At 39.6% G+C, this 144,179-nt stretch overlaps 3 protein-coding genes and 1 long non-coding RNA gene across 13 annotated transcripts; all 4 read right to left on the bottom strand.

Moving 5' to 3' along the window:
- Positions 1–57,125: 57,125 nt before the first annotated feature.
- On the bottom strand, positions 57,126–70,580 carry LOC114013452 (uncharacterized). Its single transcript, XR_003556424.2, has 3 exons — positions 70,358–70,580; positions 60,750–60,842; positions 57,126–57,279 (listed from the first exon to the last, which is right to left on the bottom strand). It is a non-coding gene; the product is annotated as an uncharacterized LOC114013452 (long non-coding RNA).
- A 3,273-nt stretch (positions 70,581–73,853) lies between these two features.
- Positions 73,854–92,042, bottom strand: F13B (coagulation factor XIII B chain). 3 transcript variants are annotated; one of them, XM_027793358.2, is made up of 12 exons: positions 91,006–92,042; positions 89,077–89,277; positions 88,377–88,562; positions 87,772–87,948; positions 87,462–87,638; positions 85,602–85,781; positions 85,171–85,269; positions 83,251–83,433; positions 81,205–81,408; positions 80,507–80,689; positions 79,556–79,797; positions 73,854–73,872 (listed from the first exon to the last, which is right to left on the bottom strand). In XM_027793358.2, exons 1-11 carry the CDS (start codon positions 91,085–91,087, stop codon positions 79,586–79,588), a joined length of 1,884 nt encoding a protein of 627 aa, XP_027649159.2. In that variant the 5' UTR covers positions 91,088–92,042; the 3' UTR covers positions 73,854–73,872; positions 79,556–79,585. The 3 variants fall into 3 exon arrangements, with proteins under 3 accessions (XP_027649159.2, XP_027649158.2, XP_027649157.2); XM_027793357.2 differs by lacking the exon at positions 73,854–73,872 and adding an exon at positions 78,583–79,066; XM_027793356.2 differs by lacking the exon at positions 73,854–73,872 and having other exon boundaries at positions 78,583–79,797.
- A 138-nt stretch (positions 92,043–92,180) lies between these two features.
- On the bottom strand, positions 92,181–122,648 carry ASPM (assembly factor for spindle microtubules). Of its 7 annotated transcripts, none has more exons than XM_055814969.1 (29): positions 122,275–122,648; positions 120,701–120,844; positions 119,013–120,324; positions 117,000–117,101; positions 116,139–116,285; positions 115,035–115,280; positions 114,810–114,877; positions 114,126–114,267; positions 113,917–114,047; positions 113,063–113,238; positions 112,817–112,962; positions 112,651–112,736; positions 111,218–111,433; positions 110,130–110,346; positions 109,898–110,043; positions 109,659–109,787; positions 108,089–108,283; positions 102,672–107,297; positions 101,080–101,229; positions 100,588–100,754; positions 99,506–99,665; positions 98,774–98,983; positions 98,106–98,255; positions 96,054–96,245; positions 95,424–95,616; positions 94,807–94,961; positions 93,737–93,913; positions 92,591–92,763; positions 92,181–92,511 (listed from the first exon to the last, which is right to left on the bottom strand). In XM_055814969.1, exons 1-29 carry the CDS (start codon positions 122,569–122,571, stop codon positions 92,406–92,408), a joined length of 10,359 nt encoding a protein of 3,452 aa, XP_055670944.1. In that variant the 5' UTR covers positions 122,572–122,648; the 3' UTR covers positions 92,181–92,405. The 7 variants fall into 7 exon arrangements, with proteins under 7 accessions (XP_055670944.1, XP_055670947.1, XP_055670948.1 ...); XM_055814972.1 differs by having other exon boundaries at positions 98,807–98,983; XM_055814973.1 differs by having other exon boundaries at positions 98,867–98,983.
- Positions 122,649–123,155: 507 nt separating this feature from the next.
- ZBTB41 (zinc finger and BTB domain containing 41) lies at positions 123,156–143,799 on the bottom strand. 2 transcript variants are annotated; one of them, XM_055815350.1, is made up of 11 exons: positions 143,631–143,799; positions 141,905–143,137; positions 139,703–139,910; positions 138,921–138,990; positions 136,362–136,509; positions 135,533–135,662; positions 133,652–133,747; positions 133,022–133,128; positions 131,465–131,570; positions 130,357–130,445; positions 123,156–129,157 (listed from the first exon to the last, which is right to left on the bottom strand). In XM_055815350.1, exons 2-11 carry the CDS (start codon positions 143,022–143,024, stop codon positions 128,514–128,516), a joined length of 2,718 nt encoding a protein of 905 aa, XP_055671325.1. In that variant the 5' UTR covers positions 143,025–143,137; positions 143,631–143,799; the 3' UTR covers positions 123,156–128,513. The 2 variants fall into 2 exon arrangements, with proteins under 2 accessions (XP_055671325.1, XP_005242085.1); XM_005242028.4 differs by lacking the exon at positions 143,631–143,799 and adding an exon at positions 143,281–143,488.
- Positions 143,800–144,179: the final 380 nt, after the last annotated feature.

Below are 144,179 nucleotides of genomic sequence, written 5' to 3'. Positions count from 1 at the left end.
ATGTATGTGCATACCACAATAAAAATACGAGGCTGAGCTTCAATATTCTAATGAGTTGTTGGGGGGTTTTTCTTCAGTTTTCACATCAGTGACTTTCTGTATAATTGAGACATTGAAATGCATTTAGGAAAGGCACAAAGAGTCATGATGATTTTATTCTGTCAAGGCTAAAGAAATCCTGACTGAGCTCTTCTGACTGAATTGGTAAACAGCTCACTGAAACTCTACTTCTATGCTCGAGTGCTTTGTGTAAGAGTGGAAGGCTACTCATGAGGATACAGGTAGGCAGAAAGTAAGGCAGATGGCCTTGCAATGTGGTAGCTGGTTATGTTACCATTCCCAGCTCGTTTGCAATGCTTACTAGGGAAAGTAGACAAAATGATGCATCTTTAATGGGTAAATAATCTACAAATCTGCATCATGTGTCTTTACATTTTAAGTATTTAACTATCCATAGTTTGTTACAAATAGAAAAAGAATGTAGTTTCATGAACAATACTCTTTTTTTTTTTTTTTTGTCTGTGTGTACTTTTTTCCCTTAAAGGAACATGACGAGTACAGACTGGGTTTTTCTATTATTTAAGGAAGGAGAGTCAGAAGGAATGAGATAAAATCACTATTGCCTATTTCAAAATGATGGTTTTTTCTGCCTCAAAGGAGAATGTTCTCGAATATCCTTCAGTAGCTGGACAGTAGTTGGCATTGCTGAAGCACAAACATAGCTGTCTACTATCTGTTTATCAAAAAAGTGTACATATATGGTATGCATATCAGCATAAAATATCCTTTCTCTGTTATGTTGATACAGGAAGTAGAGTATCTATCCTGAAAAGTTATGCTCACTCACTTGTAAATCAATCATAATAATTATGTTGTGCCCATAGGCTAAGAGATTTTACTATAATACATCAAACTTTTCAGTTCTTTGTTCACTACTGAAGCTTTCTGGCTTCCATTTCCTTTCATATGTGCAGACAATATATTGCCCAGTTGAGATTTCAAGATCTCATGCCGTGAAAAGAAGTATGAAAATAAATATATATTATATCTGACATTCTATTGCAAGCACAACCCATATTGAATTACTCTAACAAAAATCCCACTCCATCCACAAATCCGAATTTTTAACTAGAGGTGAACTCCTACCATTTGATTGCATCAGAGCAGTCAAATCAGCTAGGATAAATAGCAGTTCACTTGGCACGTTGACAAGCAGAGGATGAATCTGTTGATATCCTTGGACAGCGTTGCCTGCCTCCTTGAGAAGAGGTCTGACTTAAGTCCAGTGGAAAAGATTCCATTCATAGGACAGGGAGACCATTCCACAAAGATGCCGATTCATAGCTGTCCTGAGTTTTTTACCTGCTGGCTGTCATCTCTGTTGTAAGAAGGACGGGTGAAGCTTTGTTGTTTACAGCCGCCTTATTCAATTCCTGTCAATCAGAACTGTTTGTTTCTTCAGACAATTTTGAAAACATAATTTTGGTGTCTGGATTGATGGATAAAGACTCAAAAATATTATTTACTTTTAGGTTTTTTCAGGTAATCTAGTATTTCAAGGGCAGAAGCACACAACAGAGTTATGTAATTCTAAATGTAAGTTAAGCATAACTATAAGATGTTCATAACTGTGAAGAATAATTAGTACTAATTTTACTTTAGCCTATCAAAACTTTTCACTAACTCTAAAAAAGTTTGTCCTACAATAATAGATCACTTATACTTCTTTGTCTTCTCTTATAGACCAAAACCAAGAAAGAATCCAGTTGAACAAAAGAAAGGTGCCACTATTTATTAGCAAGATATGCGACAGTTAAGCTGTCTGTTAAAGAAAAGTTATACGAAAGTGACTGTACATTGGTAGCAATTCTTGATTCACATTTTCAAATAGAAAATAAAAACTGGCTTTGTATGATAATGAACAGAACTATGAAATGATGTTCTTGAAAGCAAAGGCATATGTATCATGTCACAATCCTTCCCATTTTTCACAGAGATAGTGTAATGTGCACTGCAACTAATGATGAAAAGTTTAAAGGGACATACTGAGGCTAAAAAAGAGCAGCAAAATTGTTTGGACTTAGTCTGAACTAATAATGTATTCTGTGCTGCAAGTAGCAATGAAATTAATGAAAGAAATCTACTGACAACCTCCTATAATGAGTATCTCATTTTCTTGAACATGAATTTTGAAGTATTGCTTGGTTACCTAAATTCTTCAGCCTGTCTTCTGAAATTGAAGCATAAGGTGTAGAAGATTGAGATAGAGAGCAAACAACTGGAACCCCCTACACAGAATATAGGAGTTCCCAAAACAATTTAATAATATTTTGATGTATAAACAGTAGAAATTTCTCAGGGATGCATTACTTTTGTGTTTGGTAAGGAAAGCGTACTATAAATTGTGTGGCTTAAAGAAAAATTATATTAATTTTCAAAGGAAGAAATCAAACCTGCAAATACATTTTTTCCCTCTCGTGTTTTTTAGCTGTTACATTATAATAAGAGTACAGTATTTGTATCCAGGTACAGAAGCAACATCTTTGCAGATTACTTACAATGACATTTGAAAAGGCAAGGGAAGTAGAGGTAAAATTCTGTAGTGTTATAATTGCTTTAGTTTAGTTTTAGTACCCTTTTTATAAAACCTCTCTAACCTAAATATTGTCTTGTTTTAAGACAATTTAACAAGAAAAAACATATAACTGCTTTAAGGTAATGAATTCTGGTTTTAATCTGTGACTGGAAAAAATGTCCAGATTAAATTGATTCAACGCATTCAAATCTTTAAGATAGCCTAAGGTTCTAGCAAGCAAAACACTTGGAGACCATGCTGATCCACGCAAGACATTGTTAGAAGAACAAAACTGCAATAAAACAAAACTTCTCCTTAAAAGTAAGCCAGCAGAGGCAGAAGCTGTTCTCATGTTAATCTTGGTGCTTATTGTTAGTATGCCTTAGAATAATAGAAAAATTCAGGTTGGAAAGGACTTTTGGAGGTCATGTAGCCCAGATTCCTGCTCAAAGCAGAACTAACTCCATAGAGTGTGAAGCATTGCTCCACAAAAATGATGTATGGCGCTTCTGTAGCAGTTACATTTCAACATGAAAAGATGCTAAGCTGTATAAAACCTTTAAATTCAGTTGTATTTCAAAAGCCTATGGTCATATCCTTTGCCTCTGTATTATTCTATATCAAATATTCTCATTTTGCTGGTGTGATGCTGTGCTCACAAATTCCCCTTCAGTTCCTAAAATATTTTTCCTTTTTTAGATATTTTGAATAACAAAGATCCTACAGGCAAAAACATGAGTTCAGCTATACTACCTCAACACAAGAACGCTGCTACTGAGTTTCCAAGTAAATGTATGCCTGAAAATATTAAGATGTGTTCTCTAGGGAAATAAAATATAGCAAACCACATCTTAATAGCCACTGATTTTTTCTGAAAGTCTGTGCAGGATATGACTTTCACTGTTTTAGTGACATGCCTGAAGGATACTGGATTGAGGCAAGTGAAATAATTGCAGGTTGTTGTCTGTGCCCTCTTTAGCATAAAAAGGAAAGAAAGCAGGGAACAGTATAGGATGTCTGTGTAATGCCCAGTCTTTCTGCTCCTCCTGAAGGTAGCTACTGCAAGGTTCCCTTACTTTTCCCAGGACTGAATGTCCCTCCTTCCCTACTCTTAAGCTTTCCCCTCCTTTCAATAGGACCATGTTGGTGGCCAGTCCAACCATAAAATTCTGAAGCCATCCCTGTAACCCTATTTCTGCTTCAAAAGGAGAAAATCATGGAGAGTTGCTCAGTTTATTAAACCCCTTGCCAATTTCTGCTCTCCTCCTGTGCTGGTTGAAGGGGATACCAAGTCGAAGGTGCTGAGCAGGGTTTGCTGTATGGCCCGTGGCAGAACGTCTGACATTAATGGGGCTGGTTTCCCCCTCCCAGCAGCCTGCTCCTTGGGGCAGCTGCCTCGCCTGCATGTCAGCAGCCCTGGCTCTGCTGGCATGTGTTGGCAGCCTTGCAGAAGGCATTGTCTTCGAGGAGTTAGTGGCCTTAACAAGCCATGTCTGCTCAAGTACAAGCCACGTTATGCCTTGCGCTTAGGGCTTGAGAAACCTGCATGTATATAATCTGTAATATATATCTTTTGGAGAGATAAACTGTATGTGGGTCAAGGGGGAGGACTGTACTGACCCTGACTGACTAACCATTGCACATTTAGGCGTCAATGATACACAAAACATCAATCTGAGCCGTCACAGGCCCATGCCATGCTGCTTGTCCATCGTGGCCTTCAGGCCGTGTTGTACCTCACAAATCCCACAGCCACAGGACTGGCCCAGCAGCTCGCTGCAAGAGGAGAGCTGCAGGCAGATCCCACCCAGTAGAGGCCCTTATGCCACTTGTGTGGCCCTGTATTTATTAACGGTGCAGCTGGAAGTTCCCATAAGAACATTCCTTAGGAATAGCAGTGTTTTTGTAAGAAAATTGTATGATGGGTCCAATGACCAAAAAGGAGGAGGTTCCCTCTCCCATGGATGGGATCTGCACAGACTGCCATGGGAAAATCCATCTGGAGTCCATCTGATGTTGCACGAAAGCAGGATTGTCAGCATCTGGAGGGACGTAAAATTTACCCCCTATCTATATTCCTCTTCTAATTCTGCCTTATTAAAACAGCTATTTTACTGAGCCGTTTGTTGTCAGGCCTTTTTATTGAGAGTCAGAAAGAACCCTGCACTGCCTCTCTCTCTCACCTCAAACCAGTCCTTCCCCGGTCCCCACCGCCCCCCCAAAGCAAACCAGCTTGTTAGCCGGGCTTGAAGTAAGTAATGCAAGCAAAATAATTTCAGATTTTAACAGTAAACAGTGTTTAAGCAACAAAAACATTTGAGTTTTTCATGAAGATCATCAGAGGGGAAAACAACAGATGCAATTCTTTGACAGTGTTTTGGAAAGATTTTTGTGTAGAAGTTCTTGTAATATTGAGACGTTGCAGAGTCAGTGATGTATTGAAAGTTTTGTTCTAAATATGTGAAGTGGCTCTATTTTCCTTTCTGGCTTCGCTGTTCCTTTCTACATAGGAGAATAAGTCTAACAGACTGAGACAAGATGGGAACGCTGAGACAGAGGAGTTGAAAGAAGGGAGTGCGAATGCTTCTTTCTCAACTGGGAGGGATTTACAGTCTCCATGTTGGATTTGCTGGAGGTTCCACACATGCATCTAAGAACATACTGTAGTTTACTTGTCATCAGATGTCACCATTTTGCTAGGTCGTACCCTTCATGGACAGTTCTAGTTTGGTCAGCACAGTGTGAATACTCATTCCAATGGCCATACAATAGGGCAGAATTCTGCTTCTGTGTAGGAAACGTGATGGTCCCCCTGTGCTCAGCACTGGTGAGGCCGCACCTGGAATCCTGTGGCTGGTTCTGGGCCCCTCACTGCAGGAGGGACACTGAGGGGCTGGAGCGTGTCCAGGGAAGGGCAACGAGGCTGGGGAAGGGGCTGGAGCACAAGGTCTGTGAGGAGCAGCTGAGGGAACTGGGGGCGTTTAGTCTGGAGAGGAGGAGGCTCAGGGGGGACCTTCTCACTCTACAGCTGCCTGAAAGGAGGCTGTAGTGAGGTGGGGATCGGTCTCTTCTCCCGGATAACAAATGACAAGACAAGAGGAAATGGCCTCCAGTTGTGCCAGGGGAGGTTTAGATTGGATTTTAGGAAAAATTTCTTCACCAAAATTATTATCAAGCATTAGAACAGGCTGCCCAGGGAGCACTCTCCCTGGAGGTATTTAAAGACATGTAGATGTGGCGCTTGGGGACATGGTTTAGTAGTGGGTTTGGCAGTGTTAGTTTAACAGTTGGACTTGATGATCTCCATGGTCTTTTCCAAGCTAAATTATTCTATGATTGTATGAAATGCATAACATTACCTAACTCTAGGTATTTTTATGAATGTTGCGTAATGATTTTGCTTCAGTAAATGTTCCGAGAATAAAGTAGAACAGTTTCAGCAGGTTAATTTGTGATTCATGCTAGAATACTGAACATAAAGTACTACAGATACTCCTTTGGAAAACTGCCCAAATAAAGCAATGTTTACTTGAAAAGAAATATTCTGTATTTCAGGAGGCTGGGCGACTTGGTAGGATTTTATACTAAGACATAATTATGGGACACCTACTCACTGGAAAAGTATCTCTTCCTGGAGACCTACCTTCCAAAAAACTAGTTTTAGTCCTCTTCTGTGTTCTGTCATGGGAAAATTTCTATTTTGAGAAACAAAACTATCCTTTTCATCTGATTTAAAAAAATATTAATAATTAAGAAATAATAACAGGAAAGATAGGAAACACCGAGGAATTTCCAAATGTTCTGTTTTCAGAATTGCACTCATGGGTATTGTTTTAAGTGATTCAAATATAAAAACAAAAGGAAGAAAAAGCAAACCCTCAGCAGCACGTTAGCTTAAAAGTCAGCTTATTAAATTATTTATTTAAATGCAGCAAATGTGTACTCCTCTTGGCATTAAATGAACATTTGTTAGAAAGTTCATATTCCAGAGAACTGTTTTGTTCCTTTCTGGCTCTCATTTGCTTTCCACCGTCAACTGCTCAGTCTCTCACTTCCCATTTGTTGTTTTCTGTTGTTATTTTTTCCTATGCCTTGCATTCTACAAGCTTCTGTCCCTGCAGACATCTCCCCATATGCTTTGGTACATTCAGATCTGTTCCTTCTGGAGTGATATTTTTTTTCTTTTAATTACTTGTTATTTAGTAGCAACAAAGTGGACAACAGTAAATACTTCGAAATAAATTCTAAAAATTTTCATTAATATTAATGACCTAAAGAAGGTCTCACATCTTGGAATATTATAAATAGAACAGTGTTTTAGGAGAAGGCACATTCATATTTCATAGCTTCTCTCATTTTTATTGCTTTCTTTTCCTTTTCTGTTCTATTTATCTTTCACATTTTTTCACTCTTCTTTGCTGTTGATCTTTCTTCTTCTTTTTCTGTTTATGTCACCTTCAGGTTCTTTAACATTTTATTCAGCATTTCTTCTGCTACTTCTCTGTTTGTTTCTTTTGAAATTTTCACTTTTCCCTGATTCTTTTAAATACTCATTTTTCTAGTTTCAGCCCTATCTTTTCTAACAGTCCTCTCCATAATTTTCTACTGCTTCCTTTTTTTTCCTCATTAGAGTACTTTGCTTTCGAAATATATATAAATTTGTAGTTTCCATTATAGTTCATTGCAGTTACTCTGGGCCTCATCATTTCCAGCGATACACTGGGATGTGGCTCCAAGTGCTGCAGCCAAAAAAGCAATGTTTCCACCTCTTCTTAGTTCTGCTACTTAGTACCTTACTGCAGCATGTCCCCTGTAGTATCCTGCAGCTTCTGCACATTTCGCTATAATGTGCCATATAATGATGGTAATCTTTCTCAAAGGCCAAGTCAGCTTGAATTAAGTCTTCTCTTGGACTGAACATTCACTGAAGTCTCTCTCATCTTCCTAGCAGTACCATTCTCTGTTGTGCCCAAATTCTTTGATTGTAGTTTTGATTAATGTTTGCCTGAAACTGCAGGAGACAATAGAACTTTAAGAGACAGATAAACAAGGACAGTTCACATGCAATCAAACTACATCAGGGTTTAACAGTGGAAAATTTAGGCACACATCCTTTAAAGTAAATCCCTGTTATCTTCAAATGGATCAACACAGCATCACAAAAAAGACTATTAAGAGTCCCTGAATTTTTATGCAGCCACTTCTGAGAAAGCATATGATATAGCTCTAATTGAACCAATTGAGAACAAATGCAAAGTAAATATAAGGTAAAAGATGCATTACTTCATCAACACTACATTTGGAAAATAAGTCAACCTTAACTGTACAATGCTACATAGAAATAAGTTGTACATACATTATAAAACAAGATTTATTAGAATTCTAGATGTATTAAAAATCCGTATATAAATAATAATAGAGTAAAAAGTAGTAAAGAGCATTAGTTAATGAAATTGCATAGAAATTACTAGCTTTGCATATTTTATTTGTTGGTGTTTATATGATACACTGGCCAGACAAAAATAGCAACACCTATGAAAATAAATGATGCTAGGTGTAAGCACTATTAGAGTCCTTGAAGCTATTTGTTCATTTTCACAGCCTGAGAATCTAATCTTTATCTACCACTTTCATGTTTTGTTGTTGTTAAGCACATCTAATGCCACAGATTTGTGGATTTTTTAATAGTTTCTTTAAGATTAGTTTGAATTTTCATTGCACTATAAAGACATTCTGATTCCTTCCCTTTTCACCATGCATATGTGAACATACAAGTCAGGAAAAGTTTTTTGACTTCCATAATTTACACTAATGTAAAACTGTTACAAGCAGGAAAAGAAACAGCATCTGATCAGTTATCAGTCCATGTTTTAGCATATTGTCCCAGATTCATAACAGCTGCCTCTTAACTGGCCACCACAGCAAATCCTGTCACACTCTGTAGACTCAATTCCACTGTTGGAAATTAGAAATAGTAACTCATGTCTGTCTATAAAATTCTCTCTCTTTTTTTTTTTAATTAAGAATAAATTTACAGTGTTATCTATGTTGTTTTATCAGTAACAAGATGATGTAGGTTAGGAATCAATGGTTCGGAACAATGTATTGGGATTCTTTAAATATTTAGGAGCTATTACACACATAAAGTCTCATTTCCTTGATTTTCCAGGAACATTTTATTCTGATTTGCTTCTTTATTCTGTCTTTATTCTTTATATGAATTTATTTTCTAAGTCAGATAGTTACATAGTGCAACAAGGGGTATATGTCTTTAAAAAGACATGAAATTCTGGTATGTTTTATGTGTTAGTACACATCTTCATAGCTGGCAGTAACCTACTGTACACGCAGTTCAGGGCTGTGGGTTACAGCAGTTTGTATCAGTACTCAGTGACACGGCATTATATGCTCAGACTCTATCAACATGATACGAAAAGACAACTAAAATCTGACCCTAGACTAAATGATTTTTTAGCTCAAATGCTTCATTTCAGTAGATAAGATTACCCAGATGCACCATTGTATTGCAATCCTTTAACATATGCATTCTTTAAAAGAGGTATAGGTTTATTAGGTTTATAAAAGAACTGTTGTTTCAACTTCATGATAAATTTTGGAGACTACTCCTGCTCTGGGGAATTGTTCAAAACGTATTTTAAACTAAAAAAAGTAGAAGCAATGTATAATTTAAATTTACCTCCATGCACTCATTAACTTTGCTCCTTAAAAAGTGTGATTTTTTTTTTTTTTATCTAACCGTCTTAGTCTTGTTTTTCTAACAATGCCTGGAGGCCTTCATCTAAAACAGTGTTTCTAACTTGCCAATGATGGGGATAACACACTATGATTCCTTCTCTGCTGCAATGAATTTACTAGAAAGAACAAAAAAAGCAAGCCACCTACCACAGAACAGCTTGGAGAGCTAACCCAGGAACAGAATTCATAATTCTTAAAAAGTTACAAACACCCACCCTCTCGGGCTTCACACAGCTGTACTGTAAAGCGTCTGCTGGACATGCATGCCTTCTCCATACATTCAGTACTTGTTCAATTAGCATTCTTTTTTCAGGATCCTTGTGGAAATCTCATTGAAGAGAACTTGGAGTTTGTAATGACTTCCACAGAAGACAGATCACTGTGGATATGGATTTGAAATTGGTTTGCTTTTTCAAGCTGCTTCATCATTATTTCACATGAAAAGGAAAAGGAGAAGGTTTGCCCCAAATCCTCACATACAGAAGCTCCATTTTTTTCTCTATGGGGAGAGGCGTTCCAAATGTAATCTTGCATTTATTCACAAAAAATGCTCGCTTTGGAGGATTGGAACCAATGTTAATCATTTTTCTCTCTTTGGAATTCAATGTTTGACCTGTGAGCTTTGTGACTGGCAGGAAAAATGGACCCAGCAGCACTGAGCACTGAAAGCTGTAAGGATAAATACTGTATTTGTTTAATAAACCTTTTAACCTTTCAAACCCTAAGTTTATCAGGTGGTGACATGCTTTTTTTTCTGCCCCCATAAACAATCACAGGAATTTAAGTCACTACTTGTGGTTGGGGGCTCATTTTACTTGCTATGAAGTACCTTGAGACTTATTAGAAGTCTCTTACCTTTTAAGGCATCTGCTATTTGATAGTGGTTCAAAATGTGCAAGTATATCTTATACATTCCTACATCATTTTGACATAATGATTTATTACTGTCTTATGTTAGTGCACACTCAACAAAGTATCATTATGGTTATCAAAAGATTAGAGTTAATTTTAAGAACAATGTGAATTTATGGAGAGGGTTATGTGCTAGAAACTGATCAAAGGATCGTCTGATGAGAGGAAATAAACATGAAGACCTCAGAATACTTTTGTATTAGAAACAACAGATTGCACCATTTTTCAGGTTTTGGCAAAATTTCACAGCTGGAATTTATCTTAGGTTTAGAAAAAGTAACAATATGTTTGTCTCTGGAATGGTGTTTTGTTTATTCAAGACTGCTGGACTGGGCTTGAAAGTAAATTTATCGATTTAGGAGAGTACAAGCAATCTTTTTTATTAGTATAAAAAGAATTAAGATTCTATAATTCTCTTCCTAATCTAAAAACATTTCAAGGCTTTTGAATCAGTCCAAATCATGGATCATGATAAATTTCTGCATGAACCACGAGTTACTTCGAGTTGACCTTCACCATTAAATAAAGTCTTTTTAAAGATTTATCTTAAATAATTTTCCCTTTAAGCATCTACAATCAAGCATTTATTCTGAAATGTAGGCAGACTTTCAATTGATATTTTTATGAACTTTAAAAATGTTTTTAAGCTAATGTTAAGGGCATGTAGCAACAAAGTAATCACACCCTCCAAATCACAGAAATAATTACTTTTTTAAAGAGTACTTTGTCTTTTATAGCATAATGCCAATTATATAGTTGTGTGCACAAAGAATTAACATCAAAACTAGCTGTTAATGGAAAAAGTGAAAACTCAATATAATTAAAAGCAAATAGAGTGTGGCCTGGTGTATATAACCATAGCAAAACACACGTTTGTCAGCCTTACCCAGTTTGCAAGTTAGCAAATAGTTACCAGCCTATAAATAATGCAGGTAACAGAACTGGAAGGGAAGAAATGAATTGGTACTGATTTGAGTTCATTTTGTTACTCCTCATGTTTGTACATTTCCTTGTTTTCATAGGGATTATTAGAGAATCATAAAATCATTAACTGAATTTGCATACTCCATTAACCTAGCATTGAAACCAACATGACAGAAAGCCTTAACAGCCTTAACTGTTCAGAAATTCCATTGTCATTAAATCATATACATGTGATCCGCAGTATGGGTGGGGGAGCAAGTGAGAGACAGCAGGGCAAGATGGGAGGGGGAGAAGGGTGGTGGGGAAAGGGAGATGTCAGGTTGCCTTTGGCTCTTGTGGAGCTGGAGCACTCAAAAGCATTCATGTCTTATGCAGGACATCAGGCTGCCTCAGAAATGGCAAGGTTAAATAAAAATCAATCATTGCAATGGTATTCAATGCAAAAAATATGAATTAAAAATAATCTTAATTTTTTCATGCCCATTGATATGTTGTGTGATTTGAGCATAAAGCCAATATTTGATTGCCTTAGTTTGTGACATTTGTGTATCCAGTATAAAACTGAATGTTCCTATTATTATGAGCGAGTCACCAGTGATAGCTTCTCTGCGCCTCACCTGTGAATTTCTGGTAAGCAAAAGTGCAGCTGGCAGTCAGAAAGACTCCCAAATGCTCTGGTTTGGTCCTTCCCTCAATTTAATTAACATCCAGAGAGAATGGATGATGCAAAAAGCATCGCAGGCAGAGTGGAAGGCTGCAGTCCTTTGAGGTTCTCAAAGGCATTCTTATAAGAGATTTTTCAGCTGTGTAAATTGCTGTACTTTCAGGTACTTCATTAGTGCTGTGACTGCTTACAACAGCAAGAGCTGCTCTGCTTGCCTGACAGAGATTTCTTTACATGATTTATGGGCTAGTTTAATAACCACTGGCTCTTAGAATAGCATCCTCAGAATTAGAATTCTTCTGTTCCTGTAAGGAATAAAAGGTGTTTTCTAGGAGAGACAGAAACAAAAATGTTCTAACAAAAATGTATTTAGTGACACAAATAAGTCTTCTTGGCACAATTTAGGGTATTGTGATCTTTGTGAAAGCAACCCACAATAATATGGGTAAATACATATTGATTTTTTTCTGTTAATCCTACTTGCTCAATTTTACCCTATCCTTGCAAAGTAGTGTAATGTGCAATGAAAAAACATGAAATGCTACATTCACACATTCACATGCATGGTTTTTGTTAGTTAAAAGGATGAAGTATAGAGAGGATGATGATCTGCAGCTATTTCTCACAAATTTCAGATTTTCCGTTATGAAATCTAGCACCACTGAATTTTGCCAACATAGCATAACATATTCTATTCTCCTTGGGAACAGACTATGGGAAAAATTACCCAAATGAGAACAATAAGAAGCAAATTATAGCTATTCCCAAAGGAACTGTGTCAGCTGTAGGTTGTCTTCTCCCTGGTGAATACTCTGTCTCATTGGCCAGTCTCTGGATATTAGTAAATGAAAGTTTTAACATTTTTTTCCTTATTCTTCCAGTTGTTCTCTCTTTTCCCCAAAAAGCAGCTTTAAAAACCCAGGGAAAAGATCAGAAAAACACATTGCTGAGGTGTAGTAACCATATACATAGCTTTTTATTCCATATAATTTTCTAGGATCTGAGTTCAGCCAGCGCATTTTTCTTTGCCTACAAAAATCAAATGATATCAAATCAACTCTTTCTTGCAAAAATATTATTTTCCTTCTGGGTGGTTTAAATGATTGCTGAAATGACATGATGTAAAACTATTTCTATAAATAAATGGGGATAATTTATTTACTTCATATAGTAGTCAGCTTTATAGTCATGTGGAACAATGTACTTATCTCTTGGTTTAGTTCAGATATGACAGATTGATATTTACATGTAATTCTGTATGTATTTGACACATGGAGAATTTGTTGCTATGCCTAAAATTCAGTCCTGTTAGGGAGGTAACATGCATAGCATTTTGCATGCAATTGAAGTAAAAGAAAAAAGAATACATCATTAATCCTTCAGTTGGTGATAAATATTAAAAAAAAATAGCAAAAATAAATAACTCATAATCAATCATGATATACATATCAAATACACAGGATCTCTTGCCTGTGACTTCATAAATAGGAGCAAGCTAGTATGATTGCTTGTGCTAACATTGCATAAATACATAGAGAGCAACATGAGCACCATGAGCAAGTTTCTCATGCATGGAACTATCACACATTACTTTATCCCAGGAACCCAATGCTATTAATTTCATGTTTCTCACTTTTATGCATGTAACAAAGGTTATGCTCTTTTTTTATGTAACCTAAAAAATTATTACTCTTTATCAATTCTTTTCCTAAAATCACAATTCCCTGTATCACTGGGTCCTCAGAAAGTGCTAATTATTTCCACAGGTATTGCTCACGTGTGAAGATGTAGGAATGTCAGTCAGAATCAGCAGATTTGCAGTGTGGATAAGGCACTAACTGCACATACAGAAGATAGCGACGACTGAATACATTAGATTATTTTTGTGAATAGCCTGGGTAGCACATTAAAATGCATCTGTGCTGTAGAAATATATTGGACAATTGTCCTGGTTTTGGCTGGGACAGGGTTAATTTTCTGCCTAGCAGCTGGCTTGGTGCTGTGCTGGGATTTGGTGCGAGAGCCCTGCTGATAGCACACCGGTGGGTTTGGTTGTTGCCGGGTCGTGTTTATACCAAGCCAAGGACTTTTCAGTTCCTCTGGCCCTGCCAGCGAGGGGGCTGGGGGGGGCACGAGGAGCTGGGAGGGGGCACAGCCAGGACAGCTGACCCGAGCTAGCCAGAGGGTGCTCCATACCATGGGACGTCATGCTGAGTGTGTGAGCTGGGGAAGAAGGAGGGGGACACACATTCGGTGTTACGGTGTTTGTCTGCCCAAGCAACCGTTACCTGTGCTGGAGCGCTGCTTCCCTGGGGATGGCCGAACACCTGCCTGCCATGGGAAGCGGGGAATGAATCCCTTGTTTTGCTTTGCCTCTGTGTGCACAGCTTTTGCTTTACCTATTAAACCCTGACCTCAACCCACAAGTTTTCTCACTTTTACTCTTCCGTTCCTCTCCCCGTCCCACTGTGGGGGAGCGAGCTGCATGCTGCTTGGCTGCCTGCCGGGCTTAAATCACGACTACAATTCATAGATGAAAATGCCAGATTTTTATGAGCACAACATGTTTAGAAATACTTTTAAATTTCTTAGGTAATTTCATGTTAACTCACCAGGAGTGTATCCAACAGCATCTCAGTCTTGGCAGAGCTTTGTGTTGCCCTGATTGAGCCTAAAATCCCATTATGCTCATAATTATGCTTTTTTATGAGCTGTGCCTCTGATAACACTAATTACTTGCTTCCCTACAGACCAGGAAGAGGTCATAGATAGTGTCCTTCTTTGTACAGAGATGTACAGAGATGTCCATTTTTGTAAAGCAGAGCAATGGTTTTCAACATCTTCTACGCTCTAAGGCTCTTCACAATTTCTGAATAGAGGTGCCAGCTGTACAGGTATAGCAAGTTTTCTGACTGGTTTGTGGTTTCATTAGTTCTCTTTCACACACCTTTTATAAATAATCCGTGGTCCTTCTAACCCTGGGATCTAGAGATCAGAGGTGCTCTGCAGGAAGTGGCTGGCCTGCATGCTCTGTTGCAGTCGCCGCTCCTGCTTTCTTCAGAGTCACATCTATTTTGTCTTCAGCTGTATGTTCAAAGCACTACTCTAGAAAGCTGTGTTCACTCTTTTTGGTCTGCTACAATGAAATTTTAAGTACTCCAGCACTCCAAGAATAGTAGCTCGACAGAAAGGCACAAAGGCCTTCTGTTAGAACGGCATAAGGACAAACTAAACACAAGGCACTGCAGGCAGGACATCCTCCAAACACATGAGACTGGAAAAATCCCGCAAGATAAGCAATACCAAAAGGGAAGGAAACAACCCTTTTTGGGTGGGGGGCAACAGCATATAAATCCTACAGGCATGATTGAGGAAAATTGCAGAAATAAGAAGACATGCCCACTTCATTTCTGAGTTCTCTCGTCTAAGTGTCCTCCACCATGATCACCTTGACCAGTAACTAAGAACCATGAAGGATCACAGCCAAGATGGATCACTACATGGTATCAGCTCCGTGGAATTGTGCACTCACAGCTAATTGGGAACGGGACTGTTAAAGACTATTATCTTTATATACTTAACAATGACAATTAATACTGAGTAAGGCCATTTGAATGAGCTCTGCTGTAGATGCATTTAGTGAAGTTTGAAGTCTAAAGCTAGTTTTATTGGTCAGCCTTCCAAGCACACACATCACAGCTATCACTTTTTCACTGATGTATGTATATACATGCACACATATAGCATTCCAATACGGTCATAAGATATCAAATTTCTGCATGTCTTGAGAAATAAGATGCAAGGAGGAGCAAAGAACCTTTTGAATTTTTTCATCTATAAGGAAAATAAAGCATGAGTTCAAATCTGGCTAAATACTTGAGAATCTGTTTAAGAGAGATACAACGAATGCCTCTCAAAAGGCATTCATAACAAAACTTGTTATAATTTGTGGTTTGCTACAAAGCTCAGATTTTTTTTTTTGCATATATTTCTCCCCCCACCCCCGATCTGGTAAGGTGGGAATGCTTATCTAAATACCAGAGTACAGCATAAATATTTCTAAAAATCCCAGTCAGATTCTGCTCTTGACCATAGATATTTGAAATTTCTGTTCTGGATGATATTTGTGGTCCTTGCAACTATGGGTACCAGTGCAATAAAATCTGCTCCTAATTAAGACACGATTACACACTTGTACAGTTGCATGCCATTTACTGCAAGTTTTTATGCAAATTTGTCAAAGGATGTTATGTGGCTGTCACCTCCAGCAGCTCCACGACCTGGGGATTCCTCTTGCCCAGCTGCTGGAGCCCAGCCCAGCATGCCTGGAGACCTACAGGTATCTCTGCCTCGGGCTGATGGGTGTGGCTGTTGCTGTCCTGGTTGCAGGTTCATCCAGTAGCAAGGCTGAGCGTGCATCCCAGACACAAGCTCACACACACAGAGGACTGACCTGCTCAGCTACACATACTGTCACAGACAAGGTGCTGCCTTCAGCAACACCCAGAAAAAACACCGCCAGGACTCATACAACGCTACATCTAAGCAGCCAAGTCCCCTTTCCCCTTCCAGATGGTCAGCACAGTGAAAGCTCACCTGTCCTCACTCCCTGGATCCCAAACCGCACGCACGTTTGTGCATCTCCTGAGTACCAGCATGGCCTGGTACCCCTGCCTGGATCCCAGCACTCTGGCCCACAGGTCTCCTACTCACCTGTCAGCCCAGCCTGACACTCACTAGTACACAGATGAATGGGCTCACACACTTTTTTCATGGACACCCAGCTCCTGTGGGTTCTCTTGGGTACCAGCATGGACCCCTCTATCTGCCTGATACATCTTCCGGGACTCCCACACATATAAAACCTATCTCCATTTTAGGAACCCATTGAATCCCTACAGTCCTAAATCACTGACACCAGCCTAATTACTATATCTATAGTGCAGTTTCTCTCTTCAGTCTTAGGCTATTTAATACAAATTACTTAAACCAAGCAAGTAGGAAACTGGAAGTTGGGAAAATTCTAGTTACAAAATATGTGTAATTATTGCTCCTTGAAAAAAACAATTTTGAATATAGTATAGCTGCAAATAGTGATGGATGTGTTATTAACAACCATGATATTATCTGTTGTATACAGTATATGTGAAATTTTTAACTGAAGGGTTTCTGGCCAGGTATAAGAGACAGTAGGTCAAAATATTTCCTGAGAGGATGCAGACTCCCCTCCTTAGCAGCCCTCTTTGATTGCTGCCTCCTTAATGCTCCCTGAGGTTTTCTTGGAAGTTGTCAAATTTCTTAGAACTAGAGCAAAGAATTAATTTACTACATGGATATTAAAGGAACTTTTTCTTTCTGCTACACTGAGTGTTAAAACATTGAAAGGCAAGTAACTCCAGATGAAACTAACGTCTGGTAAAGGATCAACTCCTTTTTCAAGCTGACAACAAAAGGTGCTGACAGTGCTGTAGCAGCCTTTGAATAGCTTGTTCTACTGAAGATGGATTAAATCATTTGACTCAAAGAGACTATGCTGCTGGTAAATTTAGGCATAATGAAACTGCTAGAGACTTCTGGATTTAGTTTTGCTAATATAGATCTGGCTAATGCATTTGAAAGAAAAAAAAATGCAGAGCTGTTAAGTAGACAAGTGGGTTTCACTATAATGGGATTAAAAAGGAAACATTCTGATGATTTTCTGCTGGGTTGGTAGTTTCTGATCATTTAAAGAATTAGTGGAATCATATGTTTAAAATAGTGTTAGCTATGAATGCAAATGGATTAATCTGAAATTATAAGTTGCACAAGAGACACATCTCACTTGTATTTAAAATGTGAATGTTTTAAAAACACTAGTGACGAAGCTTTTCCTGGAACTCAGACTCAGTAAAATGCAATTCCTAATTTTGCAGTGGAATCAGAAACCGTGAAAATAATTAGAGGACAGATTTACCAATTTAAAACATTGGAATCCTTCAAAAGAAGTATCAGCATTTATTTTCTTGACCCAAAATTTATCTAATATCATGTTTACATACTCATTTGCATCCTCATCAAATGCTCAGTAAAACTGTCATTAATGTGATCTGTGCCTTTAGTCATATTTCATTGAGTGTTTTCAACTTCATCCTGCAGAATGCCATTTCTTTCATTTCTGCAGCATGCACCTGCATATTCACTGGGTGCCTCGTAGGAAAACTAAGGGAAATGCAGTCTCCTGGAAAAGCAGTTGCTGCTTGAGTTATAGCTTGCAGGAAAGAGATGTCAGTAAACTAAGTGATCAGCTGTGAATCTATGGCAGATGCGAGTCTGTGTTAGTTTGTGTTGCGATCTTTAGTTCTCACCTCTCTTTTGTGAACTGTGCTGATAAATATATAGGAAAAATAAGACAACTGGCCAGCACTTTGGTTTATTTATATGAGGTGAATGAAATAATATCAGATGAGATTCTAGATTACTCTATATTTAGCAAGGTGATTTTTACTAGTAGAAAGATGAAAACCAAGTACTTTTTAGTGTTGCAGTTCTATCTACAAAATATGATTTAATGAAAGAGTTCTGTATTTCTGTCCCTCTTGACTTGAGATTGATGTGACATCCTAAGTGAGATTAAAATTCAGACAGTGCCTATTACAAATAAGACCTCTTTTCAATCACTTTCAAACTTCTGGAAAGGTGAGATAATCCATTAGGGAAGAACACTTAAAATACTTTTAAAGTAATTTCATTTGGCAATTTCCTTGTATCTTAATCTGATTTTTCTCAATTTTCTATTTCACCCACCACTCCTGAAATGCTTAAATTTTTTTATATGAGCAGAGGAAAGCTCTGCTGATGAAAGACTTGAAGCTTTTAGGATACTATATTTTAATTAGAGAACCTTTATTAAATTTGATATATTGCAGAGATGATGGAATAGAATAGAATAGAATAGAATAAATAGTTCAGTTGGAAGAGACTTATCATGACCATCTAGCCCAACCTCCTGACCACTTCAGGGCTGACCAAAAGTTAAAGCAAATTGTTAAGGGCACTGTCCAACTGTCTCTTAAACACTGACAGGCTGGGGCTACTGACCACCTCCCTGGGAGGCCGGTTCAGGGTCTGACCACCCTCTCAGTAAAGAATTGTTTCCTAACGGCCGGTCTGAACCTCAGCTGGCGCCGCTTTGAGCCATTCCCATGTGTCCTGTCGCTGGACCCCAGGGAGAAGAGCTCAGCACCTCCCTCTCCGCGCCCCCTCCTCAGGGAGCTGCAGGGAGCCAGGAGGTCGCCCCTCAGCCTCCTTCTCTCCAGCCTACACAAACACAGCGGCTGCAGCCGCTCCTCACGGGACATGTCTTCCACCCCCTGCACCAGCTTAGTTCCCTCCTCTGGAGGCATTCAAGGACCTTCACATCCTTCTTCAACAGTGAGGCCAAGAACTGGACCCAGAGCTCAAGGTGAGGCCGCACCGATGCTAAATGCAGCGGGACAATCACCTCCTTTGGCTGGCTGCTCATACCATGTGATGCACCCCAGGATGCAGTTTACCAGGCACCCTTCTGACTGCTATTGAGCCTGCTGTCAGCCAGCATGCCAGATCCATTTCTGCTCTCCAGCCATTCCTCTCCCAATCTATACTTGTGTCCAGCATTACGCCGTCAAAGGTCCAGAATCTGGCATTTGTTCTCATTAAATTTCAGTGATTGACAACTGCCCAATGCTTCAATTCCCCTAGATCCCTCTGCAAGATGTCTAGTCCCTCAGAAGAGTTAACAGCACCTCTCAGTTTAGTATCATTAGCAAACTTGTTAGTGGTGCATTCAGCTCCTGCCTCCAGATCACTGGTAAAAATATTGAGCAGAACTGGCATTAGAATTCAGCCCTGAGGAACACTGCTGGTGGCCAGTCACCAGCCAGATGTAGCCCCATTTGCCTCTAAGCCCTGCTGTTCAGCCAGTTCTCCACGCAGCGCACTGAGTACCTGCTCATCTCACAGTTGGACAACTTGTCCAGAAGGATGCTGTGAGGAAGAGTGTCAAAACTTCCTTATTAAAATCCAGAAAAAATTACATCCATTGCCTTCCTTTCCTCTACTAGGCAGATGACGTTATTGCAGAAGGATATCTAATTACTTCTCCTTTGTGAACCCATGTTGTCTGTGCCTGGTGGTTGCATTGTCTCTTAAATACCTTTCTGTATCACTCAGTACGACCTTTGCTATAAGTTTTCCAGGTGCTGAGGTTAAACTAACAGATCTGTAGTTACATGGCTTGTGCCTCGTGCCCTGCTTGTAACACTGACTAGCTTCCAGACAGCAGGGACCTCCCCAGACTCTCAAGACCTTTGGTAGATGATTGAGACAGGTCTTGCTGTAACATCCATTAGCTTATTCAGCCCTCTGGGATGAACCCCTTCAGCCTGCATGGACTGATGAACATTCAGCAGATACAGCAGGTCCCTTACAGTTTCGATGTCCACAGATGGAAAGTCACCATTCCCATACACGTGTTCCTCCAACCACTCAGAAGACCAGGCAGCCCAAGGTCTATCAGTATTACTAAAGATGCAGGCAAAAAAAGCATTGGATGTCTCCACTTTTCCTTGATAGCTGTTTGCCAAGTGGCCATCTCCATCTTCAACAAGTATCAGTCCAATGTTTTCCTTAGACCTCCTCTTGCTGTCACTGTTCTTAGAAAAGTCTTTTTTGTTGTCTGACACAACACTGGACAGTTTCAAACCTCATTGAGCTTTGGCCTTTTGTGTCTTCTTCCTGCATACGTGAACCACAGCTCTGTAACCTTCTTGTGAGGCCTGGCCTTGTGGTCAGTGGCCATAAAATTTCTTTTTCCCTCTGTGCTCCAAAAGGAGTTCCCTGTTCAGCCAAGCTTGTCTTCTCCACTGCCTGCTTCACTTGCAACAATGGTGTTTCATTACTTGGGGATTATAGAATTTAAATAAGTGGTCAGAGTTCCCAGGTCCATGACATTTGAGACAAAAATAGGATCTTGAAAATTAGATACATTACTTTCTGAGTTAATTCAGTATTTTCTGACTCATATTGGTTTATCACTGTAATACCTATTAATAATTGATTTTGTTACTCTCCAGTGTTTATGAATTTAATTAGTTTGTTAGTTAGTCATTGCAATGTAATTGGTATCAATTACAGAATGGAGTCATTAGAGCATGGAAACCTACATTGTATATTAAGTTCCTAGAGAATCCTATAGTCTCTGTTCATGACGGAACAGAAGTTCTGGCATATCTGTGGAGCTGCAAATTGAGAACCTGTGCCAAACAGTACACATTTACTGTGTATATAATTTGATTATAGAACTCCATCTTTCTAAAGATAAGTAACGCATTCATAGTTTTTCCAACCACAATTTAAATAGGTAGGATTTTACTCTCAAATTAGGGCTACAGTTTGATAAAGAATTTAAGCCTGTGCCTAAATTGATCTCTATTTAGAAAAGCGTGTGGACAGATATGTAAAGAAGTTTTACATTAGTGTTAAACTTATACACTAAAATTATTTTATGCTTGGACGATTCCCACAGTAGTTTTTGCAAGGCTGAGGCTGCAACTTTGAACTTAGTCATAATTCATAGATTGAGAAACTGTTATGGTTTTGGTCATAATCATGAAATTCTTTATTATGCAGAAAAAAATTAAAAAGAGCTTTTAGTGTTATTTCATATTTCATATTGTTATATTCCCTATTCCTTTACAATCTAGGTCCATAGCAGTTCCGCCTCAAAATATCTTCCTATAGAAGAAACCACCTGAGAAATGAGATCCCACCTTGAAGGTACGTGACATAAACTGAGTGCATAAAACAGTAGGATAATAAATCCAAAGTGAGATCTCAGCAGATTCTGGGACACCAGACACTTCTTTACCTCAGATCCCTTTGTTTGGGATCAACAGTTAAGCAGATCGCTCTGTGCTCTGTACACTTGCCAGACACCATTCTGGCGCTGCCTCTCCCTCTCTGAGCAGTTTAAGTGTGGTGCTCGTTTTATGACTGTATTTGCCGAGGCTGTAAAGAGCAAGTTAACTAACTGAGTCTCAGAAAGGCACAGTTAAGCCTCTGCCCTGTATTGCTGTACGCAGCTGTTAGCATGAGCTCTGTCTTTGGCTGATCTGGAAAGAAATAAAACCATTTGGTCATCTCTTTATCAGCACTGATACGCATTGGTTTGGGTGCTGTTAAAACACTTTTGCCACTGTTACTTCGTGCATAACAGCACTTCCACTTTTTGCATGTAATTCTGTAGAGATATTACTGTATTAAGGTTTGAGGTGAAAAGGCCACTCTGTATCAGATGCAGAAGGAATGCAGAAGAGTTGTGGTCCACAACTCAATGTCCAGGTGGAGATCAGTAGAAAGCAGTGTCTCTCAGGGGTCCATACTGGGACCAGTATTATTTAACATCTTTGCCAGGGACATGGATAGTGGGATTGAGTGCACCCTCAGCAAGCTTGCAGATGACACCAAGCTGAGTAGTGTGTTCAATACGCTGGAGGGATGAGATGCCATCCACTGGGATGTAGGATGGGCTGACTAAACAGCTTTTAAACAATTAGTGAAATTTAGCGCTGTTATGCATGTTTTACTTTTACTAGCTCCCAGGAGGAGGTGTGTGGGTTGAAGTGTACCAGGGAGTGTGAGAGAGAGACAAACTACTGGAACACACCCCTCCACCCCTGGGACAGGCCAAACAGGCAGGCAGGACACGTGACAAAAAATAAAGCCTTTGACACCGTCTCCCACAGCATTCTCTTGGAGAAACTGGCTGCTCCTGGCTTGGACGGGTGTGCTCTGTGCTGGGTTAAAAGCTGCTGGAGGGCTGAGCCCAGAGAGCGGTGGTGAAAGGAGTTAAATCCCACTGGCAGCCATTCAAGAGCGGTGTGCCCCAGGGCTCCGTACTGGGGACAGTCCTGTTCAATATCTTTATTGACAATCTGGAGGAGGGGACCGAGTGCACCCTCAGTGAGTTTGCAGAGGACACCAAGCTGGGGGGGAGTGCTGATCTGCTGGAGGTCAGGCTGGCTCTGCAGGGGGGTCTGGGCAGGCTGGCTCTGCAGGGGGGTTGGACTGATGGGCTGAGGCCAGCTGTATGAGGTTCAACAAGGCCCAGTGCTGGGTCCTGCACTTGGGGCACAACAGCCCCACACAACGCTACAGGCTGGGGGAGGGGCGGCTGGAAAGCTGCCTGGCCAAAAAGGAGCTGAGCTTGTTGATCAACAGCCACCTGAACAGGAGCCAGCAGTGTGCCCAGGTGGCCAAGCAGCCCAACAGCACCCTGGCTTGTACCAGACACAGTGTGGCCAGCAGGGCTGGGGAAGCGATAGTCCCCCAGTACGCAGCACTGGTGAGGCCGCACCTGGAATCCTGTGGCTGGTTCTGGGCCCCTCACTGCAGGAGGGACACTGAGGGGCTGGAGCGTGTCCAGGGAAGGGCAACGAGGCTGGGGAAGGGGCTGGAGCACAAGGTCTGTGAGGAGCAGCTGAGGGAACTGGGGGCGTTTAGTCTGGAGAGCAGGCAGCTCGGGGGGACCTTATCACTCCCTCAACTCCCTGGCAGGAGGCAGGTGGGGGTCGGTCCCTTCTCCCAGATAACAAGCGACAGGACAAGAGGAAATCACTTCAAATTGTGCCAGGGGAGGTTTAGATTGGATATTAGGAAAAAAATCTTCACTGAAAGGGTTGTCAAACATTCGAACAGGCTGCCCAGGGAAGTGGTGAGACACTATCCCTGGAAGTATTTAAATGATATGTAGAAGAGGCACTCAGGGACACGGTTTAGTGATGGACTTGGCAGTGTTAGGTTTATGGTTGTACTGTGATCTTACAAGTGTTTTCCTACCTGAATGACTCTATGACACTATGATTCTATTCTATGATACCTAAAAACCCCCACAAAATAAACTAAGGTAAGACTGGAAGAGCTTACTTGCTATGCTGCCTACAGTTTGACGCTCACTTAGTTTTCATAAAGCATCTGGAAGCATTTTACCTATTCAGATACACTATGAAAACAATTTCTTCCTGATTGTTCATTTTAAAGTAGATACCTCTCTTTCCAAAATAGCCAGAATGCTGTAATCAATACAATACCAAAATAAACAGAACAGATTAAAAATGGAAATGGATTTGAGTTCGTAAGCAGTTGTTGATACAAAAAGCAGCCATGTTAGACACATTTCTTAAGGTAGATGGGATACTAGGTCATTTTAAGACAAAAACTAAAATTAGAAAAGTGTAGGATGGGTATAAAATAGATCATGCTGTGATCTAAGTGTAAAGTTGCCAAAAACTTTTGATTTATAAAGTCATATTTGCATAGTATAAGTGCCCAAATAGAACTATAAAATGCATGTTAGATTCATCTGATGGAAGAATATTGTTGCTGAGTACTGTAATGAAATTATTTTATTTCTATTTCTCTATTTTTTAGGGAAACCTACAATACCAAGATCTGTTCACTAAGAAGTAATTTTACAGATATTACAGAATTAAATTCCATGCATTTCATCTGAATCAAAACTCATCAAGTCTCTAAAATCTGACTCAATATTAGGTTCTGCTACAGTTGAAGTTAGTTGCTTATTTCTTAACTGCAGAGACAACCACATTTGGAGTACTGTGCCACTTGATGTGTATTAGGGTATTGGAGGCCATTCCTGAAACATTTGTGCTTCAGAGTTTTGAGGTTTGTGGAGAGAGGCAGCTATTAAATCATATACAGGAAATTCACATTGCAATATACATATAATTCCTAAGTGTACACATCCAAGGCATATGTATTTATTGAGATAAAATAGCTGCACATATTTTTCAATGGAAATTACTGTTAGGGAAATAATATCAGAGTGTGATGGTGAATTTGGAGAGATATTAGACCTGATGGCAACCTGGTGTTCCTGCTTCATAGGGTAACCCAGATATTTAGGAGACAAATACTTTCAGTGCTTCTGTGAAACAAAATAATAAATATTAGGACTTACTGTAAACTGGAAAGTTGAAAATTTTGGGTTTGTCCTTGAAAATATTTTCTCTTGAATTCCTAGTATTCTTCCATTTGGGATGCCAAATGGCTTATGAAATCCATTATCAGCTTCTCAAGTTTCTCAGCTGCCAGAAGAGTTCAGTCTAGAAAACATGTCATTGCTTGCAAACTGGCATTGAGGTTGAGATCTTTGTGAAGCCCTAGGGACCTTGGTCATTGAGCTGGCAAAACGTAGGAGTCCAGAATTCTTACCGTAGCATTTCAAATGCACTGCTTGGGAGTGAAGTGATGTAGAAAGGCATACAGAATTCTATAAGCAACCTGCTTAACTTGAACCTGGAATGTTGTCCCATTTTTGTAGAAAACTTAAGTTCAATCACTCAGAATTAACAGATAAAAAACTTCTTAGTAAATGGCTTACTGGTATTAGCCAATATGATTAATTTCTGCTTAAGGTTCTTTTATCAGACCATTATCCAAATAATTTGGCTTGGTGCATTTTACAATTGTTTCTTTCTGTGGCCTATTTTAGATAAGCATCCCAACACTAACAAGCATAAAAAGATTCAGACCTGAATTAAAAATATATCACATTTCAGAAACAATAATAATAATTAGAAAAGATAAAAATGTAGTAAAGTAAAACTTTAAAATTTATAATTCTACAATTACTTGGAGACTGAACTACAAGCAAAGAAGTAACATTTATTTATTGTTTCTTGTACATAGGCTAGATCCCCTTAGCCTAAAATGTCTTAAAGTGAGTTTTCTTCTCAGAACATTAAAGAACTAATTAAAAAAAAAAACCCAATACGTGGAGATGGATAAATGGAGTGAAAAGTTTGAGAAGGTAAACTGTAAACATATATACTCTCATATTTCACCTTGGAGTTGTTGATGACTCAAAGGATCTGATATTAAATAGAATGACAAAATTATGAGTTCGGAAGGGGCCTCTGGGGATCATGTAGGCCAACCCCTGAATCAATCAGTTAGAGCAGGTATTTCAAGACTGATTTCAGTTGGGCTTTGAATATCTCTAGGGAAGGAGATTACAGAACCTCTCTGGCTGCCTGTTTGATCATCCCTGCGGTTAAAATGCATTTTCTTATATTTAAGTGGATATTTTATATGACAATTTTTGTCCAGTCTGTTATACTTCAAAAGACTGTTATTGGTCCATTTATTCAGCCTGTTGAGGTCCCTCTGGATGGCAGCACAACCATCTACTCTGTCAACCACTCTTCCCAGTTTTGTATCATGTACAAATGAGCTGAGGGTGCTCTGTCTCATAATCCAAGTCCTTAAAAAAATATGTAACTTAGTGTAATGTGGTATTAACATATCAGCCCTGGGGTACACCTCTAGTGACTGGCCTCCAGCTGGGTTTCATGCACTGATCACAACCCTTTTAGCCTGGCAGTTTGGCAATCCACCTCACTGTCCACTTATCTAGCCTATATTCCATCAGATTATTTATGAAATTGTAAGATAATGTGAAGCCAGGTGGCTTTTAAAGTCAGGCTTACTCCTCTCCCACCACCCACTGAGCCCGTCAATTCATTGCAGAAGGCTACCATGTTGGTCAGACACGATTTCCATTTTTTGAATTCATGCTGAGTACTCCCATTGACCACCTTGTTCTTCATATGTTTCAGAATGGCTTCCAGAAGGATTTGCTGCAAACCTTCCCAGAGACTGAAGTGAGGTTGACCAGCCTGGAATTCCATGGATCCTTCTTTTCATCATTCTTGTGAGATAGGACTTACACTGTTCTCTTCATGACCCCAGGATATTCCCCCAGTCACCGTGGCCTCTCAAAGATAATCAGAGGTGGCCTCAGAGTGGCATCAGCCAGCTTGCTCAGCACTCACAGGTGCATATTATCAGGACCCGAGGATTTGTACATGCCCAGTCTGCTTCCTAACCGGATCCTCTTCCACGGAGAGTAAATCTTCCTTGCTCCAGACTTTCCCTCTGGTCTCAGGAAGCTAGGATTGCTGAAGGGAAATCTTAACCACTAAGGATCACGGCAACAAAAGGCCTGGAGCACCTCGGTCCCCATTCCCATTCAGCAGCAGTCCCACCTTTTCCCTAGTCTTCCTTTTGCATCTGTTGAGGTACCTGTAAAAACCTTACTTGTCCTTCATGTTCCTCACCAGGTTCAAATCCAGATGGGCTCTTGCTTTCCTAATTCTATCCCTGCATGCTCAGACAGTCTCTGTATATTCTTCCTGTGTCACCTGACTCTGCTTCCACCTCCTTTATGCTTCTTTTTTGTGTTTGGGTTTTGTGAGGAGATTCTTGTTCAGCCACGCAGGTTTCTGTCCTACCTTTCTTTGACTTCCTGATCATCAGGGTGGAGGGTTCTTGAGCTTGGAGGTGATCCTTGAAAATCAACCAGCTTTCCCAGACCCCTCTTCAATTGGGAACAGTCGTCAATGGTGTTCTTCCAAACAGGTCCCTGACCATGCCGTTCTGCTCTCCTGAAGCCAAATGTTTTGGTCCTGCTATTTGTCTTGTTCCCTTTCCTCACAGCCCTGAAACCTGCCGTCTTGTGACGAGAGCATCCAAGGCTGCTGTTTTGCACAAGGAAGTGCTGGTCCGCTATGATACCAGTAGGAAAGGCATTCAGACTCTGTAAGGTGTGATTTAGAATGTTATTTATTACAGTTAACACTATGAGGAAGGACTAGAACACATAATCTTGTGTCCCTTTGGATGGTAGGAACCCCAGGTCACATAGTATCAGTTGGGCCTCCAATCCACATGAAGCCTGCTGGGCAGGCCCCTTCCATAGAAGGGATTCTCCCATTTCAGTCATTCAAGTTACTATAGGATTTTCTTACATGGAATCAACTTGATTCATAATTTCTACTATAGGATTTTCTTACATGGAATCAACTTTGTCATTTCTACTGTCAAACAGAAATGATGTTCTCATGAAAACTTCCTGCTGCACACTTTGGCAAAGGCTTTACAGGTACCTCATGGGAGCTGCCTTCCTGCTCTGGCTGAGTTTGTCCTGCAGCCAAGGGATTTGTGCAGGGCAACACAGGCCTGAACAGTGCAGCACGCTTAGGCAACATGAATCACTCGCTTCTCAATGTACAATGGTGTTCTGGGCAGCTGCCCACCTCCCTGTGTGACAGGTCGTGCCAGCCCCTGTACCCTGCAACAGGGAGTCTCCTACTACTGTGACTCATCGCTTCTTCCTGGTGCTCCCGCGTGGCTCAGGCTCAGCCAGCACGGACACTTTGATAGAGCTCCCAGTCCCTTTGCTGTACCTGTGAACTGAATCTATTCTGTAATTGCAGATCTGCAGGTGGGGCAGGAGCCAGAAGTCACAGTCTTCCAGCCTTTGTCATTGTGGGAGTCTCCATCTCCTAACCAGATAAACTCAGAACTTGCCTGCACCTCCTTCAGTACTACTGGGGGTTCAGACTCCTGAACTTGCAGTCTCAGAGAAGATCCAATCTCATTCTCATTGTCTCTGATGATTCACAACACCTGAAGGAAAAGCAGCTCAGTGACACAGCACACTAATGTGAGATTAAAACTTCAGAGAGAGATATCTTCAATGCTATACACACCACAGACCATTTCTGATAATAGCAGAGTCAGAAAAATGCCCTCAGGATGAAAAATGTGATGACAGAAAAATAATTTGGAAAATTTACATTATAGTTAATTCCAGTATAAGCAGTTTTACCCTGTTTGGTCAGAAGGTAGCACTAGTATGTATTAAATGTGTTCATCCCCTGTTGAGACATAGCCTAATTAAAAGCAAAACTTTGCACTTGCATTTATTGTAATTTTGCTCTTTTAATCAATGTTACCATTATGAAAATGCCTGTTCAATGGAACATATGTTTATTTTTATTATAAAAAGTCAGTTTATTCCTTTTCTTATACTTCAATGTTCTTGTGAAAGTTCAGGTTTACATTAATAGAAGCAAGTGCAGTTCCACTTACTTCAGGATTTCTCCTATTTCTCCATCTAAAAAGATTTTTTTTCCTTTTTCCCAGTGCGTAATCATATAGAAGCCAAGTGCATGGCTCCAGGTCTCCACATTTTCAGCCTAGTACAAAATGATGGAACATCATTAACCATGTTGATCAAAGGCCTTGTGACATCAGAAAATGACCACCTTTCAACTTCTGTTACTAGGCATCAAGAAACTCCACACTTCATAAAAGGGTATGACAAAAGTGCTGTACCACAATTTTACTTGCTGTTTGTATCAAAGAGATCTGTTACTTAAGGTTTGGGTAACACCTTCTCTAACATTCTCTACCATTTTTATTCATTGTCACACTAAAACTACTTGTCACTGTTAAGGGCTGTTAAGGGCAGGGCCACCTCCTCCAGCTGCTGGAGCTCAGCCCAGTGCCCCAGGGTCTCTGCCCAGGCTGAGGAAGCAGCTCCTGCTTTCCCCTTTACAGGTTCAACCAGCAGCAAAGCGGAGCACGTGTCCCAGAGGCATGACAGACACACAGATGGGAACAGGGCTGACACACTCAGGACCCAGATCACACACCAGCATCAACAGCCACATCCCCTCCTCTTCTGGGGCTGGCACAGGCAGAGGGTCACCAGTGCAGGCACACACGGCACTCTCAGGGTTCACAAGCACAGGCACACCTGCGGGTCCCCTGAGTACTGGCACAGCCCCTCGGTCTGCCTGGTTCCCCCGCTCAGTTCCCAGCCCTCCAACCTGCCCCGTGGGTCCCCAGCTTGCTCAGTGCTCACTACAAACACACAGCACTCACACTCATCCTACAGGTACCTCACAACCATGGACCCCTCCAGGTATCAGCACAGACCTCCCCACCCACCTGGTACCCCTGCCTGGACTCAAGCCCACCACACTTGCTGGCTGGTCCAGCCTGAAGTTTGTTGGTGAATGCACACACACCCTTCGCACACCTGGTTTGGGGGAGATACAGGCCCTCGCCCCCCAACAGCTGGCATCAGCTACACGGGCTGTGACTTGTGGTCCTGCTCCAGCTATGGGCACGGAGCCCTTCACTCCCCTCACTCATGCTGGTCCCCTCAGCAGCTGGTTGTGGTGGGACACATTGTTCCCACCCCTGTGGCTGGAGGTTAAAGACCACCATAAGCACCAGTAGCTGACACCACAGGCCAGAGGCACCTACAGACCCAGTCTGACTCCAGTAGCTGCAGCTGGGCCTTGGAGCATACACATACACATGGGACAGAGAGTGACATTAACCAGAAAAAGATCTAAGAAAGAATTTAATAAGAATTTCTAGGATGACAGAACAGACTGCAGTGACCAGACGCAGGGCTCAGACAAGTGCACTGGCAGACCTTGTTTTACATGTGACCAGCCCCTCTTATACCCTTTTCTGTCTAGCCACTATTTGCTCGTCCCAGGTCCCTTCTGCACATTGCCTCATCAGTCTGCACAGTCCAACCCCCTCCAACCCCCTGGACCCTCAGTTTCAAATGACTATTCGCCAAGCCTGGGTTTGCAGCCATTTCTTGATAGACCATCAGTTAGTGTGCCTGACCAGGTTTGTTTCTGGTTATTGTCTTTGTTAATCGGTCAGGTTTTATGACTCTGTGTGTTTGTCTCTCTCCCTTTCCTTACCATTCAAACAGAAAAAATAAACATTTTCACACTCCGCATACCATTACCAACTAGTGCCACCAACCAGGTTTGCTCTTATCATGACTTCCCTTATCATCATTCCCTTATCATTCCCTCAGTCAGGTTTGTCCTTGTACATTCTTGCTTATGGCTCCTTTGGCCAGATACCCATAGAGGCAACATTCTCCTTCCGCGCACCCTTCCAGTCACGGCCCTAATTTAGCATGAAGCTATTGGTGAAGTGTCTTATCATGTGTAACTTGTAAACTTCTAGACTTGTTTTTCATGATGTTACGGCTTTGGAAAAGAGGGAAAGTCATTCATATTGAACAGGTTTAGAAGGTATTTTGAATCTTACTGATTCTGAGCTTGAAAAGTCTTGAAGAGTGCATTATCCCTTGAACAAGCACATAAAGAGACAGAGTCAGTGAGACCTTGCAGCGAATCAGGACTGTTTCACCCAACAGAGCTCATTGAAAAGGGAATGAGAAGGAAGGTGAAAAAATGTCTAGGATAGAATTTTTAAAAATATAAAAATGTTTTTCAAACCTCATTTTCTTCTGCACAGTGTGTATATGAAGGATATTTCTTCCAGTTTTGGTTCAGTTAGCTCAGAGGCTTTGTGCTTTCTGTGTTAGCAGTGTTCTTGGCTTTGTTTGCACTGGCAGTTCCTATACCCTTGCTAACAGTTTCTAAATAATCCTACGTCAGCCTTCACTTTGCCATACTCTCAGACAATTATGCCTAGTCACTCTCACAGAAGCTTATCTTCTCCATCTGGAGGGTTCCACCTACCCCAGACACTCTTCTCTCAGATGAACTTAATATACAGATCTAAAGAAAATCAAATTACATTGTCTGCCACAGACTAATTAAAGGTAGTCTTTCTCGGGTTACTGTTCCATCCCTGAAAAAATATAAATATGTTTTGGTTTAAGGCATTTTTTTTAATTGTGTTGCTATCAAATCTCGATTGGGCAATTTCAGAGGAGGCTTAGAACTACTGTGCTTGGTTTGCTCAGTCATATTAACATTGCTGGAATCGGGAATATAATCTAAAGCTGTTCTTTCAGGGTGAAGCCAGGTTTCAGCTGCAACATGCTTGACAACAAGAAAACAGGCAGCATGTAGAAATAGAAACTGAGTTTTTGACGACAGACTCAAAGAGAAGAGTGCCAAAAAGTACATTACTGCAGCTATTGCAGGAGTCCTCTTGCAAAAGTACTTTGAAATACATGTGTTACATGAAGCTCATCACTCCACATGGATTCCAAGATAAAAGGCACAAGTATCTCCCATTTGTATTTTTTTTTTCCCCAGAGAAGTGTAAATCCTGCCATGGTTTCCTGTCTCAATATTTCTTTAATATCAGTTTATTGAAATGTACTGTGGTTAAAGGACCTGTTACCTATTTATAAAGTGCTATTCCTTACCCTATCTTTAGGGCTGTTGCATTGAGATTCAAATTATTCATAGACCTGCACCATTAACAAACGTCCACATGACAGGAATGCAGTCAAATAAAACACAATGTGGAAAAACCTTACAACTTCCAAAAATCCCTCTTTGGAAACCAAAAAGCTCTTTGAAATGTAAATAATAAGCATTTGGCTTGAGTTTCAGGAACAACATTTTATTAACCATAATGGGCCTTGAGTTCTTTGGGGACTTTGTGTTTATAAAGCCATAAACCTGGAAGTTTCATAGCAATATTTTCTAACTACAGGGAGATCCAGAAGGACAAATCAGTTTAGCAATGACAACTTTCTAGAAGGCTGATCCATGGAGAGGCAGAAACAACAAAATAGGTGAGCCTTCTTCTGCTAGGTCATTTCTCTAGCCCACTGAAAGATGATGAAAACCTGCAGTGACCCAATGGTTGCTTGCAGACTCTTCAGAAAGAGGCTGGAGACCAGACCCAAGTAAAATTCTAATGAAATGAATGACCTGATTCCATGGGGAAAAAAATCCAAACAAACAAAAAAAACCAGGACCTAGTACCAACAAAAAAATCTCACAGGGAAGGCACTGTTTGGCACCTTTGTTTAAAGTCAAAGTTTGCTGCTTTCAGCTGAAGAAATTCAGTGCAACATCATTTACTACAGAGGAGATATGCCATGTTACCCATGCCAAGGGTGGGGCATGCTGCTCTTCCTGAAGCTGTGAGGACTTTGGGTTTTTCTGGTTTGAAGAAAAGGAGGACGAGGGGTGCCCTCATTGCTCTCTGTAGCCTCCTGAGGATGGGAAGTGGAGATCTGGAGATCTGAGATCCTGCCTGGGATCCACAGGGATCACGCGGGAAGGGCTCAGAGCTGCACCAGGAGAGGTTCAGCCTTGGCACAGGAAGCATTTTCTTACTGAGAGGGTGGTCAAACCCTGGGACAGGCACTGTGACTGCTTCATTGCAGGCTGGTGGCACTGTGGCATGGGGGTGATGCAGCCCTCCCTGCTGCCCCTCTGCCCAGCATGCTTTGGAGGAAGGTCTTTGGGGTGCTGCCTCACTCCCCGGCTGTTGAGGGTCTGCCCTGCCAGCCCTGTCACCGTGCCCAGCTCCCTGTCCTCTAGAGAGTGGCCACCCCTCACTATGCCTTGGGAAAGAACTTAACAGAGAGATCCCACTTTTCCTTAAAATTCAAGATGCATGGCTTCCTCCAGCAGGAGGTTCCTCTTGCTGTTCCTCACTATTTTTCAGGCTGTTTTTCTGGTTGTATCACTACAGGCTCCATCAGCACAACCAAGTCATATCAGGTTTTTTTGTATATTCCAAACTATAGGGTCTACAGGGTGCATTCAAATTCTAAAGGATGCAAATCAATAAACGGTCATCTGTGTTTATAGCCTGAGGTACTCCGGTTTCTTTTTGTGCTGGTGCTTTCAAGCCACTGCTATCATGCTGTGATAGTTCATTTGATATTATTCAGATGGCCCCTCAGGGTGTTTCAGATGTCTTTCTTGAGAGCACCAGCACACTTAAGCATGCTTGGTATACATTTTTGATATAGAATTCCCAGGTTTTTCAGGGTCCCTGGAAATTTATGTTACTTAGCAATAGAAAAATAAAATTATATATATCCCAGCATTTGTACACTCAGCATCGATCACACGTATTTTTTACTACTTGTTAGTTAGTATCAAGTTAATTATGGCAATTACTGTAAGTTAGGGATTTGCTCTTTCCAGGAGGTAAGAGGGTGAATTAGACATGTCAGAATGAGCTCAGAAACAGACGGTGATATGGGAACCAGCAGAATCAGTCACTTCACACAAAATAAAAACAAACAGATTTCTTCTTTCATTCTTCCTGAGGGTCTGAATTTTTTATTCTTTTTTTGTACAGTGGCATAGCTTCAGTAGGATGCATAACTTGATTAACTTCCCAGAATGGCAGCTTGGCTGATGGCTTATAGGACAGACATTCCCTGAAGCAGAGGACAGGACTGTACTACAGTGTGTCATTGTCACAAGCCAATGTGACCAGTTCACATAGCTCAAACAAAATCAGGATTGAAACAGATGGGATCCATTACTGACATGTAATTAACTGGCATTCAGTAAACTATATATTCAGGATCAATATCAGCAATAGAGCAGTGAAACCAAGTACTATACATTTGAAAAATGCCGATAAACACCTTCAAGTTTCTAAAAACCCTTCTGTAGTCTTCAGAAGTTCCAATCACACACATTCACTACATGCACACAGGCATATACATAATGCACCTGGAATTGCAAATTCTCCTCCTTACTCACCCCTTCTATGTGTATATGTGGCTGCTCCAGGCTTGCGAGTATCACTTGATCCACACACTGGTGTGAAAGACCCCCACACATTCAAACGCGCACTCCCAAGGTGGGGAATCATATTAGTTGCACCCCAAAGACAGAAGAGGTCTACTGCTAAACATCCTGTTCTTTTCATCAAGGATCAGACGGATAAGCAGAAATTAAAAAGAAGTTTCCATGTCCTGGGATAGCGCTGTAGTTACAGTATCAGCAAGCATCTTTAGCGGTCACAGAATGCCCAGTTTCTCAAAAAACCCTTATGATGGAAGCATGTTATATCTGCATCCTATATTGCTAGTCTGTGTCTTGGAGAATTTTTCCTAGGCTACTACATAATTGCTGTAAAACAGTCTGAATCTCATAGATCTGAAAGAACTTTTGTCTCTTCACCTTCACTGCAAAACAGTAGAGGATGAAGCTTACAAGGAAAGGATGCTGCAGATCCTTACATCCGAAATTACAGACGTGGCACCACAAAACAGTCTTTTCTGAGAAATGTTATTAAATTTAGCTTGAGTGACCTATTAACATACTTAACTTGCACACGATGGTCAATCATTGCTCCATTATAAATTCCCTTAATAATAACAGATTAAATGATTATCCATTAAATGGTCTCTGGCTTTGTTTTTCACTTGGCGCATCATTAAGCATATTCTTATTGTGTAATCTTGTATGGCAAGAATAAGAGTCGGTGTTTCACAAACATTCAACCCAAGAATACACTGTAAAAGAGGTGTCAGGGGATTGTGTTCTACTCCTTTTTTACGAAAATTCATCTCTAGATCTATTTAATTATAATGCGTTTTTTTAGATTACTGATTGCACTAAAAATTATCTCACACAAAGCCTTACATAACATATCTAGCTTTCTTTTTCTTTTCTTTCCTTTTTTTGCCTTTCAAGGAATATAATTAATTTTAAAATAACATAGTGTTATAGTTTACTGTAGTCAAAACATTAATTTTGCCTATTTTGTGTTAGGAAAAAATTATGTTTGCAGTTCCTCAGTTCTTTGCTTTCAATAGGAAAAACTAAGTCTTTGATTGTGAATATATATTTACTTGCAATCATTTTGATTTTTATATTTATTTAATACTTCATTTGCTTGGATGTGATGGGCAAGCTTAAAGTTCAAATTGTGCAACACATCATGAAAAAACAAACAAAACTAAACCAAACACAGAATTTGTATATAGGCTCAGTTACATATTTCCAAGATCTAAATCTGTTTGGCTGAACTTTTCAATACTTGTTTGCTGCACATCAATATTTCCTGTTCTCTGCTTGAATACAATTGTGTCTGGTATTTTAGTTTCCACTAAAGGAAATGCTTGTAGCCTTTTAACAAAAAAAAACAGTCACTGAGTAACTGTTTCTCTTTCTGACAAGAAACTCATCTGCAGTGCTAGCTTGCTAATTCAAGACCTAAAGTTGGTTTATATGTTACAAGTTCATCTAAAAAGAAATATTACTTCTCCTTACAAATCTGGTATTATCTATGACCTTATTTATTTGTCAGCAAATAGCCCTGAGACCTACAGGTAGAAACAGAAATGTGAGTCCCCTTCTGCAGAAAAAAATATCATAGACAACAGCCCTTACTAGATACTTAATCTAATGAAATAGAGATTATTTTATTCAGATAAGCCCCCTTCCTTATTATCCCAAGGGCTTCAGAATAGTTCACTGTAGTCATTGGTTTTTTTAATGTTTAAAGTTATTTTAAAGCTCTGGAAAGTTATATTTGAAAAAGGTGTTCAAGAGATCATTAGGATTGCAAAGTCAAGCACTCAGAGTTTGGAAATGTCAGAATTAATGCTTCTGCAAATTCAACATGTTATTTTGTGCATTTGCATAAGAATTAATTAATCACAAGATCACACTTTTCTCATACACAAGGGGACACACAAGTCTTGCACAATTTTCTCCCCTTCTGCCATACTATAATCCATTAGTACCTCCTATCAACTTTAATTTTCTATTATCAGCTCTTCTTTAGCTTATCTGAATATATTGGCTTTGACAGGTACACAACCTGAGTTTGTTAAATTAGCTTTTATGTTATGGTTATGAATTTGCATGTCAGAGCAATTGTTTAAAGATTCTTTCAAATGGCAGGTTCCAATCCATTATTCCTAATGAGTTAGTTTGCTGAAGGAAAGGAGTGTGACTACACCAGATAGATCACACAATGCTCTATTAGTAATCCTAAAAAGATTTTGTATATAGCTTTAAGCATAAATTCTAGCAAGAAGAGTGACTACGTGAAGAGCAGGGCTCAAAGTGTTGTCATGCACAGGGCTACATCTCACTGGTGACCGGTGACAGCAGTGTTCCTCCCGGCTCAGTCAGGGCCAGCCCTGTTCGATGGTTTTGTCAGTGACCCGGATGCAGGAGTCGAACACACCATTAGCGAGTTTGCTGATGGTACTGAACTGAGAGTTCTCTTGAAACACAAGATGCATTGCAGAAGGATCTAGAAATACCAGCACACTGGGCAATTATCAGTGGCATGACATTTAACAAGACCAAGTGTGCGATTCTGCAGCTGGGATGGAATAACGTTGGACACAAATATAGATCGGGAGGGGAGGGCTGGGAGCAGCCCTGCAGGGGGGCTCTGGGGGTGCTGGCCGGCAGCGGGCTGGCAGGAGCCAGCAGTGTGCCCTGGCAGCCAAGGGGGCAAACCATGCTTATCATCACATGTGTATGTACAGCATCCATACTTTTCCTGGATGACAGGATAATCCGCATGCAACTATGAGATGGTCAGCTCTTCGAAGCAGTGTGTAGAACAAAAATGCAGTGAAGCAAGTGAATTTAGTAGAGGGTATAGATCACATTCAGGCAAATTACTTCGTGAAATTGCTTTACTATTTAGATCAGCCACCACATCTTTTTTGGTATGCTGTATTGTGTACTCTATAGATACATAAAAGTCAAAGTCTATGTCCTTTTCAGGCAGAAAAGAGAAAAAAAAGAATGAAGGACCTTTCTGATGTCACTGATGGAGTATCACATTTTATATGATTCATCCAAGTTCTTTAATGCTCTACTGTCTCCTAAAGAGAAATGGAACCCCAGACACTACTTGCAATCAATTCCACTAATAAGCTACTCCGTACAGATAATTTCATGCATAGTATATATCCTTCTTTGTGTATAGTTGGCAACGTGCAACCTTTGTGATGCCAGGCATTGAGAGCAGCCCTCCGGAGAAGGACCTGGGGTTACTGGTGGGTGAGAAATTGGACATGAGCTGGCAACATGCACTTGCCGCCTGAAAAGCCAAATGTGTCCTGGGCAGCATCAAAAGAAGCATGGCCAGCAGGTCAAGGCAGGTGGTTCTGCCCCCCTACTCCACTCTAGTGAGACCCTCCTGCAGTACTGCATCCAGCTCCGGGGTCCTCAGCACAGGAAAGACATGGACCTGTTGGAACGAGTCCGGAGGAAAGCCACGAAGATGATCAGAGGGCTGGAGCCCCTCTCCTGTGAGGGCAGGCTGAGAGAGTTGGGCTGTTCAGCCTGGAGGAGAGAAGGCTCCGGGGAGACCTTATTGTGACCCTTCAGTACTCAAAGTGGGCTCATAAGAAAGATGGGAAAAGACTTTTTAGTAGGGCCTGTAGCAATAGGACAAGGAATAATGGTTTTTAAATTAAAGTAAATTCAGGCTAGACATAAGACTTTTTTTTTTATGTGGAGGGTGGTGAAACTCTGAAACAGGTTTCCCAGAGAGGTGGTACGTGCCCCACCCCTGGGAACATACAAGTTCGGGCTAGGCAGGGCTCCGAGCACCCTGCCCTGGCTGAAGGTGTCCCTGCTCATCACTCCGTGGTTTTACCAGACAGGCGGGAATTCGAAAGACCTGTCTGTGTTTACGGTAAGGGGTTATCTTCTAACAACCCCTTAGTTTAGAGATAAGCTGTTTATTTCACAATTCTAATAGCACCTTGGTCCTTGACCGGAGTCAAGAAGACGCTCAATATGAGTTACACAACTTGCTCAACTTTATTAGTTTCTAACACTACTTATATAGAACCGATACACATGCATATTCGTAAAGCAGAAATATAATTGGTTAGTAGTCTCTAAACACGCGCGGTTCTCACACCCCTAATTATCATGACTGAAATAAGCATTCTATCCATGTAGCTAATTGTGTTGCTGTGCTTCAGCCTTGTAGTTTGTTACTCCCTATTTTCCCATACCGGTCCCTATCTTTCTTGGCCCTGCACCTGCTTTCCCAGCAGCTGTAGCTTGTTACAGCCACGGCCTGTTGGCACAACATAATTACTTGGTCTCAGGATTCAAGAATAGCTCAGGGCTACCTTTCTTGTTAACTTCAGCACAGCAGCTTCAGTACAATTCTGATTACAGGCCTGTTCTAATACCAGGCCTGGATTGTGCAGATCTTCAGAGACCCTAAGGCCGTGCTTCTGCAGCCATTCTTCTACACTTGACAATAAACGTTTGGTCATATACTATATTACTAAGTTATGCTTCGTCTTCTCCAGAAATAAAATGTTTCTTTTGTAACATCAGGTCCCAAACATAAAAAGATTTTCCTTTTGGGGAACATGTTGCTTTTTTCCCCTTGTTTTTACCCTTATAATCTGAGTCTTTTGTTGCATAATCTGTTTCTAGGATTTGTTCTTTACTTGTTGGCAATGTTTGGAGCTTTGGGCTTTTTTTCCTGTGTTGTATATTAATAGAAATGAACAAATTGAATAATGCTCCATTCATTCTATTGGTGATAGAACAATTATGAAGTGACATCTATATTTTACACCTGTACAATATGTTTTGCACATTAGCAAATATTTAATTGAGATATTATTTGTTAATGTGAGAAATCAAGAGTACAGTTCAACACATGATTAAAATAACTATTGTGGATTTAAAGGTACTGCATATCAACTTAGATTATGATTTGAAATAAAAATGTTTCTTTTTCTTCTCTAATGTCATTAAATATATTCATTTATAAATAACTCGTAAAGTAGTTGGCATTTGTGAGGCAGCAGAAAATGACTAGTTAAGGATGACGAGTTGTCAGTTTTCTACTTGTCCTTTCAGACTCCCACCTGAAGTACCGTTGTAAGAACATGCCTACGATGTGATAATATGGTGAAAGTGTATTTAGTGTGTCAGAAATAGTAATACTAATAGTTACTATTCCTGCTGGTATCAGATGTATCCCTCACTCCTCGCATTCATATCCGTGCCTGCTCATCATGCTCTCAGAATAGAAGAATTTATGTTTGGCATTCCTGGACTCCTTGGTGGATCCATTATATTAAGTCACTGGGTGAAAATACATTAAAAAGTTAATGATCTGTTTCAAAAGAGCAACAGTGAAAGAATTTCATAGTTAAGTCAGAAATTTACTGCCTGTTGTTAATTCCCAGGCATGAGGGGACACATTAAGGATGTTTTCGATTGTTCACGTTGTACTTAGATACTGGAGCACAAAATAGAATTTTGCTCCACCTAACCAAAACACTCCTATATGGCTTTCTGTGTGATGTAAAATAATCGTGACTAAAGGCCAAAATAAATCCGTCCCGCCCCGCTCTGCGCGTATAAACCGCCGGCCTGGCTTGGCTTCTTTCCTCCCTCCCTCTGGGTTTCGTGCCCCTCCCCCACCCCTCTCAGTGCAGCTCTCCCCGCGGTCACTGCTCCCTCGCCGCCGTACCTCCCGGTCACTCCGCTCCTACCCCCGCCCTCAGCAGTGCGTTCCCCGACCGGGAGGGGGCGCTCAGGGACCGGCCGGGCTTACACCGGGGAGTAACGGGGTAGCAACCCACAACGCAGTCGGCTGCAGCTCTGGACTTCTCTTTGCTCTGTGTAATACCGTAGCAAAAGAAAAGAAGAGAGGAGATGTTGCCAGGAAGTCTCTGTTGTACTCACGTAAGGAGCAGCGAACACCTAATTCATACTGCTGAAGGGGGGCTTTGTTGGGTTTTTTTTCCTGTTGTGCTAATGTTTAAATGAAGATGTGAATTTTCAAGTAATTAGCGTTACCTAGGCTGGCTCTGGGAGGAGCTGCAGCTCTGAGTGTGCATTACCCCAGGTGGCATCCGATGAGGACTCTGCTGCTTTCTCTGTCTCAGCATATAGATAAGGGACATTGAATATGATGCTTCTTTCACTTCAGATTTTTAATAAAGGCAGGCCTTCTTAGGAAAGTCATAGACCCATTTTTATGTATCAGTGTTTATTTCTGATGCTCTCCATTGATCTTTACAAAATGCTAGTAAATTAAAGCAACCCCCTTCCCAAACCATTCTGAGAAGTCAGAAAAATAATTCAGTAAACCTAGGCAATACAGAAAACTTTTGAGCCATCTACTACAGGGTTTTAATATGAAAAAAGCCACTCAATGTTTTATTTATATGTAAATTTGATGCCTTTAATTGGCTAAGAGAAAATGATAATATCTTGTTACCATATGAAGGGGTTATAGCTCTGCTCAGTTTAGACCTATTGTGTTATGAGTTTAATGGTGTGCAGAATTTACCAGGGTGGAACTGGGGAATAACCAGCTGGGTATTAGTAACAGTAACTAATGGCAGAACAGGGAAAGGTTATCGTGGGCTTGCATGCACAGCTTTTAATCACCAGCAGCCCACTCAACCCCCTTTTTAAAATTACATATTAATTTTTCTTATCCTACACATCACACATCTCTACCTTAATAGGGACTGGAAATCAGTTAGGTGCCATTGTCATCAGGGGTGTCACACACACAGAGGGCAGTGAGCTGTGTGGTAGAACAGTGGCGGCATTTTGCTTTCCAGGTAGTCTGGAAGAGGTTTAGATATGAATTAATATTAATGGTTGCACAAAATAAGGTAGTGAGTACTGATGCTGGCTTTCAGTACCCCGGTACATCAGAACCCTAACAGTCAGCCAGGTACTTTGGGGAATGTCAGTAGGTCTGTTAGAGAAAGCTGGGAATTGCTAGGAATCGGGCAAAAACTTTGTTAAACAACCATAAGAAGAAACATTTTCAGCTGAATTAAAACATATCACATGTATTAAGACATACATGGACTGAAATCAGTCTCTATGTTCCTAACACGTGATTTCTTCATTTGGCAGCAGTTTGTTCTGTGACCCTTTGAAGGTACACTTATCAAATAGGAATAATAATTGCCATAAAGATTTATGATACTTTATTTGAAATTAAATTACCTCTCCTGCTCCTTCTAATAATCTTCTCTCAGTTCCACACATCCTAATATTTATCTTCCATTGCTTCAGGTTTCTACTTATTTTATGTTTAACATCACTTCACAGCCTCACTTGAATATTACTAATTTAAATTCACATCTTTGTGTGACCTTCAGCCTGCAAGCCACTTTCCTGCAGGCCCACTGACACTAATTTTACGTGGTGGTGTCCTTTATTGGAGAAATAATCCTGCTGAAAACAAACAATGTCTTTGCAGGTAAACATAAATTGTGATAAGAAAGGGGGCAGAGTCAGAAATGCCCAGAGAACCCTTCTCATTTCTTTCAGAGAGGAACTCAATGCCTCCGTCATTGTGTCCGTGTGACCTGGTCGTGACTACAAGCAGCATGTGGAGGACTTTCTTGTACTTTGGCCATAAATGACTGCTACCTTACGCTGGGTTTTGATGTTAACATCAATTACAGATAGAAGAAAGAGAATGGCTCAGTGTACAGTCCATGGAGGCAAGTGAGCAGGAGATGTTTCAGGCTGATGCTAACATGGTTTTGTATCAGAGACACCTGCTGCCTGAGTGTCCCCTCCCCAACAAAGGCAGTGCATAATTCTAGAATGCATGTTTGATGACAAGATTTTCCCCCTGCTGCTGCCTCAGATTATCTTCGCTACTACTGTGCTCTGGGCATTATAAGCTTTCAACTGCATATTTGGTTTGTTCTGGTATGTTCTGGTATAAAAAAAAATAAAATTGTTGAGGTTGGTCGCTTCTACAACCAAGCTTCAGTGTAACTTGAAATTAACGGAAGGCAATAGGGTATTTTAAATATATTTCTGATTTACTGACTGGCTTTTGGAAGAAGAGGTATTTCTGTTTGATGTTTAAGGGTTTTTTTTCTAGATGCCCTTCTGATTTTCTTCATTTACTATTTTTGCCATTGTTTAGGCTCTCTCTTTTGGACAAATAGCCGTTCCTACTGTGACTGGCCTCTTTTGTTAAAGACTAAGGACTTTTAATGGACAGAGTCACTGAATATTATTCATGTCTCTGTTGATATCTTACCTGTTAAGACCTTTCCAAACAAGAAAGATTTATGAAAGTACTAGATTCTAGTAGGATGATGGCATTTAGTATCAGCCATTCTCTTCTGAAATTCTTTTATTTCCTTTCTGCTGCTCATTATGTTCCTAGTGTCCCAAGTACTCAGGGATATCCCGACACTGCATGCTCTTAAACTCCTGGGAAAAGTAATAGTATTTGAATTGAAGACCGTGCTAGTCCAAAGACAGTGCTCCACTAGCTGGGATTGTCTCAGTATACTCAAGGAGCCAATCTCAAACTATTAGTCATTACATCAGTCATTGTCCTGCTATAATTAAAAGAATGGGTTTGAATGAGGAATTTTTTTCAGTTTCAAATTGTTGGTGAGCTTTAAAATGAATTGCTAGTATTGGAGGACAAATATAATGTGACATAAAAAACAGGAGCATTATTTGTTTATAAATTTTTTTACAAGCTGAATTTATAGTTACTGATGTTTCACGGAGTCATGGAATAGTTGAGGTTGAAGTGACCTCTGGACATCATCTAGCCTGACCCCTTAAAGCAGGGTCAGCTAGAACAGGCTGTGAGTATCTTGAAGGATGAAGACCCCACAATCTCTGTTGATGACATGTTCCAGTGTCTGATCCCCGTCACCCTAAAAAGGCTTTTCTCATGTTTCAATGAAATTAATTTATTTTAGTTTGTGCTGATAACCTCTTGTCCTGCCACTGGGTACCACTGAGAAGGGTCTGGCTCCGTCTTCACTGTCCTCCATCACTTATTGATCTACATGGATGAGATATTCCCTGAACTTTCTCTTTTCCAGTCTGAACAGTCCCAGTTCTCTCAGCCTTTCCTCAAAGAAAAGACTGGAACATTCCAGTATCTTCATCACGTTTGTGGTCCTTCACCAGACTTTGCCCATGCCCCCATTGTGCTGGTGAGCACAGAATGGACACGGAGCTACAGACGTGGCCTCAGCCAGGCTGAGCAGAGGGGGAGGGTCACCTCCCTGGGCCCGCTGGCCACGCTCTGCCGAGCGCAGCCCAGGATGCCCTTGGCCACCTTTGCTCTAAGGGCTCATTGCCGGCTCGGGTTCAACTTCCCACCCAACAGGACACCCAGGTCCTTCTCTGCAGAGCTGCTTCCCATTCAGTTAGCCCCCAGTGTGTACTGGTACAGGCAGTTACTCTTCCCCACCGGCAGGACTCCGCATTTCCCGCTGTTGAACTTTATCAGGTCATGTCTGTCCACTTACTTGGCTTGCTGAAGTCTCTTTGACTGGCAGCACACGTCTGGTGTGTACACCATTCCTCTCCATTTCATTGCAAGAACATGCTGCCCAAATACATCTTTTCTGTTTATTGTCTGGTATTGCAGTAAGTGATTCACTATATCACCCTCAGGGCCAAAACAGCCTTTGCATTTTGAACAGCCTCCTTAATACAAATGTGCCCTAACAGATGGAGATGTTGGATAATCCAGGAAAAATACTTACCCAAAGCCTGATTTCTATTCTATTCAAACAGCTTTTGACCAGTCAATGATCATTCCTAAGGACTACTGGCTGCCTCAGGATGGATACAGCTTGTCCAAATCCAGAGTTCACTGACTGTCTGAGCTAAATATGTGTCTCCATTCAGGTTTTTGTGAGGGTCCAATCCATTTTCCCCTGGAGGGACAACAGGATGTTCCTAATCAAATAAGAGTATTACCCGTTCTTTTATCAAGTTTTCCACAGTACTTACCAGTGACAATTATTACTTTAATTAGGAAAGTTTATGGTTTACTTATCTGTTCATTCTGATACCCACAGCAATGCTTTAGAAGGTTTTTTTTCCCCCTTTAATAGCACACTCCATCATCTGTGCCATTATTTTTCAACATTAATTAGTCAGCCCCCCAAACAACTTGGTGAAAACACAGGGTCTTACATTTTCAAAATAAATCAAGTGGTCGCTGTTAGACAATCATGTTTTACTGTAACCCCAGAAGCACGTAGCATCTAGAAATTAAAAGAGCACAATTCAGGATTTAATCAATACTAGGTTGCCTTGTACCCAAATACAAGTATATTAAAACAGGGTATTTAACAGCTGTATACAGGTATTTTATATCATTCTAATGGCATAAAAGGATGAACTGTATAAGCATTTACATAAGTATTTGAACATTCCTAACAACCAAAATGGCAAACAAAGATGTGTCACTGAATGTAGGACACATCCAAGACAAAGAATAGGATAAGTACAAGGGACTACAAAAAGACAGAACATCCTGACAAATACGCAGAAAGGGTTCCTAGCAAAACCAATAGAACCCTATGAGAATCAGCCCTGCAAACTAGTTCTGCCTTTCAGGAGGCGATGAGTAGGATAAAAGGAAAAAGAGAGATAGAAAACAGCTGGCTTCATTTCTTACTTCTCACATGTAAGTGACTCATTATCTTGATCTCTGCAACTAAGAACCATGAAGGATAAGAGCCATCAGCACTAACTTCATTACACCAGCTTTGTGATACGGTACACTCACAGCTAATTTGGGTTGTGATGTTTTCAGGCTAACAGTTTTGTATATGTAGTGAAAATGATAGAAATGGTGCAAGAACTAACCATTATGCTATAAAGTTTAAAACCAGTTTAATTTTTGAGCCCTCTAAGCACATGATCACAGCGATGTAATACCCTACCTGGTGTATAACACACGTATCAGTTGCAATGGTTAGTATCACAGTGAAGTTGCAGTCGAAGCTAAAGGAAATCAACTTACCCCAGAGCCATTGTGATTATTTGAAAGTGGGAGCATGTCACTGAAGCCCATTACATTAAAGTCCAAGTGCTGTCTGAAAGGAATCTGTAATGAGGCTGTATTCTGCTGTGTTATGACACTAATTCACAAATTCCTGTAGAAATATGAATTAGAGGCCTTTTGACCACTGAGTCCTTCCAGTGTGTCACTGTCACCTTTGAGTCTGTAATTTTTCAATTATGATTGCATTTCTTTACTTCTGTTTGCAACTTGTACAAAGTAATTGCTTACTGTAAATTAATTGCATAGGTGGTCAGTATTCTGTCTGGACACATCAGAAATTTCGCTTTTGAAAGGCATAGAGACATTTTTTTGTTTGTAACGTATCTGTCTCAAAGTGAAGCCCTCTACCACAATTACATATATTTTCAAAATTCTTCAGATGTAGAACATTCCTTGGAAGAATATGAATTAGGGAGGAGACATATTAAAGCTTGTAATTATAAGGCCATTCTTTAATTTTATGCTGCCACATAATGTGAAGTATATCAGAAGAAGGCAGTCAAAGGAAGGCTGTCTTCCAATAACACTTTCAGGAACCAACCTCTTTTGCAAGGGGTCAGCTACTCTACCAGCTGATCAAAACAAGACGGTCACCAAGATGGCTTGGCTAAGCTGTGTGTCCTCACTGTATAGGCACTATTTCTTGATTTTTTTAAAAATACCTTTATTTTACCAGCATTACACTCCCACAGGAAGAAGCAGGGTCTGTGGTAGAGCTGCAGCGCTGTTAAAGACAGACATGCAATTCCATGGTGAGAGGCTGGAAGAAGCTGCAGAGCATCACGTATCTGAGCTCCAATCAGTGGAGAGCGTCGTAGTGACTGCGTCATACTGAAATGTACTATTCAGCACTTACACATCAACTAGTATGAATACTGTACAGCGATATTGTTATCTGGATATAGGTCAGGATCCGCTGTATCAGTGATCCCAGATCAAAGATCTCTGCACCGTCAGCTTCAACAACAGTCCCTTCAGCTCACCACCAAGCAGCCTTTGAGCAAAGGGAGCTTGAACACAATATAAGCTGCAAATGTGAAACGCTCAGGAGTAAGAGGTTATTACTACAGACTTCAAACCATAACCCCCTTTCCTCTTAGGCCCTGCGGAATGCTGCTGCAAAGAGCGAATGGCATTTATTTGCACTGTAAAGCTTGCCCTGAGCTTGGCAGGAAAACCTTGCTTTCGTTTCTGTTGCATTCATAAACATTTCAACTATTTTTATGCAGAAAGTGATCCACTATCCCAGATATACTGGAAATTACTCTTAAAAAAAAAAAATTATCAGCTAATTCTGGAAGTCTTCCATCTATCGTCTCAACACCAGTGATAGCTACAGAGGTGAGAACTGGGTGCTGTGCCGCAGTGTGGGGGTGCAAACCTGCTGCTCTGGAACAGTGCAATCTCTGGCCCATTCCAGGCTGTGTTGTGGTGGTGTGTTGTCACTGGTCACATGATATGACTTGTCTTCTGGCTAAGTTATTTTTATCAAATAATTGAGATGCTGGATTACCAATTGTGGGAAGAGAATTTGGGGGGTGGGAGTGGGGGTGTCCCTTATGCAATTCAGTGTAGAGAACTGAAAATGAAAATCTATGAATGCATTTGGGGGAAGGATGGTGGGGTAGTACAAAGTTAGCACAAATATTTTTAAAACTTACACACATTGATATGAACTTCCTTGCTGCCTTTTCCGTCTCAAAATATGAAAAATTTCTCTTTAGCAGCAAGCATTAGTATTTGCACTAACATTAACAGTTTCAATGTCCTGTTGACGCAAGAGCTTGGCCCCTCAGGATCAGTCTTTATTATCATCCCTGATACCCCTGTATCTCCTGATATTAAAGAAGATTGTTTATTAATCTCTAGATTCTGTTTTGATCTTTTCTTTTAAAACTCAAAAAAAAAGGAAAAATGTCATCTACAGAAATTGTTAGTTTATTTCTAAACTCTTTAAAAGTATTGATGGACCTACAAAGAAATTGACTTTAAGCAAGCCTTTTCCCAAGTCTAGACACTTGAGTTCATTTTAATAATGTCATAGCAGACAGTCAATATGTTGTTGCTATGTTAATGGATATAAAACTTGTTCATCTTCTGAAATGCATGGATAAGGCTTTATAGTTTTGGTTTTATTAAGAAAAACGTGGTCAAAGTATTGATGTTCCAAACACCCTGGGTTTCAGCCTGTAATTAATAGCTTGTTTCCTTCTTTTTAAATAGCAGCAATCAAATTCTAAGCTAATTAGATATGGGAAAACCATAAATTACATCTCGAGTTGAGAAAAAAATTTGGCTTTGAAGTAAATGGAATTCAGAAGTTTGCAAAAAAAATTAATGAAACTTAATGTCACATGCAAAGACCACTTTTGGTTTTCTTTCAAAGACTATTTTTTTTTTAAGCCAGCATACTGTGGAAGCCATGATTTAGCTGCAGTGAGACCTGCGCTTCTGTAACTACATTATTTTCTCAATAAGTGTGGCCAGCAGTTATAATAAATTGTCTTTTAAGATTCCCTGTACTCAACTTGGGGTTGCTGCAATCATAAAAATGTAATATCTTATTGCACTGACATCATAAAGGATGTTTCTTTAATTTGCTGTGGTCAGCATTAATTAACAGGTTTCTCAGCTTCTAGGAAGAGTCTAGCAAATAAGCAATCTATTCCTTTTTGTGTATTTATTGATCAGTGCCATGCTGCTATATGGAAGGTTATTCTGTTTAAGATTAAATGATTCAACAGACATTGAGTGAACAGTGAAGCAAAAATAATTAAAAAAAAAAAAAAGTACAAAAAGGATGGAGAATAGCTTTGATCAAATCAGATATTCTCCTAACACTGAATGCAAGTTGTCAGTAAGTGAAATGGAAGACACAATATAAGCATGTGTCTTGTTTTGGGCATACCCAACAATAAGGAAATTCTGTTTTCACATAAGGCAAGAAAACGTTCACAAATGAGAGTGTTCATACACTGGAAAAGGTTCCAAGAATGTTTGTGTAACTACTGTTAGGAATCCTAGCTTTAGCAGTCCGTTCCGCCAAAGTAATAATGCACACGCTTAGTTTGGTCCGAGTGAAGTCTGAGACATAGTGGTAGGTACCAGGTGTGAGCAGCAAATTAAAAAAAGGGGAAAAAAAGAAAAAAAATGGGGAAAAAGAAAAAAAGAAATATCACAAAATGTCACCTGTTGTCTTTGGGTTTGTACTCTTTCAGTAGTTTGACAGGTGTTAAGCTTCTTGCAGATAAAGGTTTAATGAAGTTTTACTGCTGAATAAAAATACTTGGTGTCCTAATTGGGGTCATGTGATAAAGCTCCTCTGCACACTTGTCCTGGTTTTGGCTGGGACAGGGTTAATTTTCTGCCTAGCAGCTGGCACGGTGCTGGGCGCTGTGCTGGGATTTGGTGTGAGAGCCCTGCTGATAGCACACCGGTGGGTTTGGTTGTTGCCGGGTCGTGTTTATACCAAGCCAAGGACTTTTCAGTTCCTCTGGCCCTGCCAGCGAGGGGGCTGGGGGGGCACGAGGAGCTGGGAGGGGGCACAGCCAGGACAGCTGACCCGAGCTAGCCAGAGGGTGCTCCATACCATGGGACGTCATGCTGAGTGTGTGAGCTGGGGAAGAAGGAGGGGGACACACATTCGGTGTTACGGTGTTTGTCTGCCCAAGCAACCGTTACCTGTGCTGGAGCGCTGCTTCCCTGGGGATGGCCGAACACCTGCCTGCCATGGGAAGCGGGGAATGAATCCCTTGTTTTCTTTGCCTGTGTGTGCACAGCTTTTGCTTTACCTATTAAATTGTTCTTATTTCAACCCTCAAGTTTTACATTCCTTTCTGATTCTCCTGTCCATCCCTCTGGGTGAGGAGGCAGTGAGCGAGCGGCTGCGTGGTGCTGAGTTACCAGCTGGGGGTTAAACCACAACAGCACCCACCGAGGAGCTCTGGGAGACAGTGGCATGAGGAGAAATCCAAATCACAGCCTGCCAGGCTACCCCCAGACCCATCACACGGGCCAGCAGCCCATCGAATACCCAACCCCAGAGGAGTGCAGGGATGCACAGTGGAGGTGGGGAGCTAAATCAAGGACTCCCAGAGACCGAGCACCTTGTCCAAGCACCTCCCAGGGCTGTCCCAGCAAAGCCGTCAGCCCCAGTGTCCAGGTGGTGCCCACCACCAGGAGCCATGGGGAGCAGCTCCCTGGACTCCTCTCAGACCTGGGGCACTGCTGCCAAGGAGCGGGATACAGTCGCGGCTGCATGGGAAAGCAGTCCAGGGTGGCACGGGATCCTTTGGGATGTTTAGGGGAGGAAGCAAAGGCAGGACCAGAGAGAGGTGCAGGTGGTTTGGGGGGGCGCAGGGGCAGGGAAAAGCGAGGCCAGGGGCTGGGAAGGGCCGGTGGCGTGTCGGCAGCTGGCGGGTCAGTGTGCTGGCCTGGCCGTGCCTTGCGCCTGACCAGCGCGGTCTGTCCTCTGTCCCTGTGCAATCCCGTCCCGGCTCTGTCCTGGGGAGGGCTCTGTCCTGTGTGCACGTGCCTGTGCGGGGCTGTGGGTGCAGGTGTGGGGTCAGAGCATGGGGTGGAGGACCCCCGCGGCCCTGGGGCAGCGACAGGCGCAGGGGGGTGTGCTGGTGAGCGTGGGCACCAGCAAAAATCAAGCTGCACCAGCTGATGATGTGTCCTGGGAGCCAGGGGGTGAGTGGGTCTCTGACAGCCAGCCCCCGTGGGAGAGTCCCCGGGTGTCACTAGGGGCGGGAGCATCGGGAGGTGGCTGTGGGACCGAGGGAGTCCCATCTAGCTTGGGGGGGTGATGGTCTGTACCAGCAGCCGGAGCAGGGCCGTGGCTCAGGAGCTCCTGTGTCCAGGAACCAACGGCTGGGGAGGCTGGGATCCAGGGGCTGGCTCCTGCGCAGGCTGAGCGCCTGAGCCCGGCTGTGGGAGGGATCCACTTTGTCCACATGTGCACGAACAGTCTCACCAGTGGGCTTCTACCCTGCCCAGCCCGAGAAGGGAGTAGGCTGAGGCCATTGGTGATGTCTGTATCATACACGTATACGTAGTGTATACGTATGCTCTGAGTGTATGCCTGCCAGGAACATATCTTCAGCCTCACAACTACTTGGACTGGGGGACAGAGAGCAGCCTTGACTTTCTCAGCCTGGTGGATCCAGCCAGAGTTATTTTCCTCAACGAACTTCAGTTCTTTGTAATTTTCAAGATTCAGACAGACATGGCCCTGAGCAAGCTGCTCCAACTACGAAGTTATTCCTACTTTGAGCTGCTGGACTAGCTGATCTCCTGAGATGCATTCCATCTTAACTTACTCCATGATTATTTGGAATAGTGAAAAGTAGGGTTCTTTAGCCTGGATAGGGAGACGTTATTGTGGCCTTTCAATGTTAAAGGGGACATAAGAAACATGGAGAGAGACTTTTTACAAGGGTCTGTAGTGACAGGACAAGGCACAATGGTTTCAGACTTGAAAAGAGTAGATTTAGATTGGATATAAGGAAGAATTTTTTTATACTGAGAGTGGTGAGACTCTGGAATAGGTGTCCCAGAGGAACTGTGAATGTCCCATCTCTGAAAGTGTCCAATGCCCAGGTTGACCAGGGCTTTGAGCAACCTGATCTAGTGAAAGATGTTCCTGGCAGGGGGGTTGGACTAGATGATTTTTAATCATAGACTATTCTATGACTCTATGATTCCATGAAAAATAGAATGCAATAAAATTCACATTTCAGTGCAGATATATTTATGACTTGTCAGATTATACATCTTTGTAATTATGCTTTGTTAGCTGCTGAAGTGATTTGTTGGGAAGGATTTCCTTCCTTAGTTTCATTTTGCTTGTTATTCCACCACTCTGACTTTTTTCATCTTTCCTCATTCAGAAAACTGCCATTAAGTACCACTTTTCTTATGAACTAGCTTTTTTTCAGTGTCAGCTTTTCAATTGTTTGTTTTGAGGCTTTATTGCTTAAACAATCCAGCAGCTGCTGCTATGTTGTCTGGACGTTGCTCCCTGACCTGTTGCATTAGGGTGCTAGAGCATTACGTACCTGTGTGGAGCTTTCCTTACAGCTCATCAATCACTATGCAAAAAGCCATAAACGACTATGTTGCATCTCACATACCATAAAATACTGTACAAATATTCTCTCTCCTGAAAAACTGGTTAACGCATTCAGATCAGCCAAACACCAGGAAATCCAGATGACAGTGAGATTCTCCTAGACTGCTCCCACCATTCTTTTAAATTCTGCAAAGGCCCTGCGAGCTGCTACCTTGTTTTCAAAAAGTTGCATGTAATCTAGGAAATGAATAAAATTAGGCTCTTGATATTATCATGCACGGTCATTAGTTTCTCACTAGATTTTTTAGTGTACAAATTAAAATTCAAACTCAGGCATTCTGAAATTACGTAATTCTGAAACAATTTGTCAAGAATCTAAGTGTGATGGAGTTACATAGGCAGACTCATGCTTTTCCCCTACTCTGCTACTTTCAACTTCATGCTTTGAATATAAAACAAAGAAAGACATTTCATATGCCAAGGGACTTGGAGCGATACAAGAAAAGATAATATTTTGATATATTACAAAGATGAAATAGGCTGAGATGAAAATAGAATATTACTTTAAAGAAGATTTTTTCCTATTTTTACTAGTATCTTCATGACCTAAAGAGTAAAAAATAAGAAAGACTTGGATTGCCTTCACTATCATAGAAAAACATTTCAGAACTAGTCCTGAAAAATGACACAGATTTCCAACAAATGAGTAGGTGCTCAGCTGTTTGAAAAAGGTAGGAACACAACTGAAGTATGCTATACATGCATTTTACTTTTTCGTGAAACCACTGCTGCCACAGTATTTGATAGTACCCAGATTCCAGAACGAAAAAGCGTATTTTCAGATACAGCTGCTGTTATGTGGCATGTGTCCAGATTCCATTCTTAAATGAAATTTACCCACCAGACACAAAAGCTTCCACAGAGTTTTGCTTTGAAACAAGGCTTGTGCAGATACACCATTTATATAAATGAACTCAACTTTCTGGTAAATCTCACACCAATGAGGGAGAATGGAAGTCCTACAGATACTGAATTTCTTAAGAACATAAAAACAAATATTCAAGTTCAATTTAAAGGTTAACTACCTTTGTGGGAGGATTCCTAGTATTCATGTTGGAATAGACAAGGAGTCTTCATCCACTTTGTCTAAGCTATTCATCAAATTCTAACCCTCTATGAAATAAGCCTTACTTCCTTCTTTACCAGATTGTAACCTTGCCTACTCAGATATCCGTTGCAAGAAATCTTTCTAAATACTGTGATTATCCCATCATTTGAACTTTTCCAGTTCTGCTATACACATTTGAGATGAGGGAACTAGAACTGTGCAGTGTTAAAAATATGCATTAACTGAAGATTCATACAGCAGAACTACAATGTTCTCTTATTTTATTTATTTAAATATTTATTCTTTCCTAATAATTACTAACATTTGACTATCTGCCTGGTCATCGATGTCAAATGCGGAGATGATTGCTTCACTGAACTGCAAGGTCTCAGTCCTGAGTAGCAATGACCAGCCCAGGGTGTCTTATCATTTTGAATGTAATTTGTTTTCTTCCCCTGGACATCAGTTAACACTTAGTCATACTCAATTTCATTTTGTGCTTTATTACCCAGTCATTAATTCTCAAAAGATCCTTCTTCAAGTCTTCAAAAGATGCATACATCCCTACTCACCTTTAAATTTCATACCATCACAATACAACATGCGCACCAGGAACTGTGATTTTCTGACTAAATCAAGTCATTTATGAAGATACAGAGAATTTGAGGAAGAGATTGTGAGATTATGAGGATATAGAGGATTTGTGTATAGACTAAGGATTTGTGAGGATGTAGAAAAACACAGATCCCAGCAGAGACCAGTGTTAAAACCCTAAGTTGTGAAAATTGACCATTTATTCCTATGCTCTATTTCCTGTGTCCCCTATCCACATGTTCTTGATGCCTACAAAATAAAGCAGGTAGAGAGAATCTTCTAACATTGCAATAAACTCCTATTCTTGATTCAAGTCTGAATCCACAGAGAAATGAACACTTATAACCTTCAAATCATGGGACAAATCCAGTCTGAACTAACACTTTTTACAGGTTAACTGTAGGATTGCAATTATTGGGAAATTAATTTCCCATACTGCTGAACCTACTTATTTTTACTAAATAGCGCTCTGACCTCAATGAAGTATAGCCTTGGGCCTAAGAGTGATACAAAAATTTCAAAAGTTCATAATTTCAGATTTTATTTTCCTCTCATTAATTCAAAAATCACTGGATGTGTTTTACTCTGTTTTTTCAAAAAGTCAGAGGATAGTGTGTCTATATTCCAAGGGCAAGCAGAAAACCCACACAGAATAGAAAGTAAAATAGAGATGGAAAGGAGATACAGAACTTTGTTGGAGAGTAAAAGAGGGAGTAAGCAGAAAACTACTGTTAATGGAAAATATAATTTGAGGGAAGAGATAAGAAAATAAGTTAAAGGAAAGCATAACAAAGCTCTAAAGAAAACAGACAGACTTGTAAAGAAATATCTAGATTTCCAGTCTACTGGATACTGGTCCCTTTTTGCTCTGTAGTTTTGGAGGTGGAGGACTGTTAAAGGATTTGGGTCCAATTTCATAAATGTCAGTAAAAAAGTAAACCAAACAACTAATAAATTGTGGTCTGAAATTTTGAAAGCTTGTTTGAATTAACCTCCAAGCTGATGGAGAAGTTGAGCAGATAGAATGTCATGCTAACAGTATTAAAATGCTTGCAAAAAATTATGTTATCTGTCTGATGCAACCATTTGCTTTTCTACTGTGACTTCATACTCTGTTTAGAATTGCTCTGTATCGATGAACTATAGTACACAATTGTTTGACACATCAATATTATTTGTCTAGGGAAAATATGGTGTGAAGACAATGTTTTAACTATGTAAGGCAATCATTCGGCACTGATGGAAGCACACAACCATCTCAGGATCAATGCTGACTGTGGGAGCTGCCCCTCTGGTGCTGCCAAAGATCTTTAACACCCACTCGTCACCTATTGCCCAGGCAAGGCCAGAGACCCAGATCTCTGCTTGAACTAAATCCCTCTTTTCGATAAAAAAGCTTGAAAGGATAAGGATGGATTCTATATTTCTAGAGAAGTAGAATTTCATTCTAATAAATTGGTAAAATATGCCAAAAGTTTTAGATTTCTTTTCTACAGATTAAATCTTTCCCAGTGTTTTGAATTTATCATAACTTGTCCTAACTGGCATGAAATAGTTTTAAATTAAGCGGCTTTTTCCAAGTTGTGGACGAGTTTCATGGTTTCTTAGTGTAAGTCATGAGCTACACTTTGCTTATAGATTTTGACTTCTGTAAAAGACTCACTAAATTCTCACTTTTGAATTCATCTTGACATTAAACATCACTGTTCATTTGCCAATATTCTATATTTTCTTCCCCTTTTTAAATACTGTTTCTCTGTAGGAGGCTTTTTCATTACAGCATTCAGGAACCTAACGAAGTATTAAATTTGCACTACAATTTTATTGATTTAATAATATATGCCAACTCTTCAGTAATTTTTGCCTATGAAGAAGAGAGATTTAGAATGTGTTTGGGATTGCCTTCTGTCATAAAAACAAGAACTCAAAAACCTTTTTTTCTGTTTTTCCCCCTTTCTTCTCCCTGTGGGTGCAATACTGATATCTTAGAGTCGCACTGAGGAAGATGCCTATGTAGATGTTGCTGCTTTTGCATGGTGAACAGATTTTGTCAGTGAGAATTTAATTTACTAAAGACTTGAAAATTAATCTAGGAAATGAATCTTCAGTAAGGATTTCTGGAAGCAAGTATATGGCATGTAGGATCTTCCATAACTGTTTTGTAATATTAGAAATGCTTCTGGTAGCTCTGGTTTTGTGTCCAATATCTCTGGTTACAGTTATTCTAGTGTTTATTATATCCTCTTCTATATTGTTGATAAAGCTATGTTTAAGAATTACATAAACCACCTATGTGAGGTTTTTTGTGGTACCACAGGAATTTATTAGGCAGCATGATATCATTATAGAGATTTAACAGTAGGGATGTAAGATTAAAACAAAAGTGGTAAAAGTAAAATGAAGCACTATTTTATGATAAGTCAAAGATCATAGAATCATAGAATGTTTGGAGTCGGAAGGGACTTTAGATATCATCTTGCTCCAACCCAAGCCCCATCCAACCTGGACTTGAACACACCCAGGGAGGGGGCAAACAATAATAATAACATATTGCAAGCAAACATATTTTGTTATTATCCTGAGCCAATAACCCATGAAAATGTAATCTGTTTTAAGGTAGAAGGGATATTTTTGTTTTGGAGTATTTTAAATGGGATGGTTTCCTGTTTCTAATTTATGTTATTAGTAATTTTTATTCCCATAGAATGTGTGGCACAAGATTATTCACTAAATTAGAAGCTTCAGAAGTTTGCTTTTCTGTTCTTCTATGTGTCAGACTGATCTGAGATCCCAAATAATATTCTTCATTTTTCTGTCACTGGTACTTATGAAATTTAAACTGCAAATCTTTGGAACTGTATAGGTAATACTTAGTACTGCAGGAATTTCATAACATGCTGGCTCTCCTAAAGTCTGTGAGAAAGTTTCCAGTATCATTGGCAGGGATCTTGGCCACGGTTTATGTTACAAATGTAGAAATTATGTGCATGTGTTGAACCTTTGCTCTTCATTGGTCTGTTCTGAGTAAGTTTCTCTAGAGCAGCTCTATGTGATTCCTTATTTGTTTTGTTCAAAAACCTGTAAGACAAGTGTTGAAAATATAGAAAGTAGTAAATTACATGTGTTGATGCAGGTGAAGGTAGAAGCTCATTCTGTCTCTAGTTTGTGTGATGCCAAGCTTCAAGATGCTAGAGATGAAAGGGAGAACAACTGTACTTCAAACTGTAATTTTCTGGAAGAAGGGTTCCATCTTACCACTACCTGTGATTGTGTACTTGTTTGTTCATCCATGCAGAATAGCTTTAAGATGATATTTCATGATTTTTATGTCTGTTCATTGATGAGTCAGTTCTGTGTTGGAAGTTTTCTGTAAGAATACACGTAGTATATGATATGATAGAAATGTTGTTTCTGCAACACTAAGCCCATAAAGTGCCATCAATATCTCTTGGGGCTTGCCAAGACCCAAGACTATAATTTTACGAAATCATAGAACATAATTGCTAAAAATAAATATATCAAAGTTTTGGAGCAAGGAAAGGGTTCAAGCACGTGAGGAAAAAGCAACATGAAATAAAACACAAGGTAATTCACTCAGTACAGCTGGACAGTGAACATGTATCTTTAACCTTCGTGCAGATTGTCCTGTTTTCTAGTTGGGGGCAAGCAAGAGAATTGGCCCAACAGATATTTTCCCTTTGCTGCTGCGGAGAATGAGTGAAGGGCTTGTTCCATCCCCTGCCCTCTTTTTATCAGTGATCTCAAACCTCTATGGGCCAAGAGCAGGTCAAAACAAGAATCCATGCCTCAAAGGCACCTTTAAAGTGTCTGCTGGAGCAACACAGAACCAGGAAAGGAACTGCATGTTTTGTCACCCATTTCTTCCCAGGAGCTGTTAAAATGTTTTATAGCAAACAGTGCAAGTTTTCCCATAAAATTAAAATATCAAAATATTAAACTGAACTTGCAATTCCAAATAGTATTCCTAATTTAATTTATATCATGACTTCCTTTCTCTTTTATTAAAATTTATGAGTTTCTGGTTTAAAATTTAAGATGCCTTCTTGTCACACTGAGTGCTCTAGAACAGACTGGGCCCTCAAACGTCTGTAAAATTCCGACTGAATTCAGCACTCCTACGACCTCTTCCCTGACAGCCACAGGAGATGGGCATCTTTCAAATTACATCCACATAAGGTTTGCTCATGGACTTAGATATGGAACTGTAAAAGATAGAATAAACATGGTTAGTAGCATCGGAACCATGTACTACTGCTACTGAGGACAGAGTTACAAAGGCATCTTTTCCCTCTAAATAAATAATGAAAACAAAACCTCATGATCTTTGATAAGACAGTGCTTCACAGATTGTGATGCTGTTCTGAGCACAACTGGGAATACATTCTCAACTCCCACACCATTTTAATTGTGAGGTATGTCAGAGGCATTTCCAGTGTTCCAGGCAGGAACTACAGAAACCAGCAGCTTTTCCTATTCTGAAATATTTTCTGTATCCTATTTCTCTATATTTATTCTTAAAAAAAAAAAAAAGAAAAAGTAATCCTCTTCTTATTTAATATATCTGTCAACATCCCTGATCAGTATAGTCTAGCTACAAGCAACCTTGTGACACTGGAGAAATTTTCTTCCAGAACTTTAAGACACATAGATGAAAACTTGATTTTGCCAGACGAGACTCAGGATAAAAGGCTGGAAAGGCTGAAGGATATGTGCAAGAACATTTTGCACGTTTAGAGATTAGTTTTTAATAAGGGTAGAAGTCCTCACTGGATTTCTGCATTCCCTCTTTGCCTTTTGCTATTTCAGCCTGAAACTGATGCTGGTATCTGGTTTTGTGATTTTGGTAGGATGAAAAGCCATGATAAAAAATGCATAAGGTGTTCCTTTCCTCCCACCCTTTTCCAGGGAAGACTACCCTGAAGAGGAGCTAAAAGTAGCCCACAGGTTCTATGAATACTGTTAACAAATAAGAATAGAAAAAAATTATCGTCAGTTACTTGGCATCAGGTGTTTCACATGTGTCTGCCTTCTCTCGGCAGCAGATTTCAAATCTTAAAAAAGCTTAGAGGGGTTGCCTGATGGTGAATTCTTCCCTTGGTATTACCTTGATAGGAAACTTCATGCAAAATTAAATGGAGAGTAGTATTTTAAGTGTTTAGAATTTTGCCATTGTGCAGATTCTTGTGAACCTTCAATTCAAGCCTCTCCTATAGTTTTATAATAAAATCTTACTGCAATACTATACTTTAGGACTCAGTGGATCAGATACAGGATATTAGGATAAAGCCCTGTAGCAAGTTGAAACCCTTTTCTGTCAGATCTAAGCAGGTTTTGCAATCACTTAGTAATGCCTACAAGCACATTGGGGAAGAGAATATGCTTTTTTTTCTCCTAATATGGCTTTATCTCTATAGTTTGTGAACTTAGTTCTAAAGCATGAAGGACCCCTTATAAAGAAAATACATGTGAATGTTAGACTGGTCATACTGGACCAAAGCATCATGCCTAACTAATCTGTATTGTCTGACTAATGATGGCCTTCTATAATGCAATGACTGCACCAGCGGGCAAGGGAAGAGCTATGGACATCGCTTAGCTGGACATCTTTAAGGCCTTTCACGCTATTCTAGACACCATCCTTGTTGCTAAATCAGAGAGAGATAGATTTGATAGATGGCCTCTTCGATGGATAAAGAATTGGCTAAATGATGCCCTGGTTTCAGCTGAGATAGAGTTGTTTGGGGTTTTTTTTTCAGTAGCTGGTACAATGGTGTGTTTTGGATTTAGTACAAGAATAACGTTGATAATACACTGATGGTTTTAGTTGTTGCTGGGTATTGTTTGTGCTGTCCAGGACTTTTCAGTTTTTCAGGCTCTGCCAGCAAGAGGGCTGGAGGGGCACAAGAGACTGGGAAGGAACACTGCCAGGACCACTGGCCCAAACTAGCCAAGGGGATATTCCATAGCACAGAACGTCATGCAGAGTGTATAAACTGAGGGGGGGTGGCCAGGAGCTGCTGATAGCTGCTGGGGGGCTGGCTGGGCATCTGCCAGCTTGTGGTGAGCGGCTGTGTTGTGCATCACTTGGGGTTTTTTCTTTTGGATTTTATTCTTCTACCCCTCTCTCTCCTCTTCATGACAATTGTTATGGTTGGTTTTATTATATTTTATTGTATTGCAATTATTAAATTGTTCTTCTCTCAACCCACAAGTTTTACCTTTTTCCTAGTTCTCCTCCCCATCCCACTGAGGCAGAGTGGGATGTGAGCAAGTGGCTGCCTGGTACTTAGTTGCTGGCTGGGGTTAAACCATGACAGTCCTTTTTTTGCACCCAGCATGGGGCACGAAGGCTTGACATAACAACAGATCTGACTAGAACATGTTAAAACAAATTTGTTGTAAGTATTCATTTTATTGGTTTGCTAATCACTTTCTACAATGCTGATTTCTTTGCTCTCAGAGTTGCTGCCTGTGATCTCAGGGTTACATTATTTACTTTACTTGCAATATGTGTTCCCTGTGGTGCTATTATTGTCCTTGGGGTCTGGGCTGAAGTTATCATTGTGTTGTACTTTATAGTGCTGGCTTCTGATATGATAGACTCGCTGGTTATGAAATTAATCTTGTCTGTGTACTCAGCATTGCCATCACCTCCGTACTTCGGGAGTCATCTAATGGGCACTATTAATAGTTACACCTTTTGCCTTTTCTCCTCAGTGAGCCAACCTGTGGAAGAGAGATCCTTCCACATCTTGCCCTTCCCCACCAGGTTAATTACAGTAGCGTTTGAGAACTCTGAAAATTTTTAATATCCTTGGGATGTTGAAACCAGCATGCTATTATTGCTAAGAATGCTGAATGTGTTCCTGGTCTTGTTTAAGGTTAAACAACTATTTAAGAATACCACCCAGAGTTCTGTCCCGAAGTTGGATAGTTATGAGCGGCAGTATGTATGGGATAGTATGGGCAAGTACCTAGAACAGTGGGCACCTCCAGTGTTTTGAAACTTCACCTCTGAACAAATGCAGAATCCAGAAAAACTAGTAAAATATTTGGAAAAAATATGCTGTCACCCTGGAAATTCCAGAAAGGCAGAAATTACTACAATGGGCTGGGGCCTGGCCCATGCCTACCAAGCTCTGCTACCAAGCAACTTCTGCTCACTTCTGCTTAAAATAATCCCAAGTTGTGGTGGTGGTATCAGTAAATTAGATGAGCAATGTAGACTGGATAACTCCCATTGACAATCATTGTCCACTGATTTGTCTTCCCCCAAGGCAGCCCACTTCCATGATTTCAAGTCCAATCAGGAAATTATTTCCTGTTTTGTCCACAGAAGAAGTCACCAGTCATCTCTGTCTTCCACTGTGAAGTTTGTAGGTTTTTCTATTTGCTGTCAAGAGACCAAACCTTTTGCCTGAACGCAACAGGTCACTGTATATGGCACAATAGTGCCCTCCCCAAACGCACTATCACCCTTCCCCAAGGGGTAATCAGCACCTTCCCCACCAGTACCCGTAAGGCTTGAAGGCTGGTCTTGTTGTACAACCTCTTTGCCCTAATCTGCAGTCATCACGTCATCAGGGACCCTATAATCACAGGTTATTTTTAGCCTGATCACCTACTCCTGCAACATTCCTTGTTGCTCCCTAAGGGTAAAGCAAGTAAGTACCTTTTTTATTACACACAGTTTTGATTCTGGCCTTCTGTGCTGCTGCAGGTTCAGTCCGAGGATGGGATCATCATTTTCACACGCATCTCACAGCTGGAAGTAAACAAAAGAACTGAGAACATCAGTATCTCTTCCCCACCCTTTCAGTGCTGTGATTTTTATATAGTGTTCCTTATTACAGCTTCGTGAATTTCCTCATAAAATACCTATTTTCTGTCTGATCTGATAGCTGCAAGTTTCTAAATCTTCTGTTTTAGCTGAGCCATGCTTTGTTGTTTATAAGCAACAAATGCAGCTTTGGGCAATACTGTGATCAATACTGACAGCTATGCCTTTCAGTATTATACATTTTTAAGTGGGTGCAAGGTAAGGATAAGCAATCCCTTCCCAGAGAAAGGTGTGTGTGACTGTCCCTGCTCTACGCTTCTTTCTATTTTGCCTCAAACAACGTATTGTTTAGTTTTAGATAGGTATACCCATTTTCCTATTCTGTAACTGGCTGCTTTGGCCCATTACGTTCAGTTTATGTGCTCTCTGTTTCTCACTCTTCTGCCAAACGTAGACGATGTGCTCTCTGTGTAAGACATCCCATTTTGTGCAGTGCAGTGCATTTTCTCCTGTAGCTAAAGCATGTGTAAGATCCCTCTTACAGCGGCACGTAAGAACTGAAAAGCTAACCTGCTGCGGAGTACCTTGAAACAGATCACCAAATACTTTGTGTCTCCGTGTCTTTTTATCTTGTCCCAGCTACTCTGATTTCCTTGACAGTATATATTTTTTTCTCTTATTTTCCTTGGTTCTCAGATGCCTTTTATGAAATCTACTTCTCCATCAAACTGGGGGTTTTTTGGGTGTTCTGAATCTTATAGACCCATATCTTTAAGCTGTTTTCATGGATGGCATTTCATGGCCGATGTAAATAGGAAAATAAATCTGGATTAGTTTTGAAAATGAATTTAAAGCATTTCTGCTTTAATTTACTCTGAATTTTTCACATTCAAGACTAATAATATATATTACATTCTTACCACATCTAGTGAAACATGTCCCTGCCCATGGCAGGAGAGTTGGTCTAGGGGATCTTTAAAGATCAAGCCAAACCATTCTATGACTCTATGATTATATTAAAGTGTACTTATTAGAATGGAGAAATTCTGTTTTGCCAAAATGTAAGCAAATGCCCATTGCTTCCAGAAAGTTTGCATCTTTAATCAGAGTTCTTTGGCTCTAAATAATGTAAGTGCCATGAGCAAATGCTGATACAGAAAATGAGGAAAATGTGAGCTGTGATGTTAAACTGACTTCCTTCCTCAGTTACCATGGCAATATAGTCTTCCTGGGGGGGGAAATTTCTCATGTTTCAGCTATATAATTGCTAGTCTTCTCTAATATTAGAGCTATATTGAGCACACTCTGCCGGTTTTCTGTAGTATACTGCAAAGCTAAAGAATATTTTCTAAACTTAAGTGTACTTGATTGTCTGGTTTTTTAAAAAGAGCTGGTTTTGTGCTTTACCCCCAGCCAGTAACTAAGTGCCACGCAGCCACTCACCTCCTCCCACTCTGCCCCCCAGTAAGATGGGAAGGAGAATTGGGAAAAGGGTAAAACTCACAGGTTGAGATAAGAACAATTTAATAATTGCAATAAAATAAAATAACAGTAATAATAATATCAATTGTCATGAAAGGAGAGAGAGGAATAAAACCCAAAGGAAAAAAACAAAACCAGGTGATGAACAAAACAATTACTCACTACCCACAGACTGATGCCCAGCCAGTGCCCAAGCAGCAATCAGCAGCCACCAGCTGACTCCCCCCAGTTTGTCTACCAAGAATAATGTTCTATGGTATGGAACATCCTTTGGCTAGTTCTGGTCAGCTGTCCTGGCCCTGCTCCCTCCTAGATTCTTGTGCGCCTGCTCACTGGCAGAGCATGGGAAACGTGAAAAGTCCTTGGTTTAGAGTAAGTGCTACTTTGCAACAACTAAACCAGCAGTGTGTTACCAACATTATTCTCACACTAAATCCAAAACATAGCATAGTACCAGCTACTAAGAAAATTATCTCTGTCCGAGCCAAAATCTGGACAGCTGTGTATAAGGATGGGATTCGGCAGCTGTGGATAAAGCACACACTCAGACAGAGCATTGATTTCAGGAGCATTCATTGTTTCCTGATAGTAAGACCAAGGCAAGCTCTCAGTATTAAGAAAACAAACCAACAAGTAGCCTACTGAGAAACAGCGGTGTCTACATTCTGCATTCGCTTGGTGAACCTAGTTTAATGTACAACATGAGATGATTTTTGGCTTGATACAAGAAGCAAACAAGTCTCTTGGATCTTGAGGTTTCTGAAAGACCTGTTAGTGTTCCAAGACTGTGAGGAAATTTGCTCTGTGCTGTAGCTTGAAGCACCTGAGCATTAGGGATGAACTCAGTATTGCTTTTATCCTTTCCTGACCTCTTGGTTGTCTGATGAATCTGTAGTCTCAGTCTCCGTCCTAGGCATTTTCTAACTCCAGGCACAACTGATGTAGTGACAGATGTCATCTTGTACATGAGAAACCGCTGAGCTCCATGTAGTCCAATTCTTTATTTCCCTTTCCCCACTTCCTCTCACTCTTCTTGATTACCCTCCTGTTTAGGTGTATTATTCAGACTAGGGACCACCTATTCTTATTCATTTGTAATGCCTGTAGCACGTCCTGGGGCATTTCATAAAGATCAAGTAATCCTAATCACATTGTTATTGATAGGATATGTTTCCAAGCTAATTCCAGTCTCATTATAGTGCACACTATCATGCAAAAGCATGATAGCAGTCTGCTATTTGCCTCAGTGATCCCGTTTTCATTTAGTTTGAAATGCTTACTTCTCTGTTGAAGGATATATTATTGCTTCTAAGTATTAAACTATTAAGGAACAGATTTTTTCTTCCTTTGTCAGCTATAGCAGCAATGATTTGTTGTGCTTGACAACCAGAAATAAATTATCCCCGTTTTCCCCTTTAACCTGTAAGATCTTGCAGGAATATGCCTAAATGTCAAGCCATTTTGGTAACATATACATGGAGTCACCTAGAATCATTTCAGCACCTTAGCATTCAGATGTAACATTACCCAGAGGAAATCTTTGGATTATACCTCATTTCTTGTCTTTAAAAGAAGGTGAGAAATTCTTCAGTTATAACTCAGTTTACTTATACAGGGCCACGGCTGAAATGCTCTGTTGCTCTTTTACATGTAAGCAAGAAATACCAGTTTCTTCTGGATGCATAACAATAAATACAGCTAGAAGCAGTACTACATTGACTTGCCATTTTAAAATTAATTAAAATTGTTTTTATTGTATCTGCCTAATGTCATAGATACCAGATAAAGGCAATGGAAGAAATACTCAGTCTGAACTATTTCCAACTGAAAGCAGCCACGGTATGTTTCTGTATTTCTTTCCTTGGGAAGAGACAAACATACCTCCATGCAGACCCATGGGCATCCTACCTCCAACAGATATGAGGCCAAATGGTGCAGAACTCTGAATCCACAATGGGTGAGGATATAGGACTGTGGTATGGCTACGTAGCAATGTTAGGACTCCACAGTTTACATAAACTGCCTGACCACATAACCGGTTAAATGTGTATTGTCCGTCTCTCCTGTATTTAATGAGTATGCTACCTGGAATTCCAGTTGCACTCAGTTTTACCTGCTGACTAAAGAAAGGCTTCCAGATTCATATTTTGAACATGTGAACAGTAATGTAGAAGAAATGTGAAGTCCCAAGGACATGATCTGCTTTGAATATTAAATAAGTGACTTATGATCTCAATTTTTGACAATGAATGCATTTGTTGAGGTTCTTATTGTGTATATAGGTTATTAAGAACCAAATGTTAAATAAGGACTGTAAAAACTTAAAATTCACAGGTATCTTCAAATTATAGGCTGTAGTTTACAGTGTAGTGTAGTGTAATGGTTTGGGGGAATGATGATTACAGATGGCTGATTAGTTTCAGAAATTTCAGAAACAGAAGATGCTTATTTTAAAGCTAACTTTCTCACCAGTTTTGTTAGGGTTGTGAATTGCACAACCACATGGGATTTTCTTTCTTTCTTTACATAAGATTAGGATCGAAAGCAGTAAGAACTGGAAATCCCAGAAGAATGCTAATCTTATGAGAATTCTATCCAACTCTTGTGAGTCTCAAAGGAGCACAAATCTTTCGGATAAGCAAACATTCAGGTGTTGCTTTTTTCTAGCTTCAAATATATCTTTTCAGGTTCTTTTACAAATATGTGCTGAAAAATATTTTGCCATTTTAGGACTTGTTATTTAATGTCGTGTTCTTAAGATTTGTAAGAAGATTTAACCTTCGGAAATACCTATCTTGCTCGTGCAATTCGCTTTCTAACAGCTAATACCTTTGAGTTCCTAAATATCTGTGTAGTTGTGGAGTTCCATTCTTCTTCACCTTCAAACTCTGTTCCAAAAACACCTAAACCAGAAAGTCCCAATTTTTCATAAGCTTTAATATGCCTTAATTGTAATCTTTATTTAGAGGCTTCTTCTGAAAAGAATAAATAATGAGCAGTAGGGGACACCATCACATTGCATCTTTCCTGGGGGCTGCCTGTCTTGCTCACTGAGAGCTTTCCCAGCCCTGTCTTTTCTCTGCCTTTCCTAGATCTTTGAGCATGTTGAGAATATTCTTTCACAACAGTTCTGTACCATTAAGCATGGGTTTTGTTTTGCTTGCAAGTTGACTTTGTCCTTTTGCCGACAGTTTGCTGAATGTGAACGGGACAGCATTAACATTGTGGATTTATTTGAGTTATGCTGTAAATGTTATCCTGTAATTGAGTTATGCTGTAAATTCTGCTTGCAAATATACCTTTATGCCAACTTTTAGTCAAAGGGTTGTCCCTAATCTGGGTTTTTCACCAGGTATGCAAGAGCCAGCACACACGGAGTCGAGATACTTGTTCCTTGCATGTCTGTGCAGCACTGGGTGCTAGGTGGGAAATCCACAACACTGGCACACCTTGTACCACATGGCAAAACATTTTATGCACTTTGAACTTGTTCATAATTACCTTTAGTCACAGTTAATTGTCATTGGTTCTCATGAGCATCATCCCCATTTAAACGTACAGCATCCTCTCTTTCCACCAGCATGATCTGTGGGGCTGGGGTTTTGTTAGGAGGCCACTTTCTTTGCTCGAGGGTGGGACTTTCAGTGTGCTAGTTAGGATAGTTCACACATAGTTGCAGTAATTTTCTGTTTAGCCTCATTAACGATTTGGTTCTCCTTGAGCTTATCTTGTTGTGCCCCATCTCCGCATATTTATGGTGTCTGTGCCTCCTCCTAAGGCCGTGTTTTGTTACCTGTTTGTAAACACTAACATCCCCTGTTTTACAAATTCTTGCATGTTTTTCACTGTAGATACATACATATTTCTTTTCTTTCTCTCTTTCTTTCCTACAGTAAATAATTCTTGTATCAAAAGGAATTTAGGAAAAGTTAGGGAAATACTCCTCTTAGATAAAAAGATGTACATTGGAGCAAACACTTGTGCCTCCTTTTGCAAAAAGCATCTAGCTATCTTTTTTCATCTGTTTATTTCCCTTGTCCCTTCAGCATTTCTGTGAGGAACAGATAATGACTAGTGAATCTGTTACTAACAGGCATATTGCAAACAAGACTGAACGACTTTCCTTCTCCTCTTTAGTTATTATCTTCAGAGTCACATCCTACAGCCTCATGAACCTACAAAAGCTGACTGTTCCAATGTCAAATATCACTCCTGGAAGAAATAAATCAGGTCCAAACTATATAAGGGGAGAAAGCATGGGAATTTAATAAAGGAATTTATTCTGAGCATGTCAACATGACCTCAGAAGTGTTTATCCCATACCTCAAGACACAGGGTTTCAATAAGAAGGTGTCTGAATTGCTAGCTTTAATGTCAGCAAAACTGGCTTAACAGAGAGATGCCGTCACCTTTTAAGCTGGAATATATCTCTTCAATAATGATGAGGACTTGTCATACCTTTTAGTTCACCAATGTATATTTCTTAGCTTATCCATTTATGATTTTTGAGGAAAAATTTAAAGACCCTAGCTTTTTTCTCCATCAGATATATAAGTAATAAAAAGGATATACTGAATCTCAAAATCATGTTGAAATAAACGCCTTCTGTAGTAAATGGGAACATGAGGGTGGACATATCCAGTCTCACTAGAAATAAGCTTGCATTTATGAAAATATTCCTGAACAATTCCCTTCAGAAGCATTTTGTAAGCCTTTTCATTAGGTGTCACAATTTTCTTACAGCATCTGAACAACATTTTGTGTTGTGATTTCTCTCTCTTCTCTGAAACAGGAGTTCAGTAAAGCTTTTTTTATTGGCTGAGGCATAACAGAAGATAAACAGCAAGCAAGTGGGATGAACATCTTTCCCAGGACGCAGAAGAATAATTAAGAGGAGAGTAAAGCTTAGAAAAGTCTCTAGCAAAGGATGATTCATTTCAATACCACAGCCCTTTGAGTAGTCAAAAACATATATGATAAAGAAAAGAAACTAGGGAGCCTGATTATCATTTTTACTCTTTAATTCCCTAATGCAGCTTCTGAGGTGGGACTGGTCCACAGAGAGCTTTTGCCTTCTCTTGTGTCCCCTTTGCACCAGGCAAGCAGCACAGAGCAGCTCTGGGAAGGAAACCTCGCTCCAGTGCTTCTGCTTCTTGGCTTTTGACCTTTATGAAATCATGCTTTGAGTCCTTAAACCGAAGCCCCAGGACATTCCTCTGCTGTGGATGAAGAAGCTGCTACATCTATTATAGTTTCCAATATGTAAGTAATTGCTGTGGAATAACTTACGAGGGTATTTTAATTGGGCTGTAGTTTCCTGTTCCTTCTCCAGACTTCTCCCTCAATAAGATGATTTACATTATGTTTTGACAGCAAATGATTACTCATGTATAAATTCAAACTGGTGAGAAGGCATTAGGTGAGAGTGGCTAGATAAGTGAAACAAGAGTGACATCTAGTAGTCAACTCTGGCAAACACAGGTGTATTTATCCGGTAATTATATTTCATGTCCTGCAATGAAAAGCTGTAAATTTATCTTCCACTTAAAATGGAAAGCGCCATTCATTTGTAGAGGTAAAGTACACAAGAATTATTTAAATCTTGTAGCGCTCTTGTTAGGAATATTTAAAACCAATTCAATTTTACAGCTGGGTAAACAGAGCAACTATAAACTGGCTCGTCCAAAGTCCCCCCAAATTTCTAAGAAATAATTAAGAACATAACCTAATTTTGACTACAATTGACTTACTCTTTCCATAAGTTACATGCAGGAGGGGGCCTGGAAATCAGGGCCATAAGTACCAATCAGTTAGCTGAGGGGAATGTGCTCGGGCTTGTAGGCCACAAACCCTGGGAGGACAAGGAGGGTGAATAGATAACAATCAACGGGGTGAGTCAGGCTGAGGAAAGATAAAGGAGTGAGGAACAGATGACACCAAGGAGAAGTAACACCTTGCTGTTAATTGATGACTGTAAAAACTTACTTAAAGTGTCCTTTGTTTGTAGTTAACCAATCAGGGATGGCCTAGTATGTAACGCTTAGCTTAAAGAACCAATCTGTTTAAAGCGCGCAGCTCCTGAAAACGTATATAAACTCGTGATTGTGTACAATAAATTGACATCTTGCTTGCATCAAGCAGCGTCCTGTCTCTTCATTCGCCACAGTTACATTATCTTGAATTCTCAGGAATGAAATAATTTCCACCATTGCTGGTGCAGTCCCACAAAGAACCATCTCCTGACGGCACTAGATTTAGTCTACAGCTGAAAATGAATAGCATGGGAATCCATAACATATGTACTGAAATCCATATGTAGGCAAGTACAACACCAGTCTGGCAGCACCTGCCTTTTCAGAGGAGTGCAAGGATTGCAATGACAACTGTAGTTTTCTGTGCCGTGAGATTCATTATTGCTGTAGCACTTGTGAGTGTCAGCTATGAATTCCAAGTATTTGCTTTTGATCCTTGGGATGAGAACAACTTTTTTTTTTTTTCTCCTTTTGTTCATTCAAACTACCTTTTGAAAATGTTTGTCTACATACTGACTCCTACACGCAGTAGCACTTAGAGTTTGACTATGATTAAGATCCTAAATTTTAGGAGAGCAAACTTTCAATTGTCTAAGGTATTGGTGGATGTGACCCTCTGAGAAACTGCCCTGCGGTATAAAGGAGCTGAACAGAGCTGGCAGTTATTTAAAGACATATTTCTTAGACCACAGTAACTCTCAATTCCTATTTGTAAGAAATCAGACAAGGAAGGCAGGAGATGACATTGGCTGAGTAAGGACCTTGTCCTGCTTTTGGCTGGGATAAAGTTCATTTTCTCCTTAGCAGCCGGTGCAGTGCTGTGTTTTGGATTTAGTATAGGAACAATGCTGATAGCAACAACTAAAACATCAGTGTGTTAAGTCGTGCTTACTCTAAACCAAGGACTTTTCATGTTCCCCATGCTCTGCTAGTGAGCAGGTGCACAAGGGGCTGGGAGGGAGCCGAGGCAGGACGGCTGACTGAGCTAGCCAAAGGGATGGTCCATACCACAGACTAGGGGTCCTCAAACCACAGCCCACGGGCTGGATACGGCCCCCCAGGGTCCTCAATCTGACACCCGGTATTTACAGAACCCCCCTGCCCCACCCCCACCGGGGGTCGGGGGGGGAAACCAAGCAGCCGCAGATGACTGCCTGCCACTTCATCCACGCCGGCCCCCTGTGTAAAAAGTTTGAGGACCCCTGCCATAGGACATCATGCTCAGTGTATAAACTGGGGTGAGGTGGCCAGGGGCTGCCAATCACTGCCTGGGGACTGGCTGGGCATCAGTAAGCAAATGTCGAGCAATTGTATTGTGCATCACTTAGAGTTCGGGGGGGGGGGGGGGGGGGGTCCCTCAGGTTTTATTCTGCTCTCGCCCTCCCCTCTTCATTGCAATTATTGTTGTTGTTATTGTTACTTTATTTCAGTTATTAAACTGTTCTTATCTCAACCCCACAGGCTTTACCTTTCTCCGATTCTCCTCCCCATCCAACCCGCTGGCAGTGGGGTAGGAAGTGAGCAGCTGCGTGGTACTTAGTTACTGGCTGGGGTTAAACGACAACAACTCACAGTAGAGAACAGAAGCCCTCCTGCTTCAAGCAACTGAATATCCTAATACTTGTGGCATGTGTCAGTTAAAGGTCTAATTACTTGCTAAAAGTTAACAAATCTTACTTAATATTTTTAAAACCTTGTTATTAATCTTGTTAAAAGTTAGCAGAGCTGCCAGGATCTGAACATAGATTTCCTCTAGGCTATTTGTGGCCTCCAGCCTGACCCATAGATCTGCTTTTTTCCCCATCTATAGGGGAAATCTAAATTCTGAATACAAGTCTCTGAGAGGCCAGGAAACACTGACATAAGCCCTGGCCCCTTTCTGTAGTTTTAGTTCTATTTGCCCACACATTTGAAAGAGTATTTTAACTTCTCTGACATTCTTAAGGGTTTTTTGAAAGTGTTTAAAAAACAATACAGTTTACTTACTACTTCTCAGGCTTTGAGAAAAATGGTGTAGACCAGAATATGGAAATCACATTGTCTGCCTTTAAATCATTCCCACTTGCAGATCTGCACAGTCTTACGCTCCTGCGAACCCATGCTCACACGTGCTCTGTTAAGCCATCTGGGCTCGCTGCCAGTACCTGGTGCAATAGTTAAACATCCATGACTAAAGTGTTAAGACAGCAAAAATACTAGAGGTACAGGTTTCTTTTCATTCACTGCATATAGGTTTACCAGTAAACGTTTTGTGTTGGGAAGCAATTTTTATTTGGGGCGTTGTTTTTTTGCTGATTCCAATGGTAAAACCAAAGGCACCACTGTATGATACACAACCCTTAGAACTGCTTCCTACTTCCAGGACTCAGTTTAATTTTAGCACTGTTTTGGGTATTCCCTACACTTCACTTCCAAGATGCAGTGGAATGAGTCTATCCCACAGCCAAGATGCAGCAAGAAGCAGAGAAATGCATATAATATTCTTTTTATTATGAGTCACTCACTTTCACAAATGAATAGAACCTATAGATTATAAAAGCATTTAATCTAAAAAAGATAAAGAATTTTCACAGCCTATCATAACTTCAAAATATTTTGCATTAGTCAAGCCCAAGTAAGTTATTCACCCTGGAGTACAAAAATGATACATTTTAAAAAATTTAGAAAATAAGTGAATATAATTTTATTTTCCAGAACTGATAGTCAATTCTAGCTTTTCCAAAGTAGTGTTTATATTTGCCATGTAAATCATGTAGCAAGGGAGTATACAGTGTCTTTGCTGTCATTCAAATACTTCTTGTAATTCTCAGAATATTTTATCAATATTCACCTAAACAATGCTGATGAGTACAATAACAATAATTATAATTTCAAAAGGGTTATGGCAATCATCTTCAAGGAACAACATTCAAGAGGAAAACATTCTTGGAGCAATGATGGTTCGTACAATTATAATCTCTTCTACAAGGTTATGAAATTAACATTTATGTTAATTACAGCCTATGGCAACGATTATATTAACAAACTGTTCCACTAATTACATATTGCTATTTAGATTGCATTAGTTTGAGATATTTTACACAAAGATCTGAATATTGCCTATATCTTATAAATAATGAAGAATATTAACGGAGATAACTCATTTATCAACCCACAATTACAGCAATACATTTTAATTCAGTGGCTTAACACAGAAGTATAAGAATGGAATTAGGAACGATAGATACCAATCAGTACTATGAGATTCCTACCTGTTTATCTTTGAGCTCAAGTTTTCCTGTTTTTTTTCTTAAGGAAAGATGGAAATAGAGGAAATGGAATATCTTGCCCTTTCAAAACAAAGGGGTTGTCTAAACAGCTCGTTGACCCTACCGCTGAGCAGACCAGCCTCAGTGCCCGGAAACCTGTCGCCAGCGGTGTTGCCACCATGCCCACACCCTTGCCTGGCCCCGGCTTGTGGCCGACCCCTTTGCTGCCCCAGCTGCCCAGCCTGGTTTGCTCAGGCGCAGGGCAGAGGCCTGGCTGCGCGGCATGGCCACGCTCCGCGCCCCGGCCCGCCTGGAGCAGCCAGCCCTCCCCGCGCCTGGCAGAGCTTGAACCGCCTTGAGCCCCGAGCTCAGTGGAGCCAGGCCCACGTAGCCCTGTGCCTACACCTTGCTCTGGGCAATGGGCCTGATCCCCCTGACACACACAGACTCCCGAGCCAGCCCAGACCCTCAGAGCTGGCCCAGGCCCACCACCTCACACCCACCCTGGGGGCTTGGACCTTCCCTCTCATCCCCTCAACCAGGCCAGGACCCCGAGGGGCAGCCTGAATTCTTCCCACTTCCCCCAAGCCCGCCTGGCCTTCACAGGCAACCCAAAACACCTCCCAGCTGCTCTCCAGCCCCAGGCCTCTCACGGCATCCCCCTTCCCCAGTTCCCTGTCCCTACCCTGGCCCTGTATCCCCCAAAATAGCCTGTTCGCACCCCAGAGCGACTAAATCGCTCTACAGCAAGACCCTCTGAACAAAGAGCTCAGTGAAGTGTGCAGGCTCATCTTGCTAGGAAGGGGGGCTGCTGTGGGGGCACTGATGAGTCTCCATGGCCTTGACCATCCCCACCGGGGGTCTCCACCCACGTGCCTTCCCAGGGGCTCAGGGGCTCCATCCAACACATCTGGGCAGCTCAGCAGGGCTGGTTCTGCGTGCAGGTTTGTCTGTACACAGCTCAGCCCCACCAGGGCCTGCCTGTGTACTATCGATCCTGACAGGATCCTGCACAGGCCAAGTTCCTTTCCTTGAACAGTTCCTTTCCTTCCTTATCCTTGAATAAGTCGTTTCCTTTAATAGCTCCTTTCCTTGAACAAGTCTTTTCCTTTAATAACTCCTTTCATTTATGTCGGGGTTTACCCCAGCTGGTGGCTAAGCACCATGCAGCTACTCCCTCACTCCCCCCACAGTGGGATGGGGGAGAGCATCAGAGGAGTAAACGTGAGAAAACTCCTGGGCTGAGGCAAAGACAGTTTAATAGGTAAAGCAAAAGCCACACACAGGCAAAGAAAACAAGGGATTCATTCCCCGCTTCCCATGGCAGGCAGGTGTTCGGCCATCCCCAGGGAAGCAGCGCTCCAGCACAGGTAACGGTTGCTTGGGCAGACAAACACCGTAACACCGAATGTGTGTCCCCCTCCTTCTTCCCCAGCTCACACACTCAGCATGACGTCCCATGGTATGGAGCACCCTCTGGCTAGCTCGGGTCAGCTGTCCTGGCTGTGCCCCCTCCCAGCTCCTCGTGCCCCCCCAGCCCCCTCGCTGGCAGGGCCAGAGGAACTGAAAAGTCCTTGGCTTGGTATAAACACGACCCGGCAACAACCAAACCCACCGGTGTGCTATCAGCAGGGCTCTCACACCAAATCCCAGCACAGCACCGGCCAGCTGCTAGGCAGAAAATTAACCCTGTCCCAGCCAAAACCAGGACATGCATTTTTAATAGTATGTATTCAGAATAATAGTAGCATAATTGAAATACAAAGGAATTATGGTTTAATGTATTTTGAGTGAGTTAGGGCTTGTAGTAAATCTCTATGAGAGCCATTAAATTCAGGCACAAGCCAAAGAAGCAAGCTCATACAAGAAAATACAAAGCAAATATTCTCAAATACATAGTTCTGAATTGAAACTCTCATTCCAAACTTCTGAAAGGAAATCTATAAGTAGAAAATGGTATAGTTTAATATTTTTTTTGCAGTTCATTTTGCTTTATTGTCACCAGCTACATCAGTTGAAAGCATAAACTTCCATTTAATAACTTACCTGTACGTGTAGTACAACCCATCCACAGCAGAAGCACTGTGGTGTGGCTCAGCAGTGCCATTTGCAAGCTTTAGAAGTTAAAGATGACCCCTGCAACAGACTTGGTATTTTCTGCACTCCAAATTGCATGCACTTGTATTAACTTCCATGATTCCTGAGACTGTCCGTGCAATCTCCTCCCAATTTTCTTGCAAGACAGTATCCAATCTGTACAGATAAAATTATGCAGTTGTTGCAAAAAGACTTCAATACTTTCACAAAACATTTCAGACTGAACTGACACAGAAGCATTACGAAACCCATGACCAAAACCTCACGGTGTGTTTATAATGTACAGTATAATGCACTTCGCTTTCCAAGTGTTATGACTTCAGATTTTATTATGGTCAAAACCACCTTGCATGTGAAACCCGTAATTTATTATCAGTTTGCTTAAGATTTTAACAGCCTAATAAAAATACAAGTTATGTTAGTCCTATTCCAATAATGCTAAAATTCATAGTCCAAGTTAATGCAAGAAAGCCTCAGCAATGCAAATTTTTAAGTGTTTTACTGAAAAACTGTACTAGTACGTTACACGCATCCTTCCACTGCTCCTCTGGTTGACAGCACCAGTCTTTCTCAAGGAGGCCAGCAAGGCAGGAGGGGAACACCACAGTGAACCACAGCTGGACTGGACGGGGCTTTGAGCAACCCGAGCTAGTGGAAAGTGCCCCTGCCTGGGGCAGGGCGTTAGACTAGGTGATCTTTAAGGGTCCCTTCCAACTCAAACTATTCTACGATCCTACAAATTAAAGATAAACTAAAACATGTTTAGACAGCTAAGGGGGTGATTGCTATCACAGCTGAACAAGCTAAAATGAGCCTAAGACAAACACAGGCAAGCTCAGAGATCCCATGCCGTCAAGTCAATGCAGAGCCTGTGTTTTTCATTAGCCATGGCAAAAAATTATATTTACTGGGTTGCACCAGTGGGACAACTGTGACTGAATTGAGTTCCACCCTCACACGACAAAGATCATTCTCAAGATGATTTTCTGTGGAGTTTCTTACACAAGCTTCTTTCTCAAGACATTCTCTTTTTTCTCTCCCCCACCCACCCCACACCCCACCCCCTCCACCCCGCCCCCATGCACTTGCTGCTAGGAACTAACGTGAAATACAATATTAACTAACATAGCAATTGACTTTGTTTTTCCTACCTTCAAAAACAGACATGGCATTGTTTTGTTTACTGAATGATAACATCCGAGGACCAACAGACATTGCTATGACTACATACACCAAATGAATTTCATCATCACTGATATGCCACATCATACAACTAGCAGAACTTCAAAGCACCTTGCAGACTGGCTTTTTTGTAAATATAAGTCCACAAAGGTCTCAGTGACAAGTATGCAATATTAACAACCTATATTAACAATTTTTTAAGGAACTAAGCACATTCCTTAGAGAAAACCAGGAATATAAGCATGCAAGTAGTATTTCTAGAGGCATATAGCATTTATTTGTATTTTAGATTCTTACATACTAGTCCAACATGACCTTAAGCACTATTGTTTATGGAATCCTGGCAGTTTTGCAATATAAAACAAACCCCACAAAGAGTATATAACAAAGCTTTTTGGATTTCACTCTGAGTCCAATCTTTGTCTCACTTCTTCCCCACTTTCTAATCCGGTGATTTCAGGAAGACTGGTCCCTCACTTAGGAATGTTCACTTTTAGCATAGCACTAAGAACAACAAAAAAGGGGGGAAAATTATTAAATTATACACCACTGAGTCATGTAGCACTGCTTTTGTATCCACTCTACCCAAAATCCCCCAAGACAACTATCTTCCCCCTCTGATAGCAGATATTGCGTCAGAGGCTATTGATACCTGAGTGACTTTATAACCCAGAAACTTCCTAACAGGACTCCAGAAAGTAAAGTACCACTTATTAAAACACAGGAAATTGCTGTGAATTCTACTCCCAAATGTTCTGGAGACTGACTTTTAACTCCTTTCCGTCCATATTCCCCAGTCGTGCCCTTTAGAGAGAAGGGTCTTCTTACATTTACCAAATATTCTCATGCTTCATTCAGAGCTCCCCAAAGGCAACAGGTGTGGGCCACAAGGCCACCAGCTTCAGTACATCAAACATTTTAAAGCCAATATAAGTTGTTGAAACTTTACTGGGCAACAGGTTCAGCTTGGTTAAATCGTGCCAGTCCGAACCAGTGTGCAGAGCACCGAAAACAGGCTGCTGCAGGAAGCGCCCCAACTGCAACTTCACATCCAGATCAAAGCCTATATACAATGTACTACATAGTATTATGTACTACAGAGGTGAGAACTTAACTGGAAAACAGAAATTACAGTCTGCAAAAATAAATCCAAATGCCTTTTCAGCTGATGTTTGCAAAAAACACAAGAATGCGAGGTTGTAAGGCAAGAGGAAAGGCCTCTCTGTTGTGACGGAAGAATGGTTTTAACTGAGAGTGGATTTAGACTGAATATAAGGAAGCAATTTTTTTACAGTGAGGGTGGTGAGACACTGGCACAGGCTGCCCAGAGCAGCTGTGGATGCTCCATCCCTGGCAGTGTTCCAGGCCAGGCTGGATGGGGCTTTGAGCAACCTGGTCTGGTGGAAGGTGTCCCTGCTCATGGCAGGGGAGCTGGAACTAGATGATCTTTAAAGGTCCCCAAAGTATTCTGCGATAACACATAAAGGGCTGATCTTGAAGAAATGTGCACAATCCAATCTTGCTGCAGAAATGTTATAACATCTACCTACCCCCAAGCCACTGCTGTCACTGTGAAACGTCAGAGTTGAGATCTATTGCCATTCTGAGGGTACTGGAAGGCTCTGCTACACAAGGAGAGGCACCAACAGAAGCATAAAATAATGATTTTTATTATGCCTCATATGACCAAAAAAACCCCACGTTCTTTTCTGAATATTTCTTAAAAAGAGAAGGCTGAGAGGAGACCTTGTTTCTGGTTTTGGTTTCCTAATGGGAGAATACAGAGAAGATGGAGCCATACTCTTCCCAGAGATGCATAGTAACAGGATGAAAGACAACAGAGACAAATGCACAGCAAAAGAAGTTCCAGTTAGATATTAATATCTATTATCTAATATCAGTTAGATATTAGAAAAAAAGATTCACCACTAGGGTAGACAGTCATTTGAATAGGTTAGAAAACATCTCCCTGAAGATATTAAAAACTCAGGCAGAGTCCTGAGCAACCTGATTCTTATTCTGCAGTTCCATGACTACCTAGGCAGAAAGCCAGCCAAAGTTCAAGACTGTTAAAGGTTGAAATTAAGGTCTTTGGTATGTTGATGGTTATTCTGAAAGTTATTCTAGCACCACTGTTTGGTAAGTATAAGAAAATACTGTCAAAGATAAAAGTTCTGTCTCTGCTTCCAAATACACTTTGGAGGTCAGAAACGTTCCTGGGCTTGTACATCACTGGCCCTCACTCACACTGTACATTCCAGACGCGGGGAGCACAGAGTTTTGGCAGATGCGCTTTCAGCATCCTAGCCCCCCCAGGACAACAGCATGCCTGAGCTGTGAGCCTGCAGCAGCTTCCCCGCTAGCACAGCAGCACGTGTAGCTGATCTGTACCTTCCCACACGGCCTTTGGCGTGAACTTATTCTGCGAAAATTAAGGTAGTAGAAAAGAAGTAGAAAAGAAATTAACAAAGCTTCCCTACCTTCCAAAAAGCAACTTCATTGTTTACTGTGTTTTCATTAACTTCTTTAAGAATTCCGTGTTCAGTTGGTTTTGCAATGTTCACATTGTAAATCTTTTTTTTGATCTTTCATACAGATATTTGAGATTTTTCAGATTTTGAAACCCAAGCTATAACTCTCATTTTTTCCCCACTTAATTCTGTTGTGCTAATTAACAGAAATAACATAGCCTGAGATTTCAAACTGCAAGCAACAAAGTTTGTTTTCAAATAATTCATGCAAGAAAATTGAGAAGGGGAAAATGAAAGAAACCCACGTTCTTTTTACCAGAGAAGATACCTGGATGCTGTTCTGAACATGCTGCAAAAAAAACCAAGAACAAAATAATTAAATACACTAGCACAGGGTAGTGTTACGAAACAACTGAGAAGATGCTGACACCATCAGGTCTGGAAGGGCACCAATACAGTGCTGGCTAAAGAGCACGCCCCCATCCCTGCTCTGAACAGGGCTTCCAGATCATGGAAACCGGTTTGATCTCTGTGGTATGGTCAAGGCTACAGATTTAGGGTCTCAGCCTGATCTAACCAAAGGTGATCAAGCACAGAGCTCCTTGACTAGTATACCTGGAGAGCTTCAATTATATCACGTGCATACCTTACCACACCCTTCACGTTCAAAGGAAATAGAGGGGGGTTTCTATCTTTCACAGACACAGAAATGATTAAGATGTAAAAACTCAAGAGACTGAGATGAATTCCTATGTATTTGGCTCAGAACAAATAGTTTCTGGATGCACAGCAAGCCTAAATGGCAGCTATTAAGGTAACAACACTCAATACACCAAAACTTACTGGTTAAAAACTTTTCACCAATCATTTTGTTTAACTGCTTTCTTACATTATTTCTTAACTGAGAAAGACTCACCAACTCACGTTACAAGTGCTTCTCATAACATAACCTAGAAATAAAAGCGGTAGTGAACATCTAGTTCAGATCTACAAGTCACACACTGAAAGTTCGTTATGTTAAATTACTAAATCTCATTGTTATTTGTCTTCATTTTTAAATACCACTTTACAAAGCAATGACTTTTTAATCTTTTGAAAGCATTTTGGAGGGCTATTGTAAATAGCATGTAAAATGCTATTTTTATCAACCTCTTTTTTCCCCCACCAAATGGTTGACTGGGTTTTGATTAAATAAGCAGAAGTTTTGTATTCCTTTAATGCTTTAATTTCTTTTTTTATTTATTCATGTAGCACTCACCAAAGCCTTGGAAAACCATACAGAACACAGTACATGCAACAATATCACAGAAAGATGTGATTTAGACATAAAATACAGAAGAAATCCTTATAGTGATTTTTTTATTAAAATATACTAACATGGATGCAAGGCAAACTGTCCATTTTCCTGGATTATCTTCATATCTTCAGTCACACACGTTCACAGACAGAGCTCCAAAAGTACCAATGTTTAAGTGTCATAGGAAATCATCCACAGTAGCTGGACTAGATATTTTAATAATTTCAGTGTTCTCAATTAGCAAAAGATGTTTTCTTGAATATTTTTCTTCTAATAATAAAAACCTACTCAGTAGATTTTGCATATTTTTCAATTTTAAATGTTTTCACCAATCCCTTAAACTTTTTTTTTTTTACATGCTTTTTTTCTTTCAAAGCCTTGTCCTATAGAGGCTTCTTATCTGCAAAAGGAGACACGAGTGCTGTTAAGATGTACAAAATAATAGGCCTCTCCTTTCCCACTGTAAAATTAGGAGTTTAACATCCATTTGAAGGGCATGAAATTAAATCGCAATTTAGCTATATTCTGTAGTCACTAAAGCACTCATAGTATCAAAATCACAAATATCCTCACAAAGGTCATTACTTGCTCAGCAGCTTCTCCTTGTGGTGCTTTGTTCAAGTCCTCCAGATTGTGATGCATCTCAAGTTTATCACTGTAAACCTTACAAAGTTATTTCATCCTAATTTTTCCACCCGTATGCCAATATCACATCCTTCTGCTGCATTCCCAGTCCTCATACCACAAAGAACTTTCACTTCCCTCCCCCTTCAGCTCAGACCCAACAATGCCACTGAACACTCATTTCTCAAAGCTGACTGTAGTGGTCTTGAAAATACAAGGCTGTCTTAATTCAGCTGTTAATACTAGATTGAGAACGTGTACATACCTTTCCTATAGGCTTTCCTAAAGTCCATACTTATTTTGCTCTTTCAATACACCTCGGATATGTCAGCTGTCCTCTCTTACACTGCACTTGAAATAAAGTTGTACCAGATTCTGCTCCAAAATGGTTCTGCTTACAGTAAAATCCAACATAATCTCCATGATAAAAATAAACTTGATTCTTATAGAACTCTTGCAGCAGCACATTATTTTTCTCCATTTCATTTTTTGACAACGTACATGGCTCTAAAGAAGAGAGATTTGATCAGTGTTAATAAATCGATTATTTTTGAAATAGCATAATTTTGAGTAGTCTACAGTAAGACTAAATTATTTGCCATTCTCTTAATATAGCACAAATTATATCGCTGTATTTTTGCATGCTGCAGGTATGCCATATTTAAGAGAATAGCCAAACTTACACTTGCTTCTATTAAAACTTTCATCTCTACCTGAAAAAAATGAAGGTGAGATCAAGTCCTAGTTGACAATACTCGATTTATAAATTGTAACTATGTGAATATAGTGAGTTGGGGTTGTTCAGCCTGGAGAAGAGAAGGCTCAGGGGAGACCTTACGGCAGCCTTTCAATACTTAATAGGGGCTTGTAAGAAAGATGGGGGCAGATGTTTTACTAGGGCCTGTAGCGATAGGACAAGGAGTAATGGTTTTAAACTAAAAGAGGGTGAATTTAGAATTAATATAAGGAACAATTTTTTTACAATGAGGGTGGTGAAGCACTGGCACAGGTTGCCCAGAGAGGTGGTAGATGCCCCATCTCTGGAAATATTTGAGGTCAGTTTGGACAGGGCTCTGAGGAACCTGACACAGTTGAAGATGTCCCTGTTTATTGCAGGGGGTTGGACTAGATGACCTTTAAAGGTCACTTCCAAACTATTCTATGATTCTATGAATTACAGAGAGAAATAAACACTTATTTATCTTATCACACCTACCTATACAAACTGGTGGTGAAGTCCACTGTCCTTCAGAACAGTAGATTCTCTCAGATCCTTCCAAAAAGTGATAGTCAGAGCAACTATACTGAACTGAAGAACCATTGTCGTACTGGGTCAGAGGTGGGCGAGTAAGAGCTCCGTTCACAATAGAAGGGGGAGAGTCACATTTTTCTGTAGGAGCTGGAATAACATTAAAAACATCTGAGAAATATTCAGCTCAAGCAACTAACAAATCAGCAGTTTGAAATGCCTGTCAACACTAGATATTTAGCAGCGCTGTGTACTTTCTTACTACTTTATTAAGTTTCAGATCAGGATGCAATCTCCAGCTTTATGCCAGCCATAAGAAATGCAGAATGCAATCTCCTGCTTAAGTGTAACCATAAGACATCCTTGGGCACATTGAATTGTTTATAGCTGTCTTTCTGCAGAGCTTTGAGTTCCCTGGGCTTGAAGAAGAGCTCCTGCCTCCTTCCTACAGCCTTCACCGTCAAAGGAAGGTGTACTGGTTTTCCATGCTTGGATATATTTAATAATACAGCTGTCTTGTGCAAGGGTAGCTGTGTTGTTGATTCCTAAACATCTATTATTCACAACAGATTCTAGGCCCACACTGCCAAAGGAAGTTGTTTCTAGATATGTTTGAGATGGATCAATTTAAAAAGGAATATAAAAAAAAAAAAGTATTGTTTTACCTTGCATAATGCATTTTGGGTATTTTAGTCTGCCATGGTTACACTGTGTCCGTCCAGGAGAGGGAATGGTAGTCTGGAGAAAACTGTATCCCTGTTTACATTCAAACTCTATGAGATCGCCATGTAGGAAAATTAATTCTTCCTGTCTCCATTTCAATTCTATATTGTTGCTGTTCATATCAGTTACGTTAAGACTGCACGGTTCTAGGAAATAAAAGTGTACTTCAATAAAACGCAACCTTACATGATTTCTTAGCTCCCTTTTGTAGGGGTCAAGAAAGAGGAGTCTGTATCAATAATTCTAAAATATTTTCAAATATTGCAAGAACTATAGATGCATAAAAAAGAATGCAAATGTAAAAAAAATGACCCAAAGTAACAAAAATAACATGATAACATGTTAAAAAAAAAAAAAAAAAAAAGCCTAAACTGGGAAGAGTAAACCCCAGAACACGCACACTTCTGAACAAACCTGGTTTCTACAAGTATTTGTAAACATATGGCAGCCTAGGTTTACCATTCAAGAAGAAAATAACTTCCTTACTGTAACTTGAAAGGATTTTTTATAATTAAAATAGTCATCCATCAAAATTGACCCATCAGATCTGGCTGACAGATTTGGTAAGCCCTTTGAAGGCAGTAGTAGTTAACATACAGTAAAATTTAAACTACTACCTAAGGAAGTGTTTTGACAATTTCATTTTCCTTGCTTATTTGCTTTGTTTTGCCATTGTTAAAAGAATTCACCGACCTTCCAAAAACCTTCTGGAAGTTTTGTATACTTCTCTGGGCTTTTTCAGGTTATTCAATATTGGTTTCATTGTTTTCTGAGACTTTTCTTAAAATTTAGTGCCAGGATCACATCAGGTAGCCTAGCTTTCCATTAGACAGTTAACCTCATTAACTTTTGAAACCATTGTTCAACTTCAGTAAAGCCTGACAGGGGGACAGTTATAAAAATGCATTTCTACAAGTTCACAAGAATCACTGCCTGATCGAGGCCTTATTAATGCTCTGCTGAGGGTCAGCTGTCATCAAATTATCCATACTGATAACAGCACCATGAAAACAAATTGGTATGGATATTTTCCTGAAATTAACTACAGTATGTGCTTGCTCTGGTCTGATTAGCTAAGGGTTCAAAAGAAATCTATGAAAGCATGGAAAGGATATTGTGGTTATTTGGATGCTTAGGAGACAAATAACACTCATAGGAAATGAGTTCTCATTATTTCACAGGATTTGTTGAATTTGAGTATTCAGATCCAAGAATGTTGATCTGGATGTTTCAATCCAGACAAGGCACGTTTTATTCATTTTAAAATAAGTAATTAAAACTGAACTGGTTGTTTATCTGCATTTTCAGAGAAGATTACAAACTTAAAGTGAGTCAATTTAACAAAGGAGGCTAGTAAACCAGAATTATTTCATTACAGGAAGGAAAGAAAGGCAAACAAACAACTCTTGTAGAGCATCAGAAATTGTATTCCTGCTAGTATTGATAAATTCCTAATGGAAGTTTTATACATCGTTTTGAACAGCATACTTAAGAGCAACATGGAGAAATTAGAAAGTCCAGAATGAAATGATAGATATAAAGACACATAATAAAAACAAAGGTTGAAGGTTTAAAAATGTAAGTCCAAGAAATCATTGTGTTCCTTGTTACTTGTATCTAAAAGCCATTTTGGCAATGGCTACAGTCATTCCTTCTAAACATCTATGAAGGGTAGGAAGGAATTCACTGAAAGAACATGGGAGCAGAAATTAGCTATCCCTGTTACCTAGGAGGATTCTTTATGTTCTAAATAGCTCGCTCAGGAAAACAGAGGAATCTGTTTAACTGGGTGTTTGTAAGAACAGGCCAGAGGACACCCAGCAGGAGTGGCCTAGGCGTGTTTGATTTTGGTTCATCTTCATGTTTCTGGAATCTTTATTAACTCAACTGAAAGAGAAAAGGCAGTTATGAAAGGATTATCAAGAAGTCCTTTCCAGTTTTACCTTTCTAGATTACATATGACACTTTCTTTTTCTTACAAGACATACCCAAGCAAGCTGGTGGTTCCGTCCAGTTTCCTTGCTCACAGTAAACAGTACTAGGTCCATCCAAAAAATGCAAATGCTGACAAACATATTCTACTGAGGAACCATTTTTGTAACTTGTCAGTAACGGACCGAGTACACCACCATTTTTAATCCCAGGTGGAGAGGTACAGTCTTGCTGCATTTCTGACACGAGGTAAGGAGATAGGTAATTAGATCTTTAAAACAACGTTAACACTGGCAAATGTATCAGACTTATAATAGATGGAGCAAAAAAGTTACGTACAAAGAAAACGTAAACCAATATTGTTTCTTTTTCAAATTTCATTCTCAGAAACACTACACTTGCCTTACTGAATTGCAAACAGGCATTCTATTTCATAGAATCATAGGACCGGTTAGGTCAGAAAAGCCATTTGAGATCATCAGGTCCAACCGTTAACCCAGGCCTGCCAAGCCCATCACTAAACCATGTCCTTAAGCACCACATCCATGAGGTTTTTTAAACACCTCCAGGGATGGTGATTCCACCGCCTCCCTGGGCAGCCTGTTCCAATGCATCACCTCCCTGTCTGTGAAGACATTTTTCCTAATATCCGATCTAAACCTCCCCTGGCACAACCGGAGGCTGTTTCCTCTTGTCTTGTTGCTTGTTATCTGGGAAAGACCAACCCCCACCTGCCTACAGCCTCCTGCCAGGGAGCTGCGGAGAGCAGCAAGATCCTCTCCTCTCCAGACTAAACGCCCCCAGTTCCCTCAGCTGCTCCTCACAGACCTTGTGCTCCAGCCCCTTCCCCAGCCTCGTTGCCCTTCCCTGGACACGCTCCAGCCCCTCAGTGTCCCTCCTGCAGTGAGGGGCCCAGAACCAGCCACAGGATTCCAGGTGCGGCCTCACCAGTGCTGCGTACTGGGGGACTATCGCTTCCCCAGCCCTGCTGGCCACACTGTGTCTGGTACAAGCCAGGGTGCTGTCGGGCTGCTTGGCCACCTGGGCACACTGCTGGCTCCTGTTCAGGTGGCTGTTGATCAACAAGCTCAGGTCCTTTTTGGCCAGGCAGCTTTCCAGCCGCCCCTCCCCCAGCCTGTAGCGTTGTGTGGGGCTGTTGTGCCCCAAGTGCAGGACCCAGCACTGGGCCTTGTTGAACCTCATACAGCTGGCCTCAGCCCATCAGTCCAACCCCCCTGCAGAGCCAGCCTGCCCAGACCCCCCTGCAGAGCCAGCCTGACCTCCAGCAGATCAGCACTCCCCCCCAGCTTGGTGTCCTCTGCAAACTCACTGAGGGTGCACTCGGTCCCCTCCTCCAGATTGTCAATAAAGATATTGAACAGGACTGTCCCCAGTACGGAGCCCTGGGGCACACCGCTCTTGAATGGCTGCCAGTGGGATTTAACTCCTTTCACCACCGCTCTCTGGGCTCAGCCCTCCAGCAGCTTTTAACCCAGCACAGAGCACACCCGTCCAAGCCAGGAGCAGCCAGTTTCTCCAAGAGAATGCTGTGGGAGATGGTGCCAAAGGCTTTACTAAGGTCCAGGTAGACAACATCCACAGCCTTTCCTCCTTCTGCTAGTCAGGTCATCTTGATGCAGGAGGTCAGGAGATCAATATACTCATGAATTTGCATGTTCAAACAACATTAACAGAAAGGGTACAAAATGACTGAAGGTAAATGCTAAGGTATGAAATAAAATTACAAATACAGAATAAGCTTATAGGTGTAGTTTACAATCACCAGGAACAAGCAACAAGGCCACTGCCTTTCATTCATTCAGACTGCTACACTGACATCTGTAGCACATGCAAACATTTTCAAGAATAAGGAAACATACTATAGCAAAAAAGTAGTAAGAGTTGTCATAAAAAACCTATAATAGCATTGGAGAGTAGTGAAGTCCCTTTTAAACAGAAAGGCAATGTTCTCCTACCTGTATCTTCATTGCGATATGTTTTGTTTGCTCTCATTTCTGCATCTGCCTCAATTGATGGTGGTGCCTCAGATGCCCACTTATCCATCATTCCTATAACTATAGCAGAAACTTAGAACCAGTTTTCTCAGAAATAACTCATTTTCAAATACCAAAACAGACACTGATGCGTTGTAAGATGTAATAAAATCAATATTCCAGGGGAAAAATAGACAATACAGGTGTCAGCTGAATTCACCTAGCTCATACTTTCTCTTTAAACTGTGAACACAGATTGTCTGCAAATTATGCAACACTTTACCTCTCAAGCATTTGAACAGAGGAGAGCATACACAGTTTTGCAGATATGGATACTGAGGCTCTCCAGAAAATTAAAGCATTGTTTGAAGAATCTTTTCAGTTCAGTTGTCAGTCTTCACAAAGGTACTAACCAATACAAATAGGGGGTGATGTCCATTTTCCTTTTTCACACTGGATTTCCTCAGATCCTCTTATTTTAAAGGTCCTTTGACACTGTATAGTAACTTTGTCTCCATTACGATATGTTCTTCTAACTGCAATGGTACGGGCATGAGGAGGAAGTGGTGGTGGAGGACATTTATTTTTTACATCTGAAAATAAAAGCAGCATATTTTTTTCTCACTAATCAAAACCATGTACACAGTTCATTTTACTATATAGCATGCAAGCCTGTCACTCAAAAAACATTTTTTTGTTGATCCAGAAGAAATGCTCTCATTTTCTTTAAAATAATAGGAAACCAGAACAAAAAAGTGATTTTTGCATTCAAGAAATATAGAAGTATTACGCTACTGCACTGCTATAAAAAAATCTGTCATTTCTCCACAGAGACTTAATAAAGTGTTCTTTAAAGGACTTCAGGAAATAGAGATTTCCCATACCCTCCATTGATATAATATTTAAAGCAGCTTATGTATTAATTCTAATGCTACAAAAGCAGCAATAAAAATAACCCATTTCCTATCCTGAAATTAAGTTTGTGATTACTGTATTCTTAAAACAAGATTTAGGCCTTGTTTTCATACTCCTGAGCACCCCACCTTCTCTGCACTCACTCAGGAAAAAATCCTGCTGTGTCATCAGAATAATTACAGGGCTGGGGTCCCAACACGTGCCATTTAATTGAGAGATTCCGGTGCATTTTAAATACTACTGTGCCTGCTAGGAAGGGAAGATGAATTTCACCTTTGTACTCAATCATGTATTCTTCTACAAGATTAGCTATAAAGGAATTATAAAACACTGATTTTACTGAAAACTGTGCTTAACACACCTATAAATTTTAAAGGCTAAATATAACTTTTTTAATCTCAAGCATCCCACACACAATGATTATTAAATTTTGTTTAGAAAACATACTTCATGGGAAAAAATCCTGAGAAAAATATATTGGAGAAGAGATTATCTTAGATTTAGCTTAAACCAATAAAAATGATTGATTGTCCCACCCTCCGTCATCATCAGCTGGCATACCTTACACATAAAGCAGAGATTTTGTTACCATGAGGCAGTGAGATCTCCTAAAGCTCAGATGAAGGGAACAACATTAAGATAAAATAATGACCTACAACAATCAAGGTATGTTGAACAATATTGTAAGTTCTCTATTAGCCTAATTATTGATTTATACTGATTTCTGCTGTATACTGTATTTCACCTGGCTCAGTAGACCTTTCATTCTTTTGAAAGTCTCTTTTCTGAGAATGTCCGTTATCCCTCAATGATTGAGAAAGCGACAGTGATTGCTAAAGGTGTGGTTCAGTCCTCAGAATGACCTTTCTAGTTAATTCTGTTGAAAACATACATAGTTTGGTGAGGCTGTACTCTGAAAAGTACCACAATCCCCAAGAATTCAAGAGAAACTTGTTACAAATTTTATTTTTAATGCCTTTCAAGAGGCAGGTTCCCAGCTCACAAGGCAGGATTAAACATGCTTCATTAAACCTTCATGTAACCTGAACATGGTTAAACTCGAGCTTCAGGGGCTGAACAACTTCTGCATAATTGTTGATTCTTGCTTCTCCAGAAGACAATGTCCAGAGGAACAACAGCAACAGACAGTATCTGCTCTATTGTCAGATGAAAATTAATTCCTATTCTCATTGCTTCCTCCTCTGCTCCATACCTGTCAGCTAACACTTGATTTCTATTTAGGTGGTAAACTAGTACAAAAAACATATTTTTATGTTGTATTGATAAAGCATTTCATGAAAGAAGTTGCTCATCTTTCACTAAGAATTTGACATGATAAAACTATAAAAATAAGGTACCTTCACACACCGGAGGCTCTGGATACCATCCAAAATAATAACATTGAATTAAGTCAAATTCACTGACAGAATAATTTTCCTCACAGAAAAAGTGAACTACGTCTCCCTCTTCATAGATTTTCTTCACAGGATAGAAACCTCCATGTGCTATTGCACTCAAAGAGGAGCAAGTTATTCCTAGGAAGAACACACACAGCGGTGAAAAGGCTTCCCCCCCTCCAGCTTTAAAACAAGCCTTTTTGCAAAATTTTTGTTCATTTGTGGAATAAATCACATTTTAAGGAGAATTATTTTCCAGCCCATTACGTACTAGTGCAGTTTGGAGTAAGGGACCACCCATATGTTAGACACACTGCTTCTTCTGTAGTGTTTCCTCCTGCAGTGTGATACCCCTCATCACATTTATATAGCAGCCTCTCATTCAGTCGAAGCTCTTGTTGGGCTGTGAAGTAGCTGCCGTGCTGCAAATTGGGAACTTGACATGACTCTTAAATAAGTAAAGCATATGCATATTAATAACTTCAAACAAAAGGATCAATTACTGTAAAATTTTCTTTATATATACCTTAACAGTGATCATATCCAAGGCAAAATCTTTGCAAATAAGATATAATTACAAATGCAGTAGTTTACACAAGTTACACAAGCCATCATTTGGGAAGAAAGTTTGAATGGCAATGGTTTTATTTGAAACAACATGATTTCATCTATAGCGATTCCTTCTACGTATAATTTTATGTATACAATTTCACAAAACTAGCAGCATGTGGAATTTGGCAACTTCTTCCCAGGAGTTACAGCTGAGAACCCACATTAGTACTCCTCAGACAAGCCGTCTGGCCCTACAGGTACAGCAAAAACAGTAGAATTCGATACATGTAAGACTTTACGAAGGAGAAAAATGCAGAACCCTACCAAACGTTTTAGCACAGCTTGGCTGGGAGGACCATCCTTCTGGTCGACATTGTACAGTAGCTTCAGTACCACCACCTGGAGTGTGGTAGCCTGGATAGCATTTGTATCGCAGTTCGTCGTGTATTTTGAAGTACATTTCTGTACCATAAAAAAAACCATTTTCCAAAAGAGGCTTGTTACATTTTTCTAAATGAAAGGAGACAGTTTGGTTAGAAAGAATGAATTAATGGAATATTTTTGTTCTCTAACAAGCAAAAGAAGGGGTTTTTTAGCTGTTCTGATCTAACTTGTTTCTTGGACCTTTTGAAGGAATCTACTACAATCATCAAATATACCAAACCAATAGTAATAACACTGAGCATGACAACCAAGGAACCTAGAGCTAGGGAGGCTCTAGAGGATACACATCTGAGAGGAAACTATTCATTAGTTTTCCCCAAAATAAGGAAACTGGGCAGCTTTCTTGGGGTTCTTACAAAAATATATATGGTAAACCCTTTAAAATGTGTTTTACTATAAAAATTATTCCACATATAAACATATGTAGTTTATATACCTAAAGGATTAATTTCACTTTGTTGTCCTAACTTGCACGTTTAATCCCTCCTATTAGGCAATTTCTGTTCCCGTATGTTCCAGGAAATCCAGCCAGAAAAGTTTCCTGCTAGAAGTAATGACGAGATTAATAAAGCTAACTCACTGTAGCACCGTGGCACTGGAGACCATCCCTTTGCTGTACAAGTTATTCTTCCATCTTGGGTCCCAGTTTCTGTTGTATAACCAACCATACAAGAATAGGAAAGTTTTTTTTCCTTACGCATAGGGAAATAGTAACTTTTGAAATTATAATAGTACTGGGCAATCTTTCCGTTTTCTATGTGTGGCAAATCACAAGGTTTTTCTGCAAAAAGACAAATATATTTCTCACTAAAAATCTCAGACCAGATATGAACTTTTTTGCATTAATTTATTTACTATCAGTTGGATTGACCAGGCTTTCAAACAGCTGAATGACTACTTACAAGCATGGAGGGTCTTGTAAGACTCACTGAAGTTAAGACATGTTACAATTATATCAGCATTTGTTCTTCAGATTCACAGGAGTATCAGCTGCAGAACAAAACTTCCTAACGTGAACTGGCAAAACTGATGTATTTGAGCATTTAGCCCAGAAGGTGTAAGCATAAGCACCCCTTTGCTGCGTAAGCATACCGATGCCTGCTCAGAGATCCAATGGCCACAGTGTCAAGATTAGCTATGCCATCACGCCTCAGTTCAGCAAACGTTACCAGAGCAGCGAGACAAGCTGCCAGGAGGCAATACAACGGTTAAACACACTGAAGAAAGAGAATTTAAGAACAGTCACCAGAAAAGAAGAAATGGAGGTTAAGGAAAGAACAAATAGAACTGTAATTAAAAAAAACACACAAACCAATAATAGGAGAAAACCTTTAAGGGGAGTTGTGCTGAATACGGTATTAAGTCAAAAAACCCCAAAAAACCCCAAAACCAAAACCCACCACAAAGAAACAATACTTATGTTCAGATTTCTTATAAAATTATCCTTTGGGTCTCAAAAATTGTCTTCATAGCATTACGAGAATACTGAAGAATCAAGTTTTACGAACTTAATCACCATCTATGAATCTCATTATAATTGGGCAGAATTATCCCACAAGTTGGCACTGCTGCATTCACCCTACACATTTTAGAACCGAAATAACAAACTATTGCTCCTTCACGCAATAATGTGACTAGAATTTACTGCATTTACTAGAATTCTCTGCAAATTTAGTGTTTTTAATAAATAAAAAATGCCAAGATAATTTTTTTTTTTAAATAATTCCCTTCCTCACACAGCTGCTGTATCACATCTAAATAAAGCAAACAAACCTGGGGGTACTGAAGATTTTTAGGTAATTAAGACAGAAATGGTTGCTACCTACATACCTTTCATTTGACTTTCCAAAGGGTATCAGTGTAATTTCAACTGCTTTGCATAAGGACAAAACTCTAGTGAAGACAGAAGTAGTTGCAACAAATATGCTGGAGTTGAATATACATTAGTAGATACAAAATGAAATGCAAAAAAAGGGACACCTTTTCAATTAATGGATGTACCTTCATATACAGTCCACAGCTTTGTGAACTTGCAGTTCAAGTGGTGGAACTATATAAACCCAATAATTAAGTGCCGATGAAAAAAGGGATAGGAAATGCAAACCCACCCTAGATTAGCTTCTGCAGGTTCCATTTAACTTCCACTCCCTTGCTTTGTGGTAAAGCCAAAACACTTCAACCACCAAGACACTTCAATACATAAAATGTTTTCATAGTACAAAATGCAATTTGTGTAAGTGCCTCAATACCACTTAAATACATCCTAAAATAATTTTCTTCTGAACAAAAGTCTGAACCTTTCAGTATTACTTTGAAGTTTAGACATGAATCTGTAGCCCTGAGCTACAGCGACAATTGAATCATGATCATCAGCCATCACAATAAAAATGTATTTCAAAAGCAGTGTTTACCCTTGGTAAAGATATGAAAGACATTGCACTTCAGTTACTTAGACCACAAGTTCTAGATCCAATGTACATTGATTAACAATAGAATCTGGTGTATTTACCTTCTGCAAAGAGTTTGCCTGAATACATCATAACTAGGAAGAAAAAACAGCTTTTAAATCTCATCTTCATTACCGTCTCCATGAACAGTTTCCACCACTTGTGAAAACTCCACGAAGTATTACTTTTGTAAATAATTAACTGGATTTTTAAAGGAATTCACAAATGCCTTAGTGTCCGCAGTATTTTCTAACAACTTATTTCACTGAAAACACTTCCATTCATTTTAGTTTTCCAAATACCCTAACACCAGACTTGCAGAATTCAACTTCCATTCGGTATATTTTACACCAGTAAAGAGGACAACATATCTTTTTACAGTGAAACCAGGCAACAAGCTTATGGAACAATTTAAATTAACTGAATACTGTTCCCCTCAGAACCTCCTCAGTTGCAAGTTTAAAGGGCATTCTGTTATCAGATTATTTACCTTGGCCAAAATAAAAGGAAACTGAAAACTCTTCCCTCCTCCAGCCTACCCCTATCAGTTGCATTCTGTATGTTATTCATTCTGGGGGCTCTTCCATGAAGAACACAGCCACTACTATTATCTGCCTGTTGCATTTTGTTGTCTACAGCTAGCCCATTTTGTGTCTTTTTTTAAACAAAACCAAACAAAGAAGAACCTCTTGACAATGCATTAGCACCTAACTGGCTAATGGCTACCAGTTGATTTAGCATCGTATTCCACCCTTGGAAAGCATAGTCTTTAAATCTGGGGGTATTTTCTTGGCCTTGCTCCAAGAAAACACAATTCCAAGGCACAAGAGAACAGAATTTAAGGGAGCTGCTGTGATGAGCACCATCTATTCAGCCAGATGAGATGCACGCTTGTATGTCCTGCTCACTTGATAGGAAGAAAGCACTCACAAATCACCAAATTCACCCTTACAACACCCTGCTGTAATTTTGTGGTGTTTAAAAGAAGTAGGAATTATAACAATTTTTTTTCCTGCAGTCACACACAATCCCTCAAAACCTAAGAAAGTAAACTCGAGCTCCCCCCAAAAGTAGCCAGTTTTGAAAACCAGACTATCCCTCTCCAGATCACAGATCAACATGACTGTCCCACACAAACAACTGTTTTTAATAGAATTGTACAGTATTTAATCAGTGAGGAATACCATGCTCTTTGTAAGATCCACAGTTGTGTAATACCAATACATTACTGCACAAGTGAAATTTCCAAGGCTTATAATTTATTGTAAGAGTGCTTTTGGTAACAGTATGAAATAGGATTTTAAAAGCTCTATGCAATACAAAAAAGGTTACAAAATATAAAATGCAATCCAGAAAAAAATTTCAAAGGGTAGTTTGACACTAACTTGCTTTCTTTCAAAATCGTTTATCTGTCTACTACATACATGCTGTACAATACATTTTCATATACATCATTTACATTTCAGTAGCAGACAATACCAAGTGTATCCATCACCATCAGAATTGCTTGCAGAGGATCCACAATTTCTTGCATGTTATCTTTCCTCAAAACCCAGTCCGGTTTAATTCTGTGAAAATATTAGTGGCTTGTTAGTAAAATACAACATCGCCACAGCAAAAACAGCAGAGTCATTTTTAAGCTCTTACCTTGAAACTGTTTTTATTCTTAGAGGAGTTACTGGAACAAAGTTGGTTCCACTTAAGTGTGTGTTTATTTTCTGCCTCACAAGTGTTCTCTCTGCATCCATTTTGTGTTTACGGGCTGTCAGTTTGTACAGGCTTTGAATGCAAGTAACAACTCTTGGCATGCTTCGGATTTCCTGAGAGAAGTTGAAAACAGTACAGAGTCAATACTAGAAGGTGGAAAGCAACTTAACAAATCAAGAAAACTGTTTTAGTCAATAAAATCTGAATGTTTATAATTTAAGCTGAACTTTTATCCACAAGTACAGTGAAACCATCTTAAAGCACACCTACAAGTCAGTGGCCTAATGCTTTCAAAATACTTAATTGATATGCAACTTCGTATCTCAGAAAATCCAAGTTCTTACAAGTCAGATTTTAATAATTTCTCATTAAAACAAAATTTCACATGTCATTGGCATATGCCTCCAATGATTGGACAGAGACATAAATTAGTGTTTGTACCTGTCTTCATACCAATGAAAGAACAATGCAGTGGTCAGAGGTGACTTGATAACTTAAATACTGACATCTGATGGATACACGGTTAGTAAATTTATAGCATAGAACCCAGACTACCCTAATAATCTCATGAGGGATTCTAGCAATAGATATGAACAAAGGAAATTTCTTTCAGAAACAGGCAATGTCTCTGTTAGAATAGAGTACACAAACAGCAAGTCACGGACAATTGTATGGCCAGTTTTTACTGACAATAAAGATCTCAACTTCATTTGAAAAACAACGATAAACTTTCAGAAATAGAATAAAAATTAAGTGGCAACTAAACTATGTCTAATGCTAAGCAATTAATAGAAAGTAATCAAAACCCAGTGGAAAGTAGGGATTGCAATATCATAATCTTGCAAGGATTGCAGGATCAGATATTATTCAATAGATCTGGGTGACCAGGACACACAAAGCACAGAATAATCAGTGTTTTCACCATCTTGTAAATGCATTTTTTTAATCAGAGTTTAGTCCTAATTAACATTACAGCCCTAATAGGTATGGTACAAAGGGAGAAAAAAATAATTTACAAACACCACCAAAACATGCAAGAAAAGCATATTAAATCATATTATTAAACCCCAAAAATTTAAATCTTACCAAAGCTCTTTTTGAGTCCTTTGAAAGGATGGCCAGCAAGCAACAGGTCTTTGTGAAAATGCTTTCTCCTTTCTCTGAAATTTTGTCCCCAGCCTTCCCTCTGTATGTTTGCAGTAGGTCTAGTAATGTATCTATAGAATTTTCTACTTCATAAACTGCCTGAGTAGTTCTTTCATACTGTTATACAAGAATGAGACAGGAGAGGTTATATAGACAGATCTTTAAAATATCTTTCAGGTTAGAGGAAAAAGCAAAATATTCTACCCTAGATTAAATTTGTAGCTGATCTGGAATCCAAGCAATAAAAATCACTTCTGTACATTACATCATTGTAACAGGTTACGAAAAGCTACCATTTGTGCTTCCCCCCTTGCTTAGAAACCCACAGAATTGGATTTTACATTTAAAATAAAAGAACAAATTAGAATAAGTTTAGAGAAATTAAAAATAAGTTTAGCCTGAGTGTTAATTTTTTGTCCTGAAATAAAAGGAATTTGAATGTAAATGCCTGTAGGATGGCTAAAATCCAAAACTGTGTTTAGCAAGCATTTTTGAAATTTCAAAGTAAAAATCTGTAGAGCAATGGATCCGTAGTTAATAACTACAGTACTGAAGCAGCTTTAAGTATTTGTGAAAATGAGTTCTCTAAGAAATTGAAAGTGTAAATACAGTCTATTCTATGACATGAATTTGGAAAAGTAGACTGTCTTCTCAAACACATACATTTCTACCTTAAAAAAACTTCACAGCTTACCATAACTATTAGTGTTTTGCATTTCTACAGTTTCATGCAATACTTGGGACACCTTGCAATGTAATCAGTTAAAAGTAAAATTATTACTTTAAGCCCATGAAATCATTTTCTTTTGCCAAAACAAAACTAAATCATAATTATTGCAAAGTAGATAATTGGTTCCAAAATAACAGTTAAAATTCAGAAACTGTTTTTTTTTTATTCAAAAATATTACTTTTGTTGTTACAAATTGATTCAGAAATTTTGTGAATAAATAAATACTACAATAAAGTAGTATCCAGCTTATAAATGTGCAAAAGAAAATATTAAAGTTACCTTTGAAACATTAAGTAGAACCTGAATTGAATATCTGATCACTTCCATGCATGGAACACTCCGGTTGCAACTTTGAATCAGAACAAAAATACTGAAGATCGCTCTGCTCTGGGCCATGTTTTCACAACAGAGTGGGGACAGCCTGGTAGCCACCTCTATGATAATTAAAAGGGAAAAAAACCCACAACCTGTGAAGCTCAAACATTGCAAACCAGGGTTTAATCTTATTTTTAAAGTAGGACTGCAAAGAAAAAACCCAGAATTACTGATTTGAAGTTGTATTACTAAAAAAAATTAAGCAGTCAAAACAATCCACAGAGAACGTGTACTGATAGGCAAACATAAGTGACTTATGTAAGCCATAGTATTACCAGAACTTCCAGGAAATTAGAGCAATCATATAGCATCTCCTTTCTCTACATAACCATTTTAATAGTGTTCTTAAATCAATATGCTAACTTTAGTCTGGAAAGAAACCCTCCATCGTACTCTCCAACATGTTTCCATTTCACAATCACACAGAAAGCCCAAATATTATTATAGACTATTCTTGGCTGAAAAATTCCATTTTCTGTCATCCTGGAAATCTATCAGTTATAATAAAACAAAACACTCACCAAGATGCTTTAATGCTGCCAGAATGTAAGAGAGATGTTTGAATTTTAGAAGGTATTTAATAGCAACTGCAGTTCTGTTGCTCAGTTTGTTTTCTTCTCTGCTCTTTTCATTAGCCTTTACTAAACGATATCTTAAAGCTTTAGTTTTTGCTGTGTCGTTACTCTTTCTCCAAGAATATCCTCTCCACAATGCCTACAGAAAAGGAATTTCACAAAGAGAAAAAAGTTGTGAACAACAGAAAATAGAACTTCCATTACCGTTCCAAAACAATTTTACACAAGTCTGACAAAGTATTTAATTACCTTGGTGATTAATTTTAAAGTAATTACCATTCAGTGTTTCATCTTCCAAATACTGGACTTTCAAGACAAAAGACCAAACCAAACATGCATACATACTCCACACACGCTCCCAGTCACCCCAGCCAGTATCTGCTTAATACTGCTTCCTGATCTGTTTGCATTTAGCTTTGATGTCTACACTTAAGATGACCTGGCTTGCAATTTAATTGATGAATTTACCAACCAAAATAAACATCTTTCTTCCCCCCCAAAAAACATCAGAAAAATCAAGAATTAAAAACAAAATTAGAAAAAAAATACTGTAGTTTTCTTATAAGAGGTATTTACCTGAAATTTAATTATTCCAACTGCAAATTTTCTCCTACGTCTGCAGGCAAGGAATCTTCGTACATTTCTCTGGATTATGGTTGCTGCATTATTTCTGTGGTTTAGCCAGCCGCGAATCACACATTGTAATTGAATAATCCTTTGATAATCTCTTAGGTATCTCTTGCGTTGCATTTTGGCTCGGAACCACCTCTGTTTAAAATTAAAGTACCTGTTTATTTATATAGGACTTTTCCCTAAAGTCCCTCTTCCCCATCATAAATGAGCATCGGTAAAAACTGAAGAACTATTTTAACAAGAAGTTTGACAGATGCAGTAGGCACTATAAACATCACTAGTGCTCACATAAACCACCACGACACAGCCCTGATTGGCCTTGGGGTAGCTGAAATGCCAGACTGCAAAATGAAATCTTAGGCAGGAGCAGTTAGGAAGCGTTCTGTGTAGAACAGAATAGAGTATTTTCAGTGAGAACTGACCTGCAATGATCGTGCAGTCCAACCTCCTGACCACTTCAGGGCTGACCAAAAGTTAAAGCAAATTGTTAAGGGCACTGTCCAACTGTCTCTTAAACACTGACAGGCTGGGGCTACTGACCACCTCCCTGGGAGGCCGGTTCAGGGTCTGACCACCCTCTCAGTAAAGAATTGTTTCCTAACGGCCGGTCTGAACCTCAGCTGGCGCCGCTTTGAGCCATTCCCATGTGTCCTGTCGCTGGACCCCAGGGAGAAGAGCTCAGCACCTCCCTCTCCGCGCCCCCTCCTCAGGGAGCTGCAGGGAGCCAGGAGGTCGCCCCTCAGCCTCCTTCTCTCCAGCCTACACAAACACAGCGGCTGCAGCCGCTCCTCACGGGACATGCCTTCCACCCCCTGCACCAGCTTAGTTCCCTCCTCTGGAGGCATTCAAGGACCTTCACACCCTTCAACAGGAGGCCCAGCACTGCACAGAGTACTCGAGCTGAGGCCGCTCCAACACTGCGCACAGCAGGACAATCACCGCCTCTGACCGGCGGGTCACGCCGTGTCTGATGCCCCCCCATGGGGTTTGCCCCCTTGGTTGCCAGGGCACACTGCTGGCTCCTGCCAGCCAGCACCCCCAGAGCCCCCCTGCAGGGCTGCTCCCAGCCGTCCCCTCCCAATTTATATTGGGTCTGCCATTGCTCTGCCCGAGCTTTCTTTCTCTTGTCTGGCTTTTAAGGAGAATCATCACTCCACTTTTCTCATTTCCCAGCTCTGTTTCTTCCCATTTATATACAGAAAAGGGAGACAGGGAGACAAATCCAAGCAAAAAATCTCTTCCACCCATTCGCTCTTGCCTTAAGGGGAAAGCATAACCTATGGGGACAAATAACAGATTTGTATATATGGAGACTTAGCAGAGCAAATTTTGCCATAAATCCTTGACTAGAAAACAGCTGTTTCAGGGTTCCCTCCATTTCGGTCTCTACGTTTCTCTAATGCTGACCTTCCATTATCGGCACTAAGCTAGCGGTCAGTTTAGAGACCTGCAGATGATTTTTTCTCATAAGCAGTGCTGCAATACAGACCTGATTTTCAATCTCTCTTTTAGAGAAGTAAAACAGGATTACTTTAAAAATGCTGCACCTTAACAGGCTCTGGTACCACTGGCAGGTTAGAAACATAGAACGAAATAAATCACTGTATCCCATGCTCGTGTAAATAAATGCTCTTCATTTCATAAGCCTTACAGGGTGTCATGTCTAACCTTTCCTGCTTCCACTAGGATGTAAAGATACAGGCTAAGACAGCACCTCAAGATTCCTTTAGCAAGCTTGAGAATCTGAAGGAAACAAACTTTCCCAACCATCCTTGTCTTTACAGTGCTTAAGCCTCCAGAGCCTACTGAGATCCACTCTTATGCTTAGCAGGGTATAAGCAGTATTATTTAATAAATTACAGTCTCTGTAACCTAGCTTTATTTTCATATGTGAAGGAACTACAGTGTCTTAGTTGACACTTAGTTGACAGCTTAGCTGACAGAAAAGAAATTGTGTAACATAGTCTGAAGTCATTTGTCCTTGGGTAGACTAACCTGTATCACATGAACAGACGAGATCTGGTTTTGTGCGAGTTTTAAGATGAGGTGAATCCTATATGCCCTTTGAATTTTAATTGCAGAGATATGATGATATGCAGCTGCTGCAAAATAAAGCAGTCTCTTCTTTTGTTTCTGTTCTGAAATCTGTATAAGGAAAACCAAACAAGGAGCATCATTAATTCTGATGCTCAGAGGTAGCCGATTGTGTATCCAAAGACCATAGCTCATAGCAACACACTATTAGATTCTGACGTATCGCCTCAGAAATCATTACCTCAGAACCAAAGCAAGATACCTTTCCTCAGTATTAGCTCTCTAATCTAAACAATAACACAGAAGTGATTGTAAGCAACAACATTAATATATAGCAGAGAATTGTTTCATTTTAAGTATGTGTATGTGCAGAAGTATCAGTTACAGGTAAGCCACAAAGATCTCAAAAGCTAAAAAAAACCACTCAACAATGAAAACTTATTTTAGTACTAAAGGATTGTGAAAAAAGGGTCAAACTCTATTTTCATCTATTCTGACCCACCCAATTCTCAAAGCACTCAACAAGAATTTGAGTTCAACAACAAATGATTAGGTTTTCCTTTTCTTGCCAGCCAGCCAGCCAGCTCTAGAGACAGTACACAAATAGTTTTAATTTCAGGTATACCAACCTTTTTCCTGACTAAATAACCCCATATAAATACCTGCAGTTTAATGACAACTTTTCTAGTTTTATTGTATTTCATAAATTGAAGCCTGCCTGCCTGCCAGGCCCTCGGATGTTTTTGGATAATTACAGCTGCAGCTTTTTGTTGAACAAATTCCCTTCTTGCCTTGAAACTTCTGTATGCTTTTTGGATCAAACACGCAGCTTGAAGCTTCTGAAAAAGATGTTTAAAGAATGCATTGATAACTAAACTTTTGTTCATTTGTGTCACGGATCAATATACATTTGTATCTGAGTTCTAGATTCCCTCCCCCCCCATCATAAGAACAAACAAAAATAAAATAGGAAACACATGCAAACTCGTGCAATACTAGCTTATATAAAATGCACTTTCACAACTTGGAAAGTCTTTTCACTTACCTAAATGGGGTCTAAAATATGGGCAATTTAACTTAATCCTTTGTAAGCAATAAAAGCCAGCAGAAAATTTTACGTTTTATCTGTTATCAGTACAGACAGGGGTAACTCAACAATTGGAACTGTTTGAAAACAAGAATCAACCTTGTTGCTCAAAGCAAATAGAAAGTTAATACTTTGAAGATTGAACAGTTTTGATTTGAACAACCTTTGTTCTAGCTCTTCTTTCTTTTCTATGCTTCTGCACATTGATGACAAAAAACACTCACATTGAAAACTTTAAAAACCATGTTATAGCAGAGCACAAGTGAAAACATACCTTTCTCAAAAGTCTCCTAGCCCTGTACCGTCTATATGCCAACTGAATCTTAACTGCAGCGTTCTTGGTTGCCAGAAACTGATGTCGAATCCTTTGTGCAGTAAGGGTTGCTCTCCATCTTCTTTGAATGGTAAGTGCACTGAACTTCATTTTCAAAAACCTAAGAGGAAAATGCATTCTAGGTTTTTTTTTGGAAACTTGAGACACTTGCATTTTTAATCTAAGGAAACAGTGACAGTTTACAAAATTCTTAAGGTAAATATTGTAAGAGCAGAGCTGTTATCAACCAAATCTTGGAACACTAAAACAAGGGAATAGTCAGCAGTGCTGGCAGAAAGATTGGTTTAAAATAGAAGATACTTTCTGTTTTCCCACAGCAGGTACTTAAAGAACTTGTGGCCATAGAAGGCTGGGGAGGAAAACAGCAGTTTAAAAGACACTAAATGGATTGACATACAACAGGTCCATAAAAGGATAATAAAAGGGAATCAGCAAGGATGCAAGTTCTAACATCCATAATCTAACAAGCATGGATCCTGAGGGAGGACCTTAGAAAGCGGTCAGGTTAACACACTCGCTAACATACAGCACCTCCTACTGCTACTGGCAGAGGACACAGTTCTGGATGAGATATCAGGCTGATCTAGAGCAGCATTTATTGTAAAACCAACTCACAGCAAAACAAACACAAAGTAGTTTAACTATTCCATTATGCATTATAACAAAGTAGCTTTTCATCCTGTTAATTTCATGCTGGAATTTTAACAATATCCAGAACATCTTTCCTGTAAAAAAATGTAGGTGAAGAAAAGATCAAGGCCTACTCTTTCTAGATCCCCAATACACAAAATTTAAGTCCGTAAGGTAGCTTCCACTCCAGAAAAATATTTAAACATGAAATATCTTCTGCAACAGAATAATCCCACCTGCATTAACAGGACTATGTTCACGCACATTACATGCATGCTACAGGGTCAGAACCTGAGAATCTATAAGCATCTGCCTGAGTGCAAAGGAGCACTAAATAATTATGTAATAAAAGCTTTGAAAATTAGACAAATTTATACCAAATTCAGTATTACCAGGTCCGCTGCTGTTTTGTTTTGAAGTGACTCTGAATAACACATAGAGCTTTCACCACAGACGCATATTCTTTTTGTGCTCTGCAGCCCCGAAACCAGGCTTGAATTATTCGTGCTGCTTTTGTTCTGTTAACCCACTGCCTGGCTTTATATCCTCTATATGATGCCTATTAAATATATAAAAATAAAAAAATCAGAATTTGATTTTTTTTGTTTGTTTAATGGAACAAGCAAAATTAAAAGGAAGAAAAGTTAAAATTAGCATGAAAGGCTTTTAGGATTCCTATCTCTACAGTTATCACAAATATGTAACTTCTCACATCTAGAAGATGTTTTCTAAAGCAAGTGAAATGCATTAAGGGAAACACCACAAATGCCACTCTCTTTATTGCCTGTAAAAATAATCATGTCATCAAGAAACAAATACAGGAGATTAAAAAAAAACCAAAAACCAAACAACAAAACCCAACAAAAAACACCTTCTGGGAGTACCTGAATTCTAATGGCAGCTCTTTTCATTTGATGGTATCTTTGTTGTTCAGTATTCCGCATCTGGTGGGCTCTGTAGCGCTGCTGTATTAACACAGCAGAAAACTTGCACTGAAGGTACTTCTGTCTCTGAATAAATCCACGGAAAAAAGCCTTAAAAGAAAAAGACATAATCTTAGAATATTTTCCCACTTGCACTGGCAGTATTGACTGGGAAGATGCTTCTGTATTTTTAAGTACAGCTGTAGTCACTGGCTTGTTAGAATAACAACGGTCTAAGTAAATATATTTCAAACTTCCCAATTAATTTTTTTTCCCTACCTTTTAAGCAATCATATTTACATCCATCAGAAATAACTAAGAAGCTGCCAGTTCCCCCCAGAACATGGAGGTGAGGAAGGCACACTTGTTTTCTTATCTGTTAAGTAGACCATGTGCTCTCCAACAAGATAGTAATAGCAATCTAAGAAATTATTATGAGAGATCATTTATTTCCAAAAATCCTTTCATCCCAATACTACACTGAAGAGAAACTCCTTCCCTTAGGGTAAACTAAGCCCACCACAGAAAATCACTTAGAGCTTTTCCCAGAAAGAAAAAAAACCACCAAAAACAAAACAAAAAAAAACAAAAAACAAAAAACAAAAAATGTACTTCCACTACTTCCAAATCAAATTAATATAAAGAAAAGGAAATACACTTTCCTCCCTCATCCTCACAAAAAAAAAATAAAAATAAAAATTGAAAAAGCAATTCAAAGTAACTCTTCTAAGCTTCTCTGAGACTCACATTGGATGGATATTTAGCTTGCGACATGGAGATGAAGAACAATTTTCATTACTTCTTGCTCACCATGTTTTTATTGCATCAGTGATGGAAGAAAGAAACAACAAACTAAATACTTCCCACTTTTAAAAAGTGCCCCTGAGAAAACACAGATACAGTTTCACACTAAGTTTCATGTGGGGCCACTCAAGGTACCAACTGAAACATACAATAAGAACGTAATTTCTCTCTTTACATTTCTCTTCAAAATGTAAGCTAGGTACTCAAATTAGTCTACAGCCATTTAATAAATCTAAAAGAACTAACATGACTGATCTACTCGCACCTTCCTAAATGTGTCCTGAAGAATGTAGCAGTCATGCCTTTTTTGCCACTTATGTCATACCCAGCACCAGTGCCCACTCACTTCACCATGTCAAGACAGCTTTCATTCACGTTTGAATCAAAGAAAACATTCATTAAGCTACTATTCATATAGGTGAAAGCCAGTTAGAACAAAAATAGTCCTAAGAGAACCACAGAAACACACACACAAGTATCAGAACTCATTTGTAGCAGTAAAATTCTAGGGGAAAAACAAGGAAAAGGGAATGTTAATTTTTAAGATGAGTACCTCAACAGTCACGCAAAACAGAGCTGAACTGAGACTCACTTCAGTACACTGTGGTAGTGTTACACATCTCCCATACAGGATACTTCAGAAACTGATTCTGCTTTAACATATACCTTTAAACTGTTCCTTGCAAAGGCAGTAATCTTAAGCACAAAAACCCAACACCCAAAACGCACGACTATACAATCAAAAGTACCTGAATTTTTATTGTGCTTTCTTTAATCTTGCAAAACCTCTTCTTTTCAATGAATCCTCTGACTCTAGCCTGCACAATGATAATGTTCCTCTGGGTTTGCAAGTAAGTTGTTCTTCGGTATTTCACAGTCAAGTGGGACCGGTAGCATCGTTGTAAAACAACTGCTGCTTTTTTATAGCTTGTATACTGTGATTTAGCTTTATGCATTAAGTAATAGGCTTGTAATGTAATAGCTGCTGTTTTAAGTTGAATAAATCTTTTACGCTGCACAGCCATCTGAAGAAAAGACTGAATCTTTCTTGCAGCTCTTATCTGTCTTGCTTTTTTTCTTGCTTTCATACCACGGAAGGCAGACTGAATAATTACTATTGCTTGTCTTTGAGCACAATACTCTGCTTTCTGTAAACGAGCCTTGCGACATGCTCTGTACCATCTCTGAATAGCAACTGCTGAACTCTGAATCAATTTATAGCGACTCCTTGTTCTTTGGCATCGGAACACAGACTGGATCATTATTGCTGCTGCTTTCTTTTCAAGAAAACGCCTCCTCTCTACGTGCATTTTGAAGAAAGATTGTATGTACCATGCAGCAACACTGGTTTTATACAACTGCCTAGCTTTTTTAGCATGAAAAGAGGACTGAAGGCAAATGACAGCCTTTTTTATTTTTGCATAGTTTTCCATGTCAGCGTCTTTTGCCCTTTTGGCTCTGAACCTGTGCTGTGTAACTCTGACAGCCCAGCACAACTGTTTGTAGTATCTATGTTGTACATGCATGCGATAAGTGGACTGTATTACAATTGTTGCGGCATGCATGGCTTTCAGTTTCTGTCGTTCCTTCATGCCTCTGTATGATGCTTGAATAACAATAGCAGAATTCTTCATTGTCAGATATTTCTTTCGTTGATTCTTGCCTTTAATATAGGACCGATAGTAGCTCTGTATAACAATAGCTGCAATTCTCAAATTTTGATAGGACCTTCTATTTCTGTGCATTTTGTAGGCTGATTGTATTGTACTAGCAGCTAAGTGCATATGCTCAATACTCTTCCGCACCCTGGTACCTCTGTACACAGCCTGCATATGAATAGTTGCTCGGCGAAGAGAAAGATACTCCCAAGTTTGCTGTCTTGACAGAATCAAGGCTCTGTATCTTCTCTGAAAGACAAGAGTAGCGGCTTTGAGAGAGAGATACCTTTGACGTTCTCTAAAAGCTTTAAAATTTTTCTGAACAACAACAGCAGCACAGTGCATTTCTTGCTGCTGTTTTTTTGCTCTCAGATGTCGAAAAGCCTTCTGAACACAAGTTGTTGCTTTCTTTAATGAAGAGTAACGCTGTACTGCAATTTCCATTAGGTTATTGGCTCTGTATCTCGTCTGTATTAGCTGAGCTGCCCACTGAACTTTTTTGTAATGGTGGTACTGCCTATACATTCGGTAGTTTTTCTGTATTGTAAGTGCTGCCTCATTTCTTTTCCTCAAGAAGCATCTTGTTTTCATTCCTCTATAGGCAGCCTGAAGAACTAGCACAGACTTGTACAGTTTTAAGTACATTTCCCTCACATGCCTCGCTTCCCTGTAAGCACGATAATGTCGCTGTATGATTACTGAAGCAAGCCTGACAGCTTGATAAGAAATGTAAATTTTATGCATTCTTAACATTGCTTGAATAACTGTAGCAGCTTGATGCATCTGTTTTATTTTCTTTCTTACTACGAAGCCTCTATAAGCAGATTGTATGATAACAGCAGCATTAAGGAAAGAGAGGTATTTTTGACGTTGAATTATTGCTAATTTTGTTGCTCTGTATTTTCTCTGAATTACAATAGCAGCTGTCTTAATGGAAAGAAAATGTTTTCTTTTGAGAAAAGTTCTAAATCTTCTTTGAATAAGCTCAGCTGATTCGCTCATAGTTCTTATAAGTCTTCTTGTTTTCATACCACGGAACGCAGCCTGAATACAAAGTGCAGCTCTCTTCATAATCATATAGTTGTGAAATTGAGTATTTCGCTCCTTACAAGCACGGAGCCACTGCTGAATTCGCCTAGTGGCCAGCAACAATTTTCTGAAATCCCTCTGTTGTTTGTACATTCGATAATAAGACTGTATTATTGCTGCTGACTGATCCATAGTTTTTAAATCTTGTCGGACCTTCATGCCTCTACAGGCAGCCTGAAGGATGATGACAGACTTCTTTAGTTCCAAGTACTTTTTACGTTGTATTCTGCCTAAAAAAAATGCTCTGTATTGTCTTTGAATTATAATTGCTGCCATTCTCATTGCCTGATATTTTATGTTCATACGATGCATCTTAAATGTGGCTTGGATACAAATAGCTGCTTGATGCATACAGTGAACTCGTCGTCTAACTCTTACACCTCTATAAATCGCCTGCATTTGGACTGTGGCTTTTTTTAAAAACAAATATTTCTGCTTTTGATATTTACCATGAATAATTGCACGATAATGCCTTTGAACTACTATAGCTGCAGATCTAAGCCTTTCATAGTCCTTTTTGACCAGGTAAGATTTGAAGGCAGCTTGTACAGTTGTAGCAGCTTTGTTTAGTTCATTCAACTGTTTCCTCACAATCATCCCACGGTAAGCAGACTGCAAGACTAACACAGCTGCCTTTGTTCTTAGATAAACTGCACGCTGGGTTTTTTTCATACAGTAAGCTCTGAAGTATTTCTGAATCACTAGAGTGGCTTGTTTTAGTTTCTTATATTTTTGTTGATTTACATGCATTCTGTAATAGGACTGAATAATTGTTGCAAAATGATGTTTCTTCTGATTTGTTTTTCTCACAGTTTTCCCCCTCCATATTGCCTGAAGACGCACTACAGAGTTACGCAGCTGAACATATTCTTGCCGTTGCTTCTGGCCTATAACACTGGCTCTGTAATGCTTTTGGAGAGTTAGTGCAGCACGGTTCATAAGTCTGAATTTTTGCAGAGCCATGAATCTTCTGAAGACAGACTGTATCTTAGTAGCAGCAACACATTGTCTTCGAATATGCTTTCGTACCTTCCAGCCACGAAAAGCTGCTTGCAAAGAAAGCACTGCCCCTCTTGTCATTAAGAAGTTCAGTCTTTGCCTGTTACCAATCTTACAAGTTCTGTACCACCTCTGAATCACAATGGAGGCCTGAACCATTGCCTTGTATTTCACTCTGGCAGCATGAGCTCTAAAAGTAGTCTGAATTTTAATAGCAGCTCTATATTCAAGTTTAAGTTTTTTACGTGCTTTATAGCCCCTGTAGGCTGCCTGCAAGCACACAGCTGCTTTTTTAACTTGCAAGAACTCCTGCCTCTGACGCAGTTGCTTTTCATATGCACGATAATATTTTTGAATGACAACAGCAGCACTACAGATGCTTAAATAACGTTGCCTGTCCCTTCTCATTCTGTAGCATGCCTGGAGAAATACTGCAGCCTCTTTCCATCTTTGCACTTGTTTCCTGACAAGGTGGCCTCGAACTACAGCTTGAATTCTTATGCAAGCTCCCTTCAATTTCCTATAATCTTCTTTAAGTTGAAGAGTGTATCTGTGAGACCGATACCTTCGCTGGACATAAAGTGTTGCCTCCCTTAACGCACAGTAACGCTTACGTGCCTGCCTCATCTTTACAAAAGCTTGAATCTTCACTGTTGCTTCTTTCAAGTTTTTAAATATCTTCCGGATAATATAAGCACGATAACTTGACTGAATTTTTATCACGGATCTCAATATGCGAGCCTTTTTCCTAGCTTCCATTCCTCTGTAGGCAGACTGTAGGACAACAGCAGCCAGATGCATCCTCTGCAAAGCAGCAGCTGCTGTTTTAGAAGCGACACATGCCCTATACCAAGTTTGAATTACAGAAGCAGCCTTTTTAACCTCCTTGTATCTTCTTACTTGTTGGCATTTTCTCACATGTGACTGCAATGTAATAACAGATTTTTTAAGTTGTAGAAATCTTAGTCTCTCTTTTTTCATTCTCCACAGTGATTGAACAACACAAACTGCTTTTGTTTGTCTGTATAGTTTATGTGCCTTCATGCTTCTAAAGGCAGCTTGGAGAACTATCACTGCTGCGCGCTTTTGCAAATAGCACTCTCTTTCAATTTTTCCTAGTTTATAAGCTCTGTAATACCGCTGAATTGTCATTATTTTTGCCCTGTGTTCCTGGTAAATACATCTAGCCAGATGACATCTGTACCAAGCCTGAATCTTGATAACACTTTGCTTAATACATAGATACTGCTTCCGATCTCTGTGCATCCTATACCAAGACTGTATGACAAGGGCAGCCCTCTTTCTTTTAGCCAGTTTTGTAGATTGCCATTTTCGGAAATAAGTCTGAAGGACTAAAGCTGCTTTAATTTTCTGTTGCATTTTGTATTTTCTCCATCTTCTGAATGCATACTGAATAGTAAGTGCTGAAGACTTTAAGATTTCATATCTTTGCTGATCCTTTTTTGCCAACTTGGATGCACGGAGACGAGACTGAATTGTTACAGTAGCCCAAACAATTTGTTTGTATGCAGCAACAGACTTCACCATCCTTATCCTTGCTTGTACAAAAATAACGTAGTATCTTAGCTGTAAGTATCTTCTCCTAGCAGAGTATTTCCTCCAGTAAGCCTTCAGGAAAAAACAGAAAATTTACTATTTCCTTCATGGTATCTCAAGTTAAGCCTAAATTTAGGACTACCAGCTTCAGACTTTTTAAGATTTCTTTATTCCTACTTAATCCCCAGGAAGAAGAGCCCAGTATCTATGTTAAAAAAAACCCAGAAGCCAAATGCTTGAATCATTGCTTTTTTAAATTCTGGGACAAAGTTAAATTTGCCCTGGCAACAAAAGATTCCCTTTTAACCTGTTTGATAATCCAATGATTCTTTACTCTCCATTCCAAAAACTTAAGAATATAACATTTAGCTTTGGTTAATAGGGGGAAAAGTATCTTGAGAAACAATTAAATGCCCAACTACCAACCAGTAACTAATGTCTGCCATTCTGAACATGGCTACTGCACGTGTCATTAACACTAGGAGGGTAATTTATGGGTTTTTTTAAAGCTTAAGTAGTGTTCAGTAGCTGCAAAAAGACAAGCCAACACAATCTGATCAGTCCTTACATTGACTGGTTTAAGGTCCAATGTTTTAATGTTTATGGTATACCAAAATATTCACTAAGAAGGAACAACTGGTAATTTAGTAGTGCATTACCAATTCTCTCTGAAGAGAGAAAGTTACCAAAATATCTCAACGGGCTGGGGGGTGGGGGTAGGGGTGGGGGCAGACGGGAGGAATTGTATTACATTTTCAGGAAGATACCAATTGCTGTAAGCAGAACACATGACCCCACATAAGCCTTTTTCTTGTAGGTTTCAGAGTTTCCTTACAGTGTAATCTCAATTTAGATCATGTTACCTGAATGACTGTGGCAGATTTATTTCTGGCTTCCTCCAGTTTTTTCTTTTTCAGATTTAAAAAAATCATCCTGGCTAAGTATCTTCTCCAGTGCTTCTGAATGGAAACTGCTGCATTCACTTTCCTCAGTGTGCGTTGACGAGACAGGAAATTTAATGCAGATTTTTGAATTATCTGAGCAGCTCTGTCTCTTTCCTACAAAGAGTGAATTTCCACTGAACTATCAGGATTAGAATCGTCACTCAAGTTTTTTGCTGTATTAAAATAAAAACCTAAAACAATCTCATAAAAATTAGGCTTGTTGATAACACAGCTTTTCTTTATTCTAGTAAAATAACTTTTCAGAGACAGAACACTTATTTCAGCACCGAGTTCTTTGTAAAAGGGTTGTATCACTTAAATCTGCATCCTCCCACCTTCACAGTTCTTTCTCTTTGATACTCGATTCTTCCGCACTCCTAAGAAACCCATTATTAAGCCTCAATTTTAAGAATTCTCATAAGATTTTTAAATACCCTTACTAATAGAGCATTCTAGAATGCTTTCCAGCTATATTTAAATAATACAAGAGTATAAAGAGAGCCATACAAGCTCATGTCCATCTAGCCTAGAGTTTTCTTCGCACATACCATCCAGCGTTTTTGTAGTAACCCAGAGAGTATAATAACAAAATTATGTACATCAAAGTAAAAAGAAAGAGCAGCTAACAAATGTAAACAGTCAATATTTAGATCATCTTATCAGAACCCTACTGTCTATCCTACCATAGGGCAAAGTACACATACGCACATTGAAAGATTAAATAAAAAACAATGGTGCAATGCTTAGGCTTTGATTCCCCCTCCACCTACCAGCATCTTTACAAATATTTAAAAACATTTATGAAGGGAATGTTTTGTCATCATTATGACGGCTGTATAGTTTTTATACGGTAAAGAAACTGGAGATGAAAAAAACTACATAAATATAACCTCTGCCCCCTTCTACACCACAGATTCTTAGATATTTCACTTGAACACTGCTCCAACATAGAATAATATGTGTCTCAGACACAGTGGTAGCATTTATAAACCTTAATGGTGCCATAGTTTTAAAATCATCACAAGATCTGGTGTAACTAGAAAAGCAAGAAACAAAACACCAGAACTCAAGAGATTCAACTCAAAACACTGGTGCAGTTTAGTTCCTGAACAAAAAGAGTAAATTCATGCAGAAGCTTAATTACTCTTCATCTTGTAGACATTAATAGGAATTAAAAATTAACTGCTCCCTTTTTAAGGAAGCAGTGCAACTATTTTATGTTTGATATACTAGTAAAAGGCCTTAAGAACACAGAAGAAAGAATAGCAGCCTTTAAACAAATGTAGTTACTTCAGAAAAGTCTTAAATGAAAGTGGGTTTTAGTAGATTACACTATCAAAATATACGTCCTTGGTACTAAAAATGGAACTTACTAATTTAAATGCCAATATTATTCTAATAAACCTGTATACTCCAAACAATACATTTATATTCTTTATTTAGTATTTCTCAAACCAGAATCTATAAACATTGCGCAGACAAAGAGTACCTGAGAAAGTCTCAGTTCCCTTTTCAGCCTGTAATTCCTCCAAGCAGACTGAATTAATTGTGCAGCTCTAGCTTCTTGCTGAAGATCTAGAAGCCGCGAACACAGAAATGATAGGTAGGTAATAACAACCTATATAAACACAGAACACAACAAGTTAAGGGCTATACAGAAGAGCAGCCCACACTGACAAGCGAGCAGAACAGTTGGATGTTTACATCCAACTTGAAAAAAAATCTTACCTTCTCATCAGGAATTGTATTTGACATGTCTGAGTGATGAATCATTGCTGGTATTCCACCTAGGTCAGAAACTGCAGCATTGATCAGCTGGAAGTTTTTCCTTTCATTGTCCAAGAGTTCCTTGTATAGGACTGCAGCAGTTGTAGCTTTGTACAGAGAAAGTGTTTGTCAAATCAGATTGTGCCCAAAATAAATAGATTTATCATGAACTTCTGTGCATCAAATAACTCACCTTGGTCAAACATTTCTTCCATAACATTTACAGAAGTATCTGACTCTGAAGAGGATGAGGAGGAAGAGTTTAATCCCACCGTAACAGTTCTGGAGCATTCTACTGTTTGAGTTGTACGTTGGCACACAGCTTCCAAAGGCACGTAACATGGATGATAATGATGAATCAAATGACATAATACTCTACCATCCGAGAAAGACACTGTGAAATTTTCCACCTGTTCAATAAAATACAATAAGATACAAGTTCCTTGAATTTTTGTTACCAGTCAATTGCTAGAAAGCGGATACAGAATTTGTTATCTTGTACCTTTGAAAGTGACCAAGTGCAAATTTTTTTAAACAAAAATTTATGCAGCTAGTGAACATTCACTATATAGTGACATATAGCTCTGAGAAACCAGAAACGAAGTGTGAATCACTAAGACTGAATCTCCAAGGGAAACATTTAAGAAACCAAAAAGAAAGCAATCTTTCTACAGAAGAAACTTCTTTAGATACCTTTACAGTAGGAAGATAGTGCATAATAAGACTGATGCAAGTTCAGAAATTAAGTGCTTTATTTTACCCTTCAGAAAAACTAGCAGGTGTGACTGTATTCTGACCAGAGACAAGTCTCTGAACAGGGCTTCTCTTTTTGGAAGGAACAAACATGTCCCAAACACCTCTCTTGAGGACAAGAATTCCCCTTATCCGAAATAGTAGTTTAACTCTCACAGATCATATAAATGGTGAAAATTTTATGTACAAATACTTTTAGGAGAAATGTTTGTTAAAAAAAACCCAACACTCAAACAACCTCATATTCCACAAAAAATGTTCCACTTTAAAAAGGCATTTTTATGTGTAAGACTAACTGCAAGGGGAGATCCTTTCGCTAAAATTTGTTTAAAAAGAGAGCTGCAGCTAAACCCACAAAAAGACGGTTATTTCAAATCAGATTAAACAAAGTCCAGAAGGATATTTAAAACAAATTACCGTTGGCTGCTACTAGATATTTGATAGCTTGAAGAATTCTGCTCTATAACGAGTAAGTATTCTTTAGACAGTAAAGGATGCATTTACTGAAGTGTACACAAAACTAGTTACCTTGATATTGTAAAATCCACAAACAGCATTAACCCATGCCATCAGCAGCTTCACATTTTCACTATATCTTTGAGGTGAGAAGTTACTACTATTATCTGGTACTCTACAGCAATTTGGAAAAGTCTTGAGAGCACCCAGTTTTGTTTTCTTCTTGTGTACATTCTTTAAAAACTCAATTTCTTCTTTTAACTGTTCCACATTAAGAAAAACGTCCACCTATTAGGAAGAAAGAAAAAAAAAGATTTTATTTATGTCACCAACAGTCTGACATGTCATGCATTACAGCAGCTGGACACTGAGGCTTTAGATATGGCATTTTAAAGAGAAACTACTATCAATACTCAGCAGGACCGGCCACATTGAATCAGTAGTGGATAATCTGGATCTTCCAGCATAGGTAGCAGTGTCTGCTACCAACTGCTTCAGATAAAAGAACACTCCTGCTGTTCTGTGTAGAACAGTTCATTAGTTAATAGTTGTGGAAAACAGAGAAAATCTCTGTAACAGCCTGTGTAAGTTCACCATACTTTCAGAAGAAACAATTTCAGAGTCTCGCCTGCATTTTGACTGAGTCCATGCACCACTCCTCATTTAAGGGACTCAAGGGGACTCGAGCTGTGATGGTCTAAGAAGATCTGGAGAACAATTAGCATATCCACAGGGCTTGGATAAAGCTCACTGAAATTATTTCTTTAATCAAAATAATGCAACTGTGACCCACACATGCATCAGGAGAACTAACCAGAGGAAGGCAACTACTCAATACTGTGACAGTAGTTAAGAAAGAAAACAATTCATTTGATTTTTACTATGTTCTTATGGCTCTCTGATAGTTCTGTGGATACTTATTTTCAAAAGACTACCTGACTCAGTTAACTCTTAAAACAGTCTTAAGAAAACTGTTTTTGCCTCCTCTACTAATTTTTTCCAGTAGCTTTGAAATGCCATTGCATAAATGCTTAAGAAGTCTTCATTCTTATTTCAAGAATGTTTCTTCAAACTGACTGTTTCAGACAGATGGAAAAAAGTAGAAGAGCTATAGCTTCAGAGCTTACTCTGTAACTGTCTGTCAGCGCAACCTCAAAACGTCTTTTCAGTTAGTAAGGGCTTACACCAGCAGTCTGAGACCAACATTATTTCACTTTGAATTATCAGTTCTGTTGGCATACAGCATAAACTCAGAAGTTACGTTTTTTCCAGAATCTTCTATGAAATTACATAAGAAAAAGCACGTTATCTAAACGGTATCGTTAGAGAACAGTTAGCACATACAGGTAAAGTTTGCATGGCACTTTGAACATATAAAGCTGAGCACCTCTCAGTCTAAAATTTGATTAGTAGAGGCTTTCACAGACAACAAACATTCCTGAAAGACTGGTGTCTTCATTATCGCTCATTTGTAACTAGTAACAAACAAAGTAATTGAATAGTACCTGGAAGGCAAAGGCAATTTTCCACAGGAGTGCTAATGTTCGTTCTCTATGTCTATCTACAATATCCCTGGAGTCAATTGAAGCACCTATCAAATAAAACAAGGAATTTAAAGTGTGCACTAGACCTCCAACACACTTAGAATAACCCTGGACTTCTAGGCCTTACCACTTTCATCTTTCAAGTGAATTCCTCGCTCTTTAAGGACATTAAGAACAATGTCAACATTATGCATCTTCTGTAGACGACTTATTGCAGGAACTCTCAGTTGTTTTGAAAGATTCCAGTTTTTGGTGAGAAGTTCCATTGTTCTCCTATCAAAGGGAATTTCACAGGTTAATGCCTTGGCTGAGCCCATATGAAGTATTATATAAAAGAGAATAAATAGTTCAAAGTAATTCTGTATCAACGCACACAAGACGAATGCCACACTGTAAGTCCACAGCCAGATTTGTTACAGCAAAATCAAATTCATCCAGTGGAGTTTGAACATGACTGACAGGTAGTCCTAAGAAACCAAGATGGCGGGAAAGGTCACCTTCGCCACTCAGGAAGTCCCGAGAAAATGCAAGCAGAAGGTCTTTGCTAGCCTAAAGGGGGAAAAAAAAAAAAAAAAAAGAAAAAAAAAAAAAAGAGATAAATCTTAACAATATTTGTCAAGCAGAATATAATTCTCATCTTGTCCTCCAAACTACATTCCACATTTCCTTGCCTAATATTTAAAATGATAAATTTTATTTATTTTTAGCCAGTTCACACAGCTTTAATTTTCATCATACCCGACTACCGTGTCACTGAAATCACCGTCAAATTCAGGAATGCTTTTTTCTCAGTCTGTCTACACAATACAAACCAAAGAAAAATGATTTTATTTGAACATAGCATATTTCTCCGTAAAAGCCTTTGTATGACGAACATTCCATAATCTTTCTTATCACAGCAAAATAACAGAAAACACCAAACTTACAGTTAAGATCAGCTGCAGTACGCTAGAGCAATATTTAAAAATAACGCAGAAGCTTAGCTTTAGAGAAGGAAGCCAGATAACACAAGATAACGGAGTCCTTCCTACAGGATCAACACCTCAGCATTTCCTTGGGAATTCCTTTGCATGACTGCGAGATGTGTTGAGAATGTTCATGTAAAAGGCTGAACAGCCAAGATTTGTTTAAGAAAAGTACATGGTCAGATAAAAAAAATACAATAAAAATTCTACTTTGAGTCTTAGGACAATATTGGAGGGAGACATCAAATCACAGCTCTCTTACCTTGAACTCTGCATCCTTACAGAACAGGCAAGGGTCATGGTCAATCACTCTGGACCGTTTGGCATAATCCAGAAAGCAAACTAACAGCAGTAATTTTTTCAGTGTGAACTCTGACAGAGCTTCTTCATGACCTAAAACAACAGAACCCATTAAGAGTGTGTTCAAAAATAAAGTGCCAAAAATAACCTATTTTTGGAAGTAGTAGTTACCTTCTCGGTAAAGGTGAGGCACAGTGGGGTGTCTGTATTCAGCTGCAATGTCAGGATTCCAAAGCAAGCGATTAAGGATAAAAATTGCTAAACCCCTAACATCACTATTACTCTCCAAAGCTATCAGTTCTCCATAAACAGTCTGATGTGAAAGGAGGGGAAAAAAAAAAAAAAAAAAAAAAGCAGAACAGTTAAAAAATTACCTTAAATACTAAGAGGTTTTTTTTGAATACCATACATTACTGAAATTCTGAAGTAGTAAATGGTAACTGATCACTAAGAACCCACCCATTTTTCAAACCAGTCATTGAAGGATAAAACCAAAGCAAATTTCTGAAGTCTCATTTCAAAACATGTATGATCATCCTGATTGATGGCATCTTCAGATGCAGAACTTTCAAACAATTGCATTTTTCTCCAGCTTAGTAAAGAAAAGTGAAACTACTAGGAAACTGCTGTTGTGTTTTTGCTCAGGGAGTTAACTTCCATTTTCCTTTAGTAAATATTTTCCTATTTAATAAGGTAAAGCAAGTCTTTTGTAATAATTTAAAAGTGACGTAAACATGCTACAACTAAATTGAACCTACCTGAATTAGTAACACAGAAAATACAAAACATCCCCTACTAAAAAAATATGCTAATGTCCTTTAAACTTTGATTATAGACCATAAATTCTGCACTTACCTCCAGACCTATGCGCAGCCACAAAGGGTTGTAAGATAAAAGCCAGTTAAGGATTTTCTGTCTCTCTCCTGCAAGAGAGCAGCTTATAATATTATATTCAGCAAACACTTTGTATTTATAGCAAAGATTTCTATCAACCAACTTTAGATTATATCAACTTAGCATGTGAATAATCCTTTTTCTACTTACAAGAAAAGAGAGGATGCAAAGTTCTAGTATTCTTACCTACATCTTTCCAGAGGTGTCTGTCTCTACGAACTAGCAAACGTCTACTTTCAATCTCAATTTCCAGTTTCTTGATTGCTTTAGCCATTGTTTCAGATGTAAACAAACGGCAAGCAGCACGTCGCAATTGATTCAGCTTACGCTGAGCCGTATAAGCTCTTAGAGATGCTTCATCCTTTGTCGGTGCTTTAGGAATACTGGTTTTATGGAGTTTCTCTTGTCCCAAGACAAGAGAAGCTGCGTTTACTGTTTAAACACACACAAAAGTATACATTTACATCCCAAATAAAGGTCACTTTGTCCAACTCATTTTTTTTCCTCTCTAAGTTCACATTTTGTTCTTTTCTTCTGACTAATGATTTTATCCCTCAGGAAGCTTATCACCTGTTGCACTAAACATGTATTGTCAAGTACATACATATTAGTCAAATATTTAATATAACAATGCTTATTTCATAAGTGAGCAGTGCAAGGAATTCGGTTTTAAGATCAGTTGTACCATCTTCAGATTTTTAGACTGAAACTAAAAGACAGAGGAAAAAGTACATTACCATTATTTTAGTAAAGTGACAGCTATAGGGTTTCTCAGTAAGTAGGGATTCCCCACTCAACACCCACTGAGAATTGCCACAGCCACATGCTCCAATGCGTATTTTCTTGCTGCAGAGCACACTCCCCATTCAGGTGTGTGGGATGCTGTGCTTGGCGTGAACAGTGCACCATCCACACTTATCACAAGGGGAATATAGGGCTCTGAAAAGGGTTATAAAACTCTACTGGGATGGACTGCCCTTCTCCAATGTAAGAACAGCTTTTGGTTTACCATATTCCATATTTTCTAGCATAACTGCTACTGAAGCATTACCAAACATTTGTTTTGTGATTACCATAGTATTAAGTCAAATACTAAAAAGGGAAACACAGGTGATACGTAAGAATTAAACACTAAAAATCTAGTCTTCCCTAAGAGCTTGATGTTACACAAACTAAAGTAACAAGCTGGGACTAGTCTTAAGCTAGTACTACTATTCACTAATATTATAAAGTACATTATATAATGTTTAAGAACATTAAGAGACAAAGTGAAAATTCTTGTACTCTTACCTTGTGAGGTGTTTGTTTTTACACTGAAGTCATCAGGAGTGAGTACAAAATTTAACCACCAGGTGAAACCTCGTTGCTGCTTCTCCTTCCAACGTTCATCATAAAACATGTTTTTAGCAGCAAAAGGCATTGGGTGCCTAGGAATGGCTGAAAAAAAAAAAAAAAGTCTCTGTAGTTCTTGAAATGTTTGATAACCAATATACATTTCATTGTGGAAAGGATTAACATTTGGCACTCCATATAGCACTACAGCAGAAAAAAAGCAGATTATTAGCATCTTCAGTGATTTGCAGATCAGCCACCATTAAATAAATTTCAGCAACAAAACATAGATTGAGTTTTTAAAGCACTAGAACAAAGACAAGATTTCTAGAACCCAGGCCATTTGCATTGCACATCTCAGGGTAAAACCAAGTTGAGCTGGATTATATCCAGGAAAAACCTTTTTATAGATGCATTTTTCTGATCAGATCAACTTAGTATTATTAGCTCTGCAAAACTAGTATCTTTTTGGTAAGAAGTTTTCTCTTCTTAGATATTCTGTGTATCAGATATGGAAGAGGCATTTCACTGATAACCATCAGTCAGCTGGGAACACATCTGTACTGTAGCTTTTACGCTTAACAGGTAAAAATGGAGGAAAGTGGTATTTACCTTCAGCTGGTCACGCATAGCAACCAATTTTATTACGAGCAGTCAAAACGGAACACAAAAGGTTACGTATGTTCTTCTACTAGATACTGATTCATTGTAGGTACAAATCTCAACTCTAACCAGTTGGGTCTTACCAGCTACCAGTAGTATAACTGCAACCTTCAGCTCAGTGTATGCTGTTTTACTGACCCCCAGAAGCCTGCCTACCTGTTTTCAGTGGTTTCACAAATGTCAGGTGAGATTGGGCCAATCCAGGGATGGGTTTACTAATTCTTTTGGTAGTTTTAGATGCTTTCTGAAGTGAAGAACCTACAAGCATTAACACACACATATCAACGGTGGCAGTGAAAGTAAATGTATTCAGGTTCTCTCGCCTACAAAGCATGGAACTAGAGTAATTCCCCATGAACCCACACAAAATACCAACAATCTCCTCTTGGTGGAAGAAGTTAAGCAAACCAGTCTAACTACAATTAAAAGTGAAAAACAGTTAAGTAAATAAATGCTACTGTATTTCACAGTTCTTCCATACTATGGAAATGTACTGTTTGCAATTCATTATCCTATGGCTAGAAACACTAAGCTAATTGGTAAAAACATTTATTAGAACATGTGAAAGTGTATTCTATAAACATCTGGGGTAAGAGGTATGAATTTTAGGGCTTGACCCACCTCTTCCCACAGTTTGATAGCATATTGCATGAATATTCATTTCTGGGCAGCCTGACTTGCGTTAGTTTAGGCATCGAGGCACTAGCTAATTAAGTTTTATCCACTACATGCTGGTAGAAGGACTTAAAACACAAGGAAAAAGTGCAGATCCAGGCTGTCTGAACTCTCGACATGTAAAAGTTTACACTTTTAGCACAGTAACTTTTTATGTTGACACCAAATGAAGGACTAAAATAGTGTGCTGTTGCAGATGGACTACGGTGGCTGCCTGATACCCCCTGACAAGATGATACTTCAGAAAGAAAAAAGGTAAGATCATAAATTACAGCCTGCACCCTCCTGCTTAGCCAAAGCAGTGCTTTTCATGGAATTTTCACTTCTAGAGAAGTGAAGAAGTCACTCCAATCTCTCAAGCACTTCTAATAGATTTTAGATACATCCTAATAATAAAGATTTCAGTAAAGACCTCAAATGGATTAAATTAATGATTGGCATTTCAAAGTTAACCTCTAGTAGTGAAATATGATTTTTCTCTGTGAAGCCTAGAGACAATGCCTGTGCAATTAAAACAATAACAAGTTGTATTTCTTGAGAAAAATTGTCAAGAACATAACTCAAAGCTGGCATCATTTCACAACTAGGATTAAAAGTCACCTAAGTAATTTTGGGCTCACAGAACACTCCCTTGTCCGGCCCATATATCCTTACCCTAATGGATGAATAGAAATAACCTGGTGGATAACTCAGCTTTTCCTGCTGCACACTAACACTGTTAGCATGTTATGCTTGTACATAGACTGTCTTAAAAAGCCTGAAACCAAAGCATGTTACTGAAAGCCCCAGATCAAATCTAGGTAACAGAAGAGATAATCTGAACTGAAGAAAGCAGCATATGTTATTCTCATCTAAAAGCCATGAAGATTTTTTCCTGTTAAATTGCAGGGACTGCATGAAGATTCTGCAAATTAAATGCACAGACCCTCATCCTTTTTGTATTCCAGAGCATATGTGGGAATGGAACATTTTAAAAAACCAAAATACGCTGAAATAGAAGAAGTCAGCTTCTGATCTTCAAGCAACAAAGTACTGGCAAACTACAAAGGCAGAAAGACCTACACATGACCTGCCAACAAGATACCCACAGATAGCAAAAAGCAGGCAGGTTTGGGGACTGCCTATTTGAAAACATGTGACCACAGCAATGGAGCCAAATATTCACAGTGCTAAGCATACATATGACAAATCTCATGCAGTTTCTAATAAATTCAAATTACATAACAAGGGCTCTGCTCGAGAACTGTCAGATACTTTTCATGTTACTGTCATTAACAAGGTTCACAAAAGAAAAAAGTAAATTTAAAGTCAATTACATAACCAAAACTCTGACCTAGTTTACAAATTTTTAAAATGCAAATAACGTCTAACAAACTGCAAAGGCCCACATTTCAGATATGGAGTATACCTGACTACTGCTAGATAGTTCAGTTTGTTACACAAATCTCAGAAGGCTTCTTTCAGTAAGTGGTAAATGAAGGAAACAGTGCTCACCACCTTTCTTCCTCTGCCCTACTCGCTCTCGGTTTGTGGGTTTGAACGCTGATGGTCTCATAGTAACATGCATTTTATTGTCTGCACTAGATGTATGAGTTCTTTTTCTTTCCACTTCTTCCACGTGCACTGGAGCTGTAAGTCTACTATTTTCTGCATAAAAATCACTCTTCCTCTTACGACACAAAGAAGTTGATCCAGTAGGAGATGAATTTACTTTGTCATTGTGACACTTCTTTTCAGCTGAAACGGGACCTATAACTGGAAGGCATTTAGATATTTCTGCTTTTGTATGTACAGGCACCACATTAGCACATTCTGTTATCACTTTACTAAGGCATTTTTTAGATTTTGGCTGGAGAGTTTTCATGCTTTTTTCTTCAGCGGCATCAGAAGTCTTTTTTATCACAGTGGCAGAAAGAACTGGACGCTTTTTTGGTTGTTCTTTCCGAGAATTGTGAGTCTGAAGTTCCTCTGTAGAAGGAAAATTGAAGTGATTTTCTTTGGGTTTTTCATAATTAAGTACCTGTGATTCTACATTATGCACTTCAAAGACTTCATTTAAGTTGTGTTCTATATGAACATATGGTTTTGTCTCTACATCTCCATCTTCTTTCCATCTTGAGGGCAGGAATTCCTTTACAATGTAAGTCTCTGCAGTAGACGATATTAAAGCTCCCTCGATCTCAGGAGTCTTTGACTGCTTATCTGACAAGCTGTCTTTCACAAACTGATCAGGTGACAGAATTGGAACAGGCTGCTCTATTGTATCTATATCCGCTTGAAAACTGCCATTTAAAAAAGAATCTGGACTTAAAATTCTCCTTGTACTTACAACAGGCACAGATGGTGAGTGTTCTGGACTGCAAAACAGTGAGGGTATACAGTTAAGTTGTGCTAATCCAGCAGAATTGTAGGCACTTTCAGATTTTAATTCATTGTGCTCGTTACAGTTGTCTATTTCAGGCAGTAACTTCTCATTTACAGCAGTAGCAATATCCGAGAACGCAGTAGATCTTCTCATTTCAAGTGGCGTGCGAACAGTACTACAATGTTCTTCCAGCACTGGTGCAATAGGAGATATAGGCAATTTATTTTCTGAGCCAAGAAAAGAGTCATTTCCTGGGGATATATTATTTTGCACTGTGTTCTGATTTTCACATGGCTGAAGTGGGCTTCTATGTCTATCCACCTTCTGGAAAACCTGAAAGGTTTTATTAACATTTTTAACTTCTGAAGTACTTCTTTTAACTTTTATTGAAGCAGATGTTTCTGAAGACCTTTTCTTTTTTATAGCATCCCAAAGACTCTTCTGAAAAAGAGCCATAAATAGAAATTAGTATGCTGACTTTCCAAGTAGTTGTCTGCAAAAGTGAACGTTACCAGTGTATTCATTCAAAGTCTAAAAACACCGTAAAAATAACACGTAGTCCAAAATCCACCATTAAGTTATTTCTAGGCTTGAAAACAGCTTTTTTGGTCACGTTTTAGTTTTATTCTCTAAGCTGTAATGTACCAGTATCTACTTTCCAACCCAGCTGAAAAAATTTGAAGACATTGGGTGATCCCATAGACAGTATCATTTCTCAGTGTTCAGTTCGCCTTCACTGAATCTTCTACTAATAAAGGAAAACATGTCAGCTACACCAAAGTAATAGAATTAAGACACATAACAAACACACACTCACCTTTTTCTTCAGAGGCTGCTCAGCAACACCCAGAAGCACAGCCTGATGCTTTACAATGCCATTAATAACAAAAGTTACCAGTTCTCTGACTTTTCCTTCTTCTAATGGTGTCCATGTTACAGAAACAAAGAGTCTTTGTCCTGACTATTGGAGAAAAGGAAACGTTTAATACCTAGCACTTAGGTATGCTTATGTAACATTGCAGATAAAGCAATCAAATCAAATGAGAAGCAGTATACAGAAGTAACACATATTCCCACAACACTAAATGATAAACAACTGTTAAACATTTAAATGTCATTTTTTTCCCCTCTGATGTGAATTTAAACAGCCTCTATCAAAAATGTCTTACTAAAAGGGCATATACCTCTTAATGAAACAATAACACAAAACAAGCAAGAACACACAGAACAGCAGAAAGGACAAGATTTGAGTAAAGGTAAGTAGAAGAAACTACACACATTTTTGTATATTAACCAGATATGCCCTCTAAAGTAATTTTGAGAGAATTACAGTTGTCAGAGGTTAATTTTTAGGACTTTAGCTGAATCTAAATACATGTGTCCATTTTTTTAGTCAATTGACCTTCAAAGATGAAATTTGACATGCAAGTTCATTGAATGAAAGTAAAGACACTGCAAATGAGTAAGAAAGTCAGGAGCTTTGCACAACCTACATGAAGATTTTTTGTGCACAGTGATGCTCAACCAAATCATTTTGGTGCTCTGCTGATACCAATACTAACAGAACAAAAAACGGCTATACCTCAGACAAGATCAAAACAGAGAGTGTGAAAACAACCAGTGTCTCTGGAGCACTTGAGCAAGGAGTTCCATCACCCAGGGCAGGTGCATTTAGTGGAAACGCACTAACTAATTCGGTAGGTGCTTACACAGTACAGCTCGTTGGCAATAGTATTCTTTGATGCAGGAAGTTGTTATTCAAATATTTCACAGCAAGACTCCAGCTTATTTTTATAAACACACCGTTTCAAGAGATCTCCAGTTTCTTCCTCTTTCACAACGACCGGAGACTCTACATGACCACATATATGTTGGTCTAAGTGGGCCTTTTAGAAATTGGAATTGCTGGGATTAACCACAGTTTACATTTCCTTGGGAACTGTAAACATTTACCCCTTGATTTAGCCTGCTTTGCTCTCTATTGAGTTATTAATTAACGTACAGAACAGTGGAATTAGCATCCTTCTCACGACGAGCTCCCTCGGCCCCTTCCCGACACACGCCCGGAGGTCGCTGTTCGAACCCCACCCCCACCCCCACCCCCCTGCCTCTGGAGCCCCACGGCGCTGCGGCTTGGCTGGTTGGGTGCTGTGCGCCCTCCTTCGGGACGCCGCGCAGCGCCAGGACCCCCCGCCTCGGCAGCCCCCGCCGCCGGGAGGCTCACCCCGCCACCCCCGGCCCCGCTGCGACACCCCCCAGGCCGGCGGCGGGGCTTTCCCAGCCGAGGCGGGCAGCGGCCCGGCCCCCGCCGCCCCCCCCCCGCCGGCAGCGCACGCCTCGGGGTCCCGTCGCTCGCAGGCAGCCCCCGCCCAGCCCCGCTCCCCGCCGTACCGGCACGAAAAAGCGGCGACGCTCGATGCCGAAGCCCCTGGCGGACGGCGGGAAGCGGTCGACGACCACCTCGACGTCCTCCGCGTTGGGGTTCTCGACGGCCAGGAGACGCGCGCGGGCGGCGCCCACTCGCAGGCGGCCGAAGCTGAGGAAGGGCGGCCGGCAGAAGTGGCTCAGCACCAGCACGGCGTGGGCCTCGTCCGCGGCCTCGGCGCCCCCCGGCGCGGCCCAGCACCGCCTCCCGCTGGGGCTGGAGCCCGGCTCCCGCACCGCCGCGCCGGAGAAGGCATCGGCCATGGTCGGGGCAGCACCGGGGACGGGGACCGGGACCGGCCCCGCTGCGCTCAGCGCCCAACTGCCGCGCCTCCGCCCGGCCGCTCAAACGCGCCCGGCCCCGCCCGGCCCCGCCCTGCGCCGCGCCGCCCCGCCAATGAGCGCCGGGCGCTTTATTTAAACGGCCCGGCCGCGCCCGGCACGGGCGGAGGGAGCGGCGCTCGCAGTGCGGCAAAGCTCGAGTCGCGCTTCGAAATTATAAAAAAACAAACCACGAATAATTAAAGAAAAAAAAAGGGGGGGGGGGGGGGATTTAGCAAACCTCCACGCTATAAAGCTCTTCCCATGTTATAAATAAATAAATGGAGCAAAGCCCAATATTTTTCTAAATAAATTTTAATTTACAAAATATTTTAAAGTAAGAAGCAGAATGAGACATGAACAGATTTCATGAAAAAATTTGCCGCCTCTGCTTATCTTTCATGAGCTTTAAAACTGAAAGACATACAGCATACCGTGTTTCCATGCTGTTTAAACAAAAAAACGGAGGGCAGAAATCAAATCATGGCGCAAGCATCCCTGCAAAAAATCCTGTGAAGCAAGCGATGTTAAGACAAAAGAACTTTACTTTTCCATAACAAACAAAATTACACATAGGACTGAGTACTTCTACATTTACAGTATACTTCCTAACTTCTCCTTACAGTGAAGGATTTCCACTAAAAAGACAACTTTACTTAAAGACCTCCATCTAAAATACCAACCTATACAGATCACACTTAAAACACATTATCTCATATACCAGTGACAAAATACTGAGTTTATCTCACCTTATTCTTTTATATAAAGACCAACATTTAAACATTATCAAAATGGGTATGGGATTAAAAGAATATGGGGGGATTCAAAGAATCTTGCCATTGTCACCCTTAATCCATCAAATCCTGTAAAACAAAACATTTCTTACAAACCCTGAAAAAGATCCTTCTGGGCTTAAGCAAAGTGACTGCCCTGCATTACATCCTGCCAGTGTCACTCCTCAATGCATACAATGAAACAACCGAAACCACCGTGAGATGACGCTGTAGAAGACGCCCACACGTGCCAGCGGTCCCACGGCCTTGCAGGTAGACGCACTCTATTTCCCTCACGCTTCCATCACACAGAGAACATGCAATCTGGGTCAGTTATGCGTGGATGCTCAATACAGAACACTCTCACATCTATTTACTGTTTTCAGGGGGCATAAAAACTATTCATCCACAACTGCCTTCGCAGAATCCATTCATAATTCTACATTCATGAACTTCTACACAGAAACTATTTTAAATTTAAAAACGTGAGGGTCATTTATTCCTTAGCACTACGTAACACATTTCAGGTTCAACCAAGCACCTTACAAGGCAATTCCTTTGAAGTATTCTTCAGAGTTCTGGATGCTCGTTCACATTTGTTACTAGGGAAACAAACTTGGCTCTTTGATGACAACAAATAAATCTTTTGTCACTGTGTTCTGGCATGACCCATCAAATAACTAAAATAGCAGTAGATTTTTAAGGAAACCACAGCCTCACAGAAATACATCATCACCATTACAATTACTGATGTTCAGCATCAAAAGAACCCATGAGAGCCATACTCTGTAGGGAAAGTGTCAGTGCTCAAAGAGGAAATACCAATATAAATAAATAAACTGAACATAAAATCCACTTAAAAGAATTACGGGCAGTAACCCAGTCAGCAACCAGAAATTTGTTTAGCAAAACCCACAGAATTCCATGTTTACACAGAACGAGTGCAGTAAGTTCTCAGACCCACGTAGCAGTTTAGAGTACCAACACGGACTCCACTCGTCTCCCTAAAGGTCAGCATGTGGAAAAGACCAATTTTTTGCAGTGCGCCACTGATTGTTCCTTAGAGATATTTTCACGAGACACCTGCTTCTGCCTTCTTTAGCAAGAAACGGTCACCCAAGTCTACGACTGCCAGATAAAACATAGCCTTTACTGTAAAAGCGCCCTCCAGACCAGCAGGACGTGCACTTGGGGATGAGCACGTACACATACTAAAATGGAGGCATGAGACACCCAAGGAGTTTCGACGCACGCAGCTGTGAGTGCAGATCTCTGCCCTCCAACTCCAGCCCTCTCAGGAGGAGCTGCCCTCCGTCACGCAGAGATCACCTGCTTCCACCCCACTGTTACAGATTTGCTAATGGTTAGAATTAATTAACTTTATTTGATTTTATAAAATCATTTTAATAGAAATATAGAAGAATAAGAAATATATTTTTAATGAAACTAGTATTTGCACAACAAAAGCTGCTATGAAATCCTCTGTACAGCCCTGTACCAAGGCCAAGAACTGAGAGCAACCGAATGAAACAACTCGTAGTTACCTGCCAAGAAATTGTGAACTTTAATAATTGATATAAAGAAATTGTATGGAATAGGGACAATAAGTTAAGTGTAAATATATTTACTCAAAAAATGTAGGTATAGTCATTAGGGCATGTAACCATAGTTTGAAAGAAATAATTAATGAAATAACTAATGAAAGGAGGAGTCTGTTTCTCTAACTTTCTCTAACAAGGGGCCTGTTTATAAGTTATCTAGAGGGAGCGACTAAAAGAAACAAGCAGAAGGACCAGATGGTCGACAAGGACATAAATTAGTTCAGACCGATAAGAACACTGCAAACTTGCAAGACCATCACATTCCAGGCAAAGGGTGAGAAGTACACCATGAGGAAGACCTACGGCCTTCCTCCCAAAGACCACTGCCCATGTCCCGGAGACCCCTGCCCACAATTCTTGTAAGAATTTGTGGAAGCGCGAAGGACTGATAAGCTAATTAACATACGAAGCAAGAGTATGTTAATGATTTGGGGGAAATACTATGTTTATGCATGAATACTTAATGAATATGCATGAATACGTTCTATATGAGGTGTATGATTTTGAAGCCTGGTGTGCATTGATCGTGAGGAGCCTCACTCTCGCACCCGGCCGTCAATAAAGAAGTGTCTGCTTACCTACATCGCATTGGTGTTGATGAGTTTTTCATTCCGAGATTTCGGTAACACCACCACATGAAGTACCAGTCCACAAAAATTCACTTTGCTCATATATGAATCTTAAATAGATGTAAAGCCGTAAGAATTATAGCTTATGATATTAAAAAAATAAAAACTATGTATCTAGCACTTAAGCTTTCCTATTTTCTTTCACTGTCAACTGGCAATGATCCAGCCTGACCAGCAGGTAAAAATACTAACTAGTAGGGTTATCTGCAAACAAAAGAACGCCAAAGAACTAGTAGGTCATTTTTTCCAGGAATGACTAGCAATTCTGGTCACCCAAACAGCCAAGATAGCGCTTGTTTTTCAGAAAAACAAGTCCTTTTACAGTCTGTTTCTTATTGGGCACCCAAAACCATGAAGCCCTTTGGATGATAATTGACCTTAATGTTTTTTGAATAACCAACTGAACTATAGAACAAGCCATTATTCAGAATATATATATAAAAGGCACAATCATGAAAGAATCTTAAAAAGGACATTATCAAGTAAATATGCTCCAAATTCCATTTTAGTTCTTTTCCTAGAGTGCCTTCTGAAAAGACTGGATTTTAAAAGAAAAATTTAGTTACCAACTATTTTTAAGCCACTTCTTTGTAAAAATCCTACAACACTTTCTTCTACTGTAGGACAGAAAAGACAAGAAATAAAAAAAATAGGTTTTTTAGTCTGAGAACTGCACTGACACCACCAATGTCAGGTATTTTTGACAGTACAATTACAAATGCTGGAAATCATGATTCACGTCCACACATGGTAATACGAATATGATACATGCATACCGACTTGAAAGTTACACATAAACCAGCTGTTTTCAAGCCACGGAGTGTAAAGATGACAAAGAGTTTTATTTTGAAAGGAGATGAAGGTGGAGTCAGAAAGCAGGACGGGTAGTACTTGATAGTGTCCTTTCAGAAGGTGGCATTCAACGGCCTCGTTATTGCTGCGGATTTGCTAGTATTCAGCTTCTTACCAGATCTATTTACACCATGTCAGTCTGAACATTCCCAGAGCACAGCTCTAAATTTCACTTTAGAGTACAAACATAGAACAGTTAAACATATGCAGTCCTGTTTTAGAAACTGAACTTTTAAAGTTTAGGACTTCTATTGTGCTTCTTTGGCTAAGTCCTATTTAAATATCGATAACACTTAAAATTCTATAACTCTGCCACTATTTAACAGCTAACAGAAATCTTTGGTGTGTTTATGTTAAGAATCCATTAGGGTACAAACTTCAAAATATGAACATTCAGGCAGCTCTGGCACCTCTCCTGCAAACTGCTCAATGCTGAAGTAGCATGGGGATTAACAGAATCTAACACCAAAGTATTTGAATAGGATATAAAAAGATCCGTGCCACATAGGAGTTTACAGAACTGTGATGATAAAAGAGCTTTTCACCACAGATCGTTTGTGCTCAGGTCATGGATAAATTTAACAGTTACAATAATACACATACATCCAGTTTCCCATTTTAAAGTTTCTTTAAGATAATAATTTAAGAATAGGGAGAACTGGGGACAATTTTGCCTTAATACGTAACTCTTATGAGGAATCATTTGGATTGTAAAATTACTTCAGGTACTTTCTTTGGCATAATATCCACCAAACACACAATAGTCATTTTTAAAATAGCCTTAAAATAGAAAGCTTGATGAGGTTAAGTTACACTAGATTTCATGGTGAGTTACACTAGACTTGTAGCTCAAAACGGTTCTTTTGGGAAAAAAACTCTTAAGCCTAATAAAGAAAAAAGCTAAAATAATTAAAGACATAAAATACTCTCAAGAGGTTGACTTTGTTTTATAAACATAGTACAAGAAAGTGAGAAACAAAACAATTCCATTAGCAACTCACAAAAGATTTATAATTACTGATTTTTTTGTATTTTTTTTTTAAATAGAAGTTGGGTACTGTTCTGGAAATAATAGCCTTAAAATTTCTCCTCTATCACAGGTAACCTGAAAATGGGGATACTATGTGGGGCCCTGGTATAACTTATGCTCTAACACGGATAAACCGTGCCAATCCTTTATGACTATTCATAGATTAAAATGACGTCACAAATACTCCCATTTCTTTCAAAGTTAGAGTGTGGGGCACACTTTAGAAGACAAGATTGAAAGAGCAAGGAAAAAAGCATATTAAAATTATATAGGACTAACTGTAGAAAATTAGACAACACCATTGTCTAAATTGTCCCACATTATTCATTATTAGAGATCAAGGAAGAATTAAAAGGCCAAATTTAGGCAGCCTAATTATACTCAGGGGGATCACCAAACACCCTGTTTAGTGTCTTCATAGACTATATGAATCACTTTTCAGAATAATTTAGTTCCTGCGTCCATTGGCTAGGCTCCAGAGCCTGCCAGACTTTAAAACCCTCCAAAAATGCCTGAGGGCTCAAGTAAAATTATATTTTAATTTGTGCGAAACACAATTAGAAGTTTGAGTTTTATATCCCTGCCTGCTCTTACAACTTTTAATGAATTTGATATAGTCCTTATTCTTCCAGAATGCTTCCTATTACACTTACAACATTAACTCAAAGTGAGATGCAGAAAGGCAAAATATTTTTTTAAATTAATAACCAGATATGTAATTACATTTTTCAGCCACTATCCTTAAAAGATATTTCAGAGCATAATTTTTTAAAAGACCATCTATAAGATTTTTAAAAACTCTTAAAATCACAAGAAACACACTTTCAGTATGCATCAAAATGTGCCTAAATGTTCAAATATTATGTAAACAAACCTGTTTTTCCAAAACTATGCAGAAGACTCATGAGTCCAAATAAAATATAAAATATAAATCTCAATTGCCATATCAGCCTTCTGTTGGCTAATGGCTTAGTAAATTAGGTGGAATGTTATGGTCTGATCATGAATGTTCATTGTTTGAAATATTCTGTACAGTAGGAGCTGTATCTAGCCCCAGTAAAGTTCCAAGATAGGACTGGTCTCTGGGATCCAACATTTGCTCAGGCCTTACAGGATGAACAATATTTGCAGGTTGTGGAGTAAGAGTGTATTTCTCTAGAAACGACAGATCCGTGGCTCGCTGATAATCTGCCTGCTCGGGCTGCGGCGGGAGAATGCCATGTGACGGAGCAGTATGCTGCACCAGCTCAGCCTGCGGATCAGACATCTGAACGGGCACCAGAGTCACAGGCACACACACCTCCGTAGACACATTCGGTAGCAAACTTTTGGCTTCTGATTGATACGCTTTGGACTGTTCCACATATTGTTTAGCCTCAGTCTGGTAAACTTTGTCATCAGAGGTGTACTGCACTGGTAAGGAGACTAGCTTTTCCTCTGAAGAAGATGTCAATGTCTCTTCTGCAGCCTTTGATCCATGGACATGATCAATATGGTATTTCAGCTTGTCTTTTCGTTTAAATGTTGCATTGCAGTGTTGGCAATTAAAAGGTCGAGCATCTGAATGAATAACCATGTGTTTTGTTAATGTCTTCTTAATTCTAAAAGACTGATTACAGATTTGACATTTGTAGGGTTTCTCACCTGTAAAGACAGAGGAGTGAGAATTAGACATTCTGAGTAACACCATGTCACACATAAATATGCAAATATGTACATGGATTATGGCATATATATATATATATAAACATATAATGTATAAAACAATTTTACTAAAAAGAAAAAGCATATGTTCAGCATCAGTTTTAGAATCAAGAGAGCCACTGAATGTTTCCAGAAGTTATCTTAGCATACTCTTCTTACATACAATTCTCTCAGTACTTGGGCTCTCTGTCAGGTACACACAGAGATAATAAGAATATAAACCAAGTAAAAAAGTGTAGAGGGATTTTTAAAGGACCGAGGACATATGTTGCCATTGTCAGGGTTGGACAACCCAGGCCTGTTAGTTGCAACTGCAGAGCAGCTTTAAATTGTCCTGGGAACAAGCAGGGTGAGAAAGAAAACAAGCTATGCAGGAACAAGAAGCCAGGTGCGGAGCAAGTCCTGGGAACCGCGAAATCAGCACACTCTCATTGGCACACTCTGATCCGGCGCCTGCAGCATGCTCACTGATCAGCGACATGGATGCCCGCGTGACCAGAGACCTTTATCCAATCACCTGTGTGTAAAGTCGGGGGAGCGGCTGGTTTAAGTTATAAATATGACCTGTTTGTTTAATAAAGTGAGCACAGCATGTAGCCATATTGGTGTGACTGTCGTGACTTGGCCGACTCTCCACAGGGGACCCTCTTCGAAAAAGAACATTCTTTAAACTGTTATGATACTGATAATAAATGAGCTCAAATTTTACTTCTATGTATTTTGAAAGGATAATGATTTTCCTAAACATAAAGCAGGAAAAACGAAGTCAAGGAGAGAAGGGCATAACCCTTTCCAAAGACATTTCAAATCCTTGTTTAGATTCCCACTTGAAATGCAGTATTCTCTGCACCACAAAAACGATTAGAAGGTCTGGGAAAATTTGGCAAGAACATACACCAGTAACCTAGAGGAAGAGGTGAAAAGATTATCACAAACCTATGCTGAGGATTATGAATATTTCAACTGATACATTCAGAGGGTAGCATTTGGGAATGACCAATATATAAGAATAAAAAGTCTTGCTGCTTCCTGCTACTCTTGCCCTGAATGCTGTACAACCTTAATGCATTAAATAATTCCATCAATGCTGATACATAAAAACGCATTCCTACACGTTTTGGGGTTTATTTTATTTTTACCTGAATGTGTCCTAAAATGCATTTCCAAACTTGATTTCCCTTTAAAAACTTTCTTACAGACTTCACACTGGTGAAATGTTGCTTTATATCTTTAAAGAAGAAAAGACATTTCATGTTAGATAGTTTTATTGTTAGTTGGTTTAAGGAAAAAAAAAAGTATGTGCACAGTCCTTTCTAAAATCTTCAACTGCAAAATAGCTGAATATCAAAGCTTCCAAATTTCCTCATTTCTGTTCATCTCTCCTGGCATATGCATACCAATAAGGTCCATCCGATTCTTTTTGATATTCAATTTTATTCTCTGCTGGGATCGGCACTTAGTATTTAAAGAGCAAATGCCACTACAGCTTCTTTTCTGACAACAAAAATAGCCTCAAATAATAGTTTTTGCCCGGCATCCACAAAAGGCTTTCACTCTGGCAGAGTTACGTTAAATAAAGTACTAGGAATGGTTTAGGCTACTGGCTACCAAGAGAAAAACCGACAGAATAAGCAGACAATATACTATAGTTTCAACACAGATGTCTATAACTACTTCTACGCAACGCTAGTGAGTACAAGCAGTTAGAACACATCATTTGAAAAACAACTAGGTCTCAGTTTATTCGAAATCTCTGAAAGGCTTATTTTTTGAACTCAAGAATTTAAAAATTCTATTGCATTTTCAATTTATAGACATAACTCAGATCTCAAAGCTTTTACCTACTTTCAGAGTCACTAATCTGCTACCAGCTTCTAAAATATCCAAGTGTGGGATAGTTCTGACAGTGCTTACATGATGTCTAATAATGCAGTTTTAACTGGTCTGCAATGACAATGTCACAACAAACCATCAATTTAGAACAACATTAAGACAGCTGACAGATCAAAATTTGATCCTTTTTTACATATTTTTTTATTTACTCAATTATGCTACAAAGCAAACGTCTTGCTTAAATTATGAAGGCAATTTTCTGACATCCACTTCATAAAAATGTTTCTATCAAGAACTAAGGCAATGGGCATGACAAACACACAGATTACTAGAATTCTGCACAAACATGCAAGTCCCAACAAAATCAGTTACAGTACACAACTATTTACGCAGTTGTAAAAAAACCACACTTACTTCTGCCACACTTTTTCTCCCAGATGAACACTTTTATAATGAACAGTAAGGTGATCTCTGCGGCCAAAACATTTTCCACATTCCTCACACTGATGTGCTTTTTCACCTACAAGGGCAAAATTTAATAAATCTTGGTTAAATCTTCTGGAACTTATGAAATGTCTAAGAGCTATAATTGTAAAACATACAGTACAGACCCATGTTCACAAAGTTCAGCCAATCAAGCTCTTCCATACCTTAGTCAGAGGAGGATTCTCTGGTATCCAAGAACAAAATTCAGGATTGTATAATAGGCATTTGGTTCTATCAGAGTAAAGATTTTTACCACTTGTTATATATGACTATTACTGATCATTTGTCATTTCTACAAAGAAATCCACATTCATGAGTTGAGATACTTCCCAAACATCCACTGCATGAGAGGTACAAGGGAATAACTAAGAATCTGCTCTCTTCATTATGACCCAAAATGTGGTATCTTCAATAATTTGGGACTTTAAAAGAGAAGCTTATTTAAACATACCAATTATTTTCAGCTACCAATATTTACAACTTAAAATTACATCACAGTATTTATCTTTTTCATTACCCTGATTCACATAGTTACCTTTTTCTTTTATGCTGCTGTTTAAAAGTATCTTGATTCTTTTTAGTCATCTTGGTATCTTCCACAAAATGGCAGAATATTTCTTCTCATGTAAGTAGGAGTGTGGACAGTCAAAGAATGTAACTTTCTAGAGGAGGAAAAGCAAATAGAGTAGAAAAGAGGATTTTTTTTTCCTTTTTGTACTTGAGTTTTCAAAGATTTCTTTATTTTATAGCAGACATTATGATTTCAAACACCAAAAAAAGAAGCTGTCCTTCAGAATAAAGGCTCAGGAAGTTTAGAGACTGATCACTTTCATATTTTCATGCTGCCTAGAAAGTATTTTGCCTCCTAGAAGTCCACATTCTCTTTGGATCCTGCTCTGAAAAAGGAAAAGTCCCTAGTGAATCTTCAGTCTTCCTATACATTTGGTAACCTTTCTGCTCTCAGTGCAATTGATCTTTTTTTCCTTCCTCCTGATTGTCTCCATCTGGCTGTTCTCAGGGTCGACTCCCACCAACTTCCTTCCTTCCCTCTGCCCCGTAACAGAGACTTCAGGTTCTTACATTAAAGTGATCAGTGTAAAAACTCTGAGAGACTGCGACAGCTTCTTCTGTGTTGTCGTAATAATGTTTTACACAATTGCTATTAAAAAAAGAAATCTGAACTCAAAAAAAAAATCCTCCTTTTTCACTTTTGCTTTTTTAATTCTTTTTAAAGCAATTCATTGTTACATGTTTTTGACTGTCCCTTGGCTTTCTATGTTAACGTGGTGGAAACACTTGGCTTTTAAACCTTGACAACATGTAAGATTAACCCTACTTTAGTGGACCTTAAAAACAGTGACAGGAACTTTTATCAGGCCTAAAATATTGCAAATACTGGGGGGAAAAAAATTCCATAATTAATTTTTTATTTGATCATATTTCAAAATAGTAACGTCAAAGCCAGTTTTCAAAGAAAATGCCTACCTGAGTGTATTTTTTTATGTTTTGTCAGATGGTCATGCCGAATAAATGTTTTTCCGCATTCTTCACATTCATACCTCTTGTCATCATGGTGGACTCTTAGATGAAGTCTGCATATTTATAGTCATAAATATAACCATAAAATGCAATTTTGTTAACATAATCTGTACCGCTAATTCAATGCAAAATACCAGAAAACACAGTCTTTAATGCTTCACACAAATACCAGGAAGTAACTTGCAGCTGAGGTATGGTTAAACTGCTCTTAGAAAGCAAGAGAACAGAGCTAAACTCGTATGTGACACTAATTTAGTAGGGTATTTTAGTCCTCCACTTCTTTTGTCTCTGAATAACAAAGATGCAGAAGTTTTAGATGTGCAAGAAAGTCAGCTTTGAGACAAGATTTGTATGGGATTCTGTCTGTGTTTAAACCACCAATGTATTAAATAAATGACTTCTCACAGATCATTAATATATTTGCAATATTTAAGCACGTATAAAGCATTTACTAATGCTCTGAGTTGGAATAAATAAAAACTTATACATTATGAAGAATTATGTTGATAACACCAAGGCACTTATATTATCAAATAAGTGAGATAGTTTAGCAGCTTATTTAATAAAAATCTGTACCTGTAAGAGCTTCCATGACGAAAACTCTGCCCACAAATACTGCAAAGGTGAGGCTTCTCTCCACTGTGAATTCTCAGATGTTCTTTCAAAGTCGTTCTGTTTAACCAAGTCAGTAAAATTTAATTTTAAGCAATGTCACTGCCACTTTAAAGTGAAACAGACCACTTTCTCAATTTCTTTAACTCTGATGGATCATAATATATCCAGATAACTGCATCAATTCATTCAGATACACACACACATACATCAAAAGGCAGTACAGCAATCTACTACCTACCCAACCAGCTGCATCTACGACAAATCTAAAGCAAACAAAATACTGTCCCAACATATATTTGGACAATGTACATTAAAGAAAGTATCAATTTCAACACTATTTTCTATGTAATAATTTCCTTGTTACTATATGTATATCTAAGTTACAGCTTTAAAGTTAGACGTGAAGTAAATTTAGATCAGACTTGAAGGAAACCAATCTAGAAAAGGTAATTTAACTTAACTCTACACAGAACTTATTTAAATATATATATTTATACACACACACATATACATACACATATGTGTCTACATTTACTACTGCCTTTCCAGTGTAAAAAAAAAAATATTACATGCAGATGAAAATTCCTCTTAAGCAAAGGAATTAGACAATAAAATTTACTGTACACAGAGCTGGTTAAGTGTGTGAACTAAAAAGAGGAAGTCCTTTGATCTCCTCCCAGTACAGATTATAAATATTATTTTTCAAGTGTGTAAACATATTGCATTTTTTAAAATAGAAATTACTCTTGCAGTTCAAAGTGAGCTTTATAGAATTGGAAGACTATCTGTGCTTTATAGCTTGTTTACTACTTCACTACCACATTAATACAATTTCTTTTAACACATGCATACCTATTGACCAAACTACTAGAAAATACACACCACCACCAAAACCCACTAGGGACAAATCTTCCCCTTACAATATTTCTGGGGTTTTTTTAATAGTAATTGAAAAAAACCTAAAAATCAAGAATACTGCAGTACACAAAATCGGATCTTTTCATATTCGCCAATTAGAACATAACTAGAATCTTAGTCACAGTTACTGCGATGAAGCTGTATTCTGTCAAAATAAAAAAAGAAAATACAAGGCTTATTTTTTCAGAACCTAAACATAAATCACTATTTGGAAAACTTAAAAAGGTCTCCTTTACAGAGCAGTGTAAGTAAGACACCTGCACTGATGCTATGTTGACAGGTTTTTTAAATTCACATTTTTTCCCCTGTGTAAACAGAAATGAACAGAAATGGGGGGAGGGGGGGGGGGGCAGATACCTTATTCCTTCGGCCTTGTTATGCTCTTTTTCTATATACTAGAATTTATGAGCCAACTTTTATAGTTTCCATTTTTCAAAACACCAAAATAACATTTTTTCCTCCGTTTAGAGAAGCAGCAGCAAAGGTTGTACAGTGTTATTCAGTCTTCCATGAAACTGTCTTTTTAGAAGTCAATTTCTTCCTAGTCATTCTGTGTTGGCAAGTGTTCCTGATCTTCCTGTCCTCATCTAAGAAAACATCTATGGCAGAAAACGCTTTCCCAAACAAATGCAAGATGTTCTTGCACAACACAGGAACCCCAAATGAAGTGAATTAGAGGTAAGACTTTTCTAAATACAGTTCCACCTCACAACTAATTACCTACAGCTGTCAACCTTAATTTTAGAGGTCATCAAAAAATCACATGCTACCTGTGGCTCCGATGCTACCTCTTAATACAGTAGCCCTCTAAAATGGTCTCAACTTATGTTGAAAACTCAAAGCCAAAACATACTCAGAATCGAACAAAGCACGGTATATACTCCTCTGTTCTGCTGAAGTTCAAGTAGTCACGCAACTCCTTACCGTTCCCTCACAGATTTTCCACAGATGAAACATGTCCATTTTCTCTTTCCTCCATGAGTACATTCTATATGGCGTTTCAGATTTCCTGTATCATTAAACTGGCGGCCACAAATATCACAAGGAAAAGGCCCTACAAGGAGACAGACACACACAGTAATATTAACTGTCAGTTAAACCAAACAAGATGCACAGACTGGTTATTTGTGAAACCCCTCACCAATTTACAAAGCAAAAGCTTTGTATAACAAATGATTCACGTTTACTACAGTCAGCATACTGTAATTAGACTTTGTGCACTTTCTGCTCAGGTAAATTATTTCTAGTACCTTGTATTTTGGCAAGTTTCATGATTGTAAAGCAAAAATTTAGAATTGATCATCAAAAGTAATTAAGCCCAGTTAAAACTGAAAAACAAAATTCCCATTACTATCACCAATCTAATTCCTACCTGGCATAAATAACCAGTAGTAATAAAAAACTCCTTGGAATACTTCAGAGGGAAAGAAAAAAGGCATTTGGAAAACTTCAGGATGAATCTGACTTAGTTGAGAATCAATTTAATGCAAAAGAGCTTTAAACCAAAACTAACATTAACTCTTCCTCCCCTCACCAAATTTTGCATTTATTTAGGTACAATACAATGCCTCCAAAAGACAGCCGAGCAAAAAATTAAAAAAACAGCCAACAAAGAAAACCAAAAATCAACTTGCCCGCCCTAAACAGGAAAGAGACAACTGCAAAAAGAAACCAGACTGATCAGGACATACAATGGTGGAGGAAGGTTTTACTTTAAATCTATTGTTTACACGCCAGAAGAAGGTTTCTATACCAAGATGGAATTTTTCTTGATGTTTCAGTCTTGCAAATCGGGATTTAAAATGCTCTTCACAGTATGTACACTTAAACGGTTTATCCTGAGAGTGGAGGATCATATGCTCTTCTAAGTGAGGTCTTCGAGTGAAAGATTTCTTACAAATCTAAAAAGATAACACACTTAGTCAAAGATACAATAGTTATGACCAGATTTTTTTTTCCTATTCATACACTCTGACAGTTTAATTCATCTGCCCTCTGCAGATTAAACATGTATTCTTCCAAAGCATATTCTATCCCAACTTGGAAAGCCTTGCAGTCAACATCAAAACCCCTGTGTTCTACAGAACCCCTAGTGGATCGCACTCTGTAAATTAGGATGCTGATCCATGGCAGCCTAAATCAAGCTACTGGCAACTCCTGCAGTTACGTGCTCCACCCCACTTCTTTCCACTGACTCCAGTACTTACCAGACTCTTTTCCTAGGGTGTTTCAACATAGTAACCAGGCAGAAAACAACCCAATGGAAAAAAAGCAAATAGCTTTGGCTTGGTTTGGGATGCTCAAACAGCTCAGTTGGACTGCGGTAAAAGCTGTTGTTGTATAAGCTACTGTAGAACTAGAGTCATACCTGTTCTCTTATTTCCTCTGTGAAATTCTCTTGACAGCATGTATTAAAGAGAAAATGCCAATACCAACAAATAAACGTAACTCAAAATACATTTCAGAGATACAGAACTTTTGCAATAAAATTATGGCAGTTTTTTTAGTATTATTTTCAGATTAATCAAAACCTAAATGTACAAGAATTAGTAGTAGTCATTAAAGCAAGCATGCAGTTCAATTACAGAATTGAAGTCACAGTTCAAATTTAGGCATTTAAACTAAGTATTACAATTTAACATCAGGGTCCTATACTTTAACCTAAATCAATGCAGTACTCACTGATTTCACGGGACTGTTGCCATTGTGTACATTAGCTGAACCTAGTTCTACCTAACTCCCAGACATTAAATCGTGCAATCACTCTCTCAGAGCACACATGAGTAACACTCTTAGCCTCAGGAAATCAGACTGAACAGCTTTATTTGTTTAAAAACTCATTAACTTTAAATATAAGTGTAAGAAAATCCCATACCTGTAAAAAGTATAATAGCCTTCTTGCTTTTCTTTACTATTTATACTCTACTGTTTCTGTGAATTTGCTCACATTCCTCAAGGGTTAAAGTATGGTCACCAAATCCTGGTGTTCACACACGGACTACAGCATAAACCAACAACCTGAAGAAATCCTGCAGCTTACATCTGTGGCACCTCAGCCCTCAGAACATACTAAACAACCTGAAAACAAAGTCACAGTTCCTAAGGGTCTGTTCATTTTCCAGCTGCTATTAAAAGCTAAGATTCTACCCCTGCTTTCAATTCATGTCATTAAAAAAAAATCACGAGCAGTACAAAAGCAGCAGCTCACTGTTTAAAAATTTCTACTTAACATAAATTCAAAATTTTCAAGAAAAAAAACCCAAACCAAAACCCAAACCACAAAGTGGTGTTTACCAAATCATTCATCTGTTAAGAGTACTTTCTGAGAAATGAACATGAACAATGTTGCATGATTGTTTCCCCACTATTGAAATGTTTATCTCGTAACAAACAGAATCTGTAACATCTTCACAGAATATATCTTTATCTGGAAGATAAGACCCTTTGGTCAACCATGTAATGCCTCCAGCCATGGTACTATCGCCAGCAGAATGAACAGTACAAATCCCTACAGCTGGCATCTCCCAACCTCCTACTGTATGTTAAAAATTGAAAGTTCACAAACAGAGCAAGGTTAGTAATTATGTTACCGCACCTAATATTAGGACGTACAGAAGCATACAGCAGTTTGCATAAAGAGCTGCCCTGGAAAAAAAAAGTAAATAGATTCCCTTCAGAAAAAAACAACAAAACCCCACATCTGAAACTTTAAAGCATTATTTGGCAGCAGATAGATAGAGAATGGAAGTTCTACAAACTCCTTTTTACAGCTCTTTATACCGCTTCTGGGGAAAATCAAGGAAAGAATTCTATGATTTTTCAGCTAGATATAAATTCAATACAAATTTACAACTTTGTTGGTAAGTGTATGCAGCTTAAATGAGAAAGTGTTTCATATTTAACATACATTTGCCTCACTATTGACAGAGCCAAAGTAGTATACTTCATGGTCAAGTGTTTGATGTGCATAATCAATGGAAGAGCAAATACTCTGTTTTTAAAGTATCTGCACCACTCCAGTCTAATAATCGGTAAATTAATGTATTTTAACAACAGTAATAACTGACCACATTAAAAAAATACTGCCTTCATCTATTTTAGAATTCAATTTGGTATTATCCACCTGGTCACAAGCTGTACATACAGAAAAAAGTCAGTCTTTAAATCAGCACATAAAGAGGAAATTTATAGCATCACTTATGAAGCTTACTGAGATTTCACAGAAACGCATACTATATTTTCACTTAAGTGTTCAAGTCACAAAGCATAGTACCTATATGAAAAAAAAGGAAAGTACTGAGGTATTACTTACATCACATTTCCAACCTTCACTCTTTGTCTTCTTGATAGAAAGAAATTCTTGTACGTTCTCTGGATGAAACCTAGAAGACAGACAGAAGCTGAAAGCAGTTAAAACTTTCTAAGATGAAGATCACCCAAACGCTAAACAGCCATTCCTAACTTTATGCATCATGAAAGTTGATCACCAAACCAGAATACTCTAAAGGCAAAAGTAACTGGAAACCAGTGTTGACTACAGACTGCTGTAGAATTTCATACGACATATTGGTAAGACAGGGGACAGTTTCAATTATAATGATTTATGGATATTTACAAAGAAATAAAAGTGGTGTGTAAATAAAAATACCTTATAATTGGACCTGTCATAAACAAATTATTCACCTAAAAGAATCTGCATGGAAATGGTTTATCCACCTATTATTAACAGTATAGCAACAACATCTAAAACCAAAGAAGATATTTTATTCTTCCTCCAAATTAAAAGCAACACAGATAATTATTAAGACTGTTGTGTTCCGACTGTGATAGCTGATCTGAACATTCTAAAATTTACAGTAAAAATGTATGGCAGAATTCCTACAGAACCACTACTGCTATTTAGTCAGTCCCTATGCACTCCGTATGGCAGGTTAGTAGACACCGCTAATCCCCATGCCCTTTGAAAAGATACTTATTTGAAAAAAACAGTTCTATAAAAAATGCAGAATACACTGTGTGCATACAAACATTTATCTTTGCTTTGAACATAAAAAATGATTCTTTAGAAACGTGAGACAAATTTGTCATACTTGCCTCTTCACATGCTTTGCTAAAGTCTTTTTGCTTGCATGCAGCTTACTGCAGTAGGGACATTTGTGTTCCTTTTTATGAAAGTCAGTGTCACTAGAGTGTTTCTTTCTGTGCACTGTCAGGTTGGACTTTGTTGAATAGCGCTGGTGACATATATCGCACTCAAAAGGCTTCTCACCCGTGTGTACACGTGTATGGCTCTCATATTTGCCTGTAAAACAGCAGCAAAAAAAACCCTGTAACAGGTATCACCTACAATATACATATCTGGGGTTTGTTCTACAATCTCTTTCAAACGTGGTCAGGACCTAAGTACCTTCGACACTTATTTGAAGATTTCTACTGGTTTACACCACTGAAAACTGTACACTGATCACATGCGTTCGATCCACGGGTCCTCCACGCAATTCCATTATAACTATTTTTAAGATAAAGAGCAAAAGTAAAAGGGCTTTGTAGTACTATTAAATATGTGTGAGGGTTACGAATCCCTCTTGTTCAACCCCATAGTATACTCTGTTCTTAAGTACTGAAACTTACATTACTACTTTTTCATTACACTGATTGTGAAGCATGTTTTCAAAACAGGCAATAGCCTTGCAACAAACTGGTATTTTCAAGGTACTTTGCAATAACAAAACACTAAATGAATGATACAGACCCTTGAAAATTTTCTACATTTGGGACCCAAGATATTACCATAAACAAAAATACTACTGTCTCATTTCTTTCACACCGCTTGTATTCGCTCTCCTGTTTGCCAGTTTTTTTCCAAGGACAGAATTCCTACCTACCTCAAGTCAACAATAGCAGGCTCTCTGCTTTGTACTAGGTAATTTTTTTTTCTCTGTAGAATATGCATCATACTTCTGGGAGTCAGATAAAGAAAAAAAAAAAAAGTACTATAGTTGATGAATCTAAAATACACATCGATTATCTACTGTAATAGAAGCTTCTAAGGAAATAACTTATGTATCGCTTGTTTTAATGCAATTTCTCATTTATTTTTTGAGCACAAACCTAGAATTTTCTGAAAGTGCAGAGAAAAATTTCTAATGTGTATAAAACTAAAATGTACCATTACAACCCTAAATACTCACAAGCCATTTATTTCTGCACAGTAGCCTTTCAATATTAGTAACAAGCTCCCTAATTCAGAGTATTTCCTTCGTTAATTTTAAGACATGGCATTACAAGTACAGTTAAGTTCACATTTTTAATGTTAACTAGCTTCTGTGATACAATTTGTGACCCCATAAAACTCATTTCATGTCAGCAAGCTAAATACACTGTGTGTGAGCAGGAATTAACACGCACAGCAGCCCCAGTCCATTTTCATGAACTCCTAAAATTTCAAAATAAGACAGAGCCAACACATCTCCTGTAAGAACATCAAAAAAAATGCCTAACACTATGAGGAACCGTTTCTTTCCTAACTCCCATGATCGAAAGGCAGTGAATACCTTAAGTGACCATAATTCAATATTTATCCCAGCTGAAAGAACGCAAAAATTCTGGAGTACAGTAGAAATTTACTTCTAATGTGGGAAAGGCGGACAGGAAGGCACTGGATGGGTCAGTACTGGAAATGTTTACTCTTCTGATACCTCAAGTAACCAGATACCTAGATTTGGCTGTAACATAAATGATCCTGACAGAACAGATTAAGCTGACAAAGCATTACTTGGTGCTGCTCACAGACCAGAAAAATCAAGCTAGCAGTCAGTAGGGACTAGGTCCTAGGCATCTACACATCAAGTAGAATAATTTTAGGCTGTTTGACAATGGTGCTGTTTTACTACAGCAGTGACAGCTTTGTATTTAAAATTAATTTGGCAGAAAATACAGTAGAGGTCTTAGACTTCATCCAAGATATTTCCACAGGCTTAGTATCTTGATATATTTCCCTCCTTTTTCAAGGCTGCTTTTGCATACCATTCTAACAACCAGAATTCAAAGCAGTGAAATAAATAAATTTAGCATTTGCAGATTTTTCAAATAACATACTCCGTTCATTTATTGAAACTGTTTAGCACCACAGACATAACTTCACACACTTAGAAAAATTAGCAGCACACTGGATCAATGAGACAATCCAGAAATCCTGATCTTCACTCTCTGGGACAGAGAAAATGCTGTTTATTTCCCATACAAATAGCACCACCGTATGGTAAAAAGGGAAGAGATCAACCTAACTGCTCTTACCTATTCGATCAAATTTTTTGTCACACTTGGGACACTGTAGTAGTTTTTTGCTACTGCTTTGAATGATGACTGGAGCTAAGCCTTCAGGAATATTTCCCACTGAATCAACTGCCTCAGAACCCTCTTCAGTATCATTCTGTTCTTTTTCACTTTGTTCTTCAGACTCTGAATCTTCAGCTGACATTTCCTCTTCCTGTCCCTCTTCATCAGCGTTGCATTCACTTTCACTATCCTCAAATTCACTTCTGTCAGATGTTTCCTTGTCAGAACTGACTTTTTCCAAATTGCTGTCAGAGGCATCACCACTTTCATTGTCACTGTTTTCAAATTTAGCTGGACATTTACGGTTTCTCGTAGAACGTCTAGTGGAAAAGCTGGCCTTCTCAACCATTTTTAGCCCATGTTTTCTTTCCAGTGAAAGGGATCTGTGGGCTTTAGCCAAATGATTTTCTAAGGACTTCTTGTAACAGAAACTTCGACCACAAAAAGTGCACTGATGACTATTTAATAGTTTACCTGTCAGTTCATTTAGTGTTTCTACCGGTGTAGGTGCATCAGTTACATCGGTCTGTATGTTAGAAACACTTTCGTTATTTAGTAACTTCACTGCATCTATGATATCTAAAAATTTTGCCGCTTCCAGCACCAGCGGAATTTCATTTTTATATACAAAAAACTCAGAGGTGTATAGAAACTCAAGCAAATGCTGAAAAACAGAATGAGTTACATGATCTAACGTGACAACATCAGTGCTTGGATTTTTGCTCAAACAGGCATGAAAATAACTACTCCCAACAGCCACTACAACCTTGTGAGCACTAAATTCTTTTCCTTCTACAATTATGAGTAAATCACAAAATGATGGATGTTTCTGTCTATCGTCATTTAAGTATTTAAGTAGATTTCTGTTATACTGTAATGAGCTTAGAAGCTTTCTTTGTTCCGAAGACGGTGAAAGTTCTTGGGAAGCTTCAAGCTGATCTGCAGAAGCTATTTCCGCAGACTTTGAGACAATCTCTTGCGCACAGTCTACTACAAGAATCTGTTCTGAAGTATCTTTCTCATGGCCAAGACGAACCTTTTCGTTTAGATTTGCAGCGAGCCGTCTCCTTTTCTTCATTGCAGAAGTGCAACTTCAAAACCAGGAGCTTCATAGGTGATTGGCCAAAAATTCTTGCGAAGACTTGGTTCTGCTCCAGACCATGAGAAAACACACAACGGTAATTTCATAATCTGCAAAAGAATGATGATAAAAATTACGCTTTAACACTTAACTGTGATTTCCTTTGTTATTAACCTATAGCTTTTATTAGGTCACTCACAGCTCGCCCCTGCCCGCTGCAGGCCGCGGCGCTGCTGGGGGCGTGTGAACCGACCTGCCCGTTCCCAGGCCCGAGGCGGCCCAGGCCGCGGTGCCGTCCCCCGGCCGCGTACAGCCCGTCAAACACCCGGGACGCCCGGACGCGGCGGCTACGACCCCGCCGGAGAGCGCTCGCCTTGTCCCCGGCCCGCCCGGCCGCGCCGCTGTCCCCGGCGCCGATGGGCCCGAGGGCCGGCCTGAGAGGGCCCCGCGGCACCGAGCTCGGGGGCAAAGAGGGCGCCCGGGACGCGGACCCTCCGCCTGCTGGGGGCGGCCGCGAGGCCCCCCCGCCCCTGCCGCCCGGGACATAAAATGGCCGCGCCCCCCCCCCCCCGCTCCCCGCCCCGGCGGGGCGGCCTCACGCACCTGCACGGCGCTGGGCGCTCCCCGGGGCCCGCTCGGCCGCTAATCGCCGCTGCACCCCGCACCGCGCCCGCTTCCGCCGCTTCCGGGTCCCGGCGCCGCGCGCAGCCGCGCTCCGTGCGCCGGCGTGAGGGGAGATGGCGTCACTTCTGAGCAGGCGCGGCGGGTGGGGCGCCCGCCACCGGCCCCCAGAGCCCCCAGAGCCCCTCCCGTGCCCCTCCGGCCCTCAGCTGCGGGCGGGCGGGCGGGGAAGGGGGCGCGGCGGCCGCCTGCGGGGTGGCGCCGGCAAGTGGCCGTCAGCGGCAGCCGCCGGGGGCGGGGGCGTTTCCGAGCGGGCGGCGCCTGCGCGCGGGGGAGGCGGGCGGCGGGGCCGGGCTGCCCGGGGCGGGCTGGGCGCTCCCAGCGCGGGGAGGCGCGGTGTGGCAGCGGGAGCGCTGTGCGGGAGCAGCGGCCCGGCAGGCATGGCTCCGAATTGCCAAGCTGCCCGCCGTGCTCCTCAGCAGCGCTGCCTCGCGTTTGAGTTCGGCTTGAGTATTTGGAAGCACTTCACAT

Source organism: Falco peregrinus, chromosome 10 (genome assembly GCF_023634155.1).
Source record: "Falco peregrinus isolate bFalPer1 chromosome 10, bFalPer1.pri, whole genome shotgun sequence".
Classification (NCBI taxonomy): Eukaryota; Metazoa; Chordata; class Aves; order Falconiformes; family Falconidae; genus Falco; species Falco peregrinus.
The sequence above is the reverse complement of the archived record's forward strand: the minus strand, read 5'-3'. Positions and strand labels throughout refer to the sequence as shown.

Bases quoted from the DNA above. Each gene is read 5' to 3' on its own strand.
- ASPM (XM_055814969.1), bottom strand. From the start codon at position 122,571: ATGGCCGATGCCTTCTCCGGCGCGGCGGTGCGGGAGCCGGGCTCCAGC. The intron at 112,737-112,816 runs GTAAGGCCTAGA...TTTATTTGATAG, and splicing joins TCACTTGAAAGATGAAAGTG to GTGCTTCAATTGACTCCAGG. The intron at 107,298-108,088 runs GTAACATGATCT...TTTTTCCTGAAG, and splicing joins AATCTGCCACAGTCATTCAG to GCTTACTGGAGGAAATACTC.
- F13B (XM_027793358.2), bottom strand. From the start codon at position 91,087: ATGGAGACGGTAATGAAGATGAGATTTAAAAGCTGTTTTTTCTTCCTA. The intron at 85,270-85,601 runs GTTAGTACCTTT...TTTCTGCTATAG, and splicing joins ATCACCCCCTATTTGTATTG to TTATAGGAATGATGGATAAG. The intron at 79,798-80,506 runs GTAGGTGTGATA...TCTCTTCTTTAG, and splicing joins TTCACCACCAGTTTGTATAG to AGCCATGTACGTTGTCAAAA.
- ZBTB41 (XM_055815350.1), bottom strand. From the start codon at position 143,024: ATGAAGAAAAGGAGACGGCTCGCTGCAAATCTAAACGAAAAGGTTCGT. The intron at 136,510-138,920 runs GTAAGTAATACC...TTATCTTTTTAG, and splicing joins GTGAAGGTTGGAAATGTGAT to ATTTGTAAGAAATCTTTCAC. The intron at 133,129-133,651 runs GTACAGATTTTT...ATAAATATGCAG, and splicing joins CGTCATGGAAGCTCTTACAG to ACTTCATCTAAGAGTCCACC.